We start from the raw sequence: 135,975 nt of genomic DNA on the forward strand, positions 1-135,975 counted from the left end.
ATGGATCGAGAGAAAAATAGAGACAATCTCAGGAAGCTTGACCATAAAAAAGGACAAAAGACAGAGCAGGGGCAAGAGGAAGCCAAGAGGTAGGTGATTGTTCTGTTATTAATGTCGGAAACATGGACACATAAGCAAATTTGCTGAAGGAAGAGGTTCAAAAGAGAGAGTTGAGGCTGCAGGAGGGAGGGGAGCAAATCTGAAGGAGCAGATTACTGCCCAAGGGAGCAGAAGGGGATGGACTCAGGGTGCAGCCTAAGGGTTGGTCACTCTTGGTCAAGGAGATGGATAGCCCTTGCTGGAAATTCTCTGGGTTCTAAGCTAGAAGGAGATAGAAGCAGGTGGGGACAGAGAAATGGGAGAATCGAAGGTGTTAACGCGCTGTGTGATGGTGAAGTGTGAGGTCAGCTGCAGTGGGATGTGCCAGCGTAGAGTGTGGGCGTTTCAGGGGTGCAGCAGCGCCCAGTGGAGGGAGGCAAGGAAGGGGCCGAGGGGGCCTGGGCTGCATGTCTGAGCTTACAGGAGGCAGGGCTCAAGGAGCAAAGGCTTGGAAGTGGCCTCAGGGACCCAAGAGAAAGCCTCCAGCTGGCCCCATGGCCACCGCCTGGCCTTGGATTTTGGAGAATGAGCAGCTTTTCTCAGGCAGTGCATCCTGAGGGCAGTCAGTTCCACAGGATGCAGGTGGAAGGAGCAGAGGAGCAGAGGCTGAGCAGGTGGGGAGTGGGGACCGCAGACCCAGGGTTCAAGGTGGGCTAGGCTGGGCTGAAAGGGGTGGGATGGAGGGAGCAGTTGGGTCTAAGAGGAAACATGGAGGGCTCTTGGAATAGGGGAGGAGGAGGATCTGACTCCAAAGACCTTGAGTTTGGGGCCATGTCCTGGGCCAGGGTGGGAGCCTAACTGCTGGACTAGGTAGACACAGGCTGAACCTCAGGGGCCCAGAGGTTGCCAGGGCCAGGCAATGCTCTGCAGGCTCTGAGCCTGAAGGAGGTAGCAGGGACGAGGGGGCCGACATCCCATTCCCTGAGTCAGCAGGACCCATCCCCACCAGGCTGTGATGTCGCCTTTGATGGCCTCTTCTCTCACTCTGCCCAGATTAACCCATCCCAGTGCAGCTCCCACCTTCTCCCCAAGCCTTCCCTGATCACCGTGATGTATAGTTTCATGTACATGGACGCATGAACAAGATCATATGCCAATCAAAGAGTTATCACCTATGTTTTATAAGGATGTCACTATAGAGTATGGGCTTCCCTGGTGGCTCAGTGGTAAAGATTCCATCTGCAAGGCAGGAGACACGGGTTGGATCCCTGGGTGAGGAAGATCCCTTGAAGGACGGCATGGCAACCCACTCCAGTATTCCTACCTGGAGAATCCCATGGACAGAGAAGCCACAGTCTGAAGGGTCACAAAGAGTCGAACACAACTAAGCCACTGAGTACACATGCTGCTGCTGCTGCTAAGTCGCTTCAGTCATGTCTGACTCCGTGCGACCCCATAGATGATAGCCCACCAGGCTCCCCCGTCCCTAGGATTCTCCAGGCAAGAACACTGGAGTGGGTTGCCATTTCCTTCTCCAATGCATGAAAGTGAAAAGTGAAAGTGAAGTCGCTCAGTCGTGTCCGACCCTCAGCAACCCCATGGACTGCAGCCTTCCAGGCTCCTCCATCCGTGGGATTTTCCAGGCAAGAGCACTGGAGTGGGGGAGTACACATGCAGTATGCAGTATATCATATGTATTATAAATGCTTAAAAATAGAAATGAAAAAATATTAGAAAACAGTTACAAATAGAAGTTGGGATGTATTCTGCCTGCTCCTTAAAAGATGACCCAGCATCCCCAGGCTGCAGACATCCCGCTTTGAGACAATAGGGCTGCAGTGTGAGCTGCTGGGGTGTGCTGATATCTCAGATTTTCTCCCTGCGTCTCCTTTGTAAATAATAATTGTGTCATGGGCATAGTAGGTGGTCAGTAAATATTTGTGAAAGGGACAAAGAAACAAGTGACCCAGGAAGGTTTTATTTTTTTAATTTTTTTTCTTTTATTTTTTTTAATTTTATTTTATTTAACTTTACAATATTGTATTGGTTTTGCCATATATCAAAATGAATCTGCCACAGGTATACATGTGTTCCCTATCCTGAACCCTCCTCCCTCCTCCCTCCCCATACCATCCCTCTGGGTCGTCCCAGTGCTCCAGCCCCAAGCATCCAGTATTGTGCATCAAACCTGGACTGGCGACTCGTTTCATATATGATATTATACATATTTCAATGCCGTTCTCCCAAATCATCCAACCCTCTACCTCTCCCACAGAGTCCAAAATCATCCCACCCTCTCCCTCTCCCACAGAGTCCAAAAGACTGATGTATAGAACAGGAAGGTTTTAGAATAGAGGCTGTGTCACATCATGGCCAGAGGTGTGGACTTTGGAATCAGATGGATTGCAGTTCAAGTTCCAGCTCTGCCCAGCCCTGACACTGAGGGCAAATTCTTAGGTCCCCTGGACCTTGATTTTCTCCCTGGCGAAAGGGGCACAATGCCCAGAGTTCCCTGTAGGGTGCTGTGGGCTGGAGCTCACCATGAGGGGGGCTACTGCCAAGCAGCGGTGTGACATGAGCCCCCTGAATAGCCAAGCTCTCATAGGAGGGCACAGGGTGGGTGTGAATTTCGGCCAAAGTCAGTGACTGGAACTTGAGTGCCAGGGGAAAGTGGTCAAGGCAGGACTGAACCAAGAGTAGCTTCCCTGATGTTGTTCCAGACAAAGGACTGGTTTGTTTTCAATTCTGAAAATGGTACTTATGGAAAACTGCTATGTGACCAAGCGATTTTCTGTTTTTTTCTTTAAATAAAGCTTATTATATTTGCTTCATTATAAAGCAAATTTATCAAAGGAATGAGAAAGATGTAGAAAAAATGAGATGAAAAAACTCACATTTCCACCACGGAAAGATCATCTTTCTAACATTTGCTGTATGTTTAGTCTTAAAAAAATTCTATGCCTTTTGAAAAATTGTGAATATTATATAAATACATATATGTGTGTGTAATCTATAAGTTTGTCCTATTTTTTATTTGACATTATGACATAGTGTTTTCCTCATTATTACAGATTCTTTCTGAGCATGAATTTTAGTGACCATGTCCACCCCCGGAGCTGTTTCCCCATGTGTTTATGGAGCCTCTGCAGCTCGGCTGTCTCCTCCGGTGGTGGGCAGTCCAGCCTCCATCCTTGTGTCTTCAATGGGCAGAGCCTGACTCCAGCATGGCATGGAGCTCCGTGGCACATGGACCCAGCAGCAGGATGAGGTCTGTGTTCAGAAGACGCAGGTGCCGAACCACACTCACCTCTGACCTTTACTCCTCTACTTCTTCCAAGTAGTAACCACGAGACCTGCCGAGCAAGGCAACTTTGAGGTTATGTGAGATTCTGGCTCTGAGGCCACTCTCTGAATTGCCTGGTGTTGTCCAAACCTTGGTTTATTGTATTCATCAGCGTACTTTACCTGTGAGCAACAGGAAGCCAAGGTCAACACAACTGCCTCACAGACCTGCAGAGTCCAGATGCTGAGGTTCAGTGGGACCCAGAGCCTGAGGGACACAGTCACAAGCCTCAGTGACCTTTGTCCCACATTCCTGCTCCTTCAGTGGCCACATCCTGGGACAGATTCACCCAGCATCTGCGCCCTCCCCCACCCCCGCATCCAGGAAGGCGTCCCCACTGCTGGCAGCCCCCGAAGAAAGCATGCTCTCCCGACTGCTCCAGCAGAGGCCCAGGCCCCATGCCCTCTGCCCCAGTGGGGCCCACCCACCTACACTCATAACCTGAGAGTGGGAAGGGGGGAACCAGGAGATGTGGGGAAGGGTCAGCAGGAGATGTCCACTTCGCTGGCCATCACTCCTGCCACTGTGGCCAGAGTGAGGTTCTCAGAGCACCTCAGTGTGAGGGAACTGTGGATCTCCCGGGTCTTGGGTTCGAACACTCCCGGTGGCCCTCCTCCTCCTCCCCCATTGGCTTCACACGGAAACAATCAACATTCTCTTCCCGAATTCCCAGCAATGGGGCCACACCCCCCAGCGCTCCCGCCTGGTGACCCATGACCAGGGAGGAGGCCTCACGGAGAGGAGATCACTGGAAAGTGACCTCATCAGGTGACTCAGCACCCGAGGAACACAGGCCAGGGTGTGTTAGGGACCCCAGCCCAGTTGAAGGACCCCACAGAGCTCTAGAGGCCCCAAAGTTACCGCTGAGAAATCAGAGCTGTTTCTTCCTGGAAGGGTGGGGGCGGCAGAGGACAGACTGGGGAACTGTCAGAGGAAGGGTTGGCTGCATCAGGTCAGGTGCCCCAGAAGGCGCAGGTCTGTTTATCTGGGAGGTAAGGTGTGATCAGCGCAATGGGGGATCCCAGGTGTGGTGGGGGACTCTGCAGACAGCAGGGCTCCTGTTCTGTCTCCCGGGGCATCCTGCTATCTCCGTGTGTTTATCCTTGGTCCCTGCCCCGAAAGCTCACAATCCACCTGATATGGGGTCCGTCCAAACAGCACAGAGGGTGTGTGCACAGCCAGGTAGGACCCATTCCCTCAAAGAGGAGGAGAAAGAAGCAGGCCTCAGAGAACCTTTTGGAGCCCTGGTGGGTAGGAAGGGAAGGAAAGAGGGAGCCAGAGGCCTTTCTGATGAAGAGGCCCCAGATCTGGACAAATACAGGAGGAGGAGATTTGGGTCAAGAAGCAAGCCTGATAAAAGAACCGACTGCCTTCAGAAGCCAGGTGGGAGCATGAGGCCAGACCTTGACCCAGAGCCTTACAGGGAGCAGAGGAGGATCCAGTGCCCCGGGGGACAATCAAAATTGTCCAGGCTGGGTGGGAACTTTCAGAAATTGGAAAAGTGCTTAGCACACCCTCCGTCGGGGCTCCCGTGGATTGACCCTGCTGTGGACAATGTGAAGATTCAAGGAGAGGGCGGGGTGAGGAGATGTCTCTGTGTTTGTGTTGCAGCCCAGGCCTCCAGCTCCCAGGCAGGGGGTGGTGGGGGGGTAGAATTCCAGGGCGGGGACCGGGACGCCCAGCTCCTCCTAGTGCACCTGGAGGGAATGAGGCGACGCTTCAGTGGGGAGAGTGGAGAGGGGACCTGGGAGGGCGCCTCACTCTGCGGTGCCCCTCCTGGATCCCCAACTCCATCCCCACCATCAGGAGAGGGGGGGCTCCAGTTAAGCTCCTTAGGGACAGGCAGGATGGGCCTTTCATGCCTTCAGCCACCTCAGGCCTGGGTGACAGGTGACCCCCCCCACCCCACACGCAGCTGCCACATTGGGGGCTGGATTAAGGGTCTCCTTGGAGAAGGAAATGGCAACCCACTCCAGTGTTCTTGCCTGGAGAATCCCAGGGACGGGGGAGCCTGGTGGGCTGCTGTCTATGGGGTCACATAGAGTTGGACACGACTGAAGTGACTTAGCAGCAGGCTCCCTCTGGGAAGACATTTCTGGAGAAAGGAGGCCTCCTAAGGAGAAAAGCAGGGAACAGCTGAGGACGGAACAGGGCCTAGGAGGGAGCACTGCTGAGCTGGGAGAAAACAACCATGCTACCAGTGATGATTGTATCGAGGGCTTGTGAGTCCCACTCACTCCTCATGCAGCTCCGAGAGGCCGATGCTGCACCAAGAGGTTGAGCAACTTGCCTTAGGCGACACAGCCAGTAAGCTGACAGGGCAGAGAGAAAAAGGGGTCCCTCTCTGGACCATACAGGTGCGGATCAGCTCTTTCTGGGAAGGTGCCTACCCAAGGCCTCTGACCTACAGTTCTTTCTCCAGAGCTGGGGGAGGGGAAAGAGCTGCAGATCAAGGCAGCCACATCACCTGGCACCCGTGGGTCAGCCTGGAGGTGTCTCTCTGAGTTCTGGGGCTCTGTTTGAGCCACTGGAAACAAGAAAGACCTTAGGAGGTCCCCAGGACCTGGGTGGACTTTACAGCAAGTCGGGCCATTTCCCCTGGGGGCCGGCCACCCTCTGCGGGAGCCAGGAGGGATGTCATTGGTGAGGAGAAGAGACCTAAATGGTAGAAATATAGCAGGAGGCATAATTTTGAATATCACAGAGAAAAATATCTAGCAGTGTTCAAATGACACTGCTGGCCATCGGTCCTAAGGCAAAGAGTTTTTTTGCAAAAAGTTATCCATCAAGTCCCTGTGTATAAAAGACAAAAGTTAGAGACACCCCCAACATTCAACAGCAGTGGAGCTTATATAACTCCTGGCTGTCCACACAGCCATTCAAAGAATGGTGACAAGCCCCTCGCAGCATGGAAAAATGCTTATTGTAAAAAGTAGGAGCCAAATAGTACACTGTGATTTTTCTAGGTGAAAACATGCTTATTGGAAAGAAACAGGAAAAATAGAAAAGTCAGTAAAGGTTTAATAGCGGTGCCAAATGATGGGTGGAGTAGAGTTCAAACACAGTTAAATTATTTTTGAAAGACTATAACCTAAAGATTAACAAACAGTTCAAAAACAAACGCCATGGCAAAGAGACAAAGCACTGGTTTTCTGGTTACTTGGCAACATCCATAGGACAGGATCCATGGGCCTGGGGCCCTCGCACGGCAGGATCAGGAGGTTGAGGTGAAGTCCGTGCGCTGCAGGAGGCTGGCTGGTGATCACACAGGAGGACTGGCTGTGATAACACCGCCTGGGGACAACCCGAACCTGGCTGGATGGAGCACAGAGGATGGGGGCCAGCTGGGGCTCCTTGCCCAGGGGGAGGAGTGCAGAGTCAGGGCTGTGGGGGTCTCTCTTCTTCCTGCCTCTGCTGAATCTCCTGCCATACCTCCTCTCAAAGCAGCAAGTAACCTGCACTGGGTGAGCCCCAGAGCTGGAACGACATCAGGCCGTGAGAAGCCCTTCCGGGAAGAAGGCAGACATGCCATCAGTGTGCCCACCCTGAGCAAACACTGGTGTCCCACAGGTAACACGCAATGCAGCTGGGGTCCCAGGAGTGGGACACCCTGCCCCTCCCTCTCTTTGCTGCATTTTCCCGTGGGGAGAGGGGAGCAAGGTCAGCCCCGAGTGAGGCCCAGGTGGGCTGCTGCAGGTGCCGCAGGAGGGAAGGTGCGGGTAGAGAAGAAAGGCGTGAAGGGCCCTCAGAGCTGGACTGAGAAGGATCCCAGTGGCCCCAGGCTGTGCTCAAACCCCCACTCAGGCTGGTGTGCTGCTGGCAGCGGAGGTCCTGAGGGGGCAGGGATGGGTGAGGCCCAAGGTGGGTTTCAGACCCCTGAAGGGCCCTCTGGTGGGGGAGGGGGGAGCAGGGGATGCACTTCGGAGCTGAGACTCTGCTCTGAGCGGCCAGGGTTTGAATTTTGGCTCTGCCACCTACTGGTTGTGTGGCCGTGAGCAAGTTATTTTAACCTCTCTAAGCCTCAGTTTCTCCAAATATGAAATGGCACTAATAAAAGTAACTCCTCTTATTGGGTTGTTCTGAGGATTAAATGAATCAGCTTTGTGCCAGTGCGAGGCAAGGACTGTCAACGCTGAGCGTTTGTTCAATAAAAATATAAACTAGAGGCCAGAGCTTCACAGGGGACGAGGCTGCCACACCAGAGTCAGTTGGATGCAGAGATACCCTGCACCTAGTGGGGTGTGTAGTCATTGGGGGACCCCTGCCCCATCCCAACCCCACCCCACCCCATGCCCATCACCTTGGCACACAAGGAGCTAGGTGGGCGATGAAGTGAAGTGAAGTGAAAGTCGCTTAGTCGTGTCCAACTCTTTGCAAACCCATGGACTACACAGTCCATGGAATTCTGCAGGCTAGAACACTGGAGTGGGGAGCCATTCCCTTCTCCAGGGGATCCTCCCAACCCAGGCAGAGTTAGCCCAAAATCATAGTTAAGTCCAAACTGTCATAGATCTCCATCTGTGGCTGCAGGAGTGGTGGGTGTGGCCCGGGGACCGATAAACACACCAAGGGGCCCCTGGCCACTCAACAGTGACAACAAGGCCGACTAGGGAGGCCTAGGGTAGGGGGTGGAGGCGGCGGAGTGGAAGGGAGGGCAGCGGGAGGGGGGAGCCTGGTATGCAGGCAGTAGCGGCTTGGAGGCCTCTGGAGCAATGAGGCCTTCCCCAGTCACTGGGTCTTTCTGGGATTCATTTCAGCTCAATTCCACTTAATAAACATCTTAAAGCTACAGGATATGGTTGGCGAAGAGAATGAACACAGAAGCTTTGTCCCAAAGGGCTCACAACTGACTTAGAAGAAGAGACCAAGCTCAATCTTGCCAACCACCGGCGCCCACTGGGCACCAGCAACTCCCACACCAGCACTGGGAAGTTAGCACGGCCTCATGCACACTTACAACAGCCGGGAAGGGGCACAGAGGCACCGAGAGGTGATGCAGGCCTCTTTATTAAAGTAACACAGCTTGTGAGGAGGGGCAGTGGCGTTTATGTGTGACTCGGGGGTCTGTGCCCTCAGCAACACATGTATCGTCTCCACTGCTACCTGTGATAATAAAGGCAGGAGGAACACATGGAGTGTGTTAGGAAAGAGCTCCAAGCCTCAGTTTATTCACCTGTGAAATGGGCACAATGACCTTTAGTTTCCTTTAGTTCTATTGTTGTTATGGGGGCCCAGCACAGATAGTAACAGGAGCCACCCTTGAAGGGCAGAAACCAAGTGCTACAAGGCAGGGGGAGGAGCATGAGCCAAAGCCCGAGAGGAACGTAACTGCTCCAGTTTCAGGCGGAGAGGAAGTTTCAGGGCTAAGATGAGAAGCTGCTTGGCTCCTTTGTTTTTCTCCTCCCCTCTGCACCCCTAGAGCAAGTTCTACTGGCCCCTGTTTGCACTTTCTCCCTCTCAGGTCTTCCTCAGGCCACATAGTCTGGCCTCTGCTCGTATCACCCATCACAAACACTCCTGCCAAGGTCCTACTGCCAGTCCAATGGCCATCCTTGGATCTTATCGTCCCTCCTCAGCATCCCAGGCATGCTCCTGACCTCCTCCTCAGAACACTGCCCTGGGGCTCTATCAACATGCGGACGTGCGTTCTGGGGTTTGCTCCTCTCCATGTTGGACTCTTCCTCTCTGTCTCCTTTGCTGGCTTCACCCCCTGTGCCACCTGGGTGTTGCTGGGGCTGCTCCCGGACCTACTTCTCCAACACATGCTCACCAGGAGACACATCTGTTCTAGAGGGTTATCCACTGCCTCCATGTGGATACCCAGCCCCCGAGCTCTAGCCCAGCATACCCTCTGAGCACGGGACCCCTGTGCCAAACTGCCTGCTGGATCTTTTCCCTGCACGAACTCCAGGCAATCTGAACTCAAATGAGCCTCAGGGACTCACCACATTCCCCCAATTGCTGCAGCTCCTGGGCCCCTCTTCAGCACTCGGCATCACCAATGCAGGTTGCCCAAGTCAGATCCTGGGAGTCATCCCTAACATCTCCCTCATTGACACTTGGATGCCCAACATCTTTTGTGCCTTTCCTTCTTCCCCAGAATCATCCCCATTGCTGCAGAGCTCCTGGGATGTCTTCCAGACTGCCCCACTGCACACTGACCCAGCTGCCCCATAGGCCCAAGTAAAATGCAAACCAGCATGGTCACTCTCTGTTCAGAAGCCTTTAAAGGCACTCTATTATGTTGGGCAGAGAAGGCAATGGCACCCCACTCCAGTACTCTTGCCTGAAAAATCCCATGGATGGAGGAGCCTGGTGGGCTGCAGTCCATGGGGTCGCAAAGAGTCAGACACAACTGAGTGACTTCACTTTCATTTTTCATGCATTGGAGAAGGAAGTGGCAACCCACTCCAGTGTTTTTGTCTGGAGAATCCCAGGGACGGGGGAGCCAGGTGGGCTGCCATCTATGGGGCCGCACAGAGTCGGATATGACTGACGCAACTTAGCAGCAGCAGCATTATGTTGGAAATAAGACCTGCACTTCATTGCATGCCACTCGGTGTTCCACCTTCTTCACTGCACACCTCTCACTGTCTTCTGGTCTCAGTTCCAGCCAGGCTGAAATCATGGAGTAGATTTACCTTCCTTCACTCTAATCCTCCCGATCCTTACAGACCCTAGGGCTCAGCTTGAAAGTCACCTCCTCCAGGCAGCTTTCTTGTTGCCCTTCTTTTGTGTTCCCACAGCCAATGTACGCAACAGCTCTTTCGCTACATTACGCTTATGCGTTCTCTTCTTGCTCCCCACCCTGAGACCTGAGAATCTTTGGAGTCAGGAACTGTCCTTGCGCTTTGTTTTTCTAGTGCTGAGAAGTATTTGCTGAAATCACAGGATCTGAAAAGAATCTTAGAAACAGACGCTGAGGGTGTTCTTTTAGGGGAAATGGGTTACTGTAGACACTGAAAGGAAGCAGTCAGATATTAACTACAATTCTTAGCCTCCTTCTAATGGGTGACCGTGTGACCCAGTTTGGGCTGACAAGATTTAAGGAAAAGTAGTTGAGCATGCCGGAGAAGGCAATGGCACCCCACTCCAGTACTCTTGCCTGGAAAATCCCATGGACGGAGGAGCCTGGTAGGCTGCAGTCCATGGGGTCCCTAGAGTCCGACACGACTGAGCGACTTCACTTTCACTTTTCACTTTCCTGCATTGGAGAAGGAAATGGCAACCCACTCCAGTGTTCTTGCCTGGAGAATCCCAGGGACGGGGGAGCCTGGTGGGCTGCCGTCTATGGGGTCGCACAGAGTCGGACACGACTGAAGCGACTTAGCAGCAGTAGCAGCAGCAGCAGTTGAGCATGCACAGGAGAGATCTGCTTCCCTGATGTGATCACAGCCCCTTCCTATTTTCCGTATTCCACCTCCTCCCTGGAATTAGGAGAGGAAGCTGGTAGAGGAGCCAGCCATGAGGACAAGAAAGTGAAAGTGTTAGTCGCTCAGTTGAGTCTGACTCTTTGTGACCCCATTCACTGTAGCTCTCTAGGCTCCTCTGTCCATGGGATTTTCCAGGCAAGAATACTGGAGTGGGTTGACATTCCCTTCTCCAGGGGATCTTCCCAACAGAGGGATCAAACCCAAGTCTCCTGCATTGCAGGTGGATTCTTTGCCATCTGAGCAACCAGGGAAGCGCACCACACTAAAGAATCTTGAAGGGACCTAGGTCATGATTCTGGACTACCTACTAGCGTCTTCTTGTTATGGGAGACCAGTAAAACTCATTTAAGTCCCAACTTCAGTTAGCCCAACTGTTGGGTCTCCACTACATTTAGGTGAACTCCCCCTAGGAAAGGTAGATGATGGCAGATAACCATCTGTGGGCATCTGAATAGACCTTTCCTTTAAAGATGATGCTAGTCCTGAGAATGGGCAAAGGCAAGATTAATGGAGGAGGAAAAGGTGGGGTTGGAGAGGCTGACCCTGCCTGGGATTCTATCAGAGGACCACAGCAAGGCCTCACTCAATGTGTGAGGAAGATGCTCTAGTGATGCAGCCCTAACATGACCATAACCTTGACCTGGGCCTTCTCTGCTAACTGCTTGGTCTCACTTGTGAAATGAGGCTGTTAGAATAGATAACTTTTCAAAGGTACAGTGCTATAAGTCTGGACTTTGGAGTCAGGAAAGCAAGGTCCATCTTCATGGCTTACTAGCTATATGACTTGCAGGCAGTCTTTGTGGTTGACCTCATCATCATCTGTAGAATCCAGGTTATAACAGTGCTAATAACTGTTGGGCTAATGCTGGGGTTCTGTGGCATCGCATCTGGGAGTGCTAGCAGAATGCCTGGTGGAGTCCACCATGGCTGCTAGAGCCCAGTGCCCAACACATGCTGAGTGCTCTGTAGGGGGCCATTTTTGTGTTGCAAATTCTCCAAGCTGGCTTACTAACCACTGCCGTTTTGTGTTTCCTCTGGGTCTGGGCCTGCTGCAGGGCTCCCAAAAGCCTCTCTGGTTGACTCTTGATCTGTGGGTGAGAGAACTGGCCCAAAGCCACTTACAGTCCAATGGCTTTTCCTCCAGCACTCTGTGCTGTTGTGTCCAGGGTCCTGGGGCCACAGGTGGAAAGGAGAAGCCCCTGGACACAGACAGCCCAGACCAGACCCAGAAAGGCATCAATCAAGCCTTGGGTAGAAATAAGAGACCTACTTGGTCCATCTGTCCTGTGGCTCCTTGTCTTAGCCAAATCTCCCTGGGAATTGAGGAGCGTCTTTTCCTGGGAATAGGTGGGAGGGGGGATGTGTGTGTGTGTGTGGGGTGGCTTGAAAACGTTGGCTCTTCAAGAATGACAGGAATTAGGCAGCTGGAAAAACACCTCCAGAACTAAATTTCTTAGTGCAGCTGCTTTGGGCAGAACCTTCTTACCCTTCCCTTGGAAGTCTCACCTTCTTTCTCTTTCCAGCACTATGTATCTTGGTGGAAAAAATCTTAGGGAAAAAAAATTAAGCGTCTGTTCTATTCCAGCCCTGAAAAGGAGATCAGTGGGTGTACCCCGTTTGTCCACGGCCCCACTCTCACCGCTCCTCCCGACTCCCACCCTCCTGGCAACACTCCAGGCCAGAGCGAGCCAGGCTGACACTCGACAGCACCTCCAGTTTACCTTGGCTCGGGTCCAGCCCGGGGCGGCCCCCACTTCTCCACCTTTGTTACCCGGCCCCTCTCTAGTGCAAAGAGCAGTTTAAATATAAATCAGTCCTCGACACAAACAGAGCCTCAGCGAGTCTCAGAGCCATCACCGGAACTGAGAGCCCAGGTTTTCGGCGAGTGCAAACAAGCAGAGACCGGCTCTGTAAATCTCCCAGATCGCATCGGGAGGGGCGCGGAAGCTCCCCCTCCCTTCACAAACTTCGGCTCCCCTCCAACCACCCTGGCTCCCGTTGGTTCCCTCAGCGCCCCTCGCCCCCGCCTCCTGTCTTCCAGCCTCGTAGCCCTGCCGATCCCTTCTCTGGCCCCCTCGAGTCTGCGGGCCCGCGGCGCCCACCCTGCCACGCCAGCGCCCCGGGTGCCCCCACGCTCTGCAGCCGGCCGCTCCCCCTGCAGACCTCCCTCTCCCCGGCCCGCCACCCCCGCCCCCACCCTCCGGCGGGCGGGACCTTCTCGAGGGGCGGTCGAGCCTTGCGGGTCCCAGCCCAGCTGCGGACGCAGAGACAACTTCGGCCGGAAAGAGGTCAAGCGCCGCCGGCCACCGCGTCACACCTGTCTGAGGGGGCGGCGGCGGCCGGGCGGGGGCTCGCAGCGCCTTTGACACCGAAGGGAAAGAGGGAGGAGGGAGTGCGCGTTTCATCATCGGCGGCGGCGGCGGCCACTTATAAAACTTCTAGGCGCGCACCCTCGCGCTCAGTCTCCTCCGGCCACCGACACGGCGCCCGCCACCCGCTGGCCGCCCGCCCCAGCCCAAGCGCCCCGGCCCCGCTCTCCCGGCCTCCCGCCCCGTGCTGCCGCCTCCATGGGGCTCCTGTCCAAGCCCGGCGCGCGCCAGGGTAGCGCCGCCTCTACTGGCCAAGCCGGCTGCAATCCCCGCTCTATCTTCAGCAACATTAAGGTGAGCGGAGAAGCGGGAACGTCGAGCCCGAGCCGCACGGGGCGCACCGTCGGCGCGGTCCCGGCGTCGGTGCTGCAGGCGCCTGGGAGGCGCTGAGGGTGCGGGCGCCCACCCTCGCAGTCCCTCGGTCGGTGCTGCGCTCCCCAACGCATCTTTGCGGACCCCGCACCGCGGGCAAGGGGGCGCCCTGCCAGGCAAGCCGGTGCTGGCCGTGTGTGCGTGTGCGTGTGTGCATGCGTGTGTGTGCATGTGTGTATGCATGCGTGCGTGTGTGTATGTGTTCGCGTGCGCTTACTCACACGCCCTCCTCAGGGTAGGAAACGGCGATGCAAGTTACCTGCTTATTGGGCCAGCTCTATTCAGGTAGTCTTGGCACTAGGGTAGGGAATTGCCCAGTTCTTTGAACAAGAACATCTCCGGGACACGGTTTTGGGCTCCTGTGACAGTTACTTTGTTAAGGGCGTGGGCTTGGAAGTGCCTGGTCTGGCGCCTTGAGGGAACAGGCTGTGGTCCCTCTGAGATGAAGATCAGAGCCCGTTTCAGCTTGAGTGGGTGGCAGAAGAGCCATTCTCCACTATGCTTTCCTCGTCCCTGAGGGCGGCAGCCAGCGCGTGGGCTCTGCTACCTGATCGGGCTGCTGCCTGCAATGTTAAGAATTCCCCCGAGGCTGGCAACCTACACTGCAGCTCTTGGACCAGCTTTCCAGGTCCGGAACTAGCCCCCGGAAAGCAGCGGCTTTTGGTCTATGCAATAAAGTCTAGGCAGGTGCCTGGCAAGTTATGGGGAGTGGGTGAAGAAAAGCTGGGTGTAGGCAGTTGTGTGGTGAGGTTGCTTTCCTCCACTCACAGGTCCAAGAGGACTGGAATGATGGAATCCACACTCAGGCTTTTTTGCCTCTTCTGGGAGGGCAAAATGCACCTCCTGTGGTAAGGATGTGGGAGGTAGTGGAGCCCAGGTCAGGTTTCCTTGGAGTCAGGGCAAATGGTGCAGACAGGTTGTTTATGGCAGTCACACAGTCAGATTCGGGGCGGTAAAGCCTCCAGTGGTACAATTAAGGGGGACCCAGAACACACGAAGGGAGGATAAAGGTCTCTCTGGGCTGGTTTTGCATCCAAAAGAAAGGGATCTGGAGGTCACATTGTTAGCAATAGAGCTGGGCTCCCCACTCCTGCTTCTCTTCTTTCCCCATACCACACTAGGCTGAATTGATTCCATGGTTGGATGTAAGTAAGACAGAAATTTTGAGAGAGTTTAAAATAATACTCAAATCTCCTCACCTTTGGCCAGACCCTGATGAGAACACTGTGTGTGGTTTTGGTCCCATCATTTTAAGAAAGTTTAGAAAGGTTTCAGCAGAGAATTGTGGAAAAATTTGGTGTTTATAAACTAGGAATTGGGAGGAAAGGCCAGAGTAATCATCAGGTGGTCTGAAAAGAAAGAGGCCCAGAAGGGAGCCAGACTGAGGCTAAGTCCTCTATTTTCACCACTCGTAGTGTTGGGAGCAGGAGGGACAGCTCATGGCCAGGGTATCCCCAAATGAAATTGATCTGTTTAGACCCGCCCTGAGTCTCTAAAATAAATGAGTTTATGGCAGCAGTTTCTTTGAAGATCTATAAAAATAAGATAATTTATCACATGCTGATGATTTAGTCACACGTGCCCGAGGCCTGGGCCCAGGCCAATTGGCCTCCTTAAGACTCATACCAGTTAAGTTTTTCTGATCTCTGAAAACCAGAATTTTTTCAATCATTTCCTCTCTTAATCCATAGTAATTCTAAGGCCAGAGTTAGGAGCAGCTTCCACTTAGCTTCACTTACCAGCTTGAAAACAGGTAGGAAATTTGATATCTCAAGGCAAATCTGGGGGCTGGAATTCCATTAGTTAAACTCCCTGAAGCCTTTTCTTCCAGGGGACATTGCTGACATGTGGGGGCTTTGCGATTTGATGAGAGATTTCCTCCTCCCAATAAGAAGGTTGGTGGCTGCCCTGCACCTTCCCAGGGGGTGTGGACTGCACATGTCTTGTGACATGTGTGATATGAGAGGAACAAGGGACACCCAACCTAAGGACCCATCATTTTTCCAGGTTCCTCATTGTTGGGACAGATTGACCAATAGGCTTTAGGTGTGCATGTGTTTAGACGCTCAATCATGTCCAACTCTTTGCAACCCCATAGACTTTAGCCCGCCAGGCTCTTCTGTCCATGGGATTTCCCAGGCAAGAATGCTGGCATGGGTTGCCATTTCCTCCTTCAGGGGAACTTCCTGACCCAGGGATCAAATCCTCCTGCACTGGCAGACAGATTCCTTACCACTGAACCACATGGGAAGCCCAGTAGGCTTTATGACATTCCTGCAATACCCCACATACCATATGGTTTGGGAAAAGGCATGAAACAAGGGGACTAAGACCCAAGCCTCATGCCATCCCCTTACTTAACTAGGTGACACAGGAAAGCATTCCTGAGCCTCAGAGTCCTTAAGTGAAAAATACTGGGTAATATGAACAATGCATACCTCCCGAGGGCTGGTAGGGGAGGGCTTCCTAAGAATTATGTGGAAAGAGGCAGAGGAAACAGCTTTGTAAATCATGCTGGGCTTTCTGGTATTGGCATCACTGTGAGGTCAGTTCTTGCCTCAGCAAACAAGACTCAGCATACAAACGTCATTTCGGATCTATTATTCCACCAATTACACCTCATTCTGTGAGACACAGTTAATAGTTAAGAGAAACTGCCGTTTATAATAATAATATCCCCAAAATAACAATAGTAGCTAACAGCAACGGATCTGTCTGAATGTACTTGAACTATGGAAATAGTTTACCCACATGCAATCCTCATTACAGCTCTATCAACTTTATACTGTTACTGTTCCCATTAGTGATGAGGAAAACAAGGCTTTGTGAGGCTGGTCTCTTGGGTATGGATACATAGGAAGGGTGGTGTGTAGAGGAACCAGTAATCTGAGCCTCCGGAGTCAGAGCCCCGAGCCCTAACCCCTGTGTGCCTGGCCCTGTCTATTGCACGGTGCTGGTTAGCTCTGTATAAGCACGTGGAGATACCTTGGATGTACTTATTCCGAGCAGTCAAGGGTTTCCCCAGACTCTGGTGACACATCCAGTTGTAACCAGTGGCTGCAGCTCAGATGTGTAGAGGCACTAATAGGTTCAGATCTCTTCATTCTCCCTGGTCTCATTTCAAGAGCCTGGTGACTCTCAGGCGTGGGGTGAGTTTTTGGTGCCTCCTTCTGCAGGAGTCAATACAATTGTTATTTACTCTGGAGAGTCACTGTTGCTTCTGACTTGTGTGCATGCCTGCATAATTGCTCAGTTGTGTCCGACTCTTTTGTGACCCTGTGGACCGCAGCCCACAGTGTTAGTGAACAAAATCTTGTCTTTCGCTGCCCACTGAAGCCAAATAAAAATTACAGAGACAGAGTCTGGAGGATATAAAAAGGTGGCTTTAATCCTCAGCTGGCTGAGAGGGCAACATAGTAGGCTCATGCCTCAAGAACTGTGCCATCCCTCCTGAGGAGGGGCCTGGGGTTTATATGCAGTTAAGGGTCAGTGATGAGGAACAAAGGTGTTAGGATCTTGTCATCTTCCTCCTGCCTTGTTTCAAAAATAGCCGTAGGCTGGCTTCAGGTAGCCTCTGGCAGTCTGGTGGCCCAATAGTTGGGTTCATTGTGTATTTTTACTTGAGCCTTCTTTCTGATGCAGAAAAACTTCTGAAGGTTGATCTGCCAAGAGAGTGCTATAAAGGTGAACACCACATACAGGATGTAATTGGCATAGAACCAAAGGATAATAGGTGCAAAATGTAGCTTATGCAGAATTAGGGGGCAGAAAACCAAACTTATTTACAGACATGCAGAGTTAGGGGGCAAAAAAGCAAGCTTAGTTACAGAGTACAGATTAGGAACAGTTAAAAGTAAAAACTAGGAAAGTTTGGGACTGTTCACTGTTCTCTTTATCTTCTTTGTTCTCAGGAAAGAGAAAGAAAATCTCATTCCTCATTTTTCCTTTTCGCTGCAATACCAGGCTCCTCTGTCCATGGAATTCTCCAGGCAAGAATACTGGAGTGTGTTGACTTTCCCTCCTCCAAGGGATCTTCCCAACCCAGGGATCAAACCCGCATCTCCTGCATTGGCAGACAGATGCTTTAGCACTGAGCCACCTTGCTTACAGCATTCTTTTTTTTTTTTTTTTAACATGTAATGCTTTTTAGTAACATAAGGCTAATTAGAATGTTACTGAATACAAATTATAAACACATGTTTTTAGAAATAATTACTGTGTGTATTATATTTTTTAAACTTCTTTTCTTATTAAATAATTTTTAAATTAAGAAGTAGAGGACCTGCTCCGGAGAAGGCAATGGCAACCCACTCCAGTACTCTTGCCTGGAAAATCCAGTGGGCGGAAGAGCCTGGTAGGCTGCAGTCCATGGGGTTGCAAAGAGTCGGACACAACTGAGAGACTTCACTTTCACTTTTCACTTTCATGCATTGGAGAAGGAAATGGCAACCCACTCCAGTGTTCTTGTCTGGAGAATCCCAGGGACGGGGGAGCCTGGTGGGCTGCCGTCTATGGGGTTGCACAGAGTCAGACACTGAAGCGACTTAGCAGCAGCAGCAGAGTACCTGCTCACCAGCTATTGTCAGGGGGAGCAGTTCAGCATCCAGAACTCCTAAGCTCCAAATTAAGAACAGGTTCATTCAATGTTTATGGGGCACGAGTCGGGGAGGTGAGGGGAAATCTTGGTGGCTAACATATCCTAGCAACCTCAAAGAGATCTGTTGCTTCTTAAAATGAAACTTTTGGAGCCAAACTGGGGTTATCTTATAGAAGGAGTGGTTGATTTGGTAATTGCTGCCCACGAACTTTCACGCCCAGGGTCCCAGCCTAGCGAAATAATGGCTGTCCTGTCAGTGGGGGTGAAAGGCGGGGGAAGAACAGTGGGAAGAAGGAGATTTCACAGCTGGGCCTGAGTGGCTCTGGTGACTCCCCCCAAGTGAGGGAGGGATGCTTTGTTCTGGCCTGTGTCCATAATGTCCGGAGGCTTCTGACCCCCAGCCATGGGGCAGCAGCTTGGGCCTAACCTCTCAGTTTCCAGAGGAAAGTGCTACATCCCCACAACCTGCAATCCATGCCTGGGGAGACTCTGAAGAGAATCCCCTGGGCCAGAGAATGCCCTCATCCCCCTATGAGTTGACATGCTTTCCTTCCTGGGCTGTTTCTCTGACACAAGGGACAGCGTATGTTATTCTCTCCAGGGTGTCTGTCCCCTGAGAGGCCCACCTTGCTCTGCTTATGGGTGTGTTGGGGGTCGAGGAGGGAGAATTATGGGACTGGGTGGGGTGGAGGTCAAAGGTTATTCAGATCCTTTCCTCCTGTGACTGTGCCTCAAGCCCTTTCCTGGTTTTCATTTTGTCTCCTGGTGATGAATTTAACAAGTGGAAAGTGAAAGTGAAATTCGCTCAGTAGTGTCCGACTCTTTGCGACCCCATAGAGTATACAGTCCATGGAATTGTCCAGGCCAGAATACTGGAGTGGGTAGCCTTTCCCTTCTCCAGCGGATCTTCCCAACCCAGGGATCAAACCCAGGTCTTCCACATTGCAGGGGGATTCTTTACCAGCTGAGCCACCAGGGAAGCCCAAGAATACTGGAGTGGGTAGCCTATTCCTTCTCCAGCAGATCTTCCCGGTCTAGAAATCAAACCGGGGTCTCCTGCATTGCAGGCAGATTCTTTACCAACTGAGCTATCAGGGAAGCAAGTAGAAGAAGGATTTATTTTGAAATAATTACAGATTCATAGGAAAAATGGTGCTGAGAGGACCTATGTACTTTTTACCTGGTTCCTTCCAAGGGTTTCACCTTACATAGCTGCAATGTAAGACCAAAAATAGGAGAGTGAGATTGCAGTAATGTGTGAGTATAGTTCCAGGCCATTCGATCATGTGTACAGGTTCAGGGAACTGCCATCCCTCTGCTTTAAGACTGTCCCATTGCCACCGAGATCTCCTTCTGACAACCCTAATGTTCTCTAGCACTGTAACTTTGTCATTTTGAGAACATGATATAAATGAATCATGAAATATGTGTGTGACCTTTTGAGACTGCTTTTTTCATTCAGCATAATGCCCTTGAGATCATTCCAAGTTGTTCCATGTATCAATAGTTTGTTCCTCTTTATTGCTGAATACTGTTCCATGGCATGGATGTTATCATGATTTGTCCAGCCATTCACCTACTGAAGGACATCTGGATTGTTTCCAGTTTGGGGCTATTACAGATAAAGCTGCTATGAACAATCATGTATAGATTTTTGTGTGGGCATAAATTCTCATTTTGTTAGGGTAAAAACCCTAATGCTGGGAAAGATTGAAGGCAGGAGGAAAAGGGGATGACAGAGGATGAGATGGTTAGATGGCATCACTGACTCAATGGACATGAGTTTGAGACAGCTCTGGGAGTTGGAGATGGACAGAGAAACGGCGTGCTGCAGTCTCTGGGGCCGTGGAGTCAGACACCACTGGTCGACTGAACTGAACTGAAAAACCCAGGAGTGCATTTTCTGGGTTGCATGGTGGTTTCCTGTTGACTTTTTTTTCTTAAAGAAACTGCCAAACTATTTTCCAGAGTGGGTATAACACTTTACATTTGCACTTGCAAGGTTTGAGAAATTCAGTTCCTCTACTGAATTTGATGTTGTTACTGTTTTTTATTTTAGCTATCCTTTTTTTTTTTTTTTGAAAGAATTCCTCCCCTACAGAAGGGCACTGCCTTCTGTAGTGAAAATAAACTGGAGGACCCCATTTTTATACAACAATAGAATGTCAACACTGGCCAGAACCTCCTCCAAATGAAAAAGGGACCCAGAGAGGGGTGGTGACCCCTGCAAGGTCTCAGGGAAGTAGGAGTATTTTAGCTGTTTGAATTGGTGTGTAGTGAGATCTCAGTGTGGTCTTTATTTGCCTTTCCCAATTGGCTGGCGCTGTTGAACATCTTTTCATGTGCTCATTTGCCATGTGTATACCCTCTTCAGGCTTCCCTGCTGGCTCAGTTGGTAAAGAATCCGCCCACAATGCAGGAGCCCGAGGTTCAATCCCTGGGTTAGGAAGATCCTGTGGAGAAGCAAATTGTAACCCACTCCACTATGCACGCCTGGAGAATCCCATGGTAGACAGAGGAGCCTGGCGGGCCAGAGTCCATGGGGTTGCAAGGAGTCAGACACGACTGAGCGACTAAACAGCAACAGCAGCAATACCGTCTTCACTGAAATATGTGTTCATATATTTTGTCCCTTTTCTTATTGATTTTTGAATTATTGTTTTGAGACTTTTTTTTTACATAAATGAGATACAAGTCCTTCATCGGGCATATTGTTTGCAAACATTTTCTCCCAGTCTGTAGCTTTTCATCCTCTTAGCAGAATCTTTCACAGAGAAAAAGGTTTTGATTCCAATAAAGTCTAATTTATCAATTTTTAAACTTATGGATCCTGCTTTTATTGTTGTCTAAAAACTCTTCACCAAATCCTAACTCATAAAAGAGAAATCCTGTGTTTCTTCTAAAAGTTTTATACGTTTTTTTTACATTTCAATCTGTGACCCATTTTGAGTTAATTTTTTGTATAGGTGTGAGGTTTAGGTCAAGGTTTCATTGTTTTGCCTGTGGTTAGGAACAAATAAATGGTTCCTACACTGTCTATTGACAAGACTGTCCATACTCTACTGGATTGCCTCTGAGTCTTTGTCGAAGATCAGTCGGCCATACTTGTGTGTGTCCGTTCGGGCTTTTTCATCATGCTTCATTGATATATGTGTTTATCTCTCTGCCCACACCACCATGTCTTGATTACTGTAGCTAAACAGCAAGTCTCACTGTCAGGTTAAACTTGACTTTCATCCTGCAATGGTATGATTACCGAATCTTATCACCCACTCAGTTTCCCTTCTCCTTTGCCTTTTACGAAGAGTTAAGAGCAGATTCAAAGCTTGCTTTTAGTAACTGGATGGAATCTTATGTATTTACATGCTCCAGCTTTTCTTCTGGCTTGAGCTGAATGGTTGTCTTTTCCCTTGAATTTGATTTTTCAGTATATGTTTCTAAACTTTTTCTATTCGTAATAACAGCCCCGCAAAGGAGGTATAAGCATTTCCATTTCATGCTTGAAATCTAGGTTCATCCAAGGCCACATATCCAGTCAGTGGCAAAGCAGGAATTCCCACAGGTGTCAGCTCACTCCAACCCCCTCCTTCCCATGGCCACAGAATGCCTCTCAGTTCCAGATACTCTTGTCCATGAACATTTGGGTCTGAGCTTAGTGATCTCTGAGGTCCTTTTAGGTTCTCAGATTCCCACCTCATGCTAACAAGTTGCTGATTGAGATGAAACCAGGAGTAGGGCCAGATGGATCTGAGCTTTGCTGGCAGATCTGCTCTCAGTTCAGTTCAGTTCAGTCACTAAGTCGTGTCCGACTCTTTGCAACCCCATGGACTGCAGCACGCCAGGCCTCCTTGTCCATCACCAACTCCCAGCGTTCACTCAAACTCATGTCCATCGAGTCGGTGATGCCATCCAACCATCTCATCCTCTGTTGACCCCTTCTCCTCCTGCCCCCAATCCCTCCCAGCATCAGAGTCTTTTCCAATGAGTCAACTCTTTGCATGAGGTGGCCAAAGTACTGGAGTTTCAGCTTCAGCATCAGTCCTTCCAATGAACACCCAGGACTGATCTCCTTTAGGATGGACTGGTTGGATCTCCTTGCAGTCCAAGGGACTCTCAAGAGTCTTCTCCAACACCACAGTTCAAAAGCATCAATTCTTCAGTGCTCAGCTTTCTTCACAGTCCAACTCTCACATCCATACATGACCGCTGGAAAAACCATAGCCTTGACTAGAGGGACCTTTGTTGGCAAAGTAATGTCTCTGCTTTTCAATATGCTGTCTAGGTTGATCATAACTTTCCTTCCAAGGAGTAAGCATCTTTTAATTTCATGGCTGCAGTCACCATCTGCAGTGATTTTGGAACCCCCAAACATAAAGTCTGACACTGTTTCCACTGTTTCCCCATCAATTTCCCATGAAGTGATGGGACCAGATGCCATGATCTTTGTATTCTGAATGCTGAGCTTTAAGCCAACTTTTTCACTCTCCACTTTCACTTTCATCAAGAGGCTTTTTAGTTCCTCTTCACTTTCTGCCATAAGGGTGGTGTCATCTGCATATCTGAGGTTATTGATATTTCTCCCGGCAATCTTGATTCCAGCTTGTGTTTCTTCCAGCCCAGTGTTTCTCATGATGTACTCTGTATATAAGTTAAATAAGCAGGGTGACAATATACAGCCTTGACGTACTCCTTTTCCTATTTGGAACCAGTCTGTTGTTCCATGTCCAGTTCTAACTGTTGCTTCCTGACCTGTATACAGGTTTCTCAAGAGGCAGGTGAGGTGGTCTGGTATTCCCATCTCCTTCAGAATTTTCCACAGTTAATTGTGATCCACACAGTCAAAGGCTTTGGCATAGTCAATAAAGCAGAAATATATGTTTTTCTGGAACTCGCTTGCTTTTTCCATGATCCAGCGGATGTTGACAATCTGATCTCTGGTTCCTCTTCCTTTTCTAAAACCAGCTTGAACATCAGGAAGTTCACGGTTCATGTATTGCTGAAGCCTGGCTTGGAGAATTTTGAGCATTACTTTACTAGCTTGTGAGATGAGTGCAATTGTGCGGTAGTTTGAGCATTCTTTGGCATTGCCTTTCTTTGGGATTGGAATGAAAACTGCCCTTTTCCAGTCCTGTGGCCACTGCTGAGTTTTCCAAATTTGCTGGCATATGGAGTGCAGCACTTTCACAGCATCATCTTTCAGGATTTGAAATAGCTCAACTGGAATTCCATCACCTCCACTAGCTTTGTTCATAGTGATGCTTCCTGAGGCCCATTTAACTTCACATTCCAGGATGTCTGGCTCTAGGTGAGTGATCACACAATCGTGATTATCGTGGTCGTGAAGATCTTTTTTGTACAATTCTTCTGTGTATACTTGCCACCTCTTCTTAATATCTTCTGCTTCTGTTAGGTCCATACCATTTCTGTCCTTTATTAAGCCCATCTTTGCATGAAATGTGTTCCCTTGGTATCTCTAATTTTCTTGAAGAGATCTCTAGTCTTTCCCATTCTGTTGTTTTCCTCTCTTTCTTTGCACTGATCACTGAGGAAGGCTTTCTTATCTCTCCTTGCTATTCTTTGGAACTCTGCATTCGATGCTTATATCTTTCCTTTTCTCCTTTGCTTTTCACTTCTCTTCTTTTCACAGCTATTTGTAAGGCCTCCCCAGACAGCCATTTTGCTTTTTTGCATTTATTTTCCATGGGGATGGTCTTGATCCCTGTCTCCTGTACAATGTCATGAACCTCAGTCCATAGTTCATCAGGCACTCTGTTTATCAGATCTAGGCCCTTAAATCTATTTGTCACTTCCACTGTATAATCATAAGGGATTTGATTTAGGTCATACCTGAATGGTCTAGTGGTTTTCCCTACTTTCTTCAATTTAAGTCTGAATTTGGCAATAAGGAGTTCATGGTCTGAGCCACAGTCAGCTCCTGGTCTTGTTTTTGCTGACTGTATAGAGCTTCTCCATCTTTGGCTGTAAAGAATATAATCAATCTGATTTCGGTGTTGACCATCTGGTGATGTCCATGTATAGAGTCTTCTCTTGTGTTGTTGGAAGAGGGTGTTTGCTATGACCAGTGCATTCTCTTGGCAAAACTCTATTAGTCTTTGCCCTGCTTCATTCTGAATCCCAAGGCCAAATTTGCCTGTTACTCCAGGTGTTTCTTGACTTCCTACTTTTGCATTCCAGTCCCCTATAATGAAAAGGACATCTTTTTTGGGCGTTAGTTCTAAAAGGTCTTGTAGATCTCCATAGAACTGTTCAACTTCAGCTTCTTCAGTGTTACTGGTTGGAGCATAGGCTTGGATTACCGTGGTATTGAATGGTTTGCCTTAGAAACGAACAGAGATCATTCTGTCGTTTTTGAGATTGCATCCAAGTACTGCATTTCGGACTCTTTTGTTGACAATGATGGCTACTCCATTTCTTCTAAGGGATTCCTGCCCGCAGTAGTAGGTATAATGGTCATCTGAGTTAAATTCACCCATTCCAGTCCATTTTATTTATTTATTTATTTATTTATTTATACCTAATAGCTCCTTTTTATTTATTTATTTTAATTTTATTTATTTATTTATTTTTTAAATTTTATTTTATTTTTAAACTTTACAATATTGTATTGGTTTTTGCCAAATATTGAAATGAATCCGCCACAGGTATACATGTGTTCCCCATCCTGAACCCTCCTCCCTCCTCCCTCCCTCCAGTCCATTTTAGTTTGCCGATTCCTAGAATGTTGACGTTCACTCTTGCCATCTCCTGTTTGACCACTTCCAATTTGCCTTGATTCATGGATCTGACATTCCAGGTTCCTATGCAATATTGCTCTTTACAGCATCGGACCTTTCTTCTATCACCAGTCACATCCACAGCTGAGTATTGTTTTTGCTTTGGCTCCATCCCTTCATTCTTTCTGGAGTTATTTCTCCACTGATCTCCAGAAGCATATTGGTCACCTACTGACCTGGGGAGTTCCTCTTTCAGTATCCTATCATTTTGTCTTTTCATACTGTTCATGGGGTTCTCAAGGCAAGAATACTGAAGTGGTTTGCCATTCCCTTTCCAGTGGACCACATTCTGTCAGACCTCTCCACCATCTAAACTGCCCGTCTTGGGTGGCCCCACACGGCATGGCTTAGTTTCATTGAGTTAGACAAGGCTGTGGTCCGTGTAATTAGATTGATTAGTTTTCTGTGCTAATGGTTTCAGTGTGTGTGCCCTCTGATGCCCTCTTGCAGCACCTACCTCTTACTTGGGTTTCTCTTACCTTGGGCGTGGGGTATCTCCTCACGGCTGCTCCAGCAAAGCGCAGCCACTGCTTCTTACCTTGGATGAGGGGTATCTCCCCAGGGCTGCCCCTCCTGACCTTGAATGTGGAGTAGCTCCTCTTGGCCCTCCTGCGCCCACGCAGCCACTGCTCCTTGGACGTGGGGTTGCTCCTCTTGGCCTCCGTCCTGCTCTGAAACCTGGCAAAAGAGGAGGATGTGGGCTCATTGGGTTGTCTGCAATTAATCCCAGCTCTCTTTGTTTAGAGGACCTTGATTCCCTGGAATGGATTAAATTTGATCAGGAGTGATGGATGAAACCAAGGCCCAGAGACTCAGACTACACTGCAGGCTGGATGGATGGGATGATGCTGTGCAGTGATCAGCCCTCTCACCATCTCCCCGGCCTTGTCACCTTGCTGGGTGGAGGTGCAACCGAGGCTGTGGGTTGAGCAGAGAGCACCAGCTGGGGCAGTAACCCGAGGACTGTGACCTGTGGGACACTCAGTCTGGTCAGCATCGGCACTGACCCCTACAGGGTTGACCTCTGCCTCTAGAAATGTGGGAACATTAACCCTTTCTTGAAGATTTAGTGTGTACCCAAGTCCTTTAGGACCCTGAGAGTCCCGATGATGAGTTTTGTTTACCCAAACATCAGCCTTAACTATATATGTTCTGAAGTGTGTCCCATCCAACACCCTTGGGAGGTGCTGGCCTGGAGCACAGAAGGCCTCAGTTAAAATGCAGATGGCACCAGGGGAACTTCAGTAAGCTAGTGGCTGGCCCTGAATTCTAAAGGAGTGACCAGATCTCCACACTGGAGGAGGACAAGGGGATGAAGGTGGGCTCTGGAGATGTGGTTTAACTAACAGTGATTATTACATTTCTGTGTTAGTTGACATTTTATCCTAGAATCAAGTGAATTTTATATTTTTCTCCCACACAATGTATCTGTGTGCTTCCAAATAATATGTTGTGTCTACCTCCAAATGTTGTAGTAACGCTGATGTTCCAGGAAGCCACACCATGTTTGGCTCAGGTCGTCCAGATGTGACCCCAGGTAAAGTTTGGGAAATGATACCCCAGGCCTCAAGTTAGAACTGGTTTATGTGATTAACTCACTCAGCCAGCTTGTTGGGCATGGAGGGAACGATACCTAGGAAATGTCAATGGGACAGGTATGGGGTGCAGATGCAGGCAATTCCTGGGCTGAGCCCATGGGACACCCCAGGAGAGGAGCTGGCTAGAGGGCGCATGAGGCCCCATGGGCTTCGGGAGAGGGGGTGCCTGGTTGGGGGCAGACAGCAGGCAGCAAGGGCCACACTGGTCCTGCCCCACTGGCTGCCTGAGAGATTGCAGGATGAATTAAACTGTTTTAGAAGTCCTTCCTGCCAGAGTCCAGGCCCTTATGAAATTGCCCTGCTTTGCCTTCTATTCACAGTGCATTTGAGGGAAGTGGGGGGAGCTAAGCATCACTCGCTCACAAGCCTGTACAGCATGTCTACGGTGGAGGCACGTCCCCAGACGTCACTGGTTTCACTCAGCTCCTTAAGAGGCCCCCATGTTTCCAAGAAACAATGATCTGTAGCGCCCTGCCTCTCAGTGTGATGCACGGCCTCAATTTGTGTAGGACCGAGGGGGTTCCCAGCATGTAGACTTTCAGTTTTTTTTATATATATAAATTTATTTTAATTGGAGGCTAATTACTTTGCAATATTGTATTGGTTTTGCCATACATCAACATGAATCTGCCATGGGTGTACAAGTGTTCCCCATCCTTCAGTTTTAAAACTGAAGATGTTCTGGGCAGATGGGGATAAGTTGGTCACCCCACTGCCTCCCTTGCTGTGACATTTTACAAGAATGGACTTCCAGCCCCTGACTATAGGGTGGGAGAGGAGACTATGGCAGGTCAGGGATGGTACCCAGGATGGAAATAAGCCTCACGGCAGGAAGGAACTGGAGGCTTCCAGGAGAAGACGGGTGGTAGGGCCCACTTCTCCCTCTTGTTTGTACGTGGAAGTCCTCCGGTCTGGCCCTGCCTTCGTTGCCCGTTATGACTTGTACAACATTTTAAACTTACTGTGTAGAATCCATACAAGTAATGATAAACCTGAGCTATAGAAACACAGCGCCAGAATGGAGCGGCGCAGCGGCAGAGGTTTCGGTATGACCAGGATGCAGATCCACATGTTGCTAACCGATCGAGTGAGGATCACCCCAGTGCCCAGGGCTCAAGAGCCCCTGTGCTGTTCACTCATTCATCGCCCATGCTCGCAACCTTATCTGGTGGGGCAGGAGTTTTGCTCAGCATATCCTCGAAGACAAGAATGCGCCTTGCAAGAGGCGAAAAATGGAAAAAGATGTCCCAGTGCTGCCCTAAAGCCTGAGAAGAAAGATGGGGTGTCCTTCTGTGCTGAACATGCCCGTGGGAATGCCCTGGTTCTTCATGCTCAAGCGAAGAAGACCAGTCCAGGGCTTGTGGGTGAAGCATTCTTGTGCCAGCTGAGCTCACATGCTGGGACAGAGCTGGGTCTTAGACTCCAAAATGTAGCTGCAGTGAGGCCAGCCAAATTTCGAATGTGCTGGCGTCTACATAGCTGAAGAAGTGGCCTTGATTATGCGTGAGAAGCTTATTTGTTTGCAATTTTTGTGCACTGACCAGGTCAGGAAGCAACAGTTAGAACTGGACATGGAACAACAGACTGGTTCCAAACAGGAAAAGGAGTACGTCAAGGCTGTATATTGTCACCCTGCTTATTTAACTTATATGCAGAGTACATCATGAGAAACACTGGGCTGGAAGAAACACAAGCTGGAATCAAGATTGCCAGGAGAAATATCAAAAACCTCAGATATGCAGATGACACCACCCTTATGGCAGAAAGTGAAGAGGAACTAAAAAGCCTCTTGATGAAAGTGAAAGTGGAGAGTGAAAAGGTTGGCTTAAAGCTCAGCATTCAGAAAACAAAGATCATGGCATCCGGTCCCATCACTTCATGGGAAATTGATGGGGAAACAGTGGAAACAGTGTCAGACTTTAATTTGGGGGGTTCCAAAATCACTGCAGATGGTGACTGCAGCCATGAAATTAAAAGATGCTTACTCCTTGGAAGGAAAGTTATGACCAACCCAGACAGCATATTGAAAAGCAGAGACATTGCTTTGCCAACAAAGGTCCCTCTAGTAAAGCTATGGTTTTTCCAGTGGTCATGTATGGATGTGAGAGTTGGACTGTGAAGAAGGCTGAGCCCCAAAGAATTGATGCTTTTGAACTGTGGTGTTGGAGAAGACTCTTGAGAGTCCCTTGGACTGCAAGGAGATCCAACCAGTCCATTCTGAAGGAGATCAGCCCTGGAATTTCTTTGGAGGGAATGATGCTGAAGCTGAAACTCCAGTACTTTAAGGGCCACCTCATGCAAAGAGTTGACTCATTGGAAAAGACTCTGATGCTGGGAGGGATTGGGGGCAGGAGGAGAAGGGGACGACAGAGGATGAGATGGCTGGATGGCATCACTGACTCGATGGACGTGAGTCTGAGTGAACTCCGGGAGTTGGTGATGGACAGGGAGGCCTGGTGTGCTGTGATTCATGGGGTCGCAAAGAGTCAGACATGACTGAGCGACTGAAATGAACTGAACTGAACTGTATTGACCAGTTTAAATGGCTTCAGCATCTGCTCAAAGAGAAGAAGCAATGTTACATAATTACAAAGTGGAACATGCAGCTCTAGGTAGTCTCGTGAGTGGCCTGGAGAGACTTCTGGCCAAAGAACGAGAGAAGTTAAAGCATCTAAAATGTCTTCAGTGGTATTGTCAGCGCTGTGGAGTGGAAGCCTTACCACACAGGCAAGCCGAAGGAGCGCAGAAAGCTGGCCGCACACAGTGCTGCCTGACAGGCTCATACCACTTGCTCCATTCAGAGGTGCTTGGTCTTTGTGGATTCCAGTGACCGGACACTGCCTTACTTCTGTATGTCAGGGCACAGATCAGGCTCTCTTCAATGCTGCCAGGGGTGTGAACAGGTACCGTGCAACAAACCAGTTCCCATCAGCCATTCTGAGGCTCCTTTTTGCTGCCCACTGCATTTCAAGTTGCCTCAGACGTATAAGCCCGAGCTGTGGGTGATGGTATGCAGTGCCCTCCCTCACCCTTGCGTTTTGACCCTTCACTAACCCTTGAAGATCATCTGGTGAAAGAAATTGCTGAAGGTCCAGTGGACATTTTGGGCCACATGCAGATTGCTGGAGATGGGTGCTGATCACAGGGATCTCAAAATTCTGAGACAGCCTCTGCAACCATTGCCTCAGAGTGTCCAGAACCCACCCGTGTCAGTTGATACTGTGTTTTGGAAACCAGTTGACTTTGGGGGATTTGTATTTCCCATTCTCTAAGGCAGTATTTCTGACCCTCTCTCACTAAAGGACAAGCCAGGCTACCTTGTTTTTCTTCTGGTTTATTGAATGCTATATAGTCTAACCAAATGTTGGGGGCAGGGGCCAATAGTGTCTTTAAATTGTGATGTTTTCCCACTCTAGGCAAGGAAGAGAGTAGGTGATTCCTGTCATAGCTGCCGAGATTGGAGCTGTGCCTAAGGGGAAAGGGATTTTTGTAATGCTCTTTCCCAAGTCTTGGGATAGCGATAATCCCAGTGGCTCGTTATCTCTGTCTAGCAGCCTATATTTTAGCCTTTCCTCACCTTTTCCCTAATCGAGTAATCTGAAGCTCCTCTCCTCAGTGATCTCTGACCTATAGCCTCAGAAAATAGCCCACAGGACTGGGCCCTTCTTAACCATCCATCTTGCTTCTAAACTATGTAAATTTCTGTTGTGGCTATCTTATGTAAGATGCAATAAAAATATTATATATAGTTTCTGTTAAATGTTAAAATGTTATATTTATATTTATATATATATATATATGAAGGAAACACAGTGCCCTTTGCCCTTTTCAGAATTACTGAATTTCAGAATTGAAAGTGATGCGAAAGCTCATGTGTTCAAAGAGGCTGGAATCTTCCTGGCAATGTCCTTGCACAGCCCCAGTGATGGGGACCTCACCACATCACAAGCAGGCCCAACAGCTGTGGCCCCACAGGCAGTAGGCAGCTCTCTCCCATGTGGGGTCATGTCTGCCCTTCTATGTCTATCCCCTGGAGACAATCCAGCAGAGCCCCTCTTCCTGGTCACTTTCCTCACTGTGTCTGATAGAAGGGCAATCTTCCTTCTCCCACAGGTCCTTCTAACTGGGTTGAAACAGAAAGCCCCAGGGGCCTGGGATACCCTCTTTAAAAACCTGTTTGGCCCTGAAGGTGGGCCTTGCTGAGGGGCAGATGTGGCCTCCAACTGCTCTTGTCCCGGGTCACAGAGCTGTAATCAGAACCTCACTGGTTCTGGTCATCACTCACAAGGAGGTCTCAGGCCCTGTGGAGGCTGGTGGGCCTGGGATTTCCTGGAACCAGCAAAAATCTTCCTATGATGGGCATCCTCACCCCATCAGGCCCTGCCAGTTTGTTATGCCCTCAGGAGCCCAAGGCCTACTCACAAGCTGCCTTCTCTCCACCGTCTTCTCTTACTTCTCCCTGACTTGGGAGCTCTTACGGAGAATCCTTGCCAAGCATGGAAGAACCCTGGAAAGGTCGTTGGGTCCATTCTCCAGGCTCCAGCTGGGCAACATCTCTCTGGAGCAAGTAGACGAGGGGCTTGCTGGGACCACACTCCTTGACTTTATCACAAGGGAGTGGGACAGAGACCCTTACGGAGGGCATCTGCCCTAATGCCAGTGGGAACACTCCTGTGGATCCCTGCCTGTACCCTAGACTGCACCCCCACATCCTACCCACCCATGGCCAAGCCAAAGTGATGTAGAACTGGCCTTGCTAGTGGGCCATCTGCAGCCCTGGACTTTGTCGCTGACTTGGACAAGTGAGCCTCAGGGCCGTGGCTGCTGTTGGGACGCTGCCCTGCTGGACTCGCTGCTGCTCCATCCTCCCTGTCCCGGGAAAGCTTGGGTCCCATGAGTCAACCTGTAAGTTTAATACACAAACATGTATGTACAGTTCATAAGGAGTGAAGAGGATATGCCTGAACAAAGGTAGTTCTCTGAGTGGGAAGCCTATAAATGGTTTTGTTCTTCCTCTTTGTGACATTCTGTGTTTTCCATATTTTTACAATAAATGTGTCCCGCATTTATAATTAGAAGAAACTACCAATTAAAAGCCCTGAAGTTTGTGATGATACCCTCATACCCACCTTTGCCTGGTGCAGTGAGGTCTGTCATTGTGGTCTGCGAAATGAGATGTGAGGAGGGACCTGCTCTCCAGGTCCCCGAGGATGGACCAAGGATGCGGCCAGGAGGGCATCCAGGGGATGGGGTTGTCTGCAAGGACCATTCCTATGCCAGTCACTGTTCCTGCTGCAATTTTTTTTCTTTTGGCTGCACTGGGTATTCGTTGTTGCATGCAGGCTTTCTCTAGTTTCAGTGCTAGGGCTTCTCATTGTCATGACTGCTCTTGTTGCAGAGCACAGGCTCTAGGCACGCGAGCTTCACTAGTTGTGGCTTTCAGGCTCAACAGTTGTGGCACATGGGCTTAGTTGCCCCATGGCATGTGGAATCTACCCAGACCAGGGATTGAACCTGTGTCCCCTTCATTGGCAGACGGATTCTTAACCACTAGACCACCAGGGAAGTCCTCCCACTGCATTTTTTTTGTTGTTGTTTTATGGCTCCTCAGGGATGGAGGTGAAGTAAGATAATAATACCTTAGTTCTTAAAGAGAGGCAAACCTATGGAACATTTTCTTTTCTGGGAAGATTGAGAAGTGTCTCTGTCCAGGAGGCCTCTCTGCTGTTCTGGTGCCCACTCCCAAAGGCTGGCTTAGAGCTTGGGAATCCAGTCCTAAGGGTTGGCCAAACGTCTTAGGGAAGTGAGTGTACCTGATGGGTTCTGTGCCATTTAGGAAGAGTGGGCCTGAGCGGTGAGGACAGAGGCCAGGACAGCATCTGCTCAGGGGTGCCCGGGATCCAGTGCTGAGTCTGGAGTTTTATACCTGGAAGGATGTGGTGACATCCCTGGGTGGGCTTTCATGCAATCATTTTGGTTAGCCCTGAGTCATTTGGTGACCACTCTTTGCAAGCTGGCACTCTGCTAATGTCATAAACAGCAGGGGTTTCAGAATTCTGAGGCCAGGAATGGTGTCAGGACGGCTGCCTGAAATGCAGTCATTCATTCATTTATTCATTGTTGTTCAGTAATTCAGTCATGTCTGACTCTTTGAGACCCTATGGACTGCAGCATGCCAGGCTTCCTTGCCCTTCACTATCTCCCAGAGTTTACTCAAACTCATGTCCATTGAGTCAGTGATGCCATCCAACCATCTCATCCTCTGTCATCCCCTTCTCCTCCTGCCCTCAACCTGTCCCAGCATCAGGGGCTTTTCCAATGAATCAGCTCTTCATACCAGGTAGCCAAAGCATTGGAGCTTCAGCTTCAGCATTAGTCCTTCCAATGAATATTCAAAGTTGATTTCTTTTAGGATTGACTGTTTTGATATCCTTGCTGTCCAAGGGACTCTCAAGAGTCTTCTCCAGCACCACAGTTTGAAAGCACCCATTCTTTGGCACTCAGCCTTCTTTATGATCCAACTCTCACATCCATACATGACTACTGGAAAAAACATAGCTTTGATGATATGGACCTTTTTAAGCAAAGTGATGTCTCTGCTTCATGTAATACATAATTATTGATCACCTAGGCTCAACCATTGAAGGTACAATGATGAACAAAACAGAGTGGACCAAGCCCTCCTGAGAGACATAAACAGTGGGCAGATTCACAAAGAGATGCAAAGTTGTGTGTCAAATAAGAGGGGAAATAATTGGGTTTTGTGAGGAAGGAGGAGGTAGAAACAGAGCTGGATTCTGCTCAATACATCTGGGGTCATGTACTCTGAACTCTAACATGCCACCTTCATGCTTCTGCTATTTAACCTCTGCGTGGGGAACACGAATGTGAATCGGAAGGTGCCTGTCTTCCAAAGGCTTTTGTTTGTTTGTTTGTTTACAGGTTTATTCAACATAAAACAACCCCTTTCCAAAGGCTCTTGTTAGTTGCAGTAAGATGAGAGAACTCTAGTGAATTGTGGTTTTCATCAATATGACAGGTTTACATAACATGGGACCCTCCTATTACAAATAATTAGAGTTTCTGGATACAATAGAATACCATCAAATATTTGAATACAGAGCTGAACTTATAAGAAAGGAAGTGAAATCTTCAGGGGCAGGAAGTAAAGAATAGTGTATCTGCTGACTCTGTAGCAGGGATTAAGGGGAAACTGTGTAAAGAAACTCTCAAGAAACTCGTGATAGAGACTGGGTATTAGTAATCTCACAGGCACCAAATATGACATGGGGTGTTGGCACACAGACTCATGCATGAAATTGGGTCCTTGATGAGAAAGTAACCAGAAAAACTCTGCCCACCACCTGGTTAGAGGCAAGAGGCATATCTCTAACTGGACCTCTAGGTGAAACAATTCTGAGAAATCAAAACCTCATGTCTGAGCCACGTGAACTTGGAAGCAGAATGTATACTATCCACACAGTATGGGGATCTCTAATCAAGTAAATTAGCATAAGAAATTGGTTCTGGACTGGTGCTAACTCTTTGCTATCTGGTAGACATGGAGGAAAACCACTCTGGAGGGATACTTCTGCAATCCAGACCAAAAGTATCCCAAGAGAAGACTGTGCTCATGGAAGAGGAGCTTACACTAAACAGTCACACAGAAAATGACCCACCATAAGCCACAGACAGCACATACATCATATATCATTGAGGAAGACTAGCACCTCAAGATTTTGAGATAATGGTACACTTTGAAAGAGACTATAAAATTATATTGAGGGCTTCCCTGGTGGTCCTGTGGTTAAGAATCCACCATGCAATGCAGGGCACACTGGTTTGATCCCCAGTCTGAGAAGATTCCACATGCTGAGTGGCAACTAAGCCCGTGTAACACAACAACTGAGCCTGAGTTCTAGGAGCCTGGGAGCCACAATTACTGAGCAGTGGGCAGCGACCACTGAAGCCCATGTGCCCTAGAGCCCATACGCCACAAGAGAAGCCACCACAAAGAGACGCCCATACACTGCACCTAGAGGTAGGCCCACTCCTGGCAACTAGAGCAAGCCCACGTGCAGCAATGGAGACCCAGTGGAGCCGATCAATAAATATAAATATATACTGACATGTTTAAAGAAATGTAAGAAGAAATAGAAAACACCAGGGAAGAACAAACACTATAAAAAAGGAACAAGCAGATTGGAGAAACACATAGAAATTCTATAGCTATAGAAAGTAAAAAGTGAATGGTTAGGTAGTAGGTTAGATGCGATGACTGGTTAATTAATAGAGTAGATAAGTTCCCAATTTGAAGTCCTTAACTTCATGACATCTGCACTAAATGATACTGAGTGGAAGACAGGGTTGAAGAGTCACCTGAACGCAGCACAGAGGAATAAAGAAGTGAAAACTGTGACGCTTCCAGAGGAGAAACCTGGCAAGCTCAGCCTTGGCCAAGTGACCAAGTTTAGCATCACCAGTGATAAGTTATCTTGAAAATATATACCTTTAACTAATAGGGTGAGAAGAGCGTTTCACCTCTGTGGTCTTCCTCCCTGAAAAATATATCCCCTGTCTAACCTTGAGAAAATCATCAACAAACCCAATATGAAGAGCATTTTACAAAATATCTGATCAATACTCCTCCAAACTAGGAACATCTGAATGTCTTGTCACAGTCAAGAGGAGCCTAAGGAGACCAGACAGCCAAATGTGGTGTGGTGTCCTGGCTGGGATTCTGGGACAGAAAAAGGACATGAGAAAACCCAATGAGATCTGAATAAAGTATAGTTTCATGAGTTAAAAGAAAAAAAGAAGTGAAAAGTATAAAAGGCAGTTTAAGACACATGGAAACAGTAAAAACAAAGTCCAATTTAAGTCTGAAATGAGTCCCAAAGAAGAGAACAGAATGAATAGGTGAAATAGACAGTATTGAAAAAAATGACCAAAAAATCTCCAGAATTAATAAGACATATAGTACCTCAAAAAAAAAAAAAAAAAGCATAGTAATGTCTAACAGGAATTTACAAAAAGAAAGTATCCCTATACGCATCATGTATGGCTTCCCTGCACCAGCTTCCCTGGTGGCTCAGTGGTAAAGAGTCCGCCTGCAATGCAGGAGACCCTAGCGTGATCCCTTGGTTGGGAAGATCCCCTGGAGAAGGGAATGGCTACCCACACCAGTATTCTTGCCTGGAGAATTCCACGGACAGAAGAACCTGGAGGGCCCTAGTCCATGAGGTCGCAAAGAGTCAGACACAACTGAGCGACTAACAGGCTGATTTGACTTGAGTCCCTTACTTCTGTCTCCTACCCAGACTCAGGAAAAGGGAAGTAGCTCACTTCTGGGCTCTTTCTTCAGCAGCATCATTTCTCTGATCTACAATTACAATTTCCCCCCTGGAGAAAGGAATGGCTACCCACTCCAGTATTCTTGCCTCAAGAATCCCATGGACAGAGGAGCCTGGTGGGTTACAGTCCATGGGGTTGCAAAGAGTCAGACACGACTGAGCAACTAAGCACAGTGTCTGTATATAGGGGTTGGGAGGCTATTATTTTGTCTACTGCAGGGTTTAATCACACCAGAGCCAATAGCAGATACAAACACACATACGTATGTATTGATATATGCGTTAAAAGATTTATTTCAAGGAGTTGGCCTATACAATTGTGGGGGCTGAATAAGCAAACCCAGAATTCACAGGGCAAGCAGTCAGGAAAGGATGATCACAGGCATTGGGCCAAAGCTCCTGTTGAGGGGAGTCAATCTCTCTCTCTTTCCACTGTGCCTTTAATGTCTTCTGATTATTTAAACCAGGCCCACCCAGGTTATCTAAGATAATCTTCCTGAAAGTCAACTCATTATATATTTTAATTACAGCTGCAAACTTGCTTCACAGCCAACACCTAGATTAATGTTTGATTGAATAACTGGAGACTGTAGCGTAGCCAAATGGACACATCTAAATGCTGTCACAGGGTCAAAGGGCAGTGACATTCAGGACAAGTATGGAACAGAATGTGGCAGCAGGGAGGAGAGGTGAGGACCCCTGGGCAATAGGCCTGCAAAAGGAGAGATTTGCAGAGGGCTTTGCTGACATCACTGATGGGAGGAATGGGTACGTAGGGGTGAGCTTCTGCAAGGGGGCCTGAAATGGGGCATGACATTTTCTCCTTCCCACAGTGAAAATCCCATCATCAGTCTGTGCTTCCCTCCCCTCCACAGAGCAGACCCCCAGTGTATCACTAACATCTTGATGACCCTTCCTACTCTGCCCACTGGTGTTCATCTTTGACCTGCTGCTGCAGTCATAGCCCCCTGGGCTGCAGACATGAGTTGGTCAAGATACTGGAAAGGGGGTGAGCTCATGTCTGCCGCCCCCAAGGCTGCGGCTTGTAGGTGTCAAGTATTCACTTAGCTAATCTTTCTCCATCTACAGATGCTTATTGATGATTTCATTCAGGAGTCTTGAAACCTGCTGGGAGAGAGCACATGTGGATGATGAAACCACATTGCCTTGCAGTTGCCATCCAGAGCTCCAGGCGAGGCAGCGGGGGTGTTCCAAGGAGCTGAGAGGCCAATGGAAGTGCACAGTCAGAGCTAGTTGTGGGGTGCTCCTGGCTGCTGCCACGACAGTGCTGACAGAGCCTTAGCATGCAAACAGACCCCATACCCAGATGGGCAGATGGCCAAGGGGAGGGCAGAGGAATCAAGGGTGTGCCTCTCAGTTTTGCCCTCATTCCTTTGTAATGGGTTTACAGAGGTTAGGCCTTGTCTCCAGGAAGGAGATGCTGGAAAGAAGGATTTGGGTTAGAGTTCAGGGGGACCTACTTGAATCTGAGGCGATGGTTCCCAAAGTGTGGCCCCTGTACCAGCAGCATTGGCATCACATGGGAGCTGGTTAGAAATGTGAGTTCTTGTGCCCTATTGCAGATTTACTGAATCCAAAACTGGCGGTGGGGCACACCGCTTTAACAAACCCTCTAGGCCACTCTAGTGTGCCCTGAAGTTCAAGAACCTCTGCTCCGCCTCACTGAGGCAGCTGTGGTAGTCTTGTCCCCACAGTATTCGTTAAAGTGACTGATGGGAAGTAACCGTATTAAACCGAAATGGTTGCCAGGAATGTGTCTAATGTGGAGTCGTAATTGATGGGAAGAACGTTGGGGAACATTCCAGGCAGGCCAGTGGAGGCCTCCCAGGGCACACCGTGGAGAGAGGAGGTTGGGGAGGGGAGGGTGGGGTGGACAGAGCCTTCTTGGGCTTGACAAGCATGGTGGCCACGTGTTGGAATTGGGAGAATCTCCAGGGGAGCTTGGGTACACAGGCATGCTGTGCGAGGCTGAGTTCCATTTTAACCTCTTTCTTCCCACAGGTGGTTTGGAAATGGCAAATTTTCTCGGAGGTCAAGATCAGGGGTGTTCTAACTAGTGATATTTATAGCTTAAAGCTTACTGTAGGTAAACAGGGAATTTGAGAAATTGGCTTGCTTTCCCCCTTGCTCTTGCTCCTGCCCTCATTTCCTGTGTTTAGACTGGACATTTCACGTCATAGAAAAGACCTTGATACCCTGGACGACCCCTGTGGACAACAGGGCGACAGAGGAGGTCCCTGTGGCCCACTCCCCTGAGCACTCCCTGGGGCCCTGGGCGGCGGAGGTGGGAGGAAGCGGCTGAGGGTGCGGGTACCAGGGAAGGATGTTCGATTGCTTTTATATAATGTACTTTCTGATGGGAAGGAGGCTAGCATGCCTTGCTTGGCCTCCTGCCTTGACCTTTCCCGTAAGAGTTTCCTTTCCTCTCTCAGTCCAACCTAGCACCCGAGGAAATTTTCCAAGAAAGGTTTTCAGCATTTTCTGCAGTGCTGATGGTCCTCTCCTATCAGCTGAAGGCTGGATCCCACCCAGTGTCTTCTACCTTGCCCTCTCCAGACCCTGCAAGTGTTTCTCCCTTTCCCCTGCTCCTTGCTGATCTGAGGAGTGGAGTGGGGAGGAAGGCAGACAAAGCGGAGGGCAAGTGGAGGCATATAGGAGTCCAAGAGGTAGGCCGTGGAAGGGGAGGCCCTCAGTCCAGACAGGGCCGGAGATAAATTGAAGTGGTGGAGAGAGGGGAACTGGAATAGAGGCTCCTTCTGGGGCAGAGATATCCTGGGCCACTGTGCTGGCCAGGGGTGACCAAAGAAGACCAAGCAGATGTGCTGACCACCTGCATTCGGATGTAGCCTTCAGTGACAAAGCTGCCCACCCCTGGAGCAGGGGGCCAGACAAGCAGACTCTTACCCATTTAAAGACTAGACACAAGACTGGACTTGGATCAAATCATATATGTTGTTAGAAATCAGGTCGCCTCTGTCAGGCACCAGATCCTTTATCTTTCAAGTCAGAATTCCCTTGTCCCAGAGAGCCTCATCAAAGGCCCGTTTTCCCTCCAGATTCTTCTGCAAATTTAGCTAGTGACGTTCTGTTAGGAGAGATCCCTGGGGCTCCACTGCAGGCAAACCTTCCATCCATAGATGGTGTCATGCATCCGTGTGAAGTCTAACAAGGCACGAGGCTCTGCCCTCGTGGAACAAAAGGTAACAGAGATAATCAGACAAGACATCTTCCCACAGCTGCCTTCTTGCTCAAACACTGTCAACATAAAGCCCTAAGGGGATTGATTTCAAGACCCCAAATAGTGGCTACTGAGTCACCATTTTAATTTAGGGATTAGTCCCTGGATTCTATATGGTCCCGAAGGGATCTTCTTTCTTCCTGGGTGTGGGGTTCAATAGCTGTCAGAAGTGAGGCTTTTTCCCTACGGGCACCTGCCAGCTCTCCTGAAACCAGGGATGGCTCCATTAATGTGCACTTGGGTCTTTCCCTGCCCCACAGCCCACTCTGCTTCCCACCACTTACCCTGCTCCCCATTGTCTTTGGAGCCCCCTGCTTCCCTTTCCTTGGTCTTCAGATGCTCACCCCACCCCCACCTCTCCTTAGTCATCAGGTCATAACCTTCTCCCTTGCTGACGTCCCCTGGTCTACTGACACACCCTGACTGGAGACTCCTTCAGTCTTGTCCCCAGATCCTTCACTGGCCTCCCTGCCTCTACTCTGCTACAGGTTGTTGTTTTTCAGTCGCTCAGTGATGTCTGACTTTTTGTGACTCCATGAGCTGCAGCACACCAGGCTTCCTTGTCCTTCACCATCTCCTAGAGTTTGCTCAAACTCATATCCATTGAGTCAATGTTGCCATCCAACCATCTCATCCTCTGCTTCCCCCTTCTCCTCCTGCCTTCAGTCTTTCCCAACATAAGGGTTTTTCCAGTGAGTTGGCTCTTCGCATCAGGTGGCCAAAGTATTGGAGCTTCAGCATCAGTACATTCAACGAATATTCAGGGTTGATTTCCTTTAGGATTGACTGGTTTGATCTTCTTGCTGTCCAAGGGATTCTCAAGAGTCTTCTGCAACACTACAGTTCGAAAGCATCAATTCTTCAGTGCTCAGCCTTCTATATGGTCCAACTCTCACATTTGTATATGACTACTGGAACATGGGAAATAGATGGGGAGACAGCCATGAAATTAAAAGACGCTTACTCCCTGGAAGGAAAGTTATGACCAACCTAGATAGCATATTCAAAAGCAGAGACATTACTTTGCCAACAAAGGTCCATCTAGTCAAGGCTATGGTTTTTCCTGTGGTCCTGTATGGATGTGAGAGTTGGACTGTGAAGAAGGCTGAGTGCTGAAGAATTTATGCTTTTGAATTGTGGTGTTGGAGAAGACTCTTGAGAGTCCCTTGGACTGCAAGGAGATCCAACCAGTCCATTCTGAAGGAGATCATCCCTGGAATTTCTTTGGAGGGAATGATGCTGAAGCTGAAACTCCAGTACTTTGGCCACCTGATGCGAAGAGTTGACTTATTGGAAAAGACTCTGATGCTGGGAGGGATTGGGGGCAAGAGGAGAAGGGGATGACAGAGGATGAGATTGCTGGATGGCATCACTGACTCGAAGGACGTGAGTCTGAGTGAACTCCGGGAGTTGGTGATGGACAGGGAGGCCTGGTGTGCTGCGATTCATGGGGTTGCAAAGAGTTGGACACGACTGAGCGACTGAACTGAACTGAACTGGAAAAACCATAGCTTTGACTATATGGACTTTTGTCAGCAGCTTTACTTCCAAGGAGGAAGCATCTTTTAATTTCATGGCTGCAGTAACCATCCACAATGATTTTGGAGCCCAAGAAAATGAAATCTGTCACTGCTTCTACTTTTCCCCCTTCTGTTTGCTGTGAAGTGATGGGACCAAATGCCATGATCTTAGTTTTTGTTTTTTGTTTTTTTTAATGTTGAGTTTCAAGCCAGCTTTTTCACTCTCTTCTTTCACCCTCATCAAGAGGTTCTTTAGTTCCTCCTCATTTTCTGCCATTATAGTATCATCTACGCATCTCAGTTTGTTGATGGTTCTCCTGGTGATCTTGATTCCAGCTTGTGATTCATCTGGCCCAGCATTTTGCATAATGTACTTTGCATATAAGTTAAATAAGCAGGGTGACAGTATACAGCCTTGTCATACTCCTTTCCCAATTTTAAACTTGTTGGTTGTTCCATGTCTGATACTAACTTTTGCTTCTTTACATGCCTACAGATTTCTCAGGAAAGATGTAAGGTGTGTGTGTGGTGGTGTATGTGTGTACACATACCTCATCGTATTTACAAACTGCTCTAGAGGGGTTGAGCCCTGCTTAACCCATAATGATATTCAATAAACATTTGCTTATCACATTACTTCAAGTGTTCCTTCTGGGAGAAATTAGCAATAATGTACCCCTGTATCCCCTGCCCCCTCTAGCCCCCACTAAGATTTGTTAAAGCAAATAGACCAAGGGAATTGTAGACTGTGTCTGCACCTTTGCCAGAGGGAGGCACCGTTTCAGTTTTCATAAGGAGACACGGCATCCCATGAAGGTTAAGTCTTGACTTGTGTGTTTTTTGAACTAAGCAAGGTCTTTGGGAGCTGATCCGCTGTATAACCATGATGGCCCTGGGGTCACAATTGTGATGGTGTCAGAGAGAGAGGTCCACAGCTTCCTAAGGGGATGTGTCAGCAGGGGAGTAGCCCAAATAAGGGAAGCCATGTTCAAACAGAGCTTGACAAGGGGAATCAGGCCAGCAAGGAGGCAAGGGAAGGGGTGGGAGAATGTTCTAGACATAAGGAAGCATACACAAGGACTCTGAACCTGGATGAAAAGGACCACATTCAAAGAGTAGATACAAGTTCAGTGTGTTGGGGCTGCTGAGCCAGGAGACCTCTTAAAGGTTTGCAGGCTGTGGGCTCTGGTTTAGAGCAAGTCTAGAAAAGCCAATCAGTCTGGAGTTCGGTCCTTCATAAGGTCCAGACAGATTGGTGGGTAGACGTTTCTGGCCTGTGGAGAAATGCCTGAAGACTGACCCTGCTACTTGTGAGAATTTGCCCTCAGTGAAGGCGGCAGGACACCCTGCAAGACAGCTTCGAAAGGCAGGAGGGGAGGCAGTTTCACTTTGTGGAGACAAGGAAGGTCCCTCCATTCCACATGGGCTTCCTGTAACTACTTGGTTTCCACAGAGGAGAGGTCCACACGTTTAGGGAAAATTCTCATGGAACGTGAGTCAGGTCCCTCCAGGAATGGAGAGAATGTGGGAGAGCCTGGGGATAAGAAGGAGACACCCAGGTCAGGGGAGTGGAGCCCAGAGGCAATCAAAACAAGGGTGGGAGGGGAAGAGGCATAGGAGGCTTTGGCTGTCATGGTGTTTGTCCACAAAGGAAAACCATGAGCAATAAAAGAATTAAGAAAACAGCTGGGTGAATTGGAAGGGACATGAACAGCTAAGAAAGCAACCTGCTTCCTCAGTCACCTGAAGAGTGGGTGAGTGCAGACTCTCTGAAGCTGGAGAAGGAAATGTAGTGGGCCCGAGAGAGGTTAAAGATGGTTTCTAGTAGGGTCAGCTGAGGACATCTGGGCCAGAGGGACAGGATTCTGTCATTTAACAGAGTGAAGAGGACCAAGGGAGTTGCAGGCATGCTTCTAGTGATTGCCAGAAATCCTTGGCTTGTAGCCACATCACTCCAGTGTCTTCTGCCTCCAGTGTCCTGTGTCTCCGGATCCAAATTTGCTCTTGTAAGGGCGCCTGTCATTGGATTAAGGCTCACCCTACTCCAGGATGACCTCATTGTAACTTGATTATATTTGCAAAGACCCTATTTCCAGTAATGTCACATTCACAATCACCAGGGGTTAGGCCTTTGACATATCTCTTTGGAGACACAATTCAGCCCATAATATCCAGCAAAGAGGCTGGGGACAGCACAGGTCATAGAAAGTGTCCCTAGCAGAGGCAGAGGGTGAAGAGAGAGGTAAGATCAGTCATGAAGATCATAAGATGCTGGGGGACATAAAGATCATAAAGATGCTGGGGGACCACATGGGGGACTGGAGGGGAGAGGGGCTTGTGGGGAGGGGAAGTGGAGGCCCATGGGGCATGATGGTGACAGATATTCTGGGTTCCCTGCCAGAGTTATCTGCAGGTAGCGTGGTTCCTTTGGGTTCATATCCTTGATATTTTGACTGTCATCAATCAGTAGGGAATGGAGACCATCAGCTTCCACGTCCCTCTGGGGATCCCCAGGAGGTCAAGGGTGGGATCTGGATTTGTGCTCAGCACTTACAAAGGACACATCATCCTCCTGATGCATCTGACAAAGCCTTTTCCTCCTGCCATGCTTCTACTAGCAGCCAGGAAAGCAGAAGGAAGTCATGCCACAAAGTGTAGCAATTGTGCTGTGTTGGGGCATCTGCCCTGAACATCTTGTCCTGCTGGCAGGGGCGGGCTGGAGTTTCCAGGGGGCTGCTGTCACTTTCAGATTGATGGGGTCTTGGAAGGAAATGGGCATGTGTGAGGACCACTGTGGTTGGGAATGGGCAGGGGAATGCTGGAGTGAGCAGGATGGGGCGTGAAGATGCTTCTATGCAGGAGAATGTTGCTGCCAGGGGCGGCCCATCACAGGGGAGCATGCCTTTCTGTTGCTGTGTACGGCTCTGGAACACTACAGCCTCAGGAGGCGCTCTAACATCAGGTCAGCCAGTGAGGTGGACAGTGACAATGAGCAGACCCGGAGTCTTGGCGTCCATGCACGCCCATGTCCTGGCCTGTCCTGGTGGGCAGCCGGCCCACTCTTGTATCAGGCGTGTCTGCTGTCTTTGACTCTATTACAGGTTCTTCAAGCTTGGTTCTCAGATTTCCAGTGACTTTAATTGGGCGGGGTGTGCTGTGGTTTATCAGGAACTCGGCGGCCTCTGAGAGGGTGAGCACAGGCTTCCAGGCAGGGCTTCCCTGAGCGAGGATTCCTTCCTCGGCCTGCTGGGGCACCTACCATTCCCTATAGAACCTCAAACTCCTCGTGCGGCAGCCTCGGGGGGACACCCAGACCTGCCCCCCTTCACTGCTCAGTGTGACTCCAGTCTTTCTGTTAAAAAGCCTGGCAAGAGGTGACCATGAGTCCAGGGTTTCATTTTTCCAAATGGAGATGTTTGGGAGCTCTGATGTGCAGCTGGCCCTGGGTGTCACCCTGCTGACAGTGAAAGAATTAACAAGAATTTGCTAAGTAATTGATTTATCTCCTTGGGAGATAAATGGGCACAATAGAAGGAGAAAAGGAAAAAAAACCCTATATCTTCAAGGAATTCACAATCTGCTTTAATAATTTTACATCTTCCTACTCGTGGCTTACAGGTGCTGATGTAACCGATGGTTACATTCCCTGAAGTTCATTCTTTCCCGTTGATTTGTTTATCGTCAGATATTTGCCGAGCAGATCACCTCCTTCTCATAAAGTAGTAGCCAGCCGTGCTTTGCGGTCATTTCCCTCCTCCGCCCACTGGCTGGCGACGGCTCTGTGCTGGATGCCAGGATTGCCGTAGGGCCCCAAACACGCAAGGTTGTTGTAATTGCAGTCTGGGCTCAGGGCCATGAAGGAAGAATGGAGAATGTGTGACAGGAGAGACATTCTTCACCATCATATAGATATGTGAGTAGAGGCTAAACAAGGGAGGGGGTGGGAATGAAGAGCCCCCTGCCCCAGACCCTGGTAGACAGAATGGGCCCCACCCCCAGAAGCTCTAAGGTAACACGTCATCTCACACAGGTGATGAGTTTTCCAGCCAGCTACAAATTTTACTGCCTGTTACCCCAGACCGTAGCTAGGGTAGTACGCAAGGAGAGGCCGTGGTGGCGGGAAGCTCAGCGAGGCCAGAGGTGGACGTGAGCTGGAACAGGGAGGCCCTGCAGGCTGGGGTGCTCTGCTTGATCTTGATCTGAGCTGGTGGAATTCCACTGGAGGGATTTTTCATAGGTCATGAGAGGCTCTGATCTCCATCTTCAGAAGATGACGCTGACACTCCATGCGATTGTACTTCTGTAAAGTACAAACCCGGCAAACTACGTGAGCTGCTAAAGGACAGGCGATCACTACCCTGGAGGGGAAGCTGACTGAGAGGGCGCTGGAGGCTGTCTGGGAAGCTAGAAATGTTCTGTTTCTCGGTCTGCATGCTGTCCCTCTGGCACTGTATCAAGCTGACTTGTGCCTTTTTGCGATGAATGTTATCCATTCTTCAAAGATCACTCTGGCTGCTGGCTAGAGAATCGATTGGAAGGAGGAAGGAGTGGGCTTCAGGAAAGCATAGACCCACCTGACCAGTAGTGGCCAGGTGGGCCTGCCAGCCTCTGGATGGAGGGCGGCAGTGGAGGCGGAGACACAGCATGGCCTGGAGCCTTGGTTTGAAGGTGAATCCGCAGGAGGCAGTGTAGGGTAACGTGGTCGTTTGAATTTCAGATACTGGTTGTTGGGAGTAAAGTCAAACCGTGTGGAAAGTAGGGGGTTGAGGTGGGAGGTCTGCAGTCTAGCATGGACTGGAGGCTTTGGCATGCCACGAGGGTGAGCTGTTTGGTGGATGAGCAGGATGCCCATGGGGTGTGTGTGTGCAGAGAGACAGACAACGGGGCTAAGGATGGAACAGAAAGAGCTCCCACAGGAATTTCTACGGAGGAACACTTACAGAGACTGCATGAGCTCGGGAAGCAATGGCATCAGAGATGCCGAGGGAAACAAGACTGTCAGGTGCTGCAGGACTCAGGTAAACCTGTCATCGGATTTGGCACTGGGTTTGGCAGTTAGGTAACCAGCTATCTTGATGAAGACAGCTTCAGTGGTGCCTTTTTTGCCCAAACTCTCATGCGATCAGGGTGCTGGGTGGAGCAGAATGATGGTGTCACTTGGCGTACCTTGGGTGCTACCATTTACCAACTGTATGATAAGAGCATTTTGTAAGCTTAACTGAACCTCAGCTCCCTCGTCCTTAAACCAGCAGAATCGTATTTGCCTCTCAGGGGTATGAGGATTCACTGTATGCAGCAGGTATTTATTAGACATCTATTATATGCCAGATGGAGAAGGCAATGGCACCCCACTCCAGTACTCTTGCCTGGAAAATCCCATGGACGGAGGAGCCTGGTAGGCTGCAGTCCATGGGGTCGCGAAGAGTTGGACACAACCGAGCGACTTCGCTTTCACTTTTCACTTTCATGCATTGGAGAAGGAAATGGCCACCCACTCCAGTGTTCTTGCCTGGAGAATCCCAGGGACGGGGGAGCCTGGTGGGCTGCCGTCTATGGGGTCACACAGAGTCGGACACAACTGAAGCAAATTAGCAGCAGCAGCAGCAGCAGCAGCATGTGCCAGATACTCAGCCAGATGCAGAAGACACAGATCAAAAACAAGCAGACAAACTAATCATTACACAAACAAGGTGATGTGAGGAGAACTGCCCTTCAAGCTTCCCTGTGGCCGTGAACCAGCCTTCTTGGGCAGAGGGGTCCCTCCTTCCTGGCCAGCTTCCCAGGATCCTGGGCTCTTCCAATACATGCTTCCACACCCTACTTTCTCTCACTTCCCCTTCCTTGAGAGCAGGAAGGGAAGGGCTTAATCTGCAAACCCTTCAGGGAGGTGAGGGAAAATATTAACATCCCATCTTGTTTTACAAAGAATAGGAAGAATATAAAATAGGTGAAGTTTCTATATTAATACAGTATGAGTGGTGTTTTCCTGCCACAAATGGATTCAAAGTTTCCCGAATGGCGCCTTATTTCACCTAACAAATTACTCTTGTGCCAACTTCCAAAAAAAGACAAATGGTACTTGTTTTCCAAGAAGGAAAGCTTTTCTGACTTAAAAAATAAAAGTGACTTTGGAAATTTCTAGAGAAGAATTTGGACACATACTTACATAAATGTCAATGATAATTTTGTTTCAAAGTTTTTATTTTTCTGGGAACCCTTGAGCACCATGGTTCTAGTTAATCTAAAGACTAAATCACAGACTAAATTCATTTAGTCTGTGTGCTCATGTTTCATCTCTTCCAGAATTTTTTTAAATCTACGATTTCTGAAGCCCACGCCACATGTCCTGGTCACCTTGGGCCATCTCTCGCCCTTCGCTCTTTCATCCTCCTTCACAAATGCCACCAGGAGAGTCTAGACATCTGACTTCCTCGTGGCTGGGGCTGAGCTTCAGACAGTCACCACCAGGGAAAAGCCAAAGGAAATCAACTGCAGCCAAAAGTGTTTGAAGATTTCTGGTATCACTGCAGTGTCCCTTCCGCTGCCACGGAAATCCACATGTTTCTTTATAGATAGTGCTGATTTTTGTACATCCAAGGGCCCTCAGGATTCAGTCCTATCAAAGGCCTCTCCTAGTCACAATAACAACAAAAACTAGAGAATTATGTGGCTTGGGGCTTGCAGTGTCCTGTTCAATTTTCTCTTACCTAGAGGCCTTTAGGCGAGATTTTTTTTTTCTAAGTGAGTGGACTAAACTAAAAAATGGCTGGAAGATCCTGATCTAACCCAATTCCTTGGCGATCTGGATTGGAGAGGTCCTTGGCCCACCCCACACCCCCACCAAGCAGTGTGACCCATGGGAGAGACCACTGAAGTGCTGTGGTCCTCTGGGCTTGCTGTGGCATCTGGTGGACTCCCGGCCTCCACTGAAGCTCCAGTCCTCCGGAGAGCAGCTCCCACAGACCTCCGATGGCCGTTTGCGGTCGCATGAGGAGAACCTGCCAGACAGTAAGGTCATGGTGTGGAGAGCAAAAGCTAGTGAGAGGGTGCTGGGCAGAGACGCCTAGGGGCCTCCCCGATGGGCAGAATCAGAGTCTCAGCTCTCCAGACTGGCCACTGCCATTTTACGGAACAAGGAAGCCGTGAGGGGAATCTGTGTTGTTCTTTTTAGATTGTTCTGATTTTCAAACTTCCCAGAGCACCCAGGACCATGTCTTATCAAAGGCTTTGTCTAGTTTATGATAATACGAAAGATACTACTACAGGTACCTTCCGTGACTACCTCCCGCTTGGACCCTGGGCTGGCTATTTTGAATCTCTCAGCTTTATCTTGTTCAGGCATTCTTCCCACGTGGGAATGTACCTGATTTCCTGAATCACTTCTTAAAAGACATATTCCCCTTTGGGGCCACTGAACCATGGTTTGGATCCAAAGTCACACCCTGCTGAAGGTACAGGAGGGTAAGCAGGCGGATGGGGCTGAAGGAGGCCTTCACTCCATGACCCATCTTTGCTTTGCTTCCCTTCTTGGCAGGACAGGGGCAAGATTCCCCTCTCCCCTTCAGCTCAGAGGAGCCAACCCACAGACCTCCTTTCCTTTCAGATGCTGCCTCTTTGAGGTCATTGGGAACAGCCGGAAGTCACCTTTTCTGAGTTTCCTTCTTTGTCCCTATTGCATTAGGACCTCTTGAGCCTGGAGTCTCACCTCCCAGATCTTATCCATTGGGTGAACTTCCAACCAGGACTGAGAATGGGCTATGAGAGTAAAGACACTAAAAAAAAATAGAAATATTTAGGTGGAGATGGAGAGACACCCTAAGCCAGCACCACTTTCCAGCCATGTGACTTCTGTTGGAGATAGACTGACCACTTTGGAAAATCCTAGTCAAATGAATGAGGTGTCAGGATGCATGAGTATCCTAGGGGTGAGGGAGGGAAGGTTTTGGAGAAGAGCCTGGGCACACTTCTTGGCTTGACTACTTAGGCCCCTGACAAGTACATATGCCTTTTTTTTCCCTTTGAAAAAGTGAGGACAGAATTATTAATTTGTTTACTGGACTTAGCATCAGGAGGTGGATTTGGTTCATAATTCAAGATGGCAGGCTCAGCATGTGTTTGTCTCCCTTCATCTCTAATACCCTCGTTAGGATAAGAGCAATGAATTAAAAAATTATGAAAACTAATAACAGAAAAAAGAAAAGTACAGGAATTATGAGTGGATGAAACACCCCAAAAATTTCAGTAAGATGGAGAGTGGTTGGAAAGTATCGATAGATGAGACAAAGTGGAGGAGAGTGGACTCTGAAGTGCATGTGTGGGGCTGACAGTGGGGGAGCCCCTGGACTTGGAACTTGGCACAGTCATGGAGAGCTGCAGGTTCAGAGTGGGCAGGGATGGAAGAAGGAAGAGATGACAGACAAGTGGAGCTGGACCTGAGGGGTTAATACAGCGCAGCCCTTTACCTTGGGCTTCTCTCCATGCCTTGAGGGATCGTCAGCTGGTGTGGGTGGGCACCCAGAGGGTAAGCCCCACTGCTGGCTCCAGGCTTGCTTGCCACAAAGTGAAGTATTTATATCCAATAAGGATATAAATACTGATAGAACTATTAAAAGTTGGGGGGAAGAGGGAGAGAGAGGGGACCTGAATAAGTGAGCTAAATCCTCTTCTATCGTGGCACACAGTCAAAAGTGATAAATCAAGAAATTGCAAAACAAGAATATTATTTTGAGATATGTGGATGTAATCGACAGAAACACTAAAAAGAGTATGTCCCTGGACTGTAGTACTTGAGGTAGCCTACAGTTGAGCATAGGGCTGGCCTTGTCATTCTTAGTCCTTCCATATGACAATTAAAAAAAAAAATGTGCATGTGATACATTGAATTCAAAATAAAAGAAAAAAGTGAAAATAAATGTAAGTGGATTTGTGATTAAGGAGGAGGGATCCCAGCTGACCATGAAAAGGGGCTTCTGAATGGCAATGTGGCTCAAACCCAGCTGGGTTGTCACCGTGGCTGGGCAGCTCTGGTGCTGCCCAAGGGATGTGCGAGCCTCCAGCTGTTCCTGCCTCCCTGCCCCAGTCCACTTCAACCTGGTGAGGAGGATCAACAAGGATTCTGGGGCCAGATCTTGTCCCACACAGGTTGGAGGGACTAAAGCAAGTGGTACCTCTAAGACTCCTCTCCCACTTAGGAGAACTGTGAGCAGCCATCCTCTGAGCTCTGCCTGCACTGCTGGGCTGGGCCAGAGTAAGGTTTCCCTGAGCTCTTCTTTACTCTTTCTTCTCAGTCTTCCTCCTTCCTTCCTTCCTTCCAAATAGCTCCATTTAGACTACTGACATCTGCTGTTTAAGGATGGGAACATCCTTGATCTAAACTGGGAGGTCACAGCCAGTGTCCCAGTCCAGTCCCATCTCCTGCTCCTGAATGGCTTTCTTCCCACTCCTGGTTCCCATAAGTGTGTTAAACTATCTCAGAGACATCACATCCTGGTGAGCCTAAGGCATCGGCTGAATTTTCTAGAGTTTTGCCTTCATCGGGATGCATGTGGACAAAATCAGACTTGGTTGACAGCAGAGTCAGTGATTAGATGGGTAGTAATCCTGTGAGGACCACATTTCAGAAATTCTTCTAGTGTCCCTATAATTCCAAGTAGGTGCTTCAGATCATAGTTCTCTGTTTAGTTCAGAAAAAAATGTCATGAACCTGCATAGCAGAAGAAACAATGGCTGGGCTGCACTTTGACCTTTTCTTTTCATCCCGAGCTCTAAGGGTGTCACTGTCTGTCCTAACAGTTTACCCTCACAGTCTGATTATTTACTTACACAGAGCTCTGCAGTTTGGCTGGGGCCTGGGGTTCCACTCTGAACCTTCACTTGGTGTCTCAGCATCTTTCAGCCATTCTTAGCTCTTTGGCAAAGGTGGTAAAAAGAGTCATCTCTGTTAGAAGAAAGATCTTCATGACCACTCCAATCTCTCTGCTTCCTTCCTGTCTGAATTTCCTTTCCATGTTTGTTAAGATTGGAAAAAGAATAGAGCTGTGAACGTGAACAGTTAGATGTTTTAGAGCTTCCTGTCCACCACACCCTGCAAGAATGTTGTTCCCTTGCATTAACTTTCCCTTCATACTTCCTTCTACAAGATGTGCCTGAAGACTTGTATAGTTTTAACACACACACATTTAAATATCTACTTGGATTTTGATGGTTTCAAAGTGAACTCTTTAACAGATTTATTCCAATGACACTGCCAACGCTCATAGTTTAAAAAAAAAAAACTGTTTGTGGAATTCCCTTCAAAGCCTCAGAAGATTATTTTGAATACCTTGCTGGTTGCAAATCATTTTGAAATTAAATTTTCCTTAAATCAACTTTATTGAGGTATAGTTTACATATTATAGGGCTTCCTTGGTGGCTCAGATGGTAAAGAATCTGCCTGCAATGCAAGGGACCTGGGTTTGATCCCTGGATTGAGAAGATCCCCTGGAGAAGGGAATGGCAACCCACTCCAGTATTACTGCCTAGAGAATTCCATAGACAGAGGAACCCAGTGGGCTACAATCCATGAGGTCACAAAGAATCACACACGACTGAGTGACTAACACTTCATTTCACTTTACATAATAAAGTGCACAGATTTTAAATGATTGATGAGTTCCTTTAGACTGATTAAAAGCAATGCTGAAGGGGAATTTTATAATGATTGAGGACAGACCATTGGAACAAACCTGCAGCTTCCCAAATGGCTCCTCTGATGGACATATATTCTGGAAGAGAGTTCATCAGTTAGACTATTTAAAGACCTATTCATTCACTTGACAATGAATGAGCCCCAATTAAGGACTAGGCATTGTTCCAGACAAGAAGACATGGCATCTTAAAAAGCACACATCATTTTTCCTCTGTGAATTCTTCTGGATTTTGGTGGGGTGATGACCATAAGTGATAAATGTGTGATGTAATTTTAGGAAGCAATTCCGTTCACTTCAGTTGCTCAGACGTGTCTGACACTTTGCGACCTCATGGACTGCAGCACACCAGGCTTACCTGTCCATCGTCAACTCCCAGAGCTTGCTCAAACTCATGTCCATTGAGTCAGTGATGCCATCCAACCATTTCATCCTCTATTGTTCCCTTTTTCTCCTGCTTTCAATATTTTCCAGCATCAGGGTCTTTTCTAATGAGCCAGTTCTTCGCATCAGGTGGCCAGAAGTATTGGAACTTCAGCTTCAGCATCAGTCCTTCCAATGAACATCAGGGTTGATTTCCTTTAGGATTGACTGGTTTGATCCCCTTGCCATCCAAGGGACTCTCAAGAGTCTTCTCCAACACCACAGTTCAAAAGCATCAATTCTTCAGCACTCAGCCTTCTTTATGGTCCAACTCTCACATTTATACATGACTACTGGAAAAACCATAGCTTTGACTAGACGGATTTTTGTTGGCAAAGTAATGTCTCTGCTTTTTAATATGCTTTCAAGGTTTATCATAGCTTTTCTTCCAAGGAGCAAGTGTCTTTCAATTTCATGGCTGCAGTCACCATCTGCAGTGATTTTGGAGCCCAAGAAAATAAAGCCTGTCACTGTTTCCATTGTTTCCCCGTCTATTTGCCATGAAGTGATGGGGCCGGATGGCATGATCTTAGTTTTTGAATGTTGAGTTTTAAACCAGCCTTTTCACTCTCCTAGGAAGTAATAACGCTATAAAAAGGAAAAAAAAGTGGAGTGAGGAGACAGAAAATGCTGGTGGGCTATTTTAAAAAGATAATACAGCCATATAATAGATATTTATTTTCTTTTCCTTTTGTGAAGAAATCTCAAGACCCAGATTCTACCATTAGCTACTTTTAAAAGGGATGTGGAATCCTTCCATAAACTATATTCTGCAGAATGCTAGAGTCTGTAGACATTTCATATATATACAGGGGGTCACATGGCTAAAGAAGCCATGGAGAAAGTTGGGTAAAACAAAGCTAAAAGCAAGTCTTTACTGAAGGTTTTCTTAGAGACTTTAATATTCTGATACGAACAGTAAATATTCACAAGGAAGGATGGTAGCATGCAAAGTTTTCCAAACTTTTTTGTCCTGGGAATCCTTTCAACTTGGAGCATCTCAAACAAGTGGTGACCTGCCTAACACATTGTGGGAAACTCTGTCCTAGAGTTTTCATGCCGCAGGAGATGGGAAAGCAACAGAGAGGTTCAATTATTTGGGCAGGAGGAGTGAGAGGTGGAAGCCTGGGCTTATTAGCTATCTCTCCAGAATGTGGAGCACACGCTGTAGGTCAAGCAGGTCTCTAGGGCTTTAAACACAGACCCTTTTATGCAAACCTCCCAAGACAGCAGGAACAGGTATTGTCAAAGCTCCTGTTTGCTAGTGGGAAAACTGCTGTCAGAGGGTCAAATACATAGTCAGAGGTCACACCATTCATTACAGAGTCAGGATGTGAGCTTCAGCTTGTTTGAGTCCCAACCCCCAACTATCAAATCCCACGACACCATGTTGTCTAAATGGTAGTGGAGGATGGGTTGCAACCCCTTGAGCAAAGCTTTCCTTCTCCCACCAGTCCATCTCCTTATGCTCATAAGCCCCACAGTCTCACAAGGGATGGATTTCTATCTGCCCTGTATGGTGTCAAGTGTTTGCTGCTCCATATTACACTGGCCATGGAGCTGCTACTGCTGCTGCTAAGTTGCTTCAGTTGTGTCCGACTCTGTGCGGCCTCATAGATGGCAGCCCACCAGGCTCCTCCATCCCTGGGATTCACCAACCAAGAACACTGGAGTGGGTTGCCATTTCCTTCTCCAATGCAGGAAAGTGAAAAGTGAAAGTGAAGTCGCTCAGTCATGTCCGACTCTTCGCGACCCCATGGACTGCAGCCTACCAGGCTCCTCTGTCCATGGGATTTTCCAGGCAAGAGTACTGGAGTGGGGTGCCATTGCCTTCTCCAGGCCATGGAGCAGGCACTTGATAACTTCCAGTAGCCTCAGTCCTGTCCATGTAAGCTCAGTAGTGAAACCAGATGGCTGTGACCTTGAGCAGCTCTGGACAGAAATCTACTGGAATCTTCTCTCCGCTTCTATCTCTTTACCTGCATCTTCTCCCCACCTTTCCTTCCCCTGAAGCCACAGATCTCATTCCTCTTCATCTGCTGAGTCCACTGGAACCTGGGGTCTCAGATACACACCAGCACTTCCATTGGGGCGCCTGTAAGGGACCCCAACCCGACAGGGCTGCAGTGAGTGAAAGCTGGCAGTGCAGTAGGCTCTGCTGGGGTGTGAAGTGAGAAAGGCGCCCTCTAGCTCTAGGTGGAGTCTTCCACGTCGTGTCTGAAGGGATTTTTGTATTTACTGGAAAGAGCAAAGACGTATCTTTCAGGAAAAGATCTGAGACAGATTTTTTTCCCACCATCCTCACCTTTCCCTCCTCAGACTGCTAGAGAACCAAGTAGAGATTGTGTGTGCTTCATCCCTCAGTCAGGTCCGACTCTGCAACCCCATGGTCTGTAGCCCACCAGGCTCCTCTGTCCATGGGGGTTCGCCAGGCAAGAATACTGGAGTGGGTTGCCATGCCCTCTTCCAGGGGACCTTCCTAACCCAGGAACTGAACCCAGTTCTTCCGCATTGCAGGCAGATTCTTTACTGTCTGAGCCACCAATCAGCTGCTCGAGTAGAGATCAATCAGTCCTGTTAATTCATTACTGATTTGCTTACAGGGAGACTGGTGTTTTTGAACTTTATCTGCAGTAACTTGGGTGTTCCAAACCTGAACTCCTGTCCTCTCTCTCCATCTGCACCTCCTCCTGGGCCCCCGTCTCACGCACAGCCTTGACCCCTTCCTGGCCCTCAGGCTGGAAACTCTGCCCCTTTTCTTCCACCTCAAATCAAGAACAAGAGCCTTGTCAATTTAACCTCTGCAGGAGCCTCTAAGCTGCCACTCCCTGCCTCCCCACTGCCCTGGACATTGGCCCAGCCTTCAGTGTCTCTCCCAGGCTGCTCTGACAGCCCTCAGCCCTCCGCTGGATGCCACCCTGAATGCCAGTCACATGCCAAGCCATCCGGAAGCCTCTGCGCAGAAGTCAGCATCAGGTGCCAGGACTTTCGGAAGCTACTTTGAACTGGACACATAGCTGAGCCCTGTGCTGGGCAAGGGAAGCATTGAAGGGTTATCCAGACAGAGATGGGAAAGATGATTTTGTGAAGACTGAGCAGAGATGCAGACAGTGAGTGTGTGCTGTGGGGTAGTGTGTGACCTTGATGAAGTTTGAAGGACAAGAGGTTCTAGCTCTAGTGTACATAACAAAGCAGCCCTAAACTTAGTGCTTAAAACAAAGGCAACATTTAGTTTGCTCATGGATCTGCCCTCTGTGGAAGGCTTGGTGGGCATAGCTCACCTGTCATTGAAGGCTGGAATCCTAAGCTGGCTACAGGCTGAAACTTTAACTGGATTTATAGGCTGGAACATCACCATGTGGATTCCCCCATGAGTAGGGAAGAGGGGCTTCCTTATAGTGTGATGTCTGGAGTCTAAGTTTCCATGAAAGAGCTGGGAGATTCACTATTAACTTTCAAGACTTAGCCACAGAGGTCACAGAGCCTCACTTCTGCTTCCTTCTCTTTTTCAGAAGCAAATAGGTCAGATTGACCCATATTGAAAGGAAGAGAACGCAGATGCCACTTCTTGATGGATGAATGTGATTGTCACATTGTAAGGGGTGTATGTGGGACAGGAGACATTGGTGTAGCCATCTTTGTAAAACATGATCCACCCAGCAGACTAGGGAAAAGAGGCAGTCCGAGTCCAGGACCCGTAGCATCATGGATGACTCTCCAAAGGGCATTGGTTTTCATCTTGTGAAAAGTGGGGAGCCAGTGAGAGGTATTAATCTGGGTGTAACTGGCTCACATTGCTGTTTGATAAAGCTCTTCCTGGAGTGATGAGATGGAAGACTGGAAGGCGGCAGACAGGAGATCTGTGATAGGCTGTTGAAGGAATCTGGCGGAGATAAGAGAGGGAGGGCCTGAAGCCAGACATAATCTGGAGGTGAGGGCAGGTCAAATGCAAGAGGCGCCAGATGAAATCACAGTGGCACCAAATGTCAGAGGTGAGGACCGTGCATCCAGGAGGATTTCCGGTTTCTGGCTTAGGGCACTGAGCAAACATGATGGGCAGTGAAGGAAAAACTGGAGAGGTTTCTGGGGGGAGGACATTGGACCCTATTTAGGAAGTGATTAGTCTGGGGGAGGGGTTTGAGAATGTCCATATGGACACGTCCAGCACGTGTGATGCCCTTGAGTGTAAAAACCCTGGGGGACATTCTGGAGCATAGTCTGAGATGTGGGCACCACAAAGGGGGTTCCCAGTGCACATGCACAGAAAGGGCACCGTCCAGGGACGGTGACTACAGACAATTTGAGTGGGGCAGGTTGGGGGGCGTTAACCTTCAGGGGGTAATCAGAAGAAGATAATCTGGTAAGGCATCCAAGACTAAATTGCCTGTATCCTGGACGTAGCAGGTGCTGCGGGCTTAGTGCCAGGCTCTCCAGGTACCTGGCATGCCCGGTTCTGGGCCTGCCTCTCACACAACGGAGTAGCCATGGCAGGTTCCTGCCCTCATGAGCCCTTGGTCTCCCCAGCTCTGAGGCGCTAGGATTTCCCGCCTCTCTCCCTCTCTGAACTTCTATTTCCCCATTCGTAAGAGAGACTGGATCATTTTCCAGAGTGCCTTTATCACAAAATGTGGAGAATTCCAGTACACGAAAAGAAGCAGAGCTGAGCCTCCCTGAGGAGGCAGGGGTGGTGAGTGGACAGGTTTCCTTCTGCCACCCATGAGGCAGATGGCTGTGACCTTGAGCAGCTCTGGACAGAAATCCACTGAAACCTTCTACTCACTTCAGTCTCTTTACCCAGCAGTCTCTTTACTTCTGCCCACCTTTCCTTCCCCTGAAGCCACAGATCTCATTCCTCTTCATCTGCTGAGTCCACTGGAACCTGGGGTCTCAGATATACACCAGCACTTCCACTGGGGCACCTGTAAGGGACCCCAACCCGACAGGGCTGCAGTGAGTGAAAGCTGGCAGTGCAGTAGGCTCTGCTGGGGTGTGAAGTGAGAAAGGCGCCCTCTAGCTCTAGGTGGAGTCTTCCACGTCGTGTCTGAAGGGATTTTTGTATTTACTGGAAAAAGCAAAGACGTATCTTTCAGGAAAAGATCTGAGACAGATTTTTTTCTCCACCATCCTCACCTTTCTGTCCTCAGACTGCTAGGGAACCAAGTAGAGATTGTGTGTGCTTCATCCCTCAGTCAGGTCCGACTCTGCAACCCCATGGACTGTAGCCCACTAGGCTCCTCTGTCCATGGGAGTTCTCTAGGCAAGAATACTGGAGTGGATTTCCATGCCCTCCTCCAGGGGATCTTCCCAACCCAGGGACTGAACCCAGTTCCGCATTGCAGGCAGATTCTTTACCAGCTGAGCCACCAACACTGCTTCTGCCCTCTCTCCCTGGCTTCAGTGTCTCCTAGCTGATCCTGGCTTCTGACCTCTCAGCCCATCCTTCTTTCCTCTAACTTTGATTTGCATCACTGAGGGACAGTGTAAATTCCACGAGGCCCGCTGTTCTGGGGTGGAGGCCATAGCCTCCTCCTCCCGGGAGCCCAGGTGCAGTTAGATCTTCCCTTGACTTAGTGAAATTCAGGCCGACACAGGCAGCTTCTGAGATGGGTTGAAAAGACGGCAGACCAGGAGGGGAGTGGCAGTGCTTGGACAAGTGTCTGGTTTTGTGGTGTGTTGGCCACCTTGATTTGGATGTATGAGCAGGCAGCCTGGGCTGCACCCTGGGCTTCCAGAGGCTTTACATTGACAGGTTGGAGAGGAGACGTCAGTTCTGACCCCGAAGCCTAGAGTGGGGCCCCTGTGGATGGCTGGCTTGGCTTAACAAGGAAATAGAAATGAGGGTGGATCCCTGTTGCTTTCCTGAGATGCCAGCTCTTCCAGTGAGGGAAGAGCTTTGGCAGACTAGGAGACAGACTGGCACCCCGCCCTTCCCTGAAGGACAAGTGCTGTCCTCAGAAGGGGCACCTCCAGGAGGTTTGGGGCTCCGAGCCTGCTCTCAGCCCAACAGCCAAGAACCCAGGAGCACTGAGCATGCAGCCAACTCCAGATGCCACGATCCCTCTCCACCCTTGCCACTGTGTATCTGCCCCGGTCAACCACGGAAAGCACATTTGCTTGTCACATTTACTCACACCCACAGGACCAGGCCTATGGGACAGGGTGGGATGCCTTTCCCAGGCCTTTATCTTCATCCAGAGGAGGAGCCAGCATCGGCACAAACACCTCGTATAAGAAGAGGTGGTAGCAAGCTGGGCTGGTGTGTTCACTGAAATGGCCTGGGTGAGAGCCCACCTGCAGCCTCACTGGGGTATGAGAAGGGAGTCTGGGGGGATGGGTGTCAATGGGGAAGGGGAATGGAGGCCCGGTCAAGAGGTGTGGAGCAGTGTGACCCCCCTGCTTGTTTGTGACATGAATGGGCTGGGAGGGGGACCCTCAACCTTCATGGGACCCAGGAGGAAGGGCAGAGCTATCAGAGAAAAATCTGATCAGTCAGACCTTTAAGGATGCTTCTCCAACCCTGCGGTTTCCCTGCTGTGTGAAAAGAATGGCTGAAATGATGGGAATGACTGCCATGCCTTGACCCAGGTCAGAGGTGAAACGGGTCCGAGGATGACAGCATTTCACCCTGGGACCACCTGATGGAGAACGTGTTCCCAACGAACAAGGGAGGGAACGGGTCAGGCTGCTGGGCCTCTGTGCCCCGGAGGGGAGAGTGGAAGAGGGCAGCAGGGCTCACTGTCCATCGGCCTCACTGCCCAGTCTCCTCCCAGGTGTTCGTGCTGTGCCATGGCCTCCTGCAGCTCTGCCAGCTCCTGTATAGTGCCTACTTCAGGAGCAGCCTCACCACCATCGAGAAGCGGTTTGGCCTCTCCAGTTCTTCATCAGGCTTCATCTCCAGCTTGAATGAGGTAAGCAGGATGCTCAAGTCCATCGGAACCCACCCAAGCATCACTGTGCTCACGGGACCCAGCAGGGGGCTCTGGAGGAGCAGATCGGGGCAGGGGGCACGCGGGGGATGGAGACAGCCAGATACACTTCCCCTGGTACCAAGCACTGAGCTGAGAGCCTCCAGAGTTACCTGACCTCCTCACCACTCCCCTGCAAGTGGGTGCTCTGCACCTCCTCCAACAGGTGAGGGCACCGGGGTTCAACAAGGTCAGCGGCTTGCCTGAGGTGTGCAGGCCTGCCGCCTCCAAACTCCGTGCCTCTGGTTGAGTTCTGTGACCACCTACCAGTTTACGTGGCCTCCGTCCATCCCCATCCAGGGGAAGATGAGCCGCAGGCATGCAGGTGGGGAGCAGCTCTCGGAGGCCAACTCAATGGCCTTGACTCCCAGACGGGGTCACAGGTCTATGACTTCCTGTCTTTCCTTTCCATGAGGCCCACTGTTCTGGGGTGGAGGCCACAGCCTCCCCCTCCAAGGAGCCCAAGTGCAGTTAGGTCTTCTGTTGACTTAGTGAAATTCAGGCCGACGCAGGGACTCTCATGGGCAGCTTCTGAAATGAGCTGAAAAGAAGGCGGGAGGTCTCCCAGCGGCCCCTAACCACCACCTTCGGCCAGCTCATCCCCCAGCCAGCTCCCCACTGGAAATGCCCCTTTACCCTTCAGTCCTGTGCCCCCCCAGGCCCTCACAGGAGTGCCCCTCAGGAACCCTCCCCGCCACGCCAGGGCAGATTCCCCTGCAGTCCTCACAGGAGGACTGTCTTCACAGAGGTCGTGTCTTTTAGGCAGAAAGCCTACCCGATCCTGATGGCCACACCAGATCAGAGCCCAGGTCTGTCTGACGGCCACCACCCCAGACCTCCCTCTGATCCCCAAAGTCCCTCTTCTACAACCCCCGCCCTGCCCTTTGTCCACCAGCCCTGCTCTGCTCAAAAGCTAGTCCCCAGACACACTGCTGGAATCTCTACTGCTGCCTCTCTTGACACGCGCGCTCTACCTCCCTGGACTTCCTCCTTGCACACATGCAGCCCTGGGACCCATCAGTCATGCCTGCTGGCCTCATGGGCCTCAGATCTTCCTCCGAGCTCCCAGGCCCACGTGATATTTTCACTGTTTTCTGGATGTCTAATTTCTCTTTCCCAAACTCAGATGCGTTTTTCAACAATCAGGTTTTAGATATCCCTATGGGCATAGTTCGAAGCAAATATAAGAAAGTTAATTCCTTGAACCTAACAATCCTGTGTGTGTGCTTTGTATGAAAATGTGCATCTCTCTGTGTGTATATCTGTTTCTACATGTGTCTGAGTCTTTGTGTGTGTCTGTGATCTGTGTGTATATTTGTGTATCTGTCTGTGTGTACTTGTGTATCTGTGTGTGTCTGGATGTGTATCTGTGTGTGTTGAAGGGAAGTGAATGGGTGAATGTGTGGAGTAGGTAGGATAGGAACTCAGCCAAAGGGTCTTCAACAATCCCATTGATTCTTTTTTTTTTTAATTTTCTGAAAAATTTATTATTTACTTATTTGGCTGCACCATATCTTAGTTGTGTCATGTGGACCCTTTGATCTTCATTGCAGCATGAGGGATCTTTGTCTGTGGCATGTGGAGTCTAGTTCCCTGATCAGGGATCAAACCCAGGCCCCCTGCACTGGGAGTATATGGAGTCTTAGCCACTGGACCATCAGGGAAGTCCCAATCCTATTGATTCTGACCCCAGCATTTAAAAACAGACTAGGAAAGTAGGGGTCTTAATGGGAGAGCAGAGGGCAGCCAAATAAGACGGAGCTTCACGGTCAAGCTCGAGGCTCCCAGCTATTGGGATGGGCAGCAAGGAACTGGCCTGGCTTCTTGAACAGAGTCAGGGCTGGGTGTATAGTCAGTGAAGATGAACCCTCTGGAGAGGAGCCTGGGAGACACCTGAGGTAGAAGACGGTGCATCCTGAAGTCAGATGGCTAGGAGGCCTTCACTAAGCCTGGCTTGAGCAGCTAGGGGAGAAGAGGGCCCTGGTGATCCTGCAAAAGAAGAAAAGACAGGATTTGGTGGCTGCTTGAGCACAGGATTGAAGGCTAAGTGAAGTGAAAGTTGCTTAGCTGTGTCTGACTCTTTGCAGCATCATGGACTACACAGTCCATGGAATTCTCCAGGCCAGAATACTGGAGTGGGTAGCCTTTCCCTTCTCCAGGGGATCTTCCCAACCCAGGGATTGAACCCAGGTCTCCCATATTGCAGGCAGATTCTTTACCAGCTGAGCCACAGGGGGATTGGAGGCACCACAGACCAAAAGGCAGCTGCCTATCAGAAGCATGAGGGGTGTGAGAAAGAAAAGGCCTGGTGGAGGGGAAGGCAAACCCATCTGATCGCCTGGAGTGTGCAGCCAGCTTCCAGAGGTGGGAGCCTGCACGCTGCAGGCCAGTCTCCAAGCCAGTGGGGCCCAGCGGTGAGGGGAAGGGGAGACAGGGTTGGTTGGACCAGGCCGGCAGCAGGAGGAGGGGCTTGGCTGGCAGGGAAGATGTGAGCATCTGCCAGTGAAGCACCAGCTTCACCTACAGTAGCCCTTAATGCCCGCTGTGGTTTGCCCTGGGTCCCTTTGTTCTGAGACATTAATGGGCAGGGATGTGTTACAAATGCTCTGACAGGAAGCCCACAGAGCTGTCTGGGGCCAGGTCAGGGCTGAGGGATGTGGCCTGGGCTGCAGAGCCCCTCCTCTCCTCAGCTAGAATTGCTGCTGCTGCTTCTTTTGTTTTTGTATTAAGGAAAGTAATTTTTTTCAAAGGAGCTCCACTGCTGAAGGGAAGATTGGGAACCAAGGGCTTAAGCCAGTCATAAGAGCCATAGAGGCCCAGGTCCCTCCAAGAAGCCAGCCAAGTCTGCCCCCAGTGCTTAGGGCTGGGCGCCCCCCAGTCCTTCCTGAGCCTCCCTTTGGGGCCCTCCACCATTCTTCTCCAAAACCTTGCAAGTCAGCCTCAGTTAGCTTAGCTGATATGGTCTGAAATTTACAATTACTTCCTGCAAAATGATAGGGAAACAAGAAGGGAATAAAATCTAAGAAGCATAACAAAGCTTTGTTTCCAGGTACTGGTTACAGAATGTCCTAGAACCACATCTGGCCGGGAACTGGCGCAACTTCTGAGTCAGGCTAGGCGTCCTCACCCACCTTCATATTCCCTTTCTCTGTGTGTCATAAACCATTCTTTTTCTTGGCCACACAGGAGGGGTCTCCTGGGTAATCCTTCCTCTTCTTGAAAAAGCCTACCATTTACTCCATCATCCATTCATTTATTCAACAAACCTTTCATGAGCACCAAATATGTGTCAAACACCATTCTGGGTGCTGGGGAGATAGGAATGAACAGACAGAAAAAAAATCTCTGCTCAGATATCATTCTAATGATAAGTGTGACATTTACTTATAGAAATGTGCTTCTAATCTCCTCATGGGGGTTAGAAGCATATACAGAACAAGGAAAGCTGTGGGCTGGCTGAGCTCCCAAGACAAGAGCTGAGGTGCGGAGACTGAGCTCAGAGAGTTGAGACATCAGAGAGGCAAGAAGGAACCAGCCAAGGAGACTGAGAAGGAGCAGCCAGGGGCAGCAACTAGGAGATGGTGGTGTCAGGGAAACTCAGTGAAAGGAGGGTTTTAGGAAGAGAGCAGTGATTAACTGAATCAAAATGTGCTGAGAGATCAAGTGAGAAGAGGATTAGCCAGTGGGCTTGGCAATGAGGAGGTCACTGATGATCATGGGAAGAGCCACATACCAAGCCTCTGGTCCCTATTTCCTGAGACAGGGGCACCTGCTTTAATAGCCAGAAGGAGACTGTGGCATGGACAGGGCGGGTGCTACGCGTGCTGACATCCAGGGCTCCTCTGGCTCAGGCGAACTTACTTTCTGGGGTAGATGACCATCTTGGAGTCAAGGTCAGATCTGCCAGCCCCTCTTTTACCATTGAGGAGCCTGCTCCCCAGGCTGGGGCCTTTGATTCCCCTCTTTGGTGGGGCTCAGAGAGCACGCCTTCCAGGGAGCACCAGCTTGAGTTACTGGTGTTTCCAGTTGGGAAGGGACTTGGGGCACTTTAATCCTCATCCCTTATTCACAAAAGTGGAAACCAACCCAGGGAGAGCCAGGGCTGATTAGAAGCAGAGCTTCTGGGGCAGAAACCCACTTCTGCAAGGGGCAATAAACCAGCGCAGCTAAGACAGGGCACTTTAAACTCAGGTCATCCTGGTTTGAGCCACCTCTTGACCTCATGGACACAGCAAGTTACTTAATATACTGAGTCCCAATTGTGCCATCTGCAAAATGTCTTGCTGCATGCTGAAATGAGATAGTACATGTTGCTTGGTGGTTATTCTGACTATGAAATCAGAGTCCTTAGGGACTTTAGTTAGAGAACATGCACTGTTTCTAGGAGCCAGCCAGAATAGGAGGCTTTCTTGAATTTGGCCCCAAAAGGTTTGGCCCTAAGATGGTTGAACTTCCCGTGGTCTCTAGATACTTCCTTTGGTCTGGCCTAGAAGGCTAAGGCTGGGAAGGGTTTCTGACAACAGGGAGAAGGAGCTCTGCTTGAGCCCTTAGGTCACACCAGGCAGCTTCTTGCCTCTCTTTTTTGCTGGTCAGGTCCACTATGGGTGGGTGAGGACATAGCCTGTGTCTCACTCGGCTCCTCTGCTCTCTCTGCAGATCAGCAACGCCGTCCTCATCATCTTCGTCAGCTACTTTGGCAGCCGGGTGCACCGTCCAAGGCTGATTGGCATTGGGGGTCTTCTGCTAGCTTTGGGGGCCTTTATCCTTACCCTCCCACACTTCCTCTCAGAACCTTACCAATACACCAAGACCATCATGGGTAAGTGGCCTCCCATTACTGCTTCAAGGGAATGAGGGTACATAGTTCTGTGTGTTTTGACTGTCAGATACACTCTGGGGAGGAAAGCCAAGGAAACTTTCTGGTGGGATAGGACAGCAGAGCTCAGAGTGGTATCCATTGCCCAGAAGCCCCCCTGCCAACTTTGTGAGACACCCCCTCAATCCTCCTGTGCTTTTGGTGCACATTTAAGAATTTTTTGCTACATTCCAGTCAGGAAAAACTTCTACCCTGTGTTTTTATAAGTTTCATAGTTTCACATTTACTTTTTGAGTTAGTTTTTTATAAGGTTCTTTTTCTTCTTTTTGCATATGGATGTTAAATCCTTTAAGCATCGTTTGTCAAAAAGACTCTCTTTTCTCCATTAAATATTTTTTGCATCGTTATGAAAAATCAGTTGGACATTTTTTTAAAATAAAATAAGAGACACATTTTTAATTTATTATTCGCTGTGCTGGGTCTTCCTTGTTGCATGGGCTTTCTCTAGTTGCAGTCAGCAGCGGGGGCTCCTCTTTAGTTGTGGTGTGCAGGCTTCTCATTGCGGTAGCTTTTCTTGTTGCAGAGCATAGGCTCTAGGGTGTGCAGGCTTCAGTAGCTGTGGCCCGGAGGCTCAGCAGTTGCGGCTTCCAAGCTCTAGAGCGCAGGCTTAATAGTTGTGGTGCGTGGGCTTAGTTGTTCCATGGCAAGCGGGATCTTCCCGGACGAGGGTTCAGACTCTTGTCTCCGGTACTGGCAGGCAGATTCTTTACCACTGAGCCACCAGGGAAGCCCTCCGTTGGACATATTTGTAAGGGTCTATTTGTAGACTTTGTCTTCTGTTCCATCAGTCTGTGTGCCTATTCCTTTGTCACTGCCACACTCTTGATTACTGTAGCTTTACAAAGAAGTCTGAAAGCTGGGTAGTGTGATTCCTCCAACACTATTCTTCTTTTTCAGAATTGCTTCATCTATTCTTACTCATTTGTCATTCCATGTAAATTTTATAATCGGCTTGTCTATATGTTAAAAAAAAAAAAACCTTCTGGAAGTTTGATTAGACTTGTATTAAATTCGTAGGTCACTTTGGGGATAGTTGACATTGAGTCTGCCAGTCTGTGAACACAGTATGCATCACTGTTCAGTTCAGTTCAGTTCAGTTGCTCAGTCATGTCCAACTCTTTGCGACCCCACGAATTGCAGCACGCCAGGCCTCCCTGTCCATCACCAACTCCCGGAGTTCACTCAGACTCACGTCCATCGAGTCAGTGATGCCATCCAGCCATCTCATTCTCTGTCGTCCCCTTCTCCTCCTACCCCCAATCCCTCCCAGCATCAGAGTCTTTTCCAATGAGTCAACTCTTCTCATGAGGTGGCCAAAGTACTGGAGTTTCAGCGTTAGCATCATTCCTTTCAAAGAACACCCAGGACTGATCTCCTTTAGAACGGACTGGTTGGATCTCCTTGCAGTCCAAGGGACTCTCAAGAGTCTTCTCCAACACCACAGTTCAAAAGCATCAATTCTTCGGTGCTCAGCTTTCTTCACAGTCCAACTCTCACATCCATACATGACCACTGGGAAAACCCTAGCCTTGACTAGACAGACCTTTGTTGGCAAAGCAATGTCTCTGCTTTTGAATATGCTATCTAGGTTGGTCATAACTTTCCTTCCAAGGAGTAAACGTCTTTTAATTTCATGGCTGCAATCACCATCTGCAGTGATTTTGGAGCCCCCCAAAATAAAGTCAGCCACTGTTTCCACTGTTTCCCCATCTATTTCCCATAAGTGATGGGACCAGATGCCATGATCTACGTTCTGAATGTTGAGCTTTAAGCCAACTTTTTCACTCTCCTCTTTCACTTTCATCAAGAGGCTTTTGAGTTCCTCTTCACTTTCTGCCATGAGGGTGCTGTCATTTGCATATCTGAGGTTATTGATATTTCTCCTGGCAATCTTGATTCCAGCTTGTGCTTTTTCTAGCCCAGCGTTTCTCATGATGTACTCTGCATATAAGTTAAATAAGCAGGGTGACAATATACAGCCTTGACGTACTCCTTTTCCTATTTGGAACCAGTCTGTTGTTCCATGTCCAGTTCTAACTGTTGCTTCCTGACCTGCATATAGGTTTCTCAAGAGGCAGGTCAAGTGGTCTGGTATGCCCATCTCTTTGAGTATTTTCCACAGTTTATTGTGATCCACACAGTCAAAGGCTTTGGCATAGTCAATAAAGCAGAAAGAGATGTTTTTCTGGAACTCTCTTGCTTTTTCAATGATCTAGCAGATGTTGACAATTTGATCTCTGGTTCCTCTGCCTTTTCTAAAACCAGCTTGAAGATCTGGAAGTTCACTCTTCACGTATTGCGAAAGCCTGGCTTGGAGAATTTTGAGCATTACTTTACTAGCATGTGAGATGACTGCAATTGTACGGTAGTTTGAGCATTCTTTGGCATTGCCTTTCTTTGGGATTGGAATGAAAACTGACCTTTTCCAGTCCTGTGGCCACTGCTGAGTTTTCCAAATTTGCTGGCATATTGAGTGCAGCACTGTTACCCTTACATTTTAACAACGAACCATGATTCAGCAAACTCTACAGCTGATGAGTGAGCTTTCCAGGTTGGTCAGTGGTAAAGAATCTGCCTGCCAAGGCAGGAGACATGAGTTTGATCCTTGAGTCAAGAAGATCTCCTGGACAAGGAAATGGCCACCCACTCCAGTGTTCTTGCCTGGAAAACCCCATGGACAGAGAAACCTGATGGGCTACAGTCCATGGGGTCGCAAAGAGTCAGACGTGACTTAGCAACCGAACAACAACAAAAACATCTGATGACTATCTCTATTTTCCAACAGAACAAAGTAAGGATCCTGTAATGTTTGGATTCCCATCATCTTCTGCCATCTTCCATGTTATTGTTGACTAATATTTTAGTTTTGCCTGTCTTTAACTTCCTCCCAGTGGTCATTATTACTATAGTTGTTATTTATAAATAATTCAGTACTTATTTCTACTTACCCACAAGCTTACTGGTTTCTTTGCTCACCATTGCTTCTTGCACTTCACTCACCCTTATTGATTTAACTTTGTTTTTCCTGAAGTACATTCTCTAGTATAACTTTCAAATAGTTTTCCAAATTACCTGCCCTGTTTTCATGGTTTCTTGATAATCCCTTATGATTTCTATTTTCATTTTAGTTTCATCAGTTATTTTGAATGTACCTATTTTTATAATCCCTTTCAGATTGTTTTATTGGCACAGATTTTTAGAATGCTAATCCTCCCACGTTCTGTGTCTGCTTGTTCTTGTTCATGGTGGAGTGTTTCCTTTCTGTTATGTAATGTTTGACGGCAGGGTCACTGATAGTGGGAATTCTTCCCACTGTGGACATTTTTTGTGGTCGAGGTAGGAATTGCCCCAAGAGTGGCTTTATATTTGCATTTACTTGGTATCCTTGGAATGCCACTGCTTTGGAGCTAAATGTGTGATAATGTACTGGCTTGGGATAAATTTGCACTTGTTTTAAGGGATGTGGTATGTGGCAATGGTTTTGTGAGGAGCAGCCAGTGAGAGGCCAGTCCCTAAGTGCTCATCCTTGGTCCACTGTATTGGAATTCAAGATGTCTGAGGATAGATGGGCCACCGAGGGGTGCACTGAAGGGATAACTGATTGCTGTTTGCTTAAATACCAGGCTTATTGTTAGTCATATGTGCAGATCGGGTCCAAGAGATGAATTACTCTCCATGCCAGGAGGGAATCCCTTGTAGATTGTGAGACCTACAGTGGGGAGGTAGGCTGTGAGACCTAGCCTGTGGTGTGGGGAGGTAGGCTGTGAGACCTGCAGTGGGAAGGTAGAGAGCTGGAATGGGAAAAACGTGAATCAGGAACAGCCACGTCTAATGATGAAATGTTAGTTGAGTTCTGGCCGTGGGACTCTTTTCCCCACCTCCATGGTAGTCCCCAGTGAACTAATTGTTTCTTATAATTAATTGTGGCCTTGGATCTGTTTGGACTGTTTAAGCCTGAGTCTTGCTTCAAGTAGGCGCAAGAGGAAGACAGACCCAAGCCTAGGGGTCTAAGCTCTTTCCCTCTCCTTGATCTAGACAAAAGATCTGAGGCCAGCTCAGAAGGAGAGTCAGGATTTGCTGGCCACATCGGAAAGCCTTGTGCCATGCCCACTCCAATGCAAGATCCCAGTCCTTCCCCATCAGCAAGAAGAATGGGGTAACGAAATCAGCAGGGGAGCCCCAGACGCTGGGGCCAGGCTGCAGGGAGGGCATCCTGCCAGGCGCCACACGGTGGCCTGCCTAGCCTAGGGCGGGCTCCCCCAGCCTCCCCTAGCCCGGGCCACATACCGAGGGCAATGGCTCCGCACAGAGCAGCCACCAAAGAGGGTGGGTGGAGATGGGCGGGGCTCTGAAAGCAACCCCTCTGCCCCTTGTTAGGGATGGTCAGGTGGCTTGGGTCCTTTCCACCACCATCCTCCCTGCTCCTAGGCAAACACTCCAGCTTTTAGCCCACCTCTAGGGAGAGAGGAAAGAACAAGACTTGCCTCTCAACCTGCAGGAAGGAAAAGCTGGCCAAGAGAGTGAGGTCCTTGTGTTTTTGTTTGTGTCGATTCTATTTGCAACAATAGGACACAGTCCCTCTCGTGCTGGCTGGGATCAGAGCAGCAGCTGGAAGTGCTCAGGGCTGGGCTACCTTCAGGGCATCTTCATGTTGCCAGGGGCTCGGGCTAAGGAGGACTTTGGCCCAGGAGCCACACTGTGGGACCTAGCTGAGGCTGTGGGTGCCAGTGCAGCGAGGGCATGTACTATGCTAATATGTGCAAACAAAAATATTTATAAAGTTTCACTTCATGGGAAAATTTTGAAGTATGATTCTTCAAATGTATTCCTATGGGAACTTCAGTTTTGAACTATGCAAGACATCAACAACAAATGAATTTCATTAAATGCACCACCCTGAAGGGTGACATGCATCTGGACAGTCCTACGTCCGAAGCTGGGCTTTGAGACCCTTAACAGCATGGCCTTGGGCCACTTCCTTCGCAGCTAAGTCTCAGTACCTCCCTGTATAAAATGGAGTCTCCCTCGCCCGGCTGCAAGGACTGAAGGATGTGTGCTCTAAGTTTAGCCCAGTGGCTGGCACATGCAGCAACTATTCAGTGGTGGCCTTTATAACCAGCGGTGGTGGGGACAATACATGTATTATGCTGGGTAAACAAGGGTTCCAAATGAGGAAGCGCCTGCTTCCTATGGAGTGTCTGACAGCTCCCGGCCAACAGGCTGGGCATCCTTAGGGTATCTGACTGCAGCTTCTCCCTGGTCCTCACCGTCCATCCGTCCTCTGCTCTAGCTGGAGCACGGCCCCTCCTGGGCATATCCTTGCCACACCTTCACATGTGAGGCCATAGGATTTCTCTTTCCTGAAGCTTAGGCTGCTGTTCTGATCCGTTCCTAGACCCTTAAGTTGGAGGTACCTGGTAATGGGGAGAGAGAACAGAGACTTTCAAATCCCAGCTAAGCCATGTAGGTGCTAAGTCTCCTCAAGCAAGCTGCTGTTCACCTTTCTGAGCCTCAGTTTCTTAATCTGTAAAGTGGGAACAATAATTTCTCCACTTTCAGCATGTTCTAAGGGCAAAAGTAAAATTAAATTGTGTAGATAAAGTGCTTGGCCCACAGTAGCTGTTCAGCACACTTCTCTTTGCCTGCCCTTGATGTGGTATGTGAAATCTCTTACTCATCAGCAGTGACCCCTGGACCTGGTATCATGTGTTGCCTGCTGATTCTTTCCCTTTGGAGCAGAGCTGCTCCAGAAATGGACATGGGAAATGAAAAGTGTTTTAGGAAAAACAAATTAGAGATGGAGCCATTGTGGGAATCGCAGAGACCTTTAACAACTAATTGCTAATTCTAAAAAGGCCATGCAGACGTTTTTGAGTGTTTAGATTTTCTAAATGTCAGTGGGGTCCGGAAATATGCCTGGCGCCTTTAGAGAAAAGACTAGCCACCGAGCCAAAGCCTCTAAGACCACTTCTGGAATGCGTGGAGAAGTTGGGATAGGTGGGAGACAGGCCAACAGGAGACCATTTCCCCCGGGAGACAGAAGTGTCTTCGGAAACCAGTGTCTGGGAGGAGTAGGTGTAACCTGGGAGAGGTCCTGAGCCAAGGCCAGAGGGAAGTCAGCTCCTCGCAGACAATGGATGCACACGGGAGGGGGTTTCCTGTGGGAACTGTGGGGTCGGGGGAGTCGATGGTATTTTTGGAGCGGTCAAGAAAAGAAAGGGAAGAGTTGCTTTCTAGTCCCCTATTTGTGAAGTTGCCAGCTCCTCACCCATGCTTGTTCATCAGAAGTGGCAGGAGGGTGGTGGGAAGGCCTGGGGACAGGAGCCTCAGGCCCCTGAGTGACTGAGCCCCTTCACTGGAGGATGCTCAGCCCCGGAGCAGAACCCATGGCACTGAACCCCAGAGCCACGCAGGGTCCTGGCACTGAGGGAACTGCTCAGGGATGCTGAGCTCAGGGCTGTTCAAGGGGCAGCATCTGGCCATGGGGTGAGAGGGACGTGGTGGGGAAGGAGTGTGTTTTGGGGGTGTATGGGAGTGTGTGTAAGGGAGGCTGTTCTCTGTGGTGGTAGGTGGCTGTACGTGGAAGAGGTGGGTGTGTAAGGGAAGAAGTGCATGTGTGTGTGTGTGGGGGGGGTGTGGGTGTGTACCAGAAGTGTGGAGAGGGTGGGGGTCTTGTGGGTGTGGAGGTGCAGACAGGGATGGACGTGGGGGAGCAGCCTGGCAGGGGTTGGGGTCCTACACTTACATAAATGTCAGCGTGTGTGTTGCGGGGTGTAAGTGGGTGTATGGTCGCACAGCCTGGCCAGTTGGATCTATTTAACCTGAAAAGGAAGAGAAAACAACGAGGGGAAAGTCACAAAACACATGAGTGTTATTAAGTCAACTGAGAGGAAAATATTCCCGAACTGATGAGCACAACGAAGCTAATGAGACTTGATGTGGAACACATTTTCAATACACAGTATAGGAAGGACAAGAAATGAGTGTGGAGACACGACAGAAAACACCAGGCTGCTGTGTTGCCTGTCAGGGGATGGCCGGGAAAAGAGCTGGGGCCACAGAGAACGGGCCTCTCTGAGAGATAGCCCTAGCAGCTGACCGGAGAGTGCTTGCCTCTGTTGTGTGGCAGAGTCACAACCCTTGTTCTTCTGGGTCTCCAGTACAGGCCCCAGTAGAGACCTGAGCGTCACTCTGCCTCCCCTGGAGGCTTGTTCATCACTTCCCTTGCTCAGGAATGAGGCTGGGGGTATAGGCCTGCTTGGGTCTGGAGGGGAGGGGAGGGACGCCTGTGAGCCAGGCTGCACCCTGCGTCCTGGCTCCTCTGGGAAGAGGGCCTCTCGGGGACCCGTTGTGGACTGTCTGTCTTGGGCCCACCCAAGGCAGGGAGGTGGTTTCCTGAGGAGAGTCCACACTCAGACTGGAAAGGAAGACTGGTTACTATTCCAGAGGCTGTGATCACCCCAGGAAAACTGTCAGGGGGATGGCCCCACAGAAGTAGGGTGCCAGCCCCTGTCCTGCAAAGCACTATGGTTTGAAGAAACCATCGAGGCCGCCTCTGAGGACCCCCCAGGGGACACAGGGAGGAGCTCCTGCTCTTTCTCTAAGGGAACAAAAGGACTGCAGGACCCAGAGCTTGGATTGGCCTCCGTCAGGGAATGTAAGTAAGGCTCAGAGATCTAAAGGGGGAAGCAGCCAAGAACAGTCAGGTTTTTGGAGGCAGGGAGCTCATGGAGGTGGAGCCCCCTGGTGGGGTCCATGCCTCTGTGGAAGAGGCTAGAGAGCTGGCTGGCTCTTTCAGCCCCGTGAGATTGCAAGAGAAAGTCAGCAGTCCAGCTCCCACCGGAACCCCAGCATGCCGGCACCCTGATTTTGGGCTTCCTGTGTCCAGAACTGTGAGAAACCATTCTGCTGTTTGTAAGCTGCCCAGGCTGTGACCCTTTGGTATAGCAGCCCCCATGGACTCCCTTAGATTCAGTCCCTTTGTTTGGAGCCCCTCCTCATAACCTTGGGTCTTAATTTTGAATTTTCAACCTTTGGACTGTCTTATTAACCACTGATACCAGCCTCAGGCCATTCATGTCATTCACAAATATGTCAGCTGTTCTCAGCCGTGCCCAGGGCTGAGTTGCACGATGGACCCTGAGAGCCACCGTCTTCCAGGTCACCCTGGCCCGTCCGCGCCTGCACCAGGCACGCTTTGAGACGTTCTCCCCAGAGGACGCTCAGCCACGCGTCTGCATCTAGTCTGTGTATCAGTCAGGATATCATGACTGGCTTTGTTAAAAGGCTTCCTCCAGTCAAGTAACACCGTGTTACGGCTTCCTGCCGGTCTCGGAGCCCCATTAACAAAGGAAATGAGGTTGGTTTGGCATGACTGGCTCTTGATGAACTCATGTTGGCTCAGCTCATCCCATTTTTTCCCCTTCAAATTGCTCCTCATCAGCCTGTTAATAAATCTGTGAACAATAAATTCTGCTTCACTCCCAATTGGGAGTGTGCAAATTAAGCACGCATTCTCTTTGAATACTAAAATTAAATGGCTCTGAGCCTCCCTCCTGTTCCTTCAGGTGTGTCTTCTTCCCTTCCTATCCACTAAGAAACAGTTTTGATGCAAGATGAGCCAGGCAATTCCTCTTTCCCTGGTCTGATGGCAGTTCCTCAGGAGCAGGTGTGTGTGCAGGAGGGAGGTGACAGGCTGGAGGCACGTCCCTTGTCTGCAGCATCACCCTGTGCATAATGGACTTGCCCTCTCACACCGACCTCGCTGGTTATGGCCTTCTCAGTACAAGTAGGCATTTCCCCATGGCCTCTTTAGTACTGAAAAGCTGTGTGGGAAAGGGTGTCCAGCCTCAGTCTCAGCCTTGGAAACCCAGTCTTGAGAACAGAGCAAAGGAACCCTCTTCTTCCACTCCCCTAAGCTCACTCTTTCCCTGCATGGATGTGAATCCTTGCAAGCAACCCACTTGCCCTCAACTCCTTTATTATATCCATTCATTTCTAGTGACCAGCACTGATCTTACTTGTTTCTGGTTTCTGGACCCAGTTCCCAAGTCTTAAAAACCTGGGCAACAATGTCTCAAGAGTTCTGACATCTCTCTCATCTGTCTGAATTTCTCAAAGTTTCTGGCTTGAAACTTTGAATGAAAATTGATGTTATTGTGTAATCACCATATCCCAGGTTTTGTTACTGTTATTAGTTTTAATCTGAATAAGACGATTACAAAGTCGATGTTAGTATCTATATCTGTTTCAGAGATGAAGAGACTAAGGTTCTGAGAATTCCCATTTGAACCTGGTCTGTCTGATTTCAAAATACGATTCCTTGCACTGCTCAAGCATGTGACTCTGGCTGTCAACCCCAACTCTGTTCATTTCTGCTGGTGCAGAAGAATGTTTTATCTTAATTTTTTTTCTCTTAATGTTTTCTCTTAGATTCCCAAAATGAAAGTCAGAAGGCACATGCCCATAGGAATTGTTGTCTAAGGGGAGGCTTAGTCTAGTTGGAAAAGAACACGTGTTGTCACAGGGGCATGATGGATTGACAAGGAACCCAGCCACTTCTGCTCTGCAAACAGGTCACTTTATAAATGACTTGGAGATCTCCATCATGAGTTTGGACAGCCTGTTCCAGGCCTCCTGGTGGGTGTTGCCAGAGTTCCAGGAAGAACTGTTGAGTAGCCGAATTTAGGAGGATGAGGAAACAGGTCCTTCAGAGTGGAACATTCTGAATGAGGGTCCAGGAGCTTACTGATAGTCCAGTGAAGCTTGGCACATTGGGTGTGCTTCCAGGAAACTCTCTGGAAGCACCACTGCCTTTTTCTGTTGTACTCTTATGGGCTGCTTCTGAGGTCTTGCTAACCTCCTCCTCCTTTGGCCCTACTCACCCACCAGCAGTGCCCCCTTCTGAGTGGGGAGGTAATGGGTAGCTCTAAAGGTGCTGCCCTCCTGTTTCCTGGCAAGAATTCTCTCTTTCCTCTACTAGAATGACAAGAAAGATTAGTCAGAGGAAAGCCCGCTCCTGCCATGGCCTTCCTGTGTTGCTCAAACCTTCTAGCATCCTCTCATAGCCCCAGGGCTGGATTTTTGTTCAGAGATTCTTATTTAGACCCTTGATAGCCTACTACCTCAGCCTGGCCACACTGGACTGTGTGTCCTTGAACAGTGAAGAGGCCAGACCTTGGTCTGCCCAGATCCGCCCATCTCTGTGGGTCCTGCTCCAGGAAGGTAGCCCTACTACGTCCCCTCTTTCCAAACTGGAGGAGCTGTTTAGAAATTAGAGCTGAAATTCTGTGTATTTAAATTGTGGGGTGAGTCAAAGGGTTGACTGGCATGCAGCTGGGCTGGTATGGGGGGTAGCTGAAGGAGGGGAGAGGTCCCGGCCTGTTTCTAGTTAGCATCTCGCAGCCCTGTGATAACTGGCACAGCTAGATCTCTGGTGTCTTGTGGGAAGAAGAATGTGCTCTGATAAGCTTGAGCCTTCCAGAAGTGGGCCTCAGGGAAGATGGGAAATAGACTGACAGTCAGCTAATGAACACACCTCCCTCCTTCCCTTTCCCAGGCCCCTCAAGTTGGAGGCAGGCAGCCCCTGGGACTGTGGCTGGAATTGGTGGGCTTTTCTCTGACCTTATCACAGGATCTGACGGTGGGCAGGTCTGAGGAGGAGGAGGGCAATGAGGTTCTGTAAGTCAGTGGAGAAGACTGGGTGCCTGGCCTTTGCTGAAATGCCCAAAAAATGAAGAGAGGCTGCTCTTGCTTCTTCACATGGGCTGAGCTGCTGAATTTGCTCCAGGGAAGAGAAGGGGGTGGGCTGCAGAAAGTTGAGCCCCCCAGTTCTGCCAAAGGGTCTTGATACGAGGTCTTGTCACTCCATCACTGTCTTCTTTTTAAGAGAAGAGCCTAATATTTTAACTTCTAGAAGACTGTCTTCACCAGAGTGAGCTGGCCATGGCTGCCCACTGCAGGGAGGCCCAGGCATGGGCTCTTGGAAGGCCCACATTCTGTCTCTGATGCAGACACCTTTTCCACAATAAGTCAGGAAGCAGTGGTCTCACCCACCACCACACACTACTCTACCTGGGTCCAGGGCACCCTGCCCCCGGGACAGACAGCTGCCGCTTCCCTTCCTGAGGGTGGTGCTCCCAGGTGGAGGAACTTCTCGTTCCCTTTCACCTGTGTCAGAGCCTGGTCAGGGTGGGGTGGCCCCATTTAGGGCTGGCCCCATTTAGGGCTGGCATAAGGAAAAGAAAGTTTGTTGGGAGACCTTGAATCAATTTGGAGTGCAGAATGCTCCAAGAGGAACTCGGTAGACTTGGATTTAACTGGGGCCGATTGATTATTTTTGAAAATGCGCATGTTTAATAAAGGCAGTTTCTGACAGGTAATCTAACATTCTAAAAGTTAATGTAAAACAGTTAAAAGATCCCCAGAGAATTTTGCTTCCTGGACACTTCATTAGGTGAAATTTCATGAGGACTTTTGTGGCCTTGGTGCACCGTGCAACATGCTATGTAAAGGCTTAATAAGCCAGTCAACATTTTTATGAGCTTTGATCACTGTTAAATGGCTCACAGAAAAATAATTTTGCCAGCAACAATGTTCTAATGAATATGACTTTAGTTGAATAATAAGAATCAGTAAAATTAAAAACAAGAACTCTTAAAAGAAGTACTTTTCCCTGGCCCTTTGTTTCTCAGGCTCCTGCTCCCATACAACAAGCCTGGCCTTGTGTATCTGCTGCATACCCGCCCTGGGCTGAGCAATCCTGTGCTCACAGCCGTGGATTGGACCAGCAACCCCTGCCTGCCTCTCACATAGCACGCAGCCTCACCTGTTTTACTATCCAAGTAGCTCTTGGCTGGGTCAATTCCGCTGTTTCCACATGGGTCTTGAACACTGGTTAATCTCCCCTTCATGATCATGACCCTGTGGGTTCTCATTAGGATATAATCCAGGCCCCTTCATGGGACACAGCAGCCCTCCAGGGCTGGCCAGGTCTCACCGTAGTGGTGTTTGCACACTGACCCCACCAAACCTCTGCGCTCTTCCCTTCTGTCTCGTCCTATTGAGTCTTCTCAGTTCAGAGCCCATGTCCTCCAGGAATCCTTCCCAAATCCTCTCCCCAGTGAGCCTGGGTTTGGCGCCTCCCCCACATGCTCCCTGGTACACTTTCCTTTCCAGTTCAGTGGATGTGAGTGTGCATGCTAGTCGCCCCAGTCGTGTCCGACTCTTTGTGACCATGGACTGTAGCCTGCCAGGCTCCTCTGTCCCTGGGATTCTTCAGGCGAGAATACCGGAGTGGGTTGCTGTGCCCTCCTCCAGGGTATATTCCCAACCCAGGAATCAACCCACATCTCTTGCATTGGCAGGTGGGTTCTTTATTGCTACTGCTACCTGGGAGCCCAACTCAGTGGATACCAGGCTGTATTTTTTTATTGTGGTAAACTATACATAACATAAAATTTGCCATTTTAATGTGTCCAGTTCAGGGCATTAAACACTTTCATGCTATTGTACAACCATTCTTACCATCCATCTCCAGAACGTTTGCATCTTTCCCAACGGAAACTGTACTCCTTAAACACTAACTCCCTCTTCCTCCTCCTCCCAGCCCCTGCCTGGCAGCCACCATTCTGCTTTCTGTCTCTATGAATTTATCTATTCTAGGGTCCTCATGTAAATGGAATCATGCAATATTTGTAGTTTTGTGTCAGGCTCATTTCAGTGAGCCTGACTTCAAGGTTCATTCATTTGCAATGGAGCAGGTGTATAAGGCTCAGTGTTATTCCACTGTATGTGTGTGTCACATTATGTTTATCCATTCATCCGTTGATGGACATTTGCATCATTTCCCCCTTTTGGCTATTGCAGATGATCTTGCTATGAACATTGGTGTACAAATATCTCTTTAAGTCCCAGCTTTGATTTCTTTTGGGCAAATACCCAGAGTGGTATTTGGGTAAAATACTATTTACCCAAAGTGTAAATGCTGGATAATATGGTAGTTCAATTTTTAACTTTTTGAAGAACTATACCATTTGCCACAGTGGCTGCGCTATTTTACATTCTTACCAGCAGTGCCCAGCATTTGTTTTCTGTTTTTCAAAGGGTGGCAAGTGGTATTTCAATGGGATTTTTATTTGACCAATATTTTGACAATATTGTGGTTGCTTCTTTGATGATGAGTGTCCCACAGCAGTCAGAGGCTTTGGAATGGCAGCTCCTGGGCTTGTCTCAGTCACCCCAGCAGAGTGCCTGCCCCCAGTCACACTTGACCAAGTAACTGAACAGCCAAGAGTGAGGCAGGCATCGTCCACGGAAGCTGACAGGCCTGGGTGTGGTTCTTCAGTGGCTGCACTGGGAGCAGGGGCCAGTGCTTTGCACCTCTTTCCCGGTGTGGTCATTTGCCACCTAGCGCAAAAGGGAGGCCTGGTCCTGCCACCCCATAGCTGATAAGACAACACTGAGAGGGAGCTTTTGTCACACCTAGACAGGGACAGGCAGCTTAGCCAAGCACATTTGCAAGTGATAACAGCCCATGGTTTTAGGGAACTCCAAACTTTGCTCATTTCCTCATGCAAAATCTACTTGAAATTTGTTTGAATCTTCTAAGAACAAATGCCCATTTGAGAACTTGGTGGCAGCTTTTTAATTTATCAGTCCTTTAGACATGCTTCAGCTCAAAATTGGCAGAAGGAGGTGAGCAGGGCGTGTGTGCCGACTGAGTGACCACAGAGCTGCACCTGGCCAGTTGGGTTAGAAGGCCGCCCAGGTCAGGCGGCCTGCTCTGGCCTCATTCCTGAACCTGTCCAAATGGTCTTGAGAAGGGTAGTGGGGTCTTTTTCTAAAGATTAGCACAGCCCACCGTGTGTAAATGCTCATCAGCTGGGATGTCCCAGTGGCTGCCAAATTGAGGGCCCAGAGCGAGCTGTGAGCTCACCAGCAACCACCCACCTCTGTGCATGGCCCCTTCCCTGGAATCCTCTGAGGTCTTTCAAAGTCAAGGTCACAGATGTAGGGAGTCAGATTCAGGACTAGGACCCAGATCCCAGGCCCCCAATCTAGCCATTCCAACATCTGTGGGTCTTGCCTGTCCATGGCCAGCTGGGCCTCCTCCTGGGGGTGGGCATGAGTCTGCCAGAACCACACCTCTGGTTCTGAGAGCTGGACATGGGGCAGTGTTGGTGACAGGGTTCCTGAGGGCAGTGAAGGGCTTTCCTCCTTCTCAGCAGGAACATTTCACAGTTTTGTGCTTCCAGACTAAAGTGAGAGTCAAGCCTTGCAGCACCGCTGGGTCATACCAGCCTTCCTACAAGGGGGCCAGCACATCTGTCAGCCATGCTGACTGACCAGCGGGTCTGACTTTTCATGCCTGCTCCCTTCTGGAACTATTGCCTTCTAGCCCTTTAGTGACCCACAGGAGCTGTCCCTATCGAGCCACATTATGGTCTCTGCCTAAAGGGAAATTGAAGCTCAGAGAGGGTCAGAGACTTGCTTAAGATCACACAGCTACTTAGGGCTAAAATCAATTTTTCTTTCTTTAAAAAAAATGCCTTTATTGAGATGTGATTGACACATAAAGTGCTATACATATTAATATATAAAACTTAATGAGTTTAAGTATACACCCATGAAATTGTCATCACCGTCAAAGCATATCCATCATGTCCCCAAATTTCCTTTAATAATAATAATTATTATTGTGTGCGTGTGTGTGTTAAGAACACTTAAGATCTACCCTGTAAGTAAATGTTGAGTCTACAGTGTGGTATTGTTATCTATAGGCACTATGCCATCTAGCAGATCTCTAGAACTTCTCTGACAGAACTGAAGCTTCTTACTCTTCACCATAGCCTCCCCTTTCTCCTTCCCCTGGTCCCTGGCAACCACCATCTGCTCCCTGCTTCTATATATTTGACTAGTTTAGATTCCATGTATAGTGAGATCATACAGTATTTGCCTTTCCGTGTTTGGCTAATTTCACCAAAACCAATTTCTTCACTCTTTATACTCTGCTCGTTTTGTCTCTTTGTCTCGGATTTCAGCAGAACTCCCAGCAGCCAGCCCTTCCCAGGATACCTCTTTCTGGGAGGAGGTTCCCAGCCACCTACAGAGATCAGAGGGCTTATGTGCTTGAATGTAACTAGGGAGGAGCAGAGGAATCACCCCAGACCTGCCTCCCCCATCCCTGCAAAACCTGTGTTGGATCTTTTCAGAGCTGCCATTTCAGACTTGATTTCATTAAGGACTTTGAATCAGGCACACATGGGTTCAAATGCCAGCTCTGCCCCAAAGCAGCCACTTAGATGGGCCAGTAACCTCTAGGCGGGACACAAAGTACGTCACAGCCTTGGCAGTGTCTGCTTGTGCAGTAAGGGGAAGTTTTAAAATTCTGGTGCTGGAATTTGGGTCTCTACAGGAGAGCATGTAAGTCAGAGAAGAGCCCAGCACTCCACCAAGGAGAGGCCTCGGGGAAGATGGGTGTCAGAGAAACTTGGCTCTGGTGTGAAGCACACCTCTGCAGGCCCAGGGCAACAGCTCTGGAACCAAGAAATAAGAAGTGAGAATGATTGTTAAAGTTTGGCTATATACTTTTTATGAAAAATATTTTTAATTGAAAAGTTTTCGCTGTTGCTTCATTTCAAAAGCATCATGTGTTCCTTATAGAAAAATTAGAAAGTACACAGAGGCAAACACACATGCATGCAAAGATGCCACAATCCCATCACCCTGGAACAGCCATGGTCTTCCAGTTTTTCTCTGCATATTCAACAAGATCACATAAGTTTTACAAATTAGGGATCATGTTCTTCTCCAAACTACTAGGTAGTTTTTGAATCTACAAGATGTTATAGCTTCCTTCCCATGTCAGCAAAGCTACCTCCCTCTAAGAGTCTGTCTCCCACCTACCCTTGTGGTTGGACCACTCTACCCAAACCCCATACCCTGCACTGAAAGGCAGGATAATGGATGGGATAGAGGGACACTAACCAAAGGGGCTGGGCGCTAGGCTGGGTGCACAGAGCTTCCTTGCGTGCAGCTATTATCAGGTCTGGACGACCTTGACCAGATGACATCTTGGCCTCCTTTGCTTTTACTGAGCAGGCCTCCCTGATTGATGAGGGGACCCCCAAGCCAGCAGTTTTCACACGTGTTCAACACAAACTCCAGTGAAGAGGAAGGGAGATGGGGAGGCCTGGCTGGATGAAGCATGTGTGTCTGGTGAAGAGGAGGGGAGATGAGATGAGGAGGGCAGACCCCTCACCAGCCCTACCGCCCAGAGCAGCCCTGAGCTCAACAGTACCAGGCAGAGTCGAGGAGGATGGACAGATCTTGTCCACAGCCCTCATGGTTCCTCTCCACGGGACTCTGAGGTCCACCCAGCTCGGAGCTCTGTCCTCTCTGAAAGGACAAATGAGAGTGAAACTGAACCCCACGGAGCAGGGTCAGGGATGTTAGTGGTTTCCATTGGCCTCTTCAAGGCTGGGAAAGAAGGCATCTCGTGGAAAGGAGCCCTCAGGGCCTTGGAGAGCTGGCAGTGCTGTCTGTTTAGTGTGGGCCAAATTGGAAACAGTGCATGGGAACAGCAGGCCAGCCTGGCCAGGTCCCCAAAGCCATGGGCACTGGTGCCCACAGGCCACGATGGGGCCTCTGGGGCCCTCACAGTAGGTGCAGCCTGGCTCTTCTTGTGGGTGCAGCCTCAGCCCCTATCTGGAACAGGAGGTTTGAACCAGAGGGTGTCAAAATCCCTTTAGCATCCCAAATTCTTGATCCTTGGCCAGACTGGGTAGCACGTTCAATGCCTTTGGCAGCAGGGCTCCTTAGTGTGACCCAATGTGTGGCTTATCCAAGAGGGAGAATTCTGGGAGTCATGACCCCTGGGAGCCTTCCAGGCTGGAGGCAACACCGTCTTCTGGGGTACAGAATGACTTCTGTCTTGCTAAAGAGAAAACACATCTTGGGGGCCTGAGCCTGAAGCTGCCCACAGGGGCGCTGAAGGCCCACAAGCCTGGATGTGGATCTTGGCTCCCCATTTCCCCGCTGGATGGCCTTGCCTCCAGGGCCGAAGCTTCGTGTTACGAACACCACCCCTCTGCCAGTACCCAGACAGGGGAAAGAATGGTCCCCCAGAAGAGGAAGATGCCTCTCCCACCCAATGCGGGCTAGGTCCCCTTAGAGCAGGGAGTCCGCCTCTCCCCTCCTCTCACCATTGTTTCTAGAGCCACTCCAAGAAGGCCTGGGAGAAAGGCCGGGTTTAGAGGTCATAGCAGGACACCAGGGTGGCAGTGACGGGTGTGTGCTCTCCCACTGCAGGGAATAGCAGCCACCTCCAGACCGAGCTCTGTCAGAAATCCTGGCAGGGCCTGCCCCCCAGCAAGTGCCACAGCAGCCCCCAGGACTCTCAGAAGGAGACCAGCAGCATGTGGGGCCTGATGGTGATCGCCCAGCTACTGGCAGGCATCGGCACGGTGCCCATCCAGCCATTTGGGATCTCCTACGTGGATGACTTCTCGGAGCCCAACAACTCGCCCCTGTACATCTGTGAGTCAGGCTTGAAGAGGGCTTGGGTTGGGGGCGGGTCCTCACATGGCACAGCCAAGGCATACAGAGGTCTGGGGACCTGACGCACCTTGTTTGAGCCCCAGCCCAGGCTGCAGCTTTTCACCAGAAGGATGGGGCCCACGGTCTCTGGGCGCTGGAGCCGTGGGAGTCCCCGAGGGTATCTGCATGACCCCTTGGTCCCGGGCCAGGAACAGGGCAGCTCCTTGACCAGCAGTACGTGGTCAAGTATCGGGTCAAGCTACTGGTCAGGAGCAGCACCACTGCTTTCCAGACCAGGCACCGGCCAGCACACGTGTCTTCTGAGCCACCCATAGGACAAGTTGGCCTCATAGAAAAACATGCAAAATAGATAAAGTGAAAGTGACATCGCTCAGTCATGTCCTACTCTTTGCAACCCCATGGACTGTAGCCTACCAGGCTCCTCCATCCATGGGATTTTCCAGGCAAGAGTACTGGAGTGGGCTGCCATTTCCTTCTCCAGAAGATCTTCCTGACCTAGGGATCGAACCCGGGTCTCCTACATTGCAGACAGACACTTTACCATCTGAGCCACCAGGGAAGCCCAAAATAGATAGCAAATGACCAAATTCTTCCCTTAGAACAAGCCACACTGAGCATATCCTCAGGGCCCAGACCAGACAGGCCACATCCAGAGGCTCTGTGGCCCACAAGCTCCCACCACGGCTGCCACATCATACCTGCAAGGAGCCTTGCCCCCAGCCCACGCCTGGGCCTTCATCTGTAAATGCCCAGGAGGCTGCTTCTCTCCCAGCAAGCAGATCGCTCTGGCATCTAGCCAGAGGAGAAGCAGCTTGGGTTCCACACCTTCCAGGGTCTCGAGTGGCTCTGGCATTGTCTGTGGGAAATGCTACAGGTGTGGACTTGTCAGGGCCAGGGGACAGACTGGGGAATGTCCCGGGAACCCCTCGGTGAGGGAAAGAGCCTGGGTGCCCCCCTCAGTCCTCTCAGCCCCCTCAGCAGCCTTTCTCTCTCCCCTCTCCAGCCATCCTGTTTGCCATCGCCGTGTTTGGACCAGCTTTCGGGTACCTGCTGGGCTCGGTCATGCTGCAGATCTTTGTAGACTATGGCAGGGTGGACACAGGTGAGTGTGTGCCAGGGCTCCCTCGCTCCCCACTCCCTCCCTCCCACCTGCAATTGTCAGCCGGCCTCAGATAGTGGAGAGCAGACAGCATGTGCCTCCTCTCTCCAGGGCCAGGCTTTATCATGGAGCGGGAGTTGCCGCTGAGGAAAACACACTTTCTTTTTTTTTAATTTTATTTTTAAACTTTACAATATTGTATTAGTTTTGCCAAATATCGAAATGAATCCGCCACAGGTATACCCGCGTTCCCCATCCTGAACCCTCCTCCCTCCTCCCTCCCCTACCCTCCCTCTGGGTCGTCCCAGTGCACCAGCCCCAAGTATCCAGTACCGTGCATTGAACCTGGACTGGCGACTTGTTTCATACATGATATTATACATGCTTCAATGCTATTCTCCCAAATCTCCCCACCCTCTCCCTCTCCCACAGAGTCCATAAGACTGATCTATACATCAGTGTCTCTTTTGCTGTCTCGTACACAGGGTTATTGTTACCATCTTTCTAGATTCCATATATATGCGTTAGTATACTGTATTGGTGTTTTTCTTTCTGGCTTACTTCACTCTGTATAATAGGTTCCAGTTTCATCCATCTCATTAGAACTGATTCAAATGTATTCTTTTTAATGGCTGAGTAATACTCCATTGTGTATATGTACCACAGCTTTCTTATCCATTCATCTGCTGATGGGCATCTAGGTTGCTTCCATGTCCTGGCTATTATAAAGAGTGTTGCAATGAACATTGGGGTACACGTGTCTCTTTCCCTTCTGGTTTCCTCAGTGTGTATGACCAGCAGTGGGATTGCTGGATCATAAGGCAGTTCTATTTCCAGTTTTTTAAGGAATCTCCACACTGTTCTCCATAGTGGCCGTACTAGTTTGCATTCCCACCAACAGTGTAAGAAGAGTTCCCTTTTCTCCACACCCTCTCCAGCATTTATTGCTTGTAGACTTATGGATTGCAGCCATTCTGATTGGCATGAAATGGTACCTCATGAAAACACACTTTCTTCCCTAAGAAAACATACTTTCTGCAGTGGGAAACCTTGCGACCTGGGCAGGGCTTCAGGTGTTGCTATCACAGCTGCCTTCTGAGGTCATGGTGTTAAAAATAACTCTATAATTCTTTGATTCTAAGATGGCTTTGATTGTTTAAAATTTTTTGAGAAGACTTCTTTAAGGGAAAGGAAGAAGCAGTATGTGAAATATACACATGGCTTATGACTCCCACACAGAAGAGTGTAACAGAGTTTAACCATGTGGACACAGATAGCAGGGAACCTGTGTCTAATCCTGGTTCCACCTCTACTAGCTGAATTCTACCACCTCCACTGATCTTGGGCACAAACCTTCATCTTCCTATGCCTCAGTTCCTCATCTGTAAAATGGGGCTAATGATAGTGAAATAAAGTTGCTGTGATGTTTAAAAATGGCTGATATATACTGAGGCTGACAGAAGTGAGCTATTAACAAAATGATATGGATTAAGCCTCTCTATCTCAGGATGAGAAAATACAATCCACAGACAAGAGCACATGTACTGAGTTAATCATTCAGGGAGCCGACCCCGGGATGAATCCTACAAGGGCATATGGCTGTTGTAAGCCTGCCTGACACCCCCCAGCCTCCTGCAAGGCAGAGAGGGCCAGCACCTAACAGAGGGACAGGCAAAGTGCTTTGGCAGTTCCAAGGCCAGAAAAGTGCTTCTGCATGAGGTGATGAGGGAGGGCCTCCCAGGGAGATGATGCGTATCTCCATCCCATGTGAGTGGAAATTCCACAGCTGGTGGTGGCTGGTGGCAGAGGCCTTCCCAGGTAGAGGAAACCATCTGGACAAAGTCAAGACAGGGAGTCCACGGGGAGTGTGTGCGTGGTATGTAAATTCCCGCAGGCCTGATGTGGCTGGAAGGCAGGTCTGCCAGACCCTCAGAAATAACATCCCCACCCCAGTGCCAGGCACTCAGATCAGAGCCTGCCTGTCTCACAAAGAATGTGGGCGATCATGCTGCCAGACACCACAGACTCCTGACCTTGGGACTGTCAGACCACAGTGTCATCTGCTCAGTGTCATCCACCTGTACTTCAAATCAAAGGGCAAAGCTGGAGGAGCTGTCTGCTCGAGGTCAAGCCATGCTTGCCCTTCATTGGCACTTCCTGAGCTGGGTCCTAGCTCTTCATTACCCAAAGAGACTGGCCCCTGAGCTCCCAGTCCACCAGGGACAGGGCCCAGGACAGTGTTCTCCCTCTTCTCTCTCCCTGCATGCCCATGTGGCTTCTTTACTTACAAAGAGAAACACAACAGCAGACCCTTGGATGTGGATGGGAGACTGCACAGGAGAAAGCATCTGCTTACCCAAGAGCCTACTCTGTTCATGGTGGTTTTTTGATTTTCTAAGAATTGCGAGGCCTCCTTCTTTAGGGGTTAACAAAAGTGGGAGGCAGAGCACTCAGTTATTAAGAGTGCAGGTTTGGAAACCAGGAATGCATGGGTTTGAAACTGGCCAATGAAATGGTGCTTGCAGGGCAAGGTTAACCTCGCTGATCCTCCCACAGGCCTCTGTTCTCTGGGAAGAGAGAGCGGATGTTGTCTTGACCAAGGTGCTAGTTCCCTTGATGAGTAAAGTGAGATCATGCATTCATCCAACAAATACTTGTGTCCTGTGCTTTCTCTTCAGCTTCGGTTAACTTGAGCCCTGGAGACCCCCGATGGATAGGAGCCTGGTGGTTGGGCCTGCTCATTTCCTCTGCCTGTTTGGTTGTCACTTCTTTCCCCTTCTTCTTCTTTCCTCGAGCAATACCCACAAAAATGGAGGTAAGCTTCTGAGAACCCACAATTCTACCTATTATAAGAGTTTCCTAAAAGGAGGTACTGTGTCAGTCATTTAGTCCTGTCTGACTTTTTGAGACCCCATGGACTACAGCCTGCCAGGCTCCTCTATCCATGGAATTTTACAGCAAGAATACTGGAGTGGTTTGCCATTTCCTTCTCCAGGGGATCTTCCTGACTCAGGGATCAAACCTGGGTCTCCCACACTGCAGGTAGATTCTTTACCATCTGAGCCACCAGGAGGTATGGAGGGGTAGATAATAAAGCTGAGAAGTTTCAGTAAGTTAATTCTGGGTGAAATCTAATCAAGTTTCTTGATGCAGGACTTCTCAGAGGCTTTGAAATGTGAGCATGCTTGTGAATTTCCCAAAGATGTGATTTCATCAGTGTTCCCTCACCATGGTAGCATCTCAGGGATTAGGAGGGCTCCAGGGAATATAGTCTGGGGAAGTTCTGAGTTATCTAAAGTGAGATAAAGAATTAAGAGTCAATAAAAACTGAATATGTGACCTGGAGCCGTTGACTTTTGCATGTAATAGGGCTGGTCATGTCTAATCCTAAAGGACTGAGTAAAAAAGACATTCCTAGTGCTGAAGAGTGTGAGATTGGGCTGAGAGTGGAGCATACTTTGAGCAGACTGACCTGCATGCATCTTCCAGTCATATCTGTTGGGGAAAGAAATCAGGGAAGGATGAGATTGGAAAACAGTGGGGAGAAGTCTGAGTCGGGGCCTTGACATTAGCCTGAAGGATCTGAAACTTGTTCTGATCTCGTGAAGTTCTAAGTGACTGGAGCCCACTTGGGTGACAACTACATGAGGTTGTGGCTGGGGAGTCAGGAAGGAATGAAGGCTGGAGACATGATGAAGCCAGTGTAGAGATGATACAGCTGAGGACCAGGGCCCTGGCTGCCAGACACCTGGAACAGGGCAGTATAGATGTCCTCGGAGGGGTTGCTCAGAAGGACTTAGCCGTGAGCAGCTGAAGTTTGTGCCAAGGCTTAGAGCCAGAGGCTGAGCTGGATGTTCTGCAATAAGGTGTGTGAGACTGGGTGAAATCTAGGCCTGGCCAGGGCGGGGGTGGGGCAGGGATAGACGGCCTCAACTTGTCTTGAAGAAGAATTTCAAAGTGTGGCAGCACATCATCACGATGCTGGAGTCGGACAAACCTGAGTCTGAATCTAGCTCTGCTACTTCTAAACTAGCTGAGAGATCCTAGGCAAGTTTTCTTGCTCCTAAGTTTCCTCTACTTTAAAGTATTGGAGATAGAGACTTCTCTGGGGGTCCCATGGCTAAGAATCTGTGCTCTCAGTGATTCCTGGTCTAGGAACTAAGATTCGACATGCCGCAGCTAAGACCTGGCACAGCCGAATAAGTAAATAAAAATAAATACAAAAGTACCGGAGATAAGAGCACCTATCTGAGGAGGAGGTTGTGAGGAATGGGACAGTGTATGCAGAATGCTGAGCACGGGGCCCACCATGGAGGAAGCATAACATAAGTGGGAGCGCCTGCACCTGGTGATGAGTCTGCTGGGGGATCCCAACAGTGTGTGAGCTCGGGGGCCTTGCATCTGTTTAGTGGTTCAGAGCTGGGCCTCGGGCTGCAGCTGACAAGTTCAGAAGTGGAAGGCGAGTTCACTGAGGGGGTTTGCACAGAAAGTGCAGGCTAAGAGGCAGGTCGGAGCCTTGGACAGGATCCAACTTTGGGCCAGAAGAACGAAGGGACTCCACAGAGGAGACTGAAAGAGAGAGCTGGGAACAGAGGTCATTATAGACCAGAGCGTCCCAGAGGCCCATAGCTCCTGGAACCTGAGGACAAGGAAGAAGTGTAGCCATGACAGATAGACAAAGGCTGATGTTCACTCATGCCTCTTGGCATCAGCCAACAGTTAGACATGAAATAATATGCACAGATATGAAATCATATCTGGGAGGCCCTAGTGTGGATGCATTCTGGCCAGTGGCCAAAGCACCAGGCTCACTGACATGCATGTGGTGACTGCTTTGGACACCCTTCCATGCACTTCCAGGGTGGCTGAGCACCGCCCTGCCGTGAGCCACTAAGACCAGAAGGATCAAGGGCCTGGGAAAGATGGCTGTAAGGAACCTGTTAACATTCAAGGATGTCGTTAACACTCACCCCCTTTGCTGCCTTCAGAGGACTCATCCCATGGTGGATGAAGCAAGGAATATGGAAGAGGTCAAGTCAAGAAGATCCCTGGTGGATTTCATTAAAAGTAACTGAGTGACCTGGCAGTCCTGGGTGGGCTGGCTTGGGGTGGGGGTGGTCTAGGGTCACCTGGCCCATGTGGGATTGGGTGTGGTGAGTGGCAGTAAAAGCAACACTGGCCCATCGCTTCATGAGAGGTTCTGCCGACTGCTGCTTTGCAGAGAGCAGGAGACCCAAAATCAGGCAGAGGCAGCCCCGCCCTCACAGTCTGGCTCACATCCTCCTCTCTGTTCCCTTCACATTGATGCGGCTGTCCTGTGTAATCACCCGCCACCTGATTTCTTCCAGGCCTGTCCTCATTTTATTTAGCCCGTGAGCATGTTGAGTGGATCCTGAGTGGCTCTGTGTCCCCAGCTGGCCACTGAGCAGCCTGGGGCCTGGGTTTCTGTCCGGAGGAAGAGAGGGGAACTGCCGGGGGGGCAGGAAGGGCAGAGGTCAGGCTTGCGGAGCCCAGTGACCACTGCCTGGAGGCGCAGCCCTGAGAGCAGTCTGTCCACAGGGTTCCCCCGCATCTTCCTGAGGCTCCTGATGAACCCACTCTTCATGCTGGTGGTCCTGGCTCAGTGCACCTTCTCCTCCGTCATCGCCGGCCTCTCTACCTTCCTCAACAAGTTCCTGGAGAAGCAGTACGGCGCCTCCGCAGCTTATGCCAACTTCCTCATCGGTGAGTCCCCAGGGCTGCCGCAGCCGGGCCTTCCCCCATTCATCCAGGGAGGTGCGCCACCAGACCGGATAAGGGCAGGAGCCAGCGGGTTCTTGCCCAGGAGAAAGGATTTTAAGGACATTTTTCCTGGTTGGCAATCCAGAATGCTCTTGGCAGATTTCTTGGGCCCCTATAATTCTGGGCAGGAGTGGGTGGAGGTTGGGGGCTGCTTCCTCCCTGTCAGAGGGGCTGAAAGCCTGACTGTCTCCCAGAGGCTCTGACATCATCAAGGACAAGAGAGGAAAGAGCACGGATTGAGCTGGGGGCTAGGCAAGATGCCGCTGGGTGTTTTTCTTCTCCAAGGGCTTGAAGACATTCACCTGGATAAGGACTGTGGGGCCCAGTGATTCTCAAGCCCCTATACTTTAAGCTCCCCAGGAGAGCTTTAAGAAATACAGATGCCCAGGCCCCACCTTCGAGCAGTGAGGGCAGAATCTCTGGCAGAGGGTGCCAGCATCTAGCACGTGTGTTTTTGGCAGCTGAGGTTGCAAAATACTGATGCAGTCCCATCAAGTACCCAAGGGAATGATGGGGGCCAATTCACTGGTGAACTTGACCATGTGGATGTGGCAGGGTGGTCAGGGCATGACCCCTGACCTCCTGTGTGGCTCTTGGCTGTGACTTCACCCTTCTAGCCTTTGGTCTCTGACTAGCACATCAAGCAGGAAGCACCACCAGAGCCTTGCTAACCTCCTGTGGTTACAGTGCAGTAAAGGGCCAGGTAATGAAAGGCTTAATAAGGGCTTCCCAGGTGGCTCAGCGGGTAAAGAATCTGCCTGCAATGCAGGAGGTGCAGGAGACTTGGGTTCAATTCCTGGGTCCAGAAGACCCCCTGGAGGAGGGCATGGCAACCCACTCCAGTATTATTGCCTGGAGAGTACTATGGACAGTATTGTGCCTGCCTACAGTCCACAGGATCACAAAGAATTGGATGCAACTATGCCCGCACAGAGTTCTTCGGGCTTCCCTGGTGTTCAGACTATAAAGAATCTCCCTGCAATGCAGGAGACCCAGCTTCTATCCCTGGGTAAGGAAGATCCACTGGAGAAGGGAATGGCTACCCACTCCAGTATTCTTGCCCGGAGAATCCCATGGACAGAGGAGCCTAGTAGGCTAGAGTCCATGGGGTCACAAAGAGTTGGACATGACTGAGGAACTAATACTTTCACTTTCTAATAAATGCATATTCAACCCACATCTCTGGTTGTTAGGGTCCCACTTCTTTCTTTACTGTTTGCACCGGCAGGGCAATCCTCCATGTCAAGATAACTCTGTCAGTATGCCAGGCAAACAGTAAGTGCTCAGTTAATGTCATCTATTACTGTTGCAATTAAACATATCGAATGTCCCTTCAGGAAGCCATGCCCCCTTCTCGGTGGTCCACATAAGCACTCCAAGGCCTATGCGCCCAGACCAGCTTCTCTCTGTCTGTAGGTGCTGTGAACCTCCCTGCTGCGGCCTTGGGGATGCTGCTTGGAGGGATCCTCATGAAGCGCTGTGCTTTCTCTCTGCAAACCATTCCCCGTGTAGCTGCCACCATCATCATCATCTCCATGATCCTTTGTGCCCCTCTGTTCTTCATGGGCTGCTCCACCCCGCTCGTGGCGGAGGTCTACCCCCCGAGGTAAGGGGAGCGAGGGTGAGGAGTCCAGAACCTGCAGATGGCTGCCACATCTTCTTTCTGCTTCTTCAACTGTCCTCTCTCCTTTTCCCTTGTTGATCTGATCTCGTATGTGGCGACTGAGAAAGCCAGGTCTTAGTGTGCTCAATTATGAGAAGAAATCAGAGAGTGCTAGTGGGCCACGAGCAATCAGGATTAGCGTTCTGCGTTTTAAGAAGCAATAGAAACTGATTTGTTTGGTTTCAAGATGAATCTGTAGTGCTGTGAGCCTCAGGAACCAGGAAATAGCTATGTTTAGCATCTGCTCTCTACCAGCTAGAATTACAGAGTCTTATTGAGCTGCTGAGGAAAGATGAGAGACAGAGACTTGAAAAGGTTTGGAGAAGAACAATGAAAGTGATGGCAGACTTAAAAAATTAGGGCAGGTGAGGAAGAGGGCAGGTAAAGGATACCTGTCGGCTTGCATAAAGCGACATGGTTTTAAGTTCTAAGTTTGGCTTCATGTTCAGGAAGGGCTTTGAAGCCAAGGAGGGGATGTGCTTTTTTGCTTTTTTCCCTCAGAGCCACCTTTCCACACCTCTTCTTTTAGATTTTGCCCAGTGAGGTTGCAATACCGGAAGATAGCGTACTTTTCAGTTTTGGTGCTTTATCCTTGCCTGTGAAAGGACCTCTCCTGTCTCCAGAGGGTATGAAGGAGGGGAGTGTTATTCAGGATGGAACTGCCCCTCCCCACACGCTGGCCCACTCCCAGTTTGTACTTCTCTTCTGGCTGTGGTTGACAGAGGGCAAGAATGCTTTCCTGGGTGTTTAGCACAGGGCTTTGTCATCAGACCAGGTCCGAGGTCTGGTGCTGCTCTTTCCTAGTTGGGGAAATTTACTTCAGGTTTCTCATCCACAAAGGGAGCATCATTATCAGAACATTTACTGTGGTGTCAGTGCATGAAAAGCCCTAAGGCACAGTGCCTGGAGCATGAGAGATGCCCCATTACTGTTAACCAGCACTGGAATAATTATTTTAGCAAAGTTCTGAACTGTGGTTTATCAGCCCCTAACCCCCACCCTTCCCAGAGGAGATCATGAATATTGGATATGGAGGGCGGAGAGACTGGTGTGACCAGCCAGTGAAACCACTGGGTTAAAGCTCAGGTGGATGCAGTAACCTGGGCGATGGCTACTTAGACCCAGAGACAGGAGCCATTGAGACCCTAGATGACCTCAAGGGGCCTCAGCCGAGCCCACATGAAAGAGAAAGGAAGGGAAATATCACCTGTAACTTTCCCATAGCATCTGCCTTCTCTCTCATCAGAGTCCTGGCAGGTTGTTCGTCTCGACCCCTTCTGCAGTGGGGGATTTGCCAACCAAGCATTCCCAATGACTAGTTGGTAGGTTTGGGCTCCTACTGGCAGAAGAAGCAGAGGTGCCATGAACACCGGCCAAGTTGACCCTTGGCTCCAGTAGACATGATTCAGATCTCTGGGTGGCGCTGGCCCAAGACAAACAGAGAAGCACAAGCACGCTAACCAGGCAGGGAAGTCACGCTGGGCTGGAGTGGCGAGGCTTTCCTTTGGTCTTGCTTTGTTTGATTCCCATTTCCTGTTTTGCTGGCAGCACATCAAGTTCTATACGTCCACAACCTCACCCCTGCCGCCAGGGCTGCTCGTGCCCAGATTCTGTCTTCCACCCGGTCTGTGGAGACGATGGGATTGAATACCTCTCCCCGTGCCACGCTGGCTGCAGTGAAGTCAACTTCAGCTCCATAGCTCTCAAGCAACCGGTAAGGGCCGGAGGGGCCCCAGGTCTCTGCCTAGTGTGTGATCTGACAGCCTGCTCCTCCACTTGGGATGGGCAGGGCTCCACCCCACTCATTCCCAGCATCCTGGCCTCTGGGCCACACCCACCTTTTCTCCACCTCCCATACCCTAGGGTCATGATCAGATGCTTATAGCCCAAAGTCAATTAAAGACTGGCCAATGTCCAATGAATTCACATTCCTGAAGCCTAACAATGCTCAAAGCAGAAACAAGTCAGAGCACTCCTTCCGCTGAAGCCTGCCAGTCTCACCCTGATGGGTCCTTATTGGGCACACCAGCGTCCTGCAACCCTGTTATGTCGCAAAGCCATATGGACAGGCCCACATAGATTGAGGACAGAGGGCCTCTGTGATGTGGACCTGGAAGTTTAGAGCCGGAAGTGGTGAAGGAGGCCCTTTGGTTCAACCCTTCTGAGCACTCTCAGCTGTGGCCACACGACTGGCTTGAAGGCTGTAGCTATTCATGGTGCAGATCTGGGACTAGAACCCAGGGTGCTGCCTCAGCCCAGGGCATGTCTGTGCAAGATCAGGTGTCTCCCAGCCACAGCCTCCCACTCACACAGCTCACATTCACGATACTCACTTGGCAAGGTCCTGGCCAGCCCTCAGAGTGCTCCCTGCCTCCCCAGATCAGACAGCAGCAAACCAACTCCAGTTGTCTGTGTGGTTATTCAACAGACACGTAGTGAACACCAGACACATTCGTGGGTGCTGAGGATTCAGTGGGGAACCCATCAGCCCATGTCCCCACCCTCATGAACTTGTATTCACCAAATAAAGGCCCAAGAGTGTTTTTAGAAGGTAACCCATTCCACGAAGAGACTTAATGAGACAGAGAATATCTGGGGACCTCCCAGAGGAGGTGACGTTAGGACTGAACCACCAGAGGAAGAAAACCCTATGAAGACCTGCGAGTGAAGCAAATGCAAGAGCAAGACCCAAGGGCATGAATGATCTGGCAAATGGGAAGAGCGAGAAGGCTAGGGCTGGCACAAGGTGTGGAGGAGGGTCATACCCAGCTAGGCCTGGGAGCAGGCAGGGCTCAGGCTTCAGACTTGGACATTCTTTATCCTAAGAGCACGGGAAGTCTGTGCAGCTCCCTAGGGAGAGGATGCAGCCTGTTCCTTTAAACCTGTGCGGAGGGCATGGGCAAGGCTAGCCATCTTCCCTGAGAGGACAGGCAAAGCTGCTTCCATGGCCACCTCCGCTGGCAGAGGAGCATGGTTCTCAGGAGGTGCAAGGACCAAGAGCTTGGACAAGATGCCTTCTCGGTTGCCTTCTTGTTGGAGGAGCCTGTGGTGGCTTCTGTGGTTTTCTTATCTTTATTTACTTACCTCTGAGTTGTCTACCTCCAGAAATAATCTTGACAAGTTTCCAATAACAGCACAAGCACGTCAAGACCAAGGTTCATCAGCATAATATCAAGAAAAAAATAGCAAATTATAAGGGAATATATGTGTAAAAAATCCAGACTGAGGAAGGTAGCAGCAACATTGTATACAACTTAATTATGAGCTTCCCAGCAGCCCAAGTAAAGAAGGTCCATAGTTCCAGTCCTTGGGAGAAGGAAGCATACCAGTTTATTAGTTCCAATCTCTGCCCTCTAATGGCTTTGACACTTAAAGCAGTTGGACCATAGGCTGGTCCATCAGATGATGTGAGAGGGAAGATGAAGCCACCTGACAGACAGGGTCCACCAAGGTGAGCTGTACAACCATGTTGAGCTGTATGGATTTATAGACTTGAGACAGAGACCTTTAGAGGAAGGAGGAATTTATCTCAGGCAGAAAGTTCAGTGGATTTCACTGTGTTTCCTCTGGTGCTGTGCTGCACTGCGCTTAGTCGCTCTGTTGTGTCAGGCTCTGTGCGACCTCATGGACTGTAGCCTGCCAGGCTTCTCTGTCCATGGGGATTCGCCAGGCAAGAATACTGAGTGAGTTGCCATGCCCTCCTCCAGGGGATCTTCCCAACCTAGGGATTGAACCCAGGTCTCCCGAACTGCAGGCAGATTCTTTGCCAGCTGAGCTACCTGGGAAGTCCATTCCCACTGGTATCTCCTCCTATTTTTATCTTCCTTTAATGTCCCTGCAATAAACACACAAACAGCAAAAACAAAAACCCAGAAAACCACTACTGCTGGGCAGCAGGTGGCCTGGCCCAGAGGAGGGCCCTCCCAAACCCAGGTCCGCAACTGGTGGACCATACCTGGCAGCGGGATCCTGCAGACCCCCTCGTGGTGTAATTGCAGGAGGAGTCCAGCGCACAACGGACGACTGGTTTTGGTGAAACAAACACTGTTTGTTGCCCAGTGATCAGAAGCGAGATCCCCGGGGCACCTGAAATCCCCACCTCATCTCTTCTCCAGTCTCTGCATCTAGCATCACCAGGTCCCCAGGGAGGGCAGAGGGGTGACCGTTGGAGCAGGCATTTAAAGTGTGTGGACTCGAAATAATAACAGCAGGTTTCCCCTGTTCCCCTCCATCTCCTTCCAAGATCTACTTGAACTGCAGCTGCGTTAACAGGGGATCTGGTTCAGCGAAGACAGGCCCGTGTCCCGTCTCCTGCGCCCACTTCCTGCTCCCAACCATCTTCCTCATCTCCTTTGCGGCGCTCATAGCCTGCATCTCGCACAACCCCCTCTACATGATGGTGCTGCGGTGAGTGCACCTCTCCTTCCCAACGCTCCCCTCACTTAACGTCCAGCTGCCCCCTTCTCAGCTCTCCTGCCTCTCCTGGTCCTCTGAGTCCTCGGACATGAGATATTCTTGGGGTGATGCAGGGAGATAATACTAGTGCGCCAGTGTCAGGGCTTTGGTGCCAGCCCGTGTGGAGTTCCATACTGCAGCCTCATTTGGTGGGTGTCTCTGCCTCTCCATCCTGTATGAGGAGGGAGGAGGAGGCGGAGCCTGGAGAGGAGGCGGGGCCTGGAGAGGAGGCGGGGCCTGGAGAGGAGGCGGAGCCTGGAGAGGAGGCGGAGCCTGCCGGCTGAGCCACGTGACCCCTCCAGGCTTCCAGGCTCCACGCTGACTCCACACCTGTAGATTCACCTATCTTTAACTCTCAAAAGAACAGAGAGGAGGGAGGAGAATTCAGTTAGAGGCATAAAATCAGAGAAGGAAAACGAGAAAAGTTCCAGAGACAGAATAAGGACTGTGGAAAGGATGACAATGAGAAAAGCCCCCGTGTACTAGGAGCCAGGTCAGAAGGGAGGGCAGGACAGGCGGCAGGCCAAGGCAGGTGTCCTGTTACAGTGACACCAAGCTGCCCCTGAGGTGTTGACATGAAATGACCCTCCATTCACCTCACCCTCTGGAAAGGAGAAAATAAGGTTTCAACCAAGTTGGCATAACTTACCCCTGCCTACCTCCCTCCTGTCCTTATCAGTCTGGCAACAGAGATGGAAAAACAGGATTTGAAAGACCCGGTCCAGGGTCAAAGGCCGAGCTCTACCATAAACTGGCTAAATGTCCTTCAGTGTTGTCAAGTTCACCAAGTCTCAATTTCCTCATGTATGTGTGTGCTTAGTCACTCAGTCGTGTCCAGTTCTGCAACCCCATAGACATAGCCTGCCAGGTTCTTCTGTCCATGGAATTTTCCAGGCAAGAATCTGGAGTGGGTTGCCATTTCCTACTCCAGGGGATCTTCCCCACTCAAGGATCAAACCCACATCTCTGTGTCTCCTGCATTGGCAGGCAGATTCTTTACCACTGTGTCACCTAAGAAGCCCTTCCTCATGAATGAAAGGGCATTAATGATATTGGCCTCAAAGGATTCATGTGGGGGTTGTATGGTAAATTGCTTTGCTCTGCATAATGGTTCATTATCAATATTTACCAAATTATTCAGTTCAGTTCAGTTCAGTTCTCAGTCGTGTTTGACTCTTTGCAGTCCCACGGACTGCAGCACACCAGGCCTCCCTGTCCATCACAAACTACCAGAGTTTACTCAAAATCATTTCCACTGAGTCAGTGACGCCATCCAACAATTTCATCCTCTGTCATCCCCTTCTCCTCCTGCCTTCAATCTTTCCCAGCATCAGGGTCTTTTCCAGTGAATCAGTTCTTCACGTCATGTGGCCAAAGTATTGGAGTTTCAGCTTCAGCGTCAGTCCTTCCAATGAATATTCAGGGCTGATTTCCTTTAGGATGGACTGGTTGGATCTCCTTGCTGTCCAAGGGACTCTCAAGGGTCTTCTCCAACATCACATTTCAAAAGCATCAATTCTTCAGCGCTCAGCTTTCTTTATAGTCCAACTCTCACATCCATACATGACTACTGGAAAAATTATTACCACCAAATTATTATTACTATTCTTATCAACAGCTAGTTTCCCCAGAAGACTAGGAGTTGAGGGGTCTGGGGTTTTATCCTATTTACAAGTTAGCTTGCAAACTACCGAGCTCCTGTTTCTGTTACTGTTTCATAAGGATGCTGGAAGAAGCCGGAAGACTCCTAGGTCAAAGGCAAAGGACTTTGTTGCTCACAGGACAGCAAGCAACGTGAAGCTCATGCTGCATCATTTATTTGTGACCCCATGTCCTACTGGGTGACATGGAGGGCTTCAGGTGTATGTGTCACTGCAGTGGGTGTAGGGCACAGCTGAGGAGCCCTGAGCTTGGGAGAGCCACTGCTTCTATAGACCAAGCGTGCAGCAGGTCTAGCAGCTTTTACCTCATGCCTTAGGTCTGTTCACTGCAACCACACCCTTGGGAAATGACCCAGGAAGCACACAGTCAGGCCCTTACATTCTTAGCATACTCCACGAGAATGTGTAGGGGTGCTCAGAGTAGGTTGCTTGTCTCAACACCGTCGCCACCCTCTCCTCTACCGCTCTGCATCTGTGCATTCCAAGTACTCATGCTTTCACTCAAGGCCCCCTGCGTGTGGGTCCCTTCTTGCACTCCAGGTCAGATGGACCACAGTGGACCCAGTAATTCTGAGAAAGGTACGTGGGTGGCCATGACAAAGAGAGGGAATAGAATAAAGAAATTCCATAGGGAAGCCCCCAAACATTGGAGAAGGGCATTGCTGTTAGATTGCCTCCCAGAGGACTGCCACTATCAGGGATGAGGAAGTAGTGGAGGGAAAGCACCATTTGAACCCCAGGGTGGGCTTTTTTAGAAAAATCTCTCCCTTCCAAGTTTGGTCAGGAGCTGGAGTGAAATTGAAGAAGAGGCCCCAGTATCCCCAAATAATTTAAAGATAAATTCCCCTGGGAAAGATGAAAGAATGGATGCTATGTAGTGCAAAGAAGGTGAGGGGTAAAGCCAATGTTGTACGTGGCCCAAACCTTATTTGTATCACTCATGGCCCTCAAGCAGGCATGGAAATACAGTCTGGGAGTGAAGATGTGCCAATAATGTATCACAAGACAGAGGTCAGAGAGCCAGTGTTAGTTCAGGGGTGAAGGGGCAGAGATCACAAGGAACTCAAACTCTCTGTTAGAAGCCAGTTTGGGGTTCCCAAGTCCCATTTAGTTGAGAAACCAGGAGAGTCTATCCAGAGATAAGGACCAAAACATGGAAGCAAAGGACCAAAACAAATCCATCTATTGTGGATTGGCCCATTGAAGGGACTTATTTCAATAAAGGGAGTGTCCATTAGATTGAGATTTGAGGCACTTTCCATTGGGGGCTCCCAGTGGGTACCTCTCCCCTGCTTCACCCCAGTGGGGATTCTGAGAAGCTGAAAGATGGTCCCTTTCCAGTTTGCTAGCAGAACTGTGGAAATAAAACAATATGTGTGTGGAGATCTGAATTCCCTTCAGCTCTGAATGCTTTCCCCCAACCAGCTCCCACTCAGGAGTGTGCGCTCAGGGCACATGGAAGCCTGGTGCCCTGGCTGGCCCACTCCTGACTCCCCATGTCGTGGATGGGGGACTTCCTCTCTGCTCCCTGCCTAGCTGGCATGGCAGGGCCCAGCAATTCCTCCTCCAGACAGCCTCCCTCTCCTCTCTCAGTCTCCTTCCTCAGGCAAGTGCTTTCCTCCTCTAGAGGGAAGAAGGGCGGGGGCAGGACTGGCTGCATAATTTGCAGGACCCAGTGCAAAATGGAAATGCAAGGCTCCTGGTTCCAAAATTATCAAGAATGTCAAGCCAGCCACAGCAGAGCACTGAAGCGAACATGGGGCCTTTCGGAGGGTGGAGCCCGGCAAGGCCACACAGGTCACATGCCCACCGCCCCAGCCCAAAGTGGAGGATTCTGTTAGCTGCTCAAAGGAGCCCTCAGCCCAGGGGCTCTGGCTACACTTTGCATCAGGGCTGTCTTCTACTGCTGTAAAACACCACCAGAGCTATTCAGACCTGTTGCCATAAACACAGCCTTCAGTATCCTCTAGTTCCCAGATGCTCTGTCCTCTGCCTCTTGGAGGGAGCTCTGGGCAGCCCTGAAAATCACAGAGACCAGTGGTTCTCAAACCTGAGTGTGCACAGAATCTTCTAGAGGGCTTCTTACAATACAGAGGGCGGGGCCTCACCCCCAGAGCATCTGCTTCTTCATCTGAGGTGCACCCTGAGAATCTGCATTTCTAACAAGTTCCCAGGGGATGCTGATGATGCTGTTGGTGCAATGATCACACTGTGAGATCCACCAGAGGAACAATAGGAGCACAGGGCCCAGGGGAACCCAGGGGGGCCTCTCGAGGGCAGGTCTGATGCGCCCTGAGGCTGACTGCACCAGCAGAGGGAAGGCTCAGCCCTGAGTCCTGCCCCGGCTGATTTCCTGTTTGCCTTTTCAGTGTGGTGAACCAGGATGAAAAGTCCTTCGCCATCGGAGTGCAGTTCTTGCTGATGCGTCTGCTGGGTGAGTATCAGGGATGCCCCCTTCCTGGTGTGGCCCCAGATTAAGGGAAATCAGAGGGCTGTGGGGTGTGGGGTGCGGAGGGGAAAAGCCCCATCTCATCTCTGTCATAAGAAGCTGTACATAATAAGCACAACAGCAAATGCCAAATCCCATATGGACTGTTTCCGCATCACTTGAGATTAGGAAAGTTTCCATCTATGGCATTAATTCCAAACGAAACTGTGTAAGAAGGAAAAGTGGACACAGCTGCGAATGCCTAATAGAATGCTGAGTGTAGGTATTTTTTCATCTCTCTCCAAGAATTCACTGTAGGAATAAAACCTCGCGTTCCTGCCGCAGCCAGAACAGCAGCAGAGCCCAGTCCTGGCTTCCCTTCCATTTTACAAAATCCACTCCTCCTACCTCTATTCAGCAAAGGGGGGCCCTCTGCTGGCAAACCCTGCCAAAGCAGTGAGAGCCCGAGGAGGAAGGGCGCTGTGCCCAGGGATCAGGACTGGCTGTGAATGCGCTGTCTGCAGGCATCTGCAAGCACCCAGCTCGCCCCAGGTGTGAGGACGCTGCAGGTCCTTTCCCAGACTGCTCATGCTGGACTGTCCCCTCTGGCTGCCTCCAGGCACTGGATTAAACACAAGGCATTCATATGGAGACTTGCAGTGACAGGTACAGGAAATAAAGGCACTGATTGAGGAGGGATTTATTAAGGACCCTGGGGGTTCCCACTGCAGTGGGGAATATGCTGACTTCAGTGACGAGACTTCAGTTGGCATCAGAGTGCACTTTCTGACCTTAAATGCTGAAATCCCTGAAAAGCCTGCAGTGCATTATTATTCGGGAGCCTGGCTGTGCTTCACTCTGTAGCAACTTCCATGATCACCCTGGGGTGTGTGGGTGATGTCTCTCCTGGGCCTAACCAGCGGGGGCCCTCTCCTACCAAAGTTGGGTGAGTGTGGGATAAGGAGGAGTGAGCCAGTTCTGTCAGTGGAGTTTCTTGGTCTCTGGCCACTTGCTCCGAAAGCCCCCTTCTTGAGACTCTGCTCCTCTGGCCTATATTACGAGGACACAAAGCACCAGGGTCTACCCTGTCCTAATGGCAGAGGCACAGTTGTCACCACAGTGCCTTTCCATTTATAACTTATCATTTATAACTTGCTCTGAAACCTCCACTGGGAAGGAAACCTTACATTCTACCCAGCTCAACAGCAGCTAGGATAGGCTCTGGAGCACCTCGCCCTGCTTCTTCCCACCACTGTGAAAACACCCCCTCCTGTGCTCAAAGCACCTGCTGCCTTTGTTTTTTTCATTCAAGCTCAGATAACTCAATGTGAGATCACAGATAGAAATTGCAGGCTGGAGGGATCCATTCATCACCCAAGAATGCAATTCCACCCTGGGTAGAGAAAAGGACTTGGCCAGCTTCAAATTACCCACTGGAACTTAGTTAGAAATTTTTGTGGACTTCATTTCTATTCAGGGAACATCATTTAGGAAGGTCATTCCTTGTGGCCAACTTCCATCCCCCATTCACCTGGAGATTTGGGAGCAAGCAGGTCTGATACAGAGGCTGGTTCTTAAAGGTCCCCACTTCAGAGCAGAGCCACAAGCAGAACATTGCCTGTTTCTTTCCCCCAGAAGCAGCTTCTCACAGGGCCCTAAACAGAGTCTGGGAGGCTGTTTTCAGTGGGTCTGAGAATGGGGTGGCCTGACTGGGGTGTGGATCTGGCCAAGCCTGCCCCTGTCTAGACCCGTAGCTAAGGATGCAGGACTGACCTGAATATTCAGCAGCCATAGGGCACGGCCCCTGCTGGACCAGTTCTCAGCACTCAGCTTTGGGGCAGAGGCTCTGAACACCCAGGGTGTTAGGGGCCTGGAGGTGGTGCTTGCTGTCTAAGGGCAGCTTGCCATTGTGGAAGAACGCGGGATTCGAACCTCCGAAAACTAGGGTTCCAAGTCCAGCCCTGACTCTGCTTGGCTATGCAAAGGTGAGCCAGCCGAGCCCACCTTCCTCCCCATTAAAATGAGGGCACCTGCTTGCCTCTGGGTTGCCGTGAGGGCCTGAGGAGTCGGTGTCCTCAAGAGCCTTCTCCTGCCACCTGGTGAGCCCAGCAATCCCAAGTGTGGGAACTCTGGTACCTGTCTGAGCTGGTACAAGGGGACACCTGCAGCTCACTGTCCTGGAAGGAGGGCTCAGGTCCCTCTTCTCTTCTGAGCCTCCAGTGAAAGAGTAATTCAGGCTTCACAGAAAGCTAGTCTGCTTTCCAAAGTCACTGTGGTTCCCAGGGGTGGGGCAGAGCTGTTCTCATGCCTGTGAGCTGTGTAGGGGCCCCAGGCACCTGGCTCCCCACCCTGCCCTGGTGCCTCTGCTGACAGCTCCAAGTGACCTGAGCTCTCTCAACTCTCTTCCTGCTGATGCTAGCCTGGTTGCCGTCTCCAGCCCTCTATGGCCTCACCATTGACTACTCCTGCATCCTGTGGAGCGCAAAGTGCTCGGGAAGGAGAGGGGCCTGTGTCTACTATGACAACAATGCTCTCCGGAACAGGTGAGAGCCTGCACGATGCGCCAGGCCCCAGGCCCGAGTAAAGGGCGTTCATCACTCCAGTGGCAATTGTGAGGCTCTCAGGCCTGCGAGGGAGAGCTGGAGGGGAACTTGCCATGGGCAGGAGTGGGGGCCACCACTGACCAGCAAGTCAGGCTCACAGAGAGCCATCCAAGTAACAAGACCCAGAGGCTGCTCTGATGTGTCCTGGCCCCCGTCTTCAGGCCCCCCTGGCCCTCGAGAGGGACAGCATCACAAAGAGGGTTATTAAAGGAAGAGGTCATGGCTGTGGAACGATGATGCCAGGCCAGCCTCCTATTGCTCGGAAAGAGGTGGCCCATCATAGCTCCTGGCAGAGACCAAGGGCAGGTGGGACCAAGCCCAGCTGCAGCACCACTGAGCTCTGCACCCCTTCAGCCACCTCACCTGCTGTCTTGTCACAAACAAAGTGGGGAGAGTGGGCTTCAGGGGGCTGGACGGGGTCTGGAAATGCTGTGGGAGGGGCATAGAAGTCCAGGAGGAGGGCAGACCAAGAGGGCAGGGAGAAGGCACCCTTCCTGGCTGTGCTGGGACACAGCACCCTCCCAGATGGCTGGTGCTGCAGTGTTTCACTGGCCCTCTGGGGGGTGAGGGGCACCAAGGAAGGTGGCAACAAGGAGCACTGGACTGGGAGTCCCACGTAGCTCCCACGTCCTACAAGCCTCTCTAGGCTTGTGTACAAAAGGGATGAGGAGGGTGGCTCCCACTCAGCTGGGGACGGATCCTTACCTGAGTGGTGATGACACATGACCCCGGGGCCACTGTGACAATGATTCTGCTCTGCTCAGTGGCCCTGGCCTCAGAGTCGCCATACCCCTCACGTGTCCTGCCTCCTGCTTCACAGGTACCTGGGCCTGCAGGTGGCCTACAAGGCTCTGGGCTCGGTGCTGCTTATCTTCATCAGCTGGCGGGTGAAGAAGAACAAAGAGTACAATGTGCAGGAGAAGGCGGCCAGCCTCATCTGACCCTCGGCCTCAGCTGCTGCCCTGCTCCTGAGAGCGGACCTGCCCCCATACCTGCCCATATTTACTAACGTTACCACGGCGCCTCCTTTCTGTTTCGTAAATGAGAAAGAAAACCCCATCACCATAAGCTTTCCCTGTCTCCTCCTCCCGGAGCACCCCCAGGGTGCCCAGGGGCCTGGTGGGCACAGAGCTGGAGGGCTGGGTCTCTCCTGGCCCCTTGGGCGAGGCCCCCACAAGCCCAGTTTCGTCCTGCGCGATGGGGATGCTCACTGACGCAGCCCCGCCGGTCCCTCACCAGCCCTGTGGTTTCTCTGGGTAGAGACCTCTGGGTATCTGCCCAGAGGAAAGAGGGAGGGGGGTGAGTTATTACTGACCAGAGCCAGGCTAGGGGAGGGGAGGCTGGCTGCAGTCCCTTTTGTATCTGGGTTCAACACCAGCACAGAGCTTAGGAGGACCGACTTGCTTCCCCTCCGATCCTCGCTTCCTGCCCAAGAGGCTGCTTTGGAAGCTCTCATGGGGAAGTGTGGCCAGTGTGTCCTCTCAGCTACCCACGCTCAGGACCAGAGCTCGGACTAACACCTGAAGACAGGCCATCCAAATGGTGTTCACATTAACTGTAGACTCTTCTGTACACAGCTCTGTGTAGGTTTATCTCCGTCTTTCCAGGAGTATGTCTCACACTAAGAAAGTCACATGGTGGTGAAGACCTGTGGCTGGCTGTGGATGGCCATGACACCTGGCCACCACCCCACAGTGGGGAGACAGGACTCCTCATCTCAGACTGATGGGAGGACCACCCTCCCCAAAGCTGACTCGGGTGCAGATGAGGTGGCTTCACATGGGCTTCTCCATCTGGACTTTAGCCTGTGGGTCGTGGAGTAAAGAGAGGCTGTCAGGGATGTCAGCAATCAGATTAGCAAGTCCAGCGAATGTCAAAAGCCGTCAAGCTGCCTGGTCTCCTGTAGCCCACAGAGTAGAGGCCTGAGAGGTTGACTTTCCTGGTTTTGAACATGCTTGTGCTTATTAGCATTTTCTCAGCCTCTTCTCACTGCCTCCAGTGAGGTGGGTGCCTTCCCTGGGCTTGGGCTGAGAGGTACTGCTGCCCTGGGTGGAGGTTCAGAGTCAGAAGCCAACGAAGGACTCCTTTCATCCACAAATGTTTATTGGAGACCTTTGTGCAAGGCAGCACTGGGGGGGCATGGTTCTCCCTGGAGCTTCCCTGCCCTCCATCTACACTAAGGCTGCCTCCCAGAGCAGGCTCACTGGGCAGGGAGGGACACACAGCAAGAACCTGGAGATTATCAACAGAACCTTGACCGTCCATGCCTCAGCATACTGAGTCTGCTCCTGGCCTTTACTGTATAGGGAGCTGACTTACCATGTCCTCTGGAGTTGCTGGACATTTGTCATGGTCACATGCAGATCTCTTGAGTGCCACTGCTCTTAGAAGACCCTTCCAGAAGCCACCTCTGGAAAGGCCTCATATGATGGAACCTCAGTGGCCACAGTGCCATCGTCTGAAGTCTCTGTGAAAGCTACTGACACTGTGACACAGACAGCCTGATTCCAAAGCCACCAGCTTTATTTCCACAGATCTCACTCAGGAAGGGAAGCTCCATGCAACCTCAGAAGCCAGTTTCAGCCCTTTCAGTGGCCATGCTTGGAAAATGATTCTCTGCAATTAACCCTGGTTCTTCTCTCTGCAGTTTAACCAAATTCTGAAGGCACTGCCTTTAGCCGAGCTCATGAACAATGAATGCCAGCCTTCAGATTCTAGAAGATGGTTGCTATTCCAAGCCTTTTTTCTATTTTGATATTTCTATTAATATAATGTAACTTGGTCATGAATTTGTACTGTCATGTGTATTTGCTAGAGAGCAGACAGAACCTATATGTTCTGGCCAGAGACTGTCCCTTGCCCAATCCTTGGGGGCCTAAGACCATGGGGATGGGAGGTAATGCAACTCCCAACTTATCATGCTGGTACAGAGAAGCAGCAGGTGCCTCTTGTCCTTTCAGTGAAGTCCCTTCAGTCAAGACCCCACAGTGCTGGGCTCTCAGAGTCTCTGATCCCTGCCCTTGAGTTTATATGCAGAAGTGGGGTAAGACACAGACAGCTAAGTCCATGATATGATGTGGAACTAATATCATAGTCATCACTGATCACTTGGTCACAGCCAGTACAACTACTCTACAGCAAATCTGCCTGCAGGACCTGTAATGATATCACCTTCATTTCCCTTCAGGTGCAAAGCTTAACAAGCTTCCTTGAGTGTTGGACTGTCATAGAGCGTGTCGTTAAAATGCAGATCTCTGGGACTTCCCTGGTGGTCCAAGGGCTAAGACTCTGTACTCCCAATGCAGGGGTTTGGGTTCGATCCCTGGTCAGAGAACTAGATCCCACGTGTCGCAACTAAGACCCAGCACAGTCAAATAAAATACCCGTGGAGGATTCATCTCAATATTTGGCAAAACCAATACAATATTGTAAAGTTTAAAAACAAAATAAAATAAAAAAAAAAAAGATAAATAAAATAAAGTGCAGATTCCCAACCCTCTCCACCCTGCCCCAGGTGCTATTTATATGGGGCTGAAGGGAAACCAGGAGTGGCATTTTTAACAGGTCCTTTGTGTGAGGCTGATGTGGGTGGTTGTCAAACCCTGTGTGAGGGTCATCAGAGCCTTAGGGATGCCCACTTAGGCTTGGACCACTGAGAAATTGACAATAGGCCTTTGGTCCGCTCAAATGTGAGTGGAGGTGACTGGTTTCCTGGGTGGCTCCAATCAGGGGCTAGTGGACATGGAAAACAATGCAAGAGCCCACATTTATATTAGGTTCTATCAGTCCTGAGAGTGGACTTCTTCCTCTGCAAGCCTGAAAGTGCAAATGCGGCACAGTCATTTCTTTATATTGGTTGTGTCTGACTTCAGGCCTTCATGGTGCTGCCTGGCTGGAAAGTCAACATCAGTCAGCCTTGGTTTGGCTCTCAGAGCCATCCACATGTCCTTGGGTCCTGCCACTGTTGGTTTTTGGTCCTTTTCTGGTCTGAGGCCCCTAGAAGCCTGGTTTCTCCCCTGAGCCTGGAAACTCTGCAGAGGCTGGATCCCAAGACTAGGGTCCTGTGTACCCCAGTGATGCCCCCTCCACCCCCATCCAGTCTAGGAAAACCACTCCCCTGCCAGCCCTTCAGGGGCTGGATGAAAAAGCCAGAGAAGGAAGGGTCTGCAGGAACCTTTTTGTCTTATCCTTCTTTGAGCCTTCTTGGCACAGGAGAGGGAAAATGCAGTAGAATTAAATGCCATATTTCCATAAATCATCTTTTGGCCCAAAGCCCTTTTGGGTGATCTTTGCCATAGCCGCATGTTGGAGGCCAGATTGGTCTTAAGGCTCCATTTGAAGATGAGGAATCTGAAATTAAGGAAATAACCATGTGATCAACTTTATGCAAATAAAAACTGGTTGGGCCTGGACTCCAATCAGGCTGTCCAGCCCTCTCTGCTCCAGCTCCCCTACTGAGTCAGTTCCCATGGAGGTCCACCGGACCACAAGACAGAGGTGGGGAAATCTACTGAGGGCCAAGTAAAGTTGTTAATGGAGGTGGAGAGAAAAGGTAATATTTCACTTACCCACCTTCTATTCAAGTAACAAGAACATTATAGCTGTTCATTAAGCAGGACCACGTCAGCCTTATAGCACCACGAGTTTAAAGAGAGTCACAGAGAAAAGGGACAAAGAGGAAAAGGTTTTAAAGAGAAAAAGCCTTGGAAGAGCTACAGGCAGACAGACCTTCAAGGAGACACCCCCACTTGGTGACGAGTCAGCAGGGTTTTGCTTAGGAAACAAAACGACATTGTGATTTTCTCCAGCTGCTTCCAAAGATGGAGAGATACAGTTAATCTGGGGGCTGAATCCAGTCAGTATCAAACTGTTATTAAAATATTATAGATTCCCAGAGATTGACAGGGGCTATGTGTGTGTGAGAGAGAGAGAGAGAGAAGAGAAAGAAAACAAACAAAAAAACCTGTGAATCCAACAGAAAAACACTATCTTTTTACAACCATAAGAATTAAATACCTGGGAGAAATGTCCATCTCCTGCCAACAGCACAGGATTCCTTGTAACCTTTCATCAGAGATTAAATATGTATACAGGTTGTGGGCAAGCCCTTGGCAAATTATGAGTGAGAGAAAGTTTTTCTCCCACGACACACCCTGCCCACTCATCTGCTGCGATCCACCCTGACCCTGCCGTGTTGTTGCCACACCACACAGGGGGTCACTGCAGTTTGATGAAGTCCCTGCCCCGCGGGCACCTGTTGCAGCTTGATGACAGTGGCCAAAATGTACACAGATCTTTACAGCTCACAACACCATCCGCTCATTTAACAAACTCCTTTAACTGGGAACTCGGGATAGGCTTGGCTGTGCCGGGAAACAAACAAATCTCACCAACTGTCACATGACGCAACAAGAGCTCACGTCTTGCTCACCCAAAGTCCACCGTCAGTCTGGGTGACTCTCAGGGCAGTGGCTCAGTACCTCCTTTACATAACACACTGCCATGGCGGATGAGGCAGTGCCAGGGAGTCTTTGAAAATCTTGCACCGCTAAGTAAACTTCTGGCACAGAAGCTACACACTTCACCTCCGCTTCCTGCCCCTTGGCCAGAACTAGTTGCTGTTGCTGCCTAACTGCCGCAGAGATGGGGAAAGATAATCCTTCTGTGAGCTCAGAAGAGACAAAGCAGATATGATGGACAAGCTCTAGGCTCCTCCACCACTGGGGCAAACCTAGATGGAGACAGGTGCTCACTGCAACACGTAAGCAAAGTTTGCCAGGTGCTGGGGGAGGGGGCACAGCCAGAAGAAAGTTTTCTGAAGGCGGCGACATGAACATTGGGTCCCCGAAGGCGAGGAGATGAATTTGAGGCAAGGCTGAACCTGCAGGCAGTTTGCAGAAGAACGAGGAGATGAGGAGGGAGGTTGGCTCAGAGGAAGCGGATGGTGTAGTGGCAGAGGGAGATGTGGGGTTTGGAGAGGGGTCTCCTGGGGTGAGACTTGCTGGGGCAAAGGGCCAAAGACTCAGGGAGGCTGAAGAGCCAGAGAAAGGCCCTAAGGAGGAAGAGAGGGTGAGTCGATCCTCAGTGGAGGAATCTCAGCCAGAGCTCCCACCAGCCCTGAAAGGCCAGTAGGACTAGTCCCCTCCCAGCCGTCACTTGTGCCTTATTTATTTATTCACTTAGTCCCTGATGTAGATGAGGACAAAAGATTATGCACATATGGTTCCTAACCTCCAAGGTCACATAATTAGAAGCAAGAATTAGGTGCAAGGGCTGAGAGCACATTCAACCAAGTGATCAGAGAAGGGGCTTGATCCATCCTTACAAGATGGACTAGATTTCAAGAAACTGCAAGGTGCAAGAGAAGACATTCCAGGAGTTCTGAGAACTCACTGGACATAGGGTGCATGAAGGAGAGCTGGGGTCACCTCTGGCTCCTGGGGCAGTGCCCAGGCCCCCCTCTTCCCACTTGGGCCCGAGAGAGGGCCTCAAGCCTCAGCCAACACATCCCAGGAAGGTCCTCCTAACTCAGGCCCCCTCCTGGACTCTGTCTACACTGGGAAGGGGCTCCCAAGTGGGCCCTTTCACCTTTCCAGGTGTGGTCCTCTTGACACCCCAGCCATGCCAGCCTGCCCACCAGTTCCCAGGAAGTCCCGCCTCTGGAGCTTGGAGGAACTGCCCATTTGCAGTCCCCTTCTTGGCCAGAGTTCCAAGGCTGCCCCAGCCCAGGGTGGGATGGAAGCTTCTCTATGCCCTCTCATCCCCTCTCCTGTCTTCCCACCCAAGCCCTAGAAACTCAGGCTTGGAGCTGGGAGTCAGAAAGGTTGAGTCTCAGGGCACAAAATGGCAGCTAATTTAAAGGAACGTCCATGCGGTCCCCAGTGTGTTGCTGCCCGCTTCTCCCTTTTGTGGTCCATGCATGTGCGATAGGACAGGAACCCCCTTCTACAGACACCAGATCCATAACGTGACCTCAGAGATTCCAGACGGGGCCCAACATTTGTTTAAACCTTGGCCCTCATTACACTTCACTGACTTTAACTTACAGAAGAGGGAGCAGTTGAGTCCAGAAGAGGCAGAAGCTCTCCCCTGGGTCCCCACTGGGTAAATCTGAGGTGTGTTTCACACTCTTCTTATCTGGCTCCTTGACCTCAGCTTCCTCTCTATTCACTCTGAGATTCCAGAAGGGCTCCTGCAGCCCAGCATTCAGCAGTTCAGGGTATTGAGCACCCAGACTCTGCCCTAAGAGCTTCACATAAGTTTGCACCTTCATTCATCACCAAAGAGATGCAATTGTCATGCCATTTCCCATGAGGAACCTGAGGCATAGCCAACTGTGGTCAGTTCAGTTCAGTCACTCAGTCGTATCTGACTCTTTGCAACCCCATGGACTGCAACAAGCCAGGCTTCCCTGTCCATCACCAACTCCCGAAGCTTGCTCAAATTCATGTGCATTGAGTCGGTGATGCCATGCAACCATCTCATCCTCTGTTGTCCCCTTCTCCTCCTGCCCTCAATCTTTCCCAGCACCAGGGTCTTTTCCAATGAATCAGTCCTTCGCATCAGGTAGCCAAAGTACTGGAGTTTTGGCTTCAGCATCAGTCCTTCCCATGAATATTTAGGACTGATTTCCTTAAGGGTTGACTGGTTTGATCTCCTTGCGGAGAGTTCGAGGGACTCTCAAGAGTCTTCTCCAACACCACAGTTCAAAAGCAACAATTCTTTGGTGCTCAGCTTTCTTTACGGTCCAACTCTCACATCCATACATGACTACTGGAAAAACCGCAGCTTTGACTAGACGGACCTTTGTTGGTGAAGTAATGTCTCTGCTTTTTAGTATGATGTCTAGGTTGGGCATAGCTTTTCTTCCAAGGAGCAAGTGTCTTTTAATTTCATGGTTGCAGTCACCATATGCAGTGATTTTGGACCCCAAGAAAATAAAGTCTCTCACTGTTTCTCTTGTTCTCCATCTATTTGCCATGAAGTGATGGGACCGGATGCCATGATCTTCGTTTTCTGAATGTTGAGTTTTAAGACAACTTTTTCACTCTCCTCTTTCACTTTCATCAAGAGGCTCTTTGGTTCTTCTTCACTTTCTGCCATAAGGGTGGGGTCATCTGCGTGTCTGAACAACTGTGGTCAGAGCCTCCTGTCTCTCCTTTCCGCCGAAGGCGGGCTGGGCAGGCACCAGGGTAGGCGCCGGGGTCTGCAGAACTGCACCTCGTGGGAGCCACCAGGGGGCGCCACCCGCCACGCCGGCCCGGGCGTGGAAGGGGCGCGAGGAAGACCGGATTTGCATTCCCACTGGGCGCGTCCTCTGCGCCCCCGCGCCCCCGCTCCCCTACCCCGCCGCCAACTAGCCCCACTTCCTGCAGCCCAGCGTACCCGCCCTGGCGTCCACTCGCTCACCCCACCCCAGCGTGCATCCACCGATCCTGGCCACCGCGAATCTGTCCGCAGTCTGAGTCCGCCTGCGCCAGCCTTGCGTGTCCTTGAGAAGATGTCCCACCCGCGCCGCGCGATAAAGCACCGTTTGGTCTGTTTATTTGTATTTTTAGTACGAGAGTGTAATAAACACATTCAAGAACGAGGAAGGTAGAGGAAAAAGTACCAGGAAGCCCGAGAGGGTCGGGGAGCACACACTGCTTCCCTACGCCCTCCAAAGTGCGGTGGGCGGGGGAAGGGGAGTGGGAGGGTGTCACAGCCTTCCTGTGGAGCCGCCGTCTGGGAACCATCGTTCTGTGGCTGCAGGGCGCTCAGGTATCCTCCCATCCCTCCTTCCTCCGGCTGGCTCCCGGAGCACCTCGTGGGACCTGACCCTGAAACAGAAGCGGGCATCAGAGAGAAACCGCAGATCCAGGCCCTGGCCATCTCAAGGAGTGCCGATTGCCCATCCTGTCGCAGACTCTAGCATCCGGCAGGTGCTGGGGTGGGGGTGGGGGTGGGGGGCGGCAGGCAGTGAACAAGACAAATAGAACCCATTCCCTGGGGGAACTTACGGTTTGGGAAGGAAAGCATAACCAAGACATATCCAAGAAGGCACACAAACTGTGTGGTTGAGATTGGCTAATCGTTCCAGATGCAACAGTGCCATGGAGGAGAGATGCAGACAGATGCCTGCATCAGAATGCAGAGGGGAGAGGTATGTGTGGTGATATCACAAAGGTGATAGAAGCCAGTTTCTTAGTGCGGAAGGATCAGTAGGGAGGGGAACTCCAGCTGCATCATGAAGGATGGCAGCAAGGATGGCGCAGGGGCCTCAGAATGAAGGTGTTCTGGGCAGAGGGAACTTCAGGCTTGGAGTCTCACAGGTGAGATGCTTGAGGTGTGTTTGCCTGGAGGGCAGCAGGGAGGAAGCACGGTTACAAATGGCTGGAGGTGGAGTGTAGTGGGAGGCAAGCTCTAGAGGGAGGGTTACTGTGTATACACCTCCTTCAGTGGCTGGATGCTGCTGTGGATAATGGGGAGCCACCAACAGGTTTTTAAGAGGCAAGATGCCACCCGATTTCTGAGTTTCAAAAGCCACTGGGGCTGCTTTGTACTTGGGAAAGGGAGCCTGGCTGGCACAGGTAGGTTCTTAGGAAGATGGCCTCCTTCTTGTCTTTGTGGCTGCTGGGGGGCTCAGGCACAGGAGGAGATCCGAGCCAAGGGGCTCCAACAGGTCAGAACGGAGGGCAGGACCAGTGAGCAGCAGGAGCCTCCCAGGCGCCTCCCTGGAGCCAGGCCGAGCTGCCCAGAGTACTGGGAGTTAGCGTGAGACGTGCTGGAGTAGATTCTTGCACCAGAATGTGCCTTGTTAAAGAGCAGATGTTGGGAACTGGCTGTCTGTGGGCCCAACACATGGGGTCTAATTGGCCCACTTGACACATGTTTTTAAATTATCTGCAAACATTGACAGAGTCTGAATCTTGGGATTTTTTCTTTGAAAAAACCTGGACCAGCACTCAAGTCCTACAACAAGTCACTGCAGCTGAATAGAGACAATCTTGGGAGCTGGTCCCTGTATTCTTAGGGTTACTGAGGATCCCCACATCACCTGCTCAGCCCCTTTGGGTATTTAAATTTCCACACATATCCACACCCTTAAAGAATCAAGCTAAGCCACGGAAATCTGGGTGAATGTTGGAAAGGGCCAGTCCAGAAGCAAAAAGTTGTGTTTGAGAAATAATAGCGGGATAGATGACTGTCTGGGAGAAACTGTGAGGGACAAGTGACTGCAGGTGCCTGATTGGGCCCACTGGAGGATGAAGTCCCAACAGAACGCCCATATTTCTCCCCAGACATCCTTTCACTGACTTTCCCATCTCACTTAACAGCACTCCAGCCTTCTAGTTTAGTTCAGTTCAGTTTAGTCGCTCAGTCGTGTCCGACTCTTCACGACCCCATGAACTGCAGCACGCCAGGCCTCCCTGTCCATTAACAACTCCCAGAGTCCACCTAAACCCATGTCCATCGAGTTGGTGATGCCACTGAACATCTCATCCTCTGTCGTCCCCTTCTCCTCCTGCCCCCAATCCCTCCCAGCATCAGGAGTCAGCTGTTCACATCAGGTGGCCAAAGTATTGGAGTTTCAGCTTCAACATCAGTCCTTCCAATGAACACCCAGGACTGATCTCCTTTAGGTTGGACTGGTTGGATCTCCTTGCAGTCCAAGGGACTCTCAAGAGTCTTCTCCAACACCACAGTCCAAAAGCATCAATTCTTTGGCATTCAGCTTTCTTTATAGTCCAATTCTCACATCCATACATGACCACTGGAAAAACCATAGCCTTGACTAGATGGACCTTTGTTGGCAAAGCAATGTCTCTGCTTTGAATATGCTATCTAGGTTGGTCATAACTTTCCTTCCAAGGACTAAGCATCTTTTAATTTCATGGCTGCAATCGCCATCTGCAGTGATTTTGGAGCCCCAAAAAATAAAGTCAGCCACTGTTTCCCCTGTTTCCCCATCTATCTCCCATGAAGTGATGGGACCAGATGCCATGATCTTCGTTTTCTGAATGTTGAGCTTTAAGCCAACTTTTTCACTCTCCACTTTCACTTTCATCAAGAGGCTCTTTAGTTCTTCTCCACTTTCTGCCATAAGGGTGGTGTCATCTGCATATCTGAGGTTATTGATATTTCTCCCGGCAATCTTGATTCCAGCTTGTGCTTCCTTCAGTCCAGCGTTTATCGTGATGTACTCTGCATATAAGTTAAATAAGCAGGGTGACAATATACAGCCTTGAGGGACTCCTTTTCCTATTTGGAACCAGTCTGTTGTTCCATGTCCAGTTTTAACTGTTGCTTCCTGACCTGCAAACAGGTTTCTCAAGAGGCAGATCAGGTGGTCTGGTATTCCCATCTCTTTCAGAATTTTCCACAGTTTATTGTGATCTACACAGTCAAAGGCTTTGGCATAGTCAATAAAGCAGAAATAGATGTTTTTCTGGAACTCTCTTACTTTTTTGATGATCCAGCCTTCTAGTGATTAGACCAAAAACTTGAAGACAGTAGAAAATAAGCTTTTCTAAAAAAAAAAAAAGTCAACTTTACTGATATGTAATTTGCATATAACAAAAAGCACTCATTTTAAGCCTACTTAAATGAATTATGAATTCATTTAGTGAATTTTGAATCCAGATACATAGTTTCCACAACTGCCAGAAAGCTTTTTGATACCCTTCCACCAGTACTCCCCTCACCTCCCTAACCCACCCTCTCTCCTCATGCCAATCACTGCTGATCTGCTTTATTTCTACAGATAACTTTACTTGTTCTACAATTTCATATAGTCTTCTGGGTAGGGCTTCTTTTGCTTAGCATCATATTTCAGAGAGGCATTCATGTGGTTGTGGATATGTAATAGTTTCTTCTATTTATTGCTGGTTAGTATTCTGTTGGATGAGCATACCATAATTTATCCATTCACCTGGGCATTTATGGAGAAGAAATGGCAACCCACTCCAGTTCTTGCCTGGAGAATCCCATGGACAGAGGAACTTGGCGGGCTACAGGGCATGGGGCACCAAAGGGTCAGTCACCACTGAAGTGACTTAGAATTCAGGCTTAAATGGAAGAAAATAGGGAAAACCACTAGACCATTCAGGTATGACCTAAATAAAATCCCTTATGATTATACAGTGAAGGTGATGAATAGATTCAAGGGATCAGATTTGGTAGACAGAGTGCCTGAATAACTATAGACAGAGGTTCATAATATTGTATAGAAGGTGGTGACCAAAACCATCCCAAAGAAAACTAAATGCAAGAAGGCAAAGTGGTTGTCTGAGGAGGCTTTACAAATAGCTGAGGAAAGAAAAGAAGCAAAAGGCAAGGGAGGAAAGGACAGATATACCTATCTGAATGCAGAGTTCCAGAGAATAGCAAGGAGAAATAAGAAAGCCTTAAGTGAACAATGCAGAGATAGAAGAAAACAATAGAATGGGAAAGACTAGAGATCTCAGGAAAATTGGAGATACCAAGAAAACATTCATACAAAGATAGGCACAATAGAGGACAGAAACAGTAAGGACCTAACAGAAGCAGAAGATATTAAGAAAATGTGGCAAGAATACACAGAAGAACTATACAAAAAAAGTCTTCATGACCTGAATAACCACAGTGGTGTAGTCACTCGCCCAGAGCCAGACATCCTGGAGTGTGAAGTCAAGTGGGCCTCAGGAATCATTACTATGAACAAAGCTAGTGGAGGTGATGGAATTCCAGCTGAGTTATTTCAAATCCTAAAAGATGATGCTGTGAAAGTGCTGCACTCAATATGCCAGCAAATTGGAAAACTCAGCAGTGGCCACAGGACTGGAAAAGGTCAGTTTTCATTCCAGTCCCAAAGAAGGGCGAAGTCAAAGAAGGTTCAAACTACCATACAATCGCACCCATTTCACATGCTAGCAAGATAATTCTCAAAATCCTTCAAGCCTAGGCCTCAACAGTACGTGAACCAAGAACTTCTAGATGCACACGTTGCATTTGGAAAAGGCAGAGAAACCAGAGATCAAATTGCCAACATTCATTGGATCATAGTAAAAACAAGGGAATTCCAGAAAAACATCGACTCTGCTTCACTGACTTTGCTAAAGCCTTTGACTGTGTGGATCACAACAAACTGGAAAATTCTTAAAGAGATGGGTATACCTGACCACCTGACCTGCCTCCTGAGAAGCCTGTGTGCAGGTGAAGAAGCAGCAGTTAGAACCAGACATGAAGCCACACGCATGTGTGCCAAGTCTCTTCAGTCGTGTCCAGCTCTTTGTGACCCCATGGACTGTAGCCTGCTAGGCTCCTCTGTCCATGGGATTCACCAGGCGAGAATCCTGGAGTGGGTTGCCATTTCCTTCTCTAGGGGATCTTCCTGGCCCAGGGATCGAAGCTAAGTTTCTTATCATCTGTATTGGCAGGCAGGTTCTTGGCCACTAGCGCCACTTGGGAAGCCTGGACTAGGTCAAAAATGGGAAAGGAGTATGCCAAGCCTTGTATACTCTCACCCTGCTTATTTAACTTATATGCAGAGTATATCATGCGAAATGCCAGGCTGGATGAATCACAAGCGGGAATCAAGATTGCTAGGAGAAATATCAACAACCTCAGATACACAGATGATACCACTCTAATGGCAGCAAGAAAAGAGGAACTAAAGAGTCATGATGAGGGTGAAAGAGGAGAGTGAAAGAGCTGGCTTCAAATGCAACATTCAAAAAACTAAGATCATGGTATCTAGTTCCATCAGTTCATGGAAAACAGAAGTGGGAAAAGTGGAAGCAGTGACAGATTCATTTTCTTGGGCTCCAAAATCACTGTGGACAGTGACAGCAGCCTTGAAATTAAAAGATGTTTGTTCCTTGGAAGGAAAGCTATGACAAACCCAGGAGGAGGAGGAAGTGAAAGCTGTTCAGTTGTGTCTGATTCTTTGCAACCCCATGGACTATACAGTCTATGGAATTCTCCAGGCCACAGTACTAGAGTGGGTAGCCTTTTCCTTCTCCAGGGGATCTTCCCAACCCAGAGATCGAACCCAAGTCTCCCACACGGCAGGTGGATTCTTTACCAACTGAGCCACAAAGGAAGCCCTAGAATACTGGAGTGGGTAGATTTTCCCTTCTCCAGTGGATCTTCCCAACCCAGGAAACGAACCGGGGTCTCCTGCATTGCAGGTGGATTCTTTACCAACTGAGCTATCAGGGAAGCCCATGACAAACTTAAACAGCATATTAAAAAGCAGAGACATTACTTTGCTGACAAAGGTGCATAGAGTCAAGCTGTGGTTTCTCCATTAGTCATGTACTGATGTGAGAGTTGGACCATAAAGAAACCTGAGCACTGAAAAATTGATGTTTTTGAATTGTGGTGCTGGAGAAGATCCTTGAGAGTCCCTTGGACTGCAAGGAGATCAAACCAGTCAACCCTAAAGGAAGTCAACACTGAATATTCATTGGAAGGACTGATGCTGAAGCTGAAGCTCCAATACTCTGCTGCCTGATGCAAAGAGCTGACTCACTGGTAAAGACCCTGATGCTGGGAAAGATTGAAGGCAAAAGGAGAAAGTGGGCAGCAGAGGATGAGATGGTTAGACAGGTTCACCAACTCAATGGATATGAGCTTGAGCAAACTCCAGGAGATAGTGAAGGACAAGGGAAGCCTGGTGCACTGCTGTGCATGGAATGGCCAAGAGTTGGACATGACTTAGTGACCAAACAAGAATAACATTAGTAAAAGTGCTATGAAAATTTGGGCACACATCTTTTTATTGATCTATGTTTTCATTTCTCTTTGGAAAAAACCTAGGAGTAAATATTGCTAGATCAAAGGGTATGTTTATGTGTAACTTCATAAGAAACTATTAATACCTGTTTCCAAAGTTGAAATGGAGGCAGAAAAACACAGGAATGATCTCTTACATAGAATACAAGTATCACTAACCATAAAAGAAGATTGATAAATTGAACTACATGAAAATTCAATACTTTCTTTTATCAAAAACACCATTAAAAGAGTAAAACAGCAAGCCACAGAGAAAAGAGATTTCCAACTTATATAATAGATAAAACACTTGTATCCAGATTCTATACAGAAAATAAGAAACAGATACACCCAACAGAGGAATGGGCAAAGGACTTTGTACACATAATTCTCAAAAAAGAATATCCGAATGCCAACAAATACATTAAAATGTACTTAATATCATTAGTCATGAACAGCATGAAAAGGCAAAAAGATTTGACACTGAAAGATGAACTCCCCAGGTCAGTAGTTGCCCAATATCCTACCAGAGTAGAGAAATAACTCCAGAAACAATGAAGAGATGGAGCCAAAGCGAAAACAACACCCAGTTGTGGATGTGTCTGGTGATGGAAGTAAAGTCCAATTCTGTAAAGAACAATACTGCACAGGAACCTGGAATATTAGGTCCATGAATCAAGGCAAATTGGAAGTGGTCAAACAGGAGACGGCAAGAGTGAACATGACATTTTAGGCATCAGTGAACTAAAATGGACTGAAACAGGTGAATTTAATTCAGATGACGATTATATCTACTCCTGTGGGCAAGAATCCCTTAGAAGAAATGGAGTAGCTCTCATAGTCAATAAAAGAGTCTGAAATGCAGTACTTGGGTGCAATCTCAAAAATGACAGAATGATCTCTGTTTGGTTCCAAGGCAAACCACTCAATATCAAAGTAATCCAAGTCTATGCCCCAACCACTAATGCCAAAGAAGCTGAAGTTCTATGATGACCTACAAGACCTTCTAGAACTAACACCAAAAAAAAGATGTTCTTTTCATCATAGGGGACTGGAATGCAAAAATAGGAAGTCAAGAGATACCTGGAGTAACAGGCAAGTTTGGCCTTGGAGTACAAAAAGAAGCAGCACAAAGGCTAACAGAGTTTTGCCAAAAGAACACACTGGTCATAGCAAACACCTTTTCCAACAACACAAGAGAAAACTCTACACATGGACATCACCAGCTGGTCAACACCAAAATCAGATTGATTATATTCTTTGCAGTCGAAGATGCAGAAACTATATAGTCAGCAAAAACAAGACTGGGAGCTGACTGTGGCTCAGATCATGAACTCCTTATTGCCAAATTCAGACTTAAATTGGAGAAATTAGGGGAAACCACTAGACAATTCAGGTATGACCTAAATCAAATCCCTTATGATTATATAGTGGAAGTGACAAATAGATTCAAGGCATTAGATCTGATAGACAGAGTGCCTGAACTATGGACAGAGGCTCGTCACATTGTACAGGAGGCAGTGATCAAGACCATCCCCAAGAAAAAGAAATGCAAGAATGTCTGAAGAGACCTTGAAATAGCTGAGAAAAGAGATCAAAAGGCAAAGGAGAAAAGGAAAGATATACCCATTTGAATGCAGAGTTCCAAAGAAGAGCAAGGAGAGATAAGAAAGCCTTCCTCGGCCATCAATGCAAAGAAATAGAGGAAAACAATAGAATGGAAAAGACTAGATCTCTCTTCAAGAAAATTAGAGATACCAAGGGAACACATTTCATGCAAAGATGGGCACAATAAAGGACAGAAATAGTATGGACCTAACAGAAGCAGAAGATATTAAGAAGAGGTGGCAAGTATACACAGAAGAACTGTACAAAAAAGATCTTCATGACCAAGATAATCACGATGGTGTGATCACTGACCTAGAGCCAGACACCCTGGAGTGTGAAGTCAAGTGGGCCTTAGGAAGCATCACTACGAATAAAGCTAGTGGAGGTGATGGAATTCCAGTTGAGCTATTTCAAATCCTGAAAGATGATGCTGTGAAAGTGCTGCACTCAATATGCCAGCAAATTTGGAAAACTCAGCAGTGGCCAAAGGACTAGAAAAGGTCAGTTTTCATTCCAATCCCAAAGAAAGGCAATGCCAAACAATGTTCACACTACCACACAATTGTACTCATCTCACATGCAAACAAAGTAATGCTCAAAATTCTCCAAGCCAGGCTTCAACAGTACATGAACTGAGAATTTCCAGATGTTCAAGCTGGTTTTAGACAAGAAGAAGGAATCAGAGATCAAATTGTCAACATCCATTTTATCATAGAAAAAGCAAGAGAGTTCCAGAAAAACATTTACTTTTGCTTTATTGACTATGCCAAAGCCTATGACTGTGTATCACAACAAACTGGAAAATTTTTCAGAGATGGGAATACCAGACCATCTGACCTGCTGCTTGAGAAATCTGTAATGAAGGTCAAGAAACAACAGTTAGAACCGGACATCACAGCAACCAGATCACGGCATCCAGTTCCATCACTTCTTAGCATATAGATGGGGAAACAATGGAAACAGTGAGAGACGTTATTTTCTTGGGCTCCAAAGTTACTGCAGATGGTGATGGCAGTCATAAAATTAAAAGATACTTGCTCCATGGAAGAAAAGCTATGACCAACCTAGACAGCATATTAAAAGGCAGAGACATTACTTTGCTGACAAAGGTCTGTCTACTCAAAGCTATGGTTTTTCCAGCAGTCATGTATGGATGTGAGAGTTGGACCATAAAGAAAGCTGAGCACCGAAGAACTGATGCATTTTGAACTGTGGTGTTGGAGAAGACTCTTGAGACTTTGGACTTTGGATCCCCTTGGACTGCAAGGAGATCCAACCAGTCCATCCTAAAGGAAAACAGTCGAATATTCATTGGAAGGACTGATGCTGAAGCTGAAGCTTCAATATTTTGGCCACCTGATGTGAAGAACTGACCCATTGGAAAAGACCCTGATGCTGGAAAAGATTGAAAGCAGGAGGAGAAGGGGATGACAGAGAATGAGATGGTTGGATAGCATCACTGACTCGATGGACATGAGTTTGAGCAAGGTCCCAGAATTGGTGATGGACAGGTAAGCCTGCAGTCCATGGGGTCGCAAAGAGTCGGACATGACTGAGTGGCTAAACTGAACTGAATATCATTAGTCATTCAGGAAATAAAAAGTAAAACTCCAACATGATTTTACTACATCTCCACCAGGATGGCTACAGTCAAAAAGACTGGTGATACTAAGTGTTGGTTCAGTTCAGTTCAGTCGCTCAGTCGTGTCCGACTCTTCATGACCCCATGAACTGCAGCACGCCAGGTCTCCCTGCTGCTGAGGCTAAGTCACTTGAGTCGTGTCTGACTCTGTGCGACCCCATAGATGGCAGCCCACCAGGCTCCCCCGTCCCTGGGATTCTCCAGGCAAGAACACTGGAGTGGGTTGCCATTTCCTTCTCCAATGCATGAAAGTGAAAAATGAAAGTGAAGTTGCTCAGTTGTGTCCAATTCTTAGCCTACCAGGCTTGTCTGTCCATGGGATTTTCCAGGCAAGAGTACTGGAGTGGGGTGCCATTGCCTTCTCCCCAGGCCTCCCTGTCCATCACCAACTCCAGGAGTCTACCCAAACCCATGGCCAATGAGTCGGTGATGCCATCCAACCATCTCATCCTCTGTTGTCCCCTTCTTCTCCTGCCCGCAATCTTTCCCAGCATCAGGGTCTTTTCCAATGAGTCAGCTCTTCATGTCAGGTGGCCAAAGTATTTGACTTTCAGCTTCAACATCAGTCCTTCCAATGAACACCCAGGACCGATCTCCTTTAGGATGGACTGGTTGGATCTCCTTGCAGTCCAAGGGACTCTCAAGAGTCTTCTCCAACACCACAGTTCAAAAGCATAAAGTCTTCAGCACTCAGCCTTCTTTATAGTCCAACTCTCACATCCATACATGACCACTGGAAAAACCATAGCCTTGACTAGACAGACCTTTGTTGGCAAAGTAATGTCTCTGCTTTTCAATATGCTGTCTAGGTTGGTCATAACTTTTCTTCCAAGGAGTAAGTGTCTTTTAATTTCATGGCTGCAGTCACCATCTGCAGTGATTTTGGAGCCCAAAAAAATAAAGTCTGACACTGTTACCACTGTGTTTCCCCATCTATTTTCCATGAAGTGATGGAACCAGATGCCATGATCTTAGTTTTGTGAATGTTGAGCTTTAAGCCAATTTTTTCACTCTCTTCTTTCACTTTCATCAAGAGGCTTTTTAGTTCCTCTTCACTTTCTACCATAAGGGTGGTAACATCTGCATACCTGACGAGGTTATTGATATTTCTCCCGGCAATCTTGATTCCAGCTTGTGCTTCCTTCAGTCCAGCGTTTCTCATGATGTACTCTGCTTATAAGTTAAATAAGCAGGGTGACAATATAAAGCCTCGAGGTACTCTTTTTCCTATTTGGAACCAGTCTGTTGTTCCATGTCCAGTTCTAACTTTTGCTTCCTGACCTGCATACAGGTTTGTCAAGAGGCAGGTCAGGTGGTCTGGTATTCCCATCTCCTTCAGAATTGTCCACAGTTTATTGTGATCCACACAGTCAAAGGCTTTGGCATAGCCAATAAAGCATAAATAGATGTTTTTCTGAAACTCTCTTGCCTTTTCGATGATCCAGAGGTTGTTTGCAACTTGATCTCTGGTTCCTCTGCCTTTTCTAAAATCAGGTTGAACATCAGGAAGTTCATGGTTCACATATTGCTGAAGCCTGGCTTGGAGAATTTTGAGCATTACTTTACTAGTGTGTGCAATGAGTGCAATTATTGTTAGATTGAGCATTCTTTGGCATTGCCTTTCTTTGGGATCAGTAAGAATAGGAATTCTCATATGTTGCTGCTGGGGGTGTAAATTGGTATGATCGTTTTGAATGCATTTTGGCATTTTCTATTGAGGTTGAACACATGCATATCATCTGACCCAGAAGCCCCACTCCTAGGTATATACCCACTTAAAGATACTGCCTTTGTGCAGGAGGCACAGGCAAGCTGTTTCATAATAAAATCATTCATAACAACCCCACCTGGAAAACCCGCCATATATATATAAGAGCACATACAGACACAACACATATAGCAACTAATATACCTTCATGGATGAATTTACAAACATTTAATTGAGTGAAAAACTGAGACACGAAAGAATTCATACACAGGGCTTCCAGAACTACTCAAATGAAAGTGCCTGTTGTAAGTCAGAAAAGCATTTATGTTTGGGAAGAAAGGAAGGCTTAGTAACTGGGAAAGGAGTTTGGAAAACTGCTGTGATTGTAGCAATGTTCTGCTTCTTGAATGCCTGGTGGGTATATTCTTTTGTGATAATTCTTGAGCCATACAGTTATGCTTCATGTGCATCTGTGTATCATCATTCACAGTATAAAGTGTCAAAATGGCAGGCATGCGTCTCTGTTGGGATTCATCATAACTGTACTGCTGACCCAGGGATGAGACACAGAGTCATCCTTGGGATAAAACTCACATCTAAGATTTGATTTTCCAAGGGTTTATTTAATTATGGCCTTTTGGTAAATTCTGTATTAAAATCAACACTCATGGTTTTATTATACAGTAACATGTTACTGAAACTCCAATACTTTGGTCACCTGATGTGAAGAACTGACTCATTTGAAAAGACCCTGATGCTGGGAAAGATTGAAGGCGGGAGGAGAAGGGGACGACAGAGGATGAAATGGTTGGATGGCATCACCGCCTCAATGAACATGAATTTGAGTAGACCTTGGGAGCTGGTGATGGACAGGGAGGCCTGGTGTGCTGCAGTCCATGGGGTTGCAAAGAGTTGGACACGACTGAGAGACTGAACTGAACTGAACATGTTACTATCTTTTTAAATAAATAGTCTTTGTATTGATGTGCTTCAAATGGAAAGCATCTCCAACTGTAAAAGTTTCACCAATTTACCTTTGTATTTATGAATTTTTTAAATGAAGGCCAGTATTCTCATGTTACACAGCACCACCTGCTCAGCAACTTATTTTAGACAGAGAAGGTTTCAAGCCAAAAGTCTGCTATTTTTTTGTAACTTAAAAAAATGAAGAAAATAAGTGACTTTTTTATTCCCTGCTTTATCAGTCTGTACTAACTGGGGAGAAAACAAATTAGGTGGGAGAAAACAAATTAGGTGGGAAAAAATTTGAATGATCAGTTTTAACATTCAGCATGAATTATAATAAATTTTAATTTTTATTGTTCAAACTTCATCTGGCAGTTATGATGTTCTAATTAATAGCTTTTTACCCCAAAATATATGCATACATTTGTTCTCTCTTTCAGAGCACAGTATTTACTTGTTAGATTGTTTAACAATTTAAATTGTTAATAATTAATTAATAGCTTAATTAATTAATTTTATAATAAGGGATCTTAATTGTTAATACATAGTTTAATTTTATTCTCAAAATCTGCCTTTTTTAAGAACAAAGTTTTTATTTTATAAAGTTCAGTTCTCTAACCATGAATTTTCTTAACTCATTTAATATGCTTGAACACATTTTAGAATTTGAAAATCACGCTCTTCCACTGGCCTTTGTATGAGATTGCAAAGGAGGGCAAGGGGAAGGGCAGGGGGACTGAACAGAAAGTTTCATTGATCCTTAAGGCAACGAGTCAGGTATCTACCAATCACTGTACTGTCTGTCTGAATACCCCTTGAATCCTATTCCATGTCTTTGGATGGGTAACCTCATAGGACCCTGATGATATGTGCTGAGCGAGGATCCATGGAGACGCCCCTTCCTCTCTCCTACCACCTCCCTGTGCTGGGATGTTCATGGCACAAATAATTCACACTTTCAAAAGGAACAGAGCTGTAACCGTGGTGCAGCCAGAGAGCAACAGGAGACCCTCCCAACCAGCATGGTGCTGCCGGGCCTTCATCAAGTTTGGGTATTTCGTGGGGTGCAAAGCAGAGGGCACACATCCAGAAAGACACTACACATCCTGAGACACACACAGCAAGCGTCCCCTTTTCATTGTGGGCCCTACCGTTTCCGTGTGAATGATGCTGCCCCAGAACACCCCAGGGGCAGTTTGGGAAAGGAAAGAGACACACACATGGTCAGAACAGACTCCTGTGGAAACAAGCCCTAGGGTGGCCATTTCGGGATCAATACACCGGTTTCTGACTTCCGGTCCTCACCCAGGGCCGCGAAGAGCAAACACTCAGAGCACCAGCATAGGCGTCTTCTCTGAGTGAGGGTTTATCCTCTTGCACAGAGAAACTTCAGGGAAGAGAGGCCAGTGGGTGCCAGGGGAGCGCTGAGGAGAGCCAGGCCTCTGCCTTGGTCTGGGGCAGAGATGGAAACCTACCAGGTCGGGGTTTCACAATTTAGATCAGAGTAAATTCACACATTCACAGCTTTCAGATGGAGACCTTAATTTATACAGTGTGAAAAGAGGAAAACTTTGCTAGCTGTTTCTCCATCTTAGGCTGTGTGGTATGCTAAATGGCCCCACACATCCTCGTCCTAATCCTCTGAGCCTGTGAAGGTTACTTTATATGGCAAAGTCTTTGCAGCTGTAATTAAGGATCTTAACACCGGGAGATTATCCTGGATTACCTGGGTGGACCCTAATGCAATCACAAGTGTCCTTTTAAGAGAGGGGAAGAGAAGATGACACAGAAAAGGAGAAGGCAGTGGAACATGGAGGTAGAGACAGTGATGCAGAGGCCACAAGTCAGGGGAAGCAGGCAGCCAGCAGCAGCCGGAAGAGGCAGGGACTGAATTCTCCCCTCAGCCTCTGGGAGCACTGCCCCACGCACCCCCCTCTTCAAATCCCCACCCGGGCTGCCCCAGCCCAGTTCTTAGTTTCAGCCCAGTTCTGGCCTCTGGAACTGTCAGAATAAATTTCTCTTACTCTCTGTTGGTTATAAAAAATTCTGACCAAAGTTGTGTTATTTGTTACAGCAGCCAAAGAGAGTTAGTATACCACATCTCAGCCAGAACCCTAAATTCTTAAAGAAAACTTCCTCTTGACAGTTTCGAAAATGTTGGTTCTCAACCCATTTAGCTGGCAGGCGTTTCCTTTCTATATACGACTTAGTGGTTATAAAACATAATGAGCCACCTCTTAGCCTTGAGCTGGTTAGGGGGTTTGCTGTGCACCCAGACCTGATGGAGCCGCAGGCTGGGGAGCTGACTCCATCCACCCCCACTCCCCATGAATCCATGATTGTCAAAAACGGATTCTATGTTTTATTTAAAAGTGAATATTCCTATGTATTTTTAGAAGAGAAAGCTTACCATTAAATTTCTTATTCTCCATAGACTCTACTTAGTTTATATACTCTCAGGTTAATTATAACAGGGTCAGAGGGGACATAGTCAATGATTACTTTTCAAGGATTGTGAGCAAATTTATCTTCCTACCACAAATACAGTTTGCAATAATTTTTATAATAAATATCTTAATAACACTTTTCTCTAACAAACATATAAAGTCAGCATAGCATTTCTGCATCCTGAGATTAAAGGTTACATTCCAAAGAGAATTAACAGTAAGCCTAGAGTTAGAAGGTTGCAGGGTGCTCCTACAAATAAACTACTTAAGGTAGTGATGAAACAATTTGAATAAGCAGAACATTAATTTTTTAAAAAATTTCTCTTTTATATAAAGGAAAACAAGTATGAGTTTTGTAAAAGAATGCATATTATTATAAATTATTCAAGCACTGCATAGAGGTTAAAAAAATTAAATGCCACTGCTCATAAATAATTAGTATTTACACTAGGAGGGTATCATTCTAAACATCATTCCATGTATGTGTTCAAGAAAAGCTAAATAGATATACTGAAATATTTTATTGTTTCTCAACCTTTTGGCTAAGATCAAACGCAGATATATTGAAGTATTTTGATAAACGTGATTTTTTAAATATGTTTTTGTAATGTTATTGCATTTGAATTCATTTGTAGTTAAAACTTGAAAAAAATCAAAATGAACATGAAAGAATGATAAAATTTCAAATAAGTGTTTGTTCACTTCAAGAGAATTCTGTAGGGACTTCTCTGGTGGTCCAGTGGTTAAGAATCCACCTGGCGATGCAAGGTTTGATCCTCTTCTGGGAGGATCCCACAGGCTGGGTGCCACAAGCACTCACCAGAGCTGCAGAGCCTGTGAGCCGCAGCTGCTGAGACTGTGTGCCTCAACTGCTGAAGCCCACGTGCCCAGAGCCCAAGCTCTGCCATAAGAGAAGCCACTGTAGTGAAAAGCCCATGCACGGCAAGGAAGACCAACGCAGCCAAAAAATCAAATTAATTAATTAAAAAAAATAAAAAGAGTTTTGCAAAAGTACAAGATGCTTCTGTAATTACAACAATAGATTTGTTTTGTTTTATTTTATTTTTAAACTTTACAGTATTGTATTAGTTTTGCCAAATATTGAAATGAATCCACCACAGGTATACCTGTGTTTCCCATCCTGACAACAATAGATTTTGGAGGAAAAAAACATATTGATATGAGGGTAATCATTTTTACAATCCATAATTCAATGTAGGCATTATCATTGGACTCTCTGATGTGAAAGCTGAGGTCATCTGATCCAGAGCCTTTTATCCCCCATGTTGTAATATTATATGATTATATAAATAGTATTTATATTTTAGTTGTGAGTCTTCCAGGTGGTGCTAGCGGATATTTTAGTTTGTAACTGTAATTTGTAAAATGTTTTATACTACTACTATTTCATAGTTAAATGTTTCCAAATCTCAGCACAGTTTCTTCACTCATGAAATCATTTTGATTTATAAACATTTAACTTCAAATAAGACCTTAATCCCTCCCTGATATTTATTTCTTGAATGGTTTTATTCTCAAAAGTATTTATTTTCAATAATACTTCCCCTTGAGTTTTTCACTTGTGATTTATTTTTTCTTGAATATTTAAAAATTTCCCAAGGGTTACACAAATTAAAATTTTTTACCTAGTGCCACACAACTATGATGCAAAGTCAAGATGCAAATACAGGCCTAATTTCAAACCTCACCGTTTTGTCATCCATCCATTATCCGCTGCCCTCATCCACTTATACACTTGCTCATTATCATCATTCCCAGCTATGTAGCTCTGATCTGTTATTCCCATCCATCCATCAAACACCCATCTATCTACTTCTTCATCACTCCATTCACACACAACTTATGTGCATATATATGTAACATATATGATTCAAACTTACATGCATATATATGTAGCCATTTATCTAACCCCATTTTCTCTGTCAGTTTACCCACCATCCTTCCATTCATCTATCCATTTATCTACATTTATTTACTCCAACATCCATCCAAGTACATAGATTCATACATAATTATATCTACTCTTTCAGACATTCATCTATTCACCCACATTCAAAAATCAGTCCATTCTGTCTCTCATGGATCTGCTCATCCTTTCTATTAATTCAAATACTCATCCAACCAGGGTGTCAATTTATCCAGTCACTGATAGCTCTGTAACCCATACCGTCCACAGAACAGGGAGTAGTATCCTAAAATTCTCTTGTGATCTCATTCCATTTTCCCATCGTCAAGAGAAGACCACACCATTGCATGAGAGCAATAAAGAGGTCAGCGAGCTCATACTCTATGTCTCAGCCATATGAAAATTCTTACAATAGCTACTGTGGATCTTAAGATATACCCTACTAAGCATGGAGCCCCCTGTTAACAATCTCCCCAATAACTGAACCTTCTAAACTTACAGTACCAGATCTCTTCTTTATTGGTGAATCATCACAAAGATTACAGCCACAGACCACGAGGCAGAAATTTTGCCCATATTTGGACTGCTTTAGACCTCCTCTGACATTGGCCTGATATTTTTATTGTGGGCAAACCTTTCATAAATCCTCCCACTGCCTAATTCTCTTTATAGTCCAACTCTTATATCCATACATGACTACTGGAAAAACCATAGCTTTGACTTAAGTGGACCTTTGTTGGCAAAGTAATGTCTCTGCTTTTTAATATGCTGTTTAGGTTTGTCATAGCTTTTCTTCCAAGGAGCAAGCGTCTTTTAATTTCATGGCTGCACTCACCATCTGCAGTGATTTTGGAGCCCAAGAGAATAAAGTCTCTCACTGTTTCCATTGTTTACCCATCTATTTGCCATGAGGTGATGGGACCAGATGCCAAAATCTTCGTTTTTTGAACGTTGAGTTTTAAGCCGGAGGAAATATACATGTGCATTTGGCACATATATGCATCAAAAAAACACATCTAAGAATTTTCATAACACTGATATATGTAATAACTAAACTTTGGAAACAATGGAAATATCCCTTTATAATAGATGGATAGATAAATTGATATATTTACACCCTGGAACACTATACAGCCTCGAAAATGAAACAACTGCTACTACATGGAACACCATGGCAACTCTCCAAAGCCCAGTATTTAATGAAAGAAGCCAGAGATGCAAGAGTACATATGGGGTCCACTTCTCCAAAGTTTACATATGGGCAAAATCAATCTTTGCTGAAATATCTGATTAGTTCTTTCCTTTGTGGGAGCAGAATGATGCCTGGAAGGGGCATTACAGAGATCTCTCAGATTCCTTTCCTTCTTTTTTGTTTGATTGAAGTATAGTTAAGTCACAATGTTGGGTTACTTTAAGTGTACAGCAAAGTGATTCAGTTACATATACATACATATATATGTAATATTCCTTTTCTTCATCTGAGTGATGCTTTGATAGGTATGTTCACTCTTCAAAAATTCATTAAGCTGTACACTTGTGATTTGTTGACTTTTATGCATGCATAATATATTTCAACAAAAATTTACATTAAAATGTGTTAGTAGAAAGATGGAGTAAACGTAATTTTCCCTATTCCTTCTGCTAAATACACTAGATAATTACAATTGAATACACTAGATAATTACAAAAAACCCAAACATAAGAAAACTGTAAAAGGTAGAAGAAGGTAGACAAGCTTTGGACCTTGGGACCTGAGGAAGACACAGTGATGCGTTCCCTGAGTTTTCTTGTTATCGCATATGTCCTGAATTTGGAGCTGAAGAAACTAGTGACTCAGAAATGCCACTGAGCAGAGACGAAAATAAAACCTGAACCAAAGTTTGCCCTCTCTAGTCAATAAAGCAGGAAAGAAGCAGCCTAGTAATATAGAAAACTTGTAGTTAAACACTGCAGAGAAAACTGTGAGGGCCTCTGACTTCCAGCTACCAGCCCCAGCAAAGTCCAAGTGGTGAGTATAGACTTCTATCATCACTAAGCTAGTTCGAGGTGTTCAAGGCCAAGGTGGGAGCTGGGCTTGTTGTCCCCACTGGGGGTGCGGAGGGGAGTACCTCCTGCCTGCAGTGTCAACAAAGACCATCTAGGGAGTCCAGATGTTCACCCCTTCCCCAACAATAACAAAGCCCAACTGATCTTTGACAAAGGGAAAGTGAAAGTCACTCAGTCATGACCAACTCTTTGTGACCCCATGGACTATACAGTCCATAGAATTCTCCAGGCCAGAATACTGGGGGGGATAGCCTTTCCCTTCTCCAGGGGATCTTCCCAACCCTGGGATTGAACCCAGGTCTCCCACATTGCCGGTGGATTCTTTACCTGCTGAGCCACAAGGGAAGCCCAAGAACACTGGAGTGGTAGCCTGTTCCTTCTCCAGCGGATCTTCTGGACCCAGGAAACGAAGTGGGGTCTCCTGCGTTGCAGGCGGATTTTTTTTTTTTTTTACCAACTGAGCTATCAGGGAAGCCCGATCATTGACAAAGGGTCAAAAATTTCAATAGAGGAACTACAAAGGTGCTGAATCAGCTGGACATCATAGATTAAAAAAATCCCCCAAACAAGCCTCCAACCTAAGTCTCATGTGCTCAGGCACTCAGTCGTGTCCAACTCTTTGCGACCTCATGGACTGTAGCCTGTAAGACTACTCTGTCCTTGGGATTCTCCCAGGCAAGAATACTGGAGTGTGTTGCCATTTCCTTTTCATAGTTCACACAAATTTAACTCAAACTGAATCATGGACTGAAGTGTGAAACATAAAACTATTTTTAAACTTAAAAAAATTTTAATTTATTTTATTTTATTTGACTGCATTGGGTGTTAGTTGTGCCACGTGGGATCTTTAGTTGCAGCATCGAACTCGTCACTGGGGCATGTAGGATCTAGTTCCCAGACCAGGGATTGAACCTCAACCCTTGCATTGGGAGCCCAGAGTCTTAACCACTGGACTACCAGGGAAGTCTCTGTTTTTAAATGTTTAGAAGGAAACATAGAAAATCTTTGGGACTCTGAGCTTAGTGAAGAGTTCTTAGTCATGACAGCTAGAGCACAGTTCTTAGAAGAAAAAATCAATAAGGTGGGCTTCATCTTATTGATTTGAAAACGTTTACTCTGCAAAACATCCTGTTAAGAGGATGAAAAGACAAGCTTCAGACTGGGAGAAAATACTTGTGGATCATATATCTGGCAGAGGACTAATATCTAGAATATACGGAGAACTCTCAAAATGTAACAGTAAAAAACAAACAATCCAATTTAAAAACGGAAAAAAGACAAGAACAGTTATTTCAGAAGATATACAGATGGCAAATAAGTACATGAAAGGATGTTCAACACTACTAACCATTAAGGAAAAGCAGATTAAAAACCACAGTGAGGGCTTCTGGCTGAGTAGAAGGACGTGCACTCATCTCCTCCTACAAGAGCAGCAAAATCACAACTAGCTGTTGAACAACCATTGACAGGAGAATGCTGGAACCTATCAAAAAAAAATTACCCCATGTCCAATGACACAGAAGAAGCCTCAGCAAGATGGCAGGAGGGGCACGATCATGATAAAATCAAGTCCCATACCCTCCAGGTGAGTGACCCACAAACTGGAAAACCATAATACCAAGGCCAAACTTTCCTGTTACCCCAATTATCTCTTGACTTTCTACTTTTGCATTCCAATCCTCAATGATAAATAGAATATCTTTTTTTGGTGTTAGTTCTAGGAGGTCTTCTAGGTCTTCATAGAACTGATCAACTTCAGCTTATTTGGCATTGGTGGAAGAGGCATAGACTTGAATTACTATGATGCTGAATGGCTTGCCTTGGAAACAAATAGATCATTCTGTCAGTTTTGTACCCAGGAACTGCATCCGGCCCCATTACTTCATGCCAAATAGAAGCGGGAAATGTGGAAGCAGTCACAGATTTCTCTTCTTGGGCTCTAAAATCACTGTGGATGGTGACTGCAGCCATGAAATCAGAAGATGATTGCTCCTTGGCAGGGGTTAGTTCAGTTGCTTGGTTGTTTCTGAATCTTTGCAACCCCACAGACCGCAGCATGCCAGGATTCCCCGTCCATCAGCAACTCCCGAAGCTTGCTCAAAGTCATGTCCATCTAGTCGGTGATGCCATCCAACCATCTCATCCTCTATCATCTGCTTCTCCTGCCTTCAATCTTGCCCAGCATCAGAGTCTTTTCAAATGAGTCAGCTCTTTTCATCAGGTGGCCCAAATATTGGAGCTTCAGCTTCAGCATCAGTCCTTCCAATGAATATTCAGGACTGGTTTCCTTTAAGATTGAGTGGTTGGATCTCCTTGCAGTCCAAGGGACTCTCAAGAGTCTTCTCCAACACCACAGTTCAAAAGCATCAATCTTTGGTGCTCAGCTTTCTTTATGGTCCAATTCTCACATCAATGACTACTGGAAAAACCATAGCTTTGATCAGATGGACCTTTGTTGGCAAAGTAATGTTTCTGCTTTTTAATATGCTGTCTAGGTTGGTCATAGTTTTCCTTCCAAGGAGCAAGCATCTTTTAATTTCATGGCTGAAGTCACCATCTGCAGTGATATTGGAGTCCCCAAAAATAAAATCTCTCACTGTTTCCATTGTTTCCCCATCTATTTGCCATGAAGTGATGGGACTGTATGCCATGATCTTCGTTTACTGAATGTTGAGTTTTAAGCCAACGATTTCACTCTCCTCTTTCACTTTCATCAAGAGGCTCTTTAGTTCTTCTTCGCTCTATGCCATAACAGTGGTGTCATCTGCATATCTGAGGTTATTGATATTTCTCCTGGCCATCTTGATTCCAGCTTGTGCTTCACCCAGCCCAGCATTTTGCATGCATATAAGTTAAACAAGCAGGATGACAATATACAGCCTTGATGTACTCCTTTCCCAATTTGGAACCAGTCTGCTGTTCCATATACAGTTCTAACTGTTGCTTCTTGACCTGTATACAGATTTCTCAGGAGGCAGATAGATGGTCTGGCATTCCCATTTCTTGAAGAATTTTCCAAAGTTTGTTGTGATCCACACAGTCAAAGTCTTTAGCATAGTCAATAATACAAAAGTAGATGTTTTTCTGGAACTCTCTTGCTTTTTCTATGATCCAACAGATGTTGGCAATTTGATCTCTGGTTCCTCTGCCTTTTCTAAATCCAGCTTGAACATCTGGAAGTTCACGGTTCACATGCTATTGAAGACTGGCTTGGAGAATTTTGAGCATTACTTTACTAGCATGTGAGATGAGTGCAATTGTGTGGTAGTTTGAGCATTCTTTGGCATTGCCTTTCTTTGGGATTGGAGTGAAAACTGACCTTTTCCAGTCCTGTGGCCACTGCTGAGTTTTCCAAATTTGCTGGCATATTGAGTGCAGCACTTTCACAGCATCATCTTTTAGGATTTGAAATAGCTCAACTGGAATTCCATCACCTCCACTAGCTTTGTTTGTAGTGATGCTTCCTAAGGCCCACTTGACTTCACATTCCAGGATGTCTGGCTCTAGGTGAGTGATAACACCATCATGGTTATCTGGGTCATCTGGGTTATCTGAAGATCTTTTCTGTATAGTTCCTCTGTATATTCTTGCCATCTCTTCTGAATATCTTCTGCTTCTGTTAGGTCCATACCATTTCTGTCCTTTATTGTGCCCATCTTTGCATGAAATGTTTCCTTGGTATCTCTAATTTTTGAAGAAAGCTGTAACAAACCTAGACAGTGTGTTGAAAAGCAGAGATATTACCTTGCTGACAAAGGTCCATATAATCAAGGCTTTGGTATTTCATGCACTGGAGAAGGAAATGGCAACTGACTCCAGTGTTCTTGCCTAGACAATCTCAGGGATGGGGGAGCCTGGTGAGCTGCCATCTATGGGGTCGCACAGAGTTGGACACGACTGAAGTGACTTAGCAGCAGTAGCAGCAGCATGGTATTTCTAGTGTTCACATACAGTTGTGAGAGCTGGACTGTAAAGAGGGTAGAACACCAAAGAATTGATGCCTTTGAACAGTGGTGCTGGAGAAGATTCCTGAAAGCCCCTTGGACAGCATGATCAAATCAGTCAATCTTAAGGGAAATCAACCCTGAATACTCATTGGAAGGACTGAGGTTGAAGCTGAAGCTCCAGTATTTTGGTCATTTGATTTGAACAGCCAACTCAGTGGAAAAGTCCCTGATGCTGGGAAAGATTGAGGGCAGAAGGAGAAAAGGGCATCAGAGGATGAGATGGTTGGATGGCATCACCAGTGCAATGGACATGAACTTGAGCAAACTTTGGGAGATGGTAAGGGACAGGGAGGCCTGGCATGTGGCAGTCCCTGAGGCAGCAAAGAGTCGGACACGACTGAGCGACTGAACAACAAGGACCAAGAATACTCTACCCAGTGAGGCTCTCCTTGAGATTTGATGGCGAAATCAAAGCTTTCCAGATAAGCAAAAGTTAACAGAATTCAGCATCATCAAACAGCTTTACAACAAATGCTAAAGGAACTTCTCTAGGCAGGAAAGAAGAGAAGGAAAAGGCCTACCTACAGAAAATAAGCCCAAAACAATTGAAACAGTAAAAGGATCATACATACAATAATTATCTTAATATAAATGGCTTAAATGCACCAACTAAAAGACAGAGACTGGTTGAGCAGATGAAAACAGGTGCGTGTATGCACTTCCACTTACCACATCACTCTGCTTGACCTCCTCAAACTGTATGTAATTATTTTATATTGTTAGGTTAACCATGTTAATCATTATGGCTTGCAATTGTAATTACCTTTTTGGGGGGAGGGTCTGGCTATTGATTGTGAAAACTGATAAATATCTTTCCCTACTGTGATTATGTAACTATTACTGACTTAATACCATTGTATCATGACTGGTCAACAGGTAAATAATAGAATTCTATATCACCAAAACTACCATTTAATAGAAAAACCTATAATTACTTTAAAATGCAGATGCATATCAGAATTATCTTGGAACTTTTAGGAAAATACAATTGCCCAGGTGTTATTTTTTTTTTTTGCCAGAGCTTTGGATATGTTTCTAAAGAGTAGCCATGTTTAAAAACAACTGGACCATATAAGAATCTTTTATTTTCATCTAGTTTATTTCACTTTTTCTATTTCATATTCAGTGCTTCCATTTCATTTAGTTTATGTTTTCCAATTTCTCCATCTCTTCTTCTTTTTTTTTGATTTTATTTCTCAAGTCTTTATCAAGTGTAGTAGAAAAGCTCTTGGATACATCAGTTCAGTTCAGTTGCTCAGTCGTGACCGACTCTTTGCGACCCCATGAACCACAGCACGCCAGGCTTCCCTGTCCATCACCAACTCCCGGAGTTCACTCAGACTCACGTCCATCGAGTCAGGGCTGCCATCCAACCATTTCATCCTCTGTCACCCCTTCTCCTCCTGCCCCCAATCCCTCCCAGCATCAGAGTCTTTTCCAATGAGTCAACTCTTCGCATGAGGTGCCCAAAGTACTGGAGCTTCAGCTTTAGCATCATTCCTTCCAAAGAAATCCCAGGACTGATCTCCTTTAGGATGGACTGGTTGGATCTCCTTGCTGTCCAAGGGACTCTCAAGAGTCTTCTCCAACACCACAGTTCAAAAGCATCAATCTTTGGTGCTCAGCTTTCTTCACAGTCCAACTCTCACATCCATACATGACTACTGGAAAAACCATAGCCTTGACTAGACGGACCTTTGTTGACAAACTAATGTCTCTGCTTTTCAACAAGCTGTCTAGGTTGGTCATAACTTTCCTTCCAAGGAGTAAGCGTCTTTTAAATTCATGGCTGCAGTCACCATCTGCAGTGATTTTGGAGCCCAGAAAAATAAAGTCTGACACTGTTTCCACTGTTTCCCCATCTATTTCCCATGAAGTGATGGGACCAGATGCCATGATCTTCGTTTTCTGAATGTTGAGCTTTAAGCCAACTTTTTCACTCTCCTCTTTCACCTTCAAGAGGCTTTTGAGTTCCTCTTCACTTTCTGCCATAAGGGTGGTGTCATCTGCATATCTGAGGTTATTGATATTTCTCCCGGCAATCTTGATTCCAGCTTGTGCTTCTTCCAGTCCAGCGTTTCTCATGATGTACTCTGCATATAAATTAAATAAGCAGGGTGACAATATACAGCCTTGAGGGACTCCTTGTCCTATTTGGAACCAGTCTGTTGTTCCATGTCCAGTTCTAACTGTTGCTTCCTGACCTGCATACAGATTTCTCAAGAGGCAGATCAGGTGGTCTGGTATTCCCATCTCTTGAAGAATTGTCCGCAGTTTATTGTGATCCACACAGTCAAAGGCTTTGGCATAGTCAATAAAGCAGAAATAGATGTTTTTCTGGAACTCTCTTGCTTTTTCCATGATCCAGCGGATGTTGGCAATTTGGTCTCTTGTTCCTCTGCCTTTTCTAAAACCAGCTTGAACATCTGGAAGTTCACAGTTCACGTATTGCTGAAGCCTGGCTTGGAGAATTTTGAGCATTACTTCACTAGTGTGTGAGATGAGTGCAATTGTGCGGTAGTTTGAGCATTCTTTGGCATTGCCTTTCTTTGAGACTGAAATGAAAACTGACCTTTTCCAGTCCTGTGGCCACTGCTGAGTTTTCCAAATTTGCTGGCATATTGAGTGCAGCACTTTCACAGCATCATCTTTCAGGATTTGAAATAGCTCAACTGGAATTCCATCACCTCCATTAGCTTTGTTCATAGTGATGCTTTCCAAGGCCCACTTGACTTCACATTCCAGGATGTCTGGCTCTAGGTCAATGATCACACCATCGTGATTATCTGGGTCGTGAAGATCTTTTTTGTACAGTTCTTCTGTGTATTCTAGCCACCTCTTCTTAATATCTTCTGCTTCTGTTAGGTCCATACCATTTCTGTCCTTTATTGTGCCCATCTTTGCATGAAATGTTCCCTTGGTATCTCTAATTTTCTTGAAGAGATCTCTAGTCTTTCCCATTCTGTTGTTTTCCTCTATTTCTTTGCATTGATCGCTAGGGAAGGCTTTCTTGTCTCTTCTTGCTATTCTTTGGAACTCTGCATTCAGATGCTTATATCTTTCCTTTTCTCCTTTGCTTTTCACTTCTCTCCTTTTCACAGCTATTTGTAAGGCCTCCCCAGACAGCCATTTTGCTTTTTTGCATTTCTTTTCCATGGGGATGGTCTTGATCCCTGTCTCCTGTACAATGTCACGAACCTCATTCCATAGTTCATCAGGCATTCTATCAGATCTAGGCCCTTAAATCTATTTCTCACTTCCACTGTATAATCATAAGGGATTTGATTTAGGTCATACCTGAATGGTCTAGTGGTTTTCCCTACTTTCTTCAATTTCAGTCTGAATTTGGCAATAAGGAGTTAAAGATCTGAGCCACAGTCAGCTCCTGGTCTTGTTTTTGTTGACTGTATAGAGCTTCTCCATCTTTGGCTGCAAAGAATATAATCAATCTGATTTCGGTGTTGACCATCTTATAAATGAATATAAATAGAAATCTATTATATTTAAATTATTATGACATCATTCAAGATGCTTCTATTAGGGGAGTATATATATCCCTTGGCTTTTTCATGTTGAGGTTTGACAGAAAACAACAAAATTCAGTAAAGCAATTATCCTTCAATTAAAAATAAATACATTCCAAAAACATATAATTAATTCACATAAAAATATTTTTCTTTTATTATCTAAAAAATATATTTATAAAGATTATTTTATATAAGAATCTCCAAATGAATATTTTAGTGAATGAATAAAGTCATTCTTTTACTTTAAAAAAGAGATGCTTTTATTCTTAATTTTTCTGCACTTGATAAAATATTCTTAAAGAAATATTACTATGTCTCACTATAATTATATGTTTTTTCTTCTCCCTTATATATCTTCTGGTTTTTGCTTTATGTATCTTTATTTCTTTGTTGTTAGGTGTCTAATGGTTTATGATGTCTATCTTCTTTGTGAATTGTACCTTTTATCATTAAAAATATTCATCTTTGTTTCATTGTTAAAAACAT

The 135,975-nt window shown here is 48.2% G+C and overlaps 1 protein-coding gene and 2 pseudogenes across 1 annotated transcript; all 3 read left to right on the forward strand.

Annotated features, from left to right (window-relative positions):
- The first annotated feature begins 13,075 nt into the window (after window positions 1-13,075).
- Window positions 13,076-103,664, forward strand: SLCO2A1 (solute carrier organic anion transporter family member 2A1). The gene is made up of 14 exons (XM_061421196.1): window positions 13,076-13,478; window positions 58,556-58,693; window positions 63,407-63,569; window positions 80,937-81,164; window positions 82,189-82,287; window positions 84,963-85,099; window positions 87,273-87,351; window positions 87,844-88,008; window positions 89,482-89,671; window positions 91,277-91,442; window positions 93,972-94,135; window positions 98,214-98,278; window positions 100,692-100,815; window positions 101,696-103,664. The coding sequence occupies exons 1-14, from the start codon at window positions 13,383-13,385 to the stop codon at window positions 101,814-101,816; spliced, it is 1,935 nt and encodes a 644-aa protein (XP_061277180.1). The 5' UTR covers window positions 13,076-13,382; the 3' UTR covers window positions 101,817-103,664.
- Window positions 25,194-29,140, forward strand: LOC133250000 (KAT8 regulatory NSL complex subunit 2-like; annotated as a pseudogene).
- On the forward strand, window positions 29,074-29,762 carry LOC133254894 (KAT8 regulatory NSL complex subunit 2-like; annotated as a pseudogene).
- Window positions 103,665-135,975: the final 32,311 nt, after the last annotated feature.

This window comes from Bos javanicus, chromosome 1 (genome assembly GCF_032452875.1).
Source record: "Bos javanicus breed banteng chromosome 1, ARS-OSU_banteng_1.0, whole genome shotgun sequence".
Classification (NCBI taxonomy): domain Eukaryota; kingdom Metazoa; phylum Chordata; class Mammalia; order Artiodactyla; family Bovidae; genus Bos; species Bos javanicus.

Excerpts from the sequence above, each read along its gene's own strand:
- SLCO2A1 (XM_061421196.1), top strand. The coding sequence starts at position 13,383 with ATGGGGCTCCTGTCCAAGCCCGGCGCGCGCCAGGGTAGCGCCGCCTCT. Across the intron at positions 91,443-93,971 it reads CCATAGCTCTCAAGCAACCG|ATCTACTTGAACTGCAGCTG; the intron begins GTAAGGGCCGGA and ends TCTCCTTCCAAG. Across the intron at positions 94,136-98,213 it reads CTCTACATGATGGTGCTGCG|TGTGGTGAACCAGGATGAAA; the intron begins GTGAGTGCACCT and ends TTGCCTTTTCAG.